The 144,179-nt window shown below is 34.7% G+C and overlaps 1 protein-coding gene across 2 annotated transcripts; it reads left to right on the top strand.

Annotated features, from left to right (window-relative positions):
- Positions 1-56,461: 56,461 nt before the first annotated feature.
- On the top strand, positions 56,462-126,588 carry HNF4G (hepatocyte nuclear factor 4 gamma). 2 transcript variants are annotated; one of them, XM_037505093.2, is made up of 10 exons: positions 56,462-56,488; positions 107,410-107,581; positions 111,318-111,412; positions 114,272-114,378; positions 115,970-116,125; positions 119,176-119,263; positions 121,115-121,267; positions 121,397-121,633; positions 122,534-122,656; positions 124,661-126,588. In XM_037505093.2, the coding sequence occupies exons 2-10, from the start codon at positions 107,436-107,438 to the stop codon at positions 124,780-124,782; spliced, it is 1,227 nt and encodes a 408-aa protein (XP_037360990.1). In that variant the 5' UTR covers positions 56,462-56,488; positions 107,410-107,435; the 3' UTR covers positions 124,783-126,588. The 2 variants fall into 2 exon arrangements, with proteins under 2 accessions (XP_037360990.1, XP_037361080.1); XM_037505183.2 differs by lacking the exon at positions 56,462-56,488 and adding an exon at positions 102,951-103,143.
- The last annotated feature ends 17,591 nt before the right edge of the window (positions 126,589-144,179 follow it).

Here is a 144,179-nt window from a genome sequence, read left to right as displayed (position 1 = left end):
ACTCTTACACTGCTGGTGGAAATGCAAACTGGTTCAACCACTATGGAAATCTGTGTGTGAGACACTCAAATTACTCCAAATGGAGCTACCATATGATACAGAAATTCCACTCCTAGGAACCCAACAAAGGACACAAAGGCACCCATTCGAAAGGAAACCTGCATTCCTATGTTTATTGCAGCATTATTTATAGTAACTAAGATATGAAAACAAGCTAAATGCCCCAAAACAGATGAATTAATCAAGAAGAGGTGGCATATATATATATATATATATATATATATATATATATATAATGGAATATTACTGAGCAATCAAAAAAGATAAACTCGCGCCATTTGCAACATAGATGGAACTGTAAGAGATTATGCTCAGTGAAATAAACCAGAAGGAAAAATAAAAAGTATTGGATGGTTTCACTTATATGAGGAATATAGGGAAACTGACCTAAGGGTTAGAAAAAAAAGATAAAATTAGCAGGCAAATTATAGATCCAGACATACAGCAGAGGAAAAGGAAGGAGAGGTATCAAAACCGGGGAGGCAAGACCACAAAGGATTGTGGTGATGGTTCATGGAGTGATGTCATGGTGGGAGATTTTGGGGGATTATACCTGAGAGGATAAATCAAATATTGTACATAAATGAATAATGATAGTTTTAAAAAGCAAAAAAAAAAAAAAAAAACCCAAAAAACAAAAAAAATTATTTCCTGTTCCAATGTCATTGTCTGGTCCTACTAAAATACAGATGTCTTTGAAAGAAACAAAATACTTAGTTATTAACAATTATAAAGTTATTTCTCATATATAGTCAATAGCTATATATATATGAACTCAGGTGAATAAAAAAATTGAGAACATGAGATATTCTCTGAAATGGTAGGGTTTTGGTAGCCAAAAGGCAGTCTCTAATAGGTCTTTCAAAATCTGATTGAAAGATATTGTAAAAAGAATCATAAATAGACTGTTTAATCATAGAAGGATAAAATATCCTAAAAGTGAAAGTCAAATTTATTAATTCTTATCCATAAAATCTGTTATCAGGGATTACAGGCAAATAAACCATTAATTTCAACTGACTAAGAAATAAGACAAGTATATATGAGAAAACACAGTTAGCAGAAAGGGGAAAAAAATGACTGTTGGAAGTATCCTGACGGGAAATCTACAAATAAAGGTTCATTATTCACAGAAAAAGCAATGTTCAAAAAGATGAGTCAGAAAGATAAGAGAGGATATTCCAGAAGGAGATGACAACAGGTGTAAAGATACAGAGGGAAGGAGGATCTTTTGCTCAGGAACAGAAACAATTCACTACTATAATTTGGCTCAAAGAAAAAGAAGGGAGATCTGTGAAGCTGAGACAATCAGTGGCACCAGGGAAGAAGCAAGCAGCAATGGGAAGGACTTTGCATGCTGCACTAAGCAGTTTGAAACTTACAGGAAGATATTAAATGTTTTAAAATACATGAACACATAAATAAATATTGTTGAAAGCTATCTCAGATGTTACTGGGGAGCAGGGATCTGTAAGTAACCTGGTAAGCATGAATACCTCAAAGATAGCATTCCTGGTTGGCATTCTAGGTGTCCAGAGTCACTTTGACCTTCGATGTGAAGTTTTGTGTACAATGGTTTACTTCTTTGGAGAGCGAGACCATATACTACTCTGGTAAGGCTGCTATAACAAAATACCATAGACTGGTTGACTTAAAGAGCAGAAAATTATTTTCTTACTATTCTATAATTCTAGAGCCTTCTCAAATTTGGTTTTTGATGAGAGCTCTCATTCTAGCTTATAAATAAACACCTTCTTTCTATGTCTTCATGTGACATTTCTTTGGAGGATGCACAAAGAGTGAAATAGCTAGAATGACTGCCTGTATCTTTTCTTTAAAGACACTATTCAGGGCCTCCCCAGTGGCATAGCGGTTGAGTGCTGGGCTGCAAAGCTGCCCGCAGCCTCTGCAGCGCCGGTTTGATCCCCGGCTAACTGCCGGTGAGGGTCCCACATGGCACGACAGACCTCTCCTGCCGCCCGCTGCTACCCTCAGCTGTGTACTTCGTCAGTCAATCTGCCTGTTCTGCTCTCCGCTCTGTCTCTGGTGAATTTTCTCACCCTCCCGTGCTTCTGACTGTACCCAGTGCTTGTATGAATAAATAAATAAATATCTAAAAAAAAAAAAAGACACTAATCATATTGCATCAGGACTTACCATTATGACCTTACTTAACCTTATTTACTTTCTTAGATGTCTAATCTTCAAATGAATCACAATGAGGATTAGGTCTTCAATATTTGAATTTTTGGGGGTGAGGGGATACAAATATTCAGTTCATAATAGATCATAATTTTGGCCAGATTTTCAGAATGACTCAAACCCAAGAAAGAGCAACAATCATGCAATGCATCTGAAAGTTAATTTAGAACTGTAGGTGAAGAATTAGGAAATAAAGGGGATACATATACAGACTTTTAAAAAAGTATTATTGGGGCATAGGGGTTAAGTCCAGTGCTGTCTCCATTAGGGCCTGAGTTCCATCACCTACCAGGGAACTAACCCACATGGCTCAGCAGACCTCTCCTGTCTCACCCGCTGCTCCCCTCAGCAGTGTATTTCAGTCAGTCCACCTGTTCTGCTCCCCACTCTGTCTCTGGTGAATGCTCTTACACACTCCCACTCCTCCCAAACCTCCCTACCCTCTGGCCTACACCCTAGCTCTTCTACACCTAAATAAATAAATAATAACTAAATACATCTTTATAAATAAATAAATATTATTAAGGTATTGACAGGTTAAGTAGAGTTGAAATATGATAAGTGAAACCATCACTACTATTGTTCACCAAAAAAAAAAAAACCAAAAAACTTTCTTACCATAGTAGAGCTGGAGAAAAATTACCACGAGTTCCTTCTATCCCGATAAGCACTGTGACTGTGCCATCCTCCATCAGGAAACAGAATATCTTTCTCCATTCTTTGAATCTTGGCTTGGATATATGATTGACTCTGGTCAACAGGACATCAACAAATGTGACATAAACAGCTACTTAAAAAGTGCTTGTGCATTGGAACATGCCTTCTTTTGCTTCTGGAAACCCTGAGACCAATATGGGAAGAAGCTCTGGCCTCCTGGAGGAGGAAAGAGAAGGAGATCCACTCATCCCAACTGAGGTCTTAAACATTCATCCCTGGCTGAGCTGTCTCGGAACTGCTCACCATCCCATAATGTTTATTGTTGATTTAAATCATTAAATTTGGAAGTACATTGTTGTGTAGCAAGATCCAGTTTACTAATATTTATTAACAAGACCTTAACTCTATTTTCCTAAGCAAGCTGGCTACTGATGATGCCTTCCTTTATTATATAAGTTTGTAAACCATGTGTTCCTTATCCAGTTTTCTGAACAATGAGGCATACACATGTGTTGCTGATTGGCATTTGAAAGTGATGCTGTCTAAAAGGGGGACATTTTGATAGTTGATAAGATCCTATGGCCCTTTGCTCTTCCTGTTTTTTCTGCCTAGAAGGCAGATAAAATGATGAAAACATATTGTCACCAAGATGATGAATGTTGCACACTAAGATTGGTGAACAGGAAGATAGAAAGTTCTTGAATCCTGACAGCATTGTTTTTTCTTTTTTCCTTTTTGCTTAGAAGAACTGGGGTGTAGACCAGAGATGTGTGTGCACGGTGGTGAGAGGATTTACCAGAGACAGAGTGGGGAGCAGAACAGGCCGATTTACTGTAATACACTGCTGTGGGGTATAGCAGTCAAGAGGTGAGCCCTTGCGGATTAGCTCCTGAGCTGGGGGTGAAATTCAGGCTTTAGAGGTAATAGCCCTGAGACTTAACCCCTAGGCCACCTTGAAGGCCCAAATCCTGACAGCATTGTTTAGCTGCCCAACCACTTAACTTTTTGTTATGTTAAAAAAAAAAAAAAAAGAAAAAGAAAAAAAAAAGAAAGCTTCCTTTAAAGCACTGGCCAGATGAACTGAAATACTAGCTCAGAATAATGAAACAGGTAGAGTCGCCCAATGTTCCTATGTTGATGGCTTAGACAACTAGATGAATATGACATTGTGAATTAATCTAAAAGGAAAAGCAAGTTTGGGAGGGAGATAATTTAGCCTAGCTTTGGACATTGAGTTTGAAGGGCCTGTGAGAAGTCTAAAAGACGCAATTTAGAAGGTGGCATACCAAAACTCATAGGACTGCTGCGTTGTAGAAAGATCTGTAGCTGAATATAATTTAAGGAATCAACTGTTGATTTGTGGGAGGAAAAATTGTTAGAGTGAATGGAGTTGGCCAAGAAGAGTGTCTTGAGAAGAAAAAAGTGAAGGGAAATATCTTAGAAAATATTATTTTGGGATGGTTGAGTCACACAGTAAGAAATACAGAGGAAAAAATAAAAACATGTTTAAGAAGGTTAGATAGACTCTGGTGAACTGAATATAAAAACTGAACATGTCCTTATTGGATTACCAATGAAACCAACAAGGCCCTTCAGAAGAGCTGAGTCTGGCATGAAACCCATAAAGCCCAATTATGTCGGGTGGAGTGAATGGAAGATGTTCCTGAGGCAACCGTAAATTCCCTTGGCTGGTGATTCTTGGCTGCAAAGGACAAAAAATAGAGCAACACCAGAAAGGGATGGACTAGAGAAAGAGTATTCTTTCCTTCTTTTTATTTTTTGTGGCATTTTCAGGGTTTTTTGGTAAGTCTTAAGCATATTTATAGCCTGCAAGGAAAAAGCTGCCAGAGAGGGAGAGTTTTGAAGATATAAGAAAAAGAAATAATTGATAGAACAAGGCCAGGCATAGGCAGGAAGGGATGGGATCAGGAACACAGGTGGGGGGATTAACCTTAAACAGGAGTTGAATCTTTTCTTCCTGTGAAAGCATCAATATTTCTTCCTGAGAAGGGGAAGGCGCACTTAGATCTACATGGCTACACAGGAGAGATACAAAGGGCCTGACTGCTGTAGTCTCTGGCTTTTATCTGATGTCTGATCTTGATTGGAGGTATGTAAGAGATCAGGAAAGCAGAACTGGTGACTTCACTTGTGAGTATTAAACCATGGCAGGACTCCAGAGCCAGCTGTCAGCTTTTGAAAGCATTCATTACTCTTAAATTAATTCCTAAATAATACAGTGCTACTTAATAATTCATATTTCAAATATTGTACATTGAAAAAGCAAAACAAGGAAAAAAAGTAATTGATCATTCCCCTGTAGTTTCTAAAAATATATGCTTCCAAAAGAGAAAGCTTGTTCTCATAACAGTGTTATGGAGTGAATTTAAATATGTTTGATTTTGCTGATTTAAGATTCCTGATTCTTGAACTAGCTCGTATTTATAACATAACTGCCTGAAAAGAGGAGAACATTTTACTTAATTAGAGAATAGAAAAATATATTCAGAATGAATGTGCATTTTATTTTGGAATTGAAATTTGAAATTAGAATGAGAAAAGGAGGGAAGGTAAATGAGCTGACAGGGCCAGTTAAATTCAAGGATAAATCTTTGGCAGTACTTTAGAGGGCTTTGCAAGGACTGTTTGACTTAGCATCTGTAACTTCATTACTTGAAATTAAAGTACAAGGGGGCATACATTGTAGGACAAATTTACGGTAAAGGTATATAATATATCTGTCAAATATTGTACTAAACAGATGAGGTAAATGAATATGTTATTTACTGATGACATTATTTCTCTTAGTACATGATTTAACAATGAGTAGTAATTAACTGATTTTTTGCCTTTTCCTTTGGACATTTACTATTTTGCACACAAAATGTAAACATTCAAAAACTGTTTCTTTTCGGGCCTCCCCGGTGGCGCAGCGGTTGAGCGCTGGGTTGCGAAGCTGCCCGCGGCCTCTGCGGCGCCGGTTCGATCCCCGGCTGCTTCCGGCCACCGGAGAGGATCCCACATGGCGCGCAGACCTCTCCTGCCGCCCGCTGCTCCCCTCAGCAGTGTACTTCGGTCCTTCTGCCTGCTCTGCTCCCCGCTCTGGCTCTGGTGAATTCTCTCACCCTCCCGCGCTTCTGACTGTACCCAGTGCATGTATAGACAAAACAAACAAACAAACAAAATAAATAAATAAAACATGCCTCTATAAAAAAAAAAAATAAAAAGATTTCAAAAACTGTTTCTTTTGGAGGGATCTCATATCTACATACCCCATCACATGGATTGTAGTGTTTGGGGGGTATTTTTCCTCTTTTTTCGATAAGACAGGATATCACATGGCAGATGCCAGCCATGGCTCTGGAACCAGATCAGCTCTGAACTTACCAGCTTTGTAATGTTGACCCTCACCTTCACATATAAAATAGTGTTAATAATACACATTTTCTGGAGTGGTTGTACGCACTCTATGTGTTTACTGATTAAAAGCCCATAAAACAATGTCTGGTACATTGTAATCACTCCTCAAAACCCACCTATCATTAAAATATGGTGATCTCTTAATGACTATTTCACTCAGCAAACCTCTACAGGTGAACCTCAAGGAAACACAGTTTGAAGTTTTCATATCCAACCAAGTATATTTTAACCTACTTGGTTGTTTTTTTTTTAATATTTGAGTCAGTTTTTGAAGAATTATACTAATAATAAGGCATCAAAAACAAGCATGTAAATTTAATTAACTTCATCTTTTCTTCATTTATTTTCTCTTTTTTCTTTCTCTTCTGTCTTGCAATTTATAGGATGGCTTTTTGTGATTATTCCAAGAGACCAAATAGAAAGGAGATTACTACTAACTTCCTGAACATATTTTCAAAATTTGAATACCAACATCATTTAAAATTGATGATGAGTTTAATCCAAAGGAAGACAAGCGTCTTAAATCTATGTGTAGAGGAAAGAACAAGTTTTTATCTCAGCAAATATCAGCAATCACAATGATTACTAAAAACAAAATGAAATGGATGCAAATGAATTATTATGTTATAGAGTCCCTAACACATTGCTTATTTCCTTCCTCTCAGCTTTAAATTTTTAATTTTTTCATCTCTTAGGCTTGTGAATAAGAAAACAGGGAGACTGTCTTTTAAGGATAGCTAGAATGAGCATTTTCTCCTATGCCCACTAGATGGCAGTTATAGGATTTTGAATACCTTTCAGAAGCTATGTGCCAGTTACTCTTAATTTGCAGCACTAGATGAGAAAACCGATTTGGTTCAAAGTAGTAAATTTTAGAAATTAGTCTCTTTCTCCTCCTTCACTCTTCTACATGTAGGCTTACAGGTAAATGGAAAGACTGGTAAAACTGGTAAAGGGGTATAGGGTTTCTAACAATGCTTTAGTTCTATCTACCGTTACAGAGTGAAACAGCAGCCCTCTTTGTATTTATTTTCTTCATTGGAAATTTGTAAAACTAAAATCCAGTAACAAATCTGAATATAACTAGCCATGTATTTCCACATAAAATATCAAAGATTTTGTTTTTCTCTCTTTCCTTTCGGCACTTACAATCCAAAATGGTGTGTTGTCATTATATGAACTCAATCCTTTTATTTCCTTAGAGTAGAAGAAGGTCCTGTTGGATCCCTGTTATGCAACTGGCAGTTAGAGATTACATTATAACTTAGTAATTGATTTTTCCCCGTTATCATAGAAGATAGTAGGGAAGTAGGTAGGAGATGTTAAAAAAAAATTCCTTTTATTTTTATCCCACATTTTTTATTATAATTTTTTCTCAACTTGAAATGAGATTGAAATAATCAAATTTTCTGCTTTTAACATGTGTGCCTTTCCATTGAGGGGCCAAGCCCCTGAAAATGTAAAGGGCCAATCTTTGTTAGAGGGGTTCATTGCAGAGAAGGGTGTGTTCTACAAAGACAAACAGGTTCCACAGATAGTTGCCAAGGACACCGAATACATCTTTGCATTACAACTTGAACTAGCATACTCATATCGCTTCTTTTTATTGCATGCACCATAAATGACTGTAAAAGTTTGTAAGTCTTGCAGAGACCTTGGCAATCAATACTTCAGCAGGAAATCTGCAAACAGAGGGGGTGGGGGAAAAAGATCCAATCTAGCAGTTTGCTTTTTGGCACAAGAACCATACTCTGACATTGAAAATTATTAAATGTTCAATTTTCACTGTATCTCAACCAGCTGTGTAACATACGCAGAGCAGTTTCAATTTTGACGTTCCATCTGCTTGGCTTCGCGTTTACATGAACAGGTAATGGAGTGTGGGGACATTCCTGTGGCCTTACTTACGGGGACTTACTCTGGGTGCTCCTGCTCTGTGACTTGAGCATAAAATAAAAGCTAAAAATTACCTCTGGGTCAATTGAGACTAAGCAGGGTGGTCAGTCCTGACCACCATGGATGTAGCATTTCACAAGTGTTTCTAAGCCCCAGCTCCATTAGGGGCGAGAAAAGGGAACATCACTGTCTCATCACTTCGCCTGCTCTTTTACAAATCTTTGTTGTTGTTGTTTTATCGCGTTAAATTCAAGATGATAAAAGGTGAGTGCCCCGTGAAAAGTCCGACAAATATGCAACAGACGAGGGTGCCGAAGCTCGGAAATCGGAGTCACAATTCGTTACAGTTCCAAGCCAGAGATGTCGACCTCGCTGGAGGCTACTGCTCAGGGTGGGAGTAGATTAAATGACTTGACATCCGCCTTTTCCCGGGCGCGAGCCAGAGCTTTATAGCTCAGGCAATCTGTGTCCTCGCTTAGGGCTGCGCTGCTTAGCAGAAGTACAGTGCTTTTCCTGAAAGAAGAGGAGGTGTCGACTTAGTGAGTGGCGGCCTGAGAAAAAGTCCCCCACTTCCAACCCACCCGCCTTCCAGGGAGCAGGATCCCCGCCTTTCCTTCTATTACATAAAACATCCAGTGGTCTCCAGGGAGTCTTTGAAATTCTGGTGGAGGCTTCTTTACCCATTGTTCCACTAACAGGGTCAAACACTGCCCAGACGTTTGAATTGGGGGACTGGAGGCGTTTAGCAGAGCTCCAGATTAATTTCACCTGAGTCCCCTAGGTCGCTTCCCGACCACTGTTCTTTACGTAAGGGAGATATTGAAGGGGTCCCTGGGCTGCGTCCAAATCCAGAAAGTACCAGCAGGTGGAGGACTATACGAGTTTGTTTGTTTGTGTTTATTTCCCCCTCTCTTATTTATTTTTCCTGCTGTGTGTAAACGTGCTTGAGAGGGAGCGGCAACCCCATGATCGCCCCAGCTCTGGGAGGGTGGCCGACTCGCCTGTGGGTCACTGGGGGATGGCCGAAGATCCGGTGCGGACTTAGATCAACAGAGGTGGAATATCTGGGGAGGAAGAGGACACTTCCCGTTTGCATCTAGAGAGGGCTTTCTGTACCAGGCGAAGGGCGTGGAATTACCCTCGGGAATAGCTTCTCCAGAAGCTTAAATCGCGAAAACCTTTCCCTCCAGGCTCCGCACTCCTACGTGCGCCCTTCACATTTCCTAAACGCTCAGCCCGAGGTCGATGCTTTTAATTAATACTGTAGGAACCTCTCGTGGAAAACCTGGAGTTCTTAGCAAGACAATATGATGGCATTGGGAAAAAGGAGGGAATGGTAAAAAAAAAAAAAAAAAAAAAAAAAGACCAAACAAAGAGGAAAAGCACGGGCTAAAGGAGACATTTACCAGAAAACTGAAATAAGGTTTTTTTAAGCCACATTTTGCATGTTTAATTTTAGGTTAAATGAGCAGTTGTGGCATAAATTCATGTTTATGATACTCTTAACACTAACTGTTGAAACGTAATTTTACATCTCCTGAGAATCTCTTCTTGAAAAATTATCCTGATTTCTTCATTCCCGTTTTACCCCCCAAAAAACCACATATCTTCGTGTCACCCCGTGAATCAGGAGATAACTCTCCACATAGCACATTTTTCATTTTCAGCATCATAAACTCATGCCATGAAGAATCGTAATAAATTAGTTTCAGGAACAATATAAGTGATGGTGTAAAGCTTGGTCAGTTGGCACTGGTTGATCTGGTAAAAACTGCCAAGCTCGGAGCCTGTCCAAATCCCATTACCTTCCCCTTAGCTCTAGTGTCACTTATTTGTTTATTTATTTAGTCATCTAAAACCACTCCCCTCTTGCTCAGGTGGCAGGAAGGTTGGCAGCGTTAAGTAAACTTTTCTCAGAGAGTTTCTAAACAAATGCTATGCGTCCTTTAGCTAGTAACTGTCTCAATAGAGTTTATATATTTTGAATGTGCTGTCATTTTTCTCTTCGTTAATTAAAATCCTTGCAGTGATAAAATTCTCTGCCAAAGGTTCTACATATCGTGTCAAAATAATTTTGAACATAGATCATGTGATGATCATTTCCGGGTAGTTCAGTGAATCTACACACATATATGATGAATTAATCATACAAAACCGAACCGACTGACATCACGGATAGTTAATAGAAAAATAAGCCGAGACTACTGAACTAAAATATGCATTCTCTGCTGGGAACAAGTGATGTCAGGTGGCATTAAAACTTCGGAAAATGGGAATGAAGTATTTCTGTGTTCAGACTTGCAATGTTTTATGGGAGATATATACATTTATATTTGGGCATATAATACTATCCAAGTATATGGAAATACTTTTTAAAGAGAATGTTCTCCGGTCATCTTTAAATAACACACCCGTGAAAATTTGCATAATCAACATACCCCGTTAATTTTTACTCTTGGGCTTCAGCAGTTTCTGAGCGTTTTCCTGGAGCGGACGCGGACAGAGGCCGCTTTCCCTATATGGTTTGCAGATCGCGTGGGTAACGAAGACCCAAAGAATGTGTTTTGCTCAAGAAGGTGATTTAAAGAAAATAGTATATGATCTCTCCCCTTTGTTCTGATTTCTAAAACAGCCAACTACTTGTTTTTAAAAGAGCCTTTCAGCAAGAGATTCAGAAGGAGGAAACTGAGAAAGTTTAGTAAACCCGATCTAAAAAGAAAAAGAAAAAAAATACCTACCCCTTTGATCTCTCTGGCATTGTTATTACAGTCTTAAAATAACCGCCAACCCCCTGGTCGGAAAAGAAAACCCTCACGGATTAAGTAACTGTTTATCTCATGAGGATAATTACTTGTTTGACCTGAAGTCATTCATTCCTGAAACCACGAAGTTAAATTGTTGAGATGTTTTTAAAAGCCAGCGTTTCTGGCAATATTGCTTGGTTGACAAAAGCCTGATCAAGATGACCAGCGCATCTCGCTAGGGTCTGAACATCATCTTTGCTTATGCTTGGGAAGCCTAAAGCTTATGAACACGCCCAGGCTTTGGCAGGGAGAAAAGGCAGCTTTCCATCTCAGATACGCATGTAAAGAGGTACTTAAGTACCAGCCACAGGTGGCTGCTGAGGCTCTGAACCGAAAACTAGTCGCCCTCCTCGAGCCAGAACTCCTGCAAATCTAGGTGGCCACACGTTTCAGGACAGAGTTAATCCCAGCGGCCCGGGGTGCAATTTAATGAAATGCTTGAGGCTTCCCCTAGCGGTGTGGACGCGGCGCTGTCCCGGGGAACCAACTTCATTTGAATGACAATCCCGGCCCTTTCCTGGCCTCATTGGTACCAAATTACATCTACATTCTGGGGTCAGCTTGTTTCTTCCCGCCACCGCTAGTCCAAGCTCACTCCTCCCGAGATGACACCGCCCAAGACCAGGCGTGACCCGGGATGGGGGAGGGGGCGCCCCGCAACGCGGGATAGGCGCTTGGCCTCAGGGCTCCCAAGGGTGCGGGAGGCTCCAAAAGGTCAAGCCGCCCCGTGCCTCGCCCAGGTGGTAGAAACTTTGGCATGTGGCGGGAGGCAGTTACTGCCTGGCGGCCTCCGGGAGACCCTGGAGAGCCTCTTCGGTCCTCGGAGCCGGGCATTTGGAACTTGCTGGCCCGCCCGCCGGTCACCCCGGGGCCTTGGGAACAGGGAAATGAGCCCGCCGAGGCGGTGGCGGCCGCGCTGCTTTCAGTTTTCATTGAGGCTGCTGGTTACTGTTTAACATCCCCACCCACGTTTCAGTTTGTTTAGTAAATCGATCGGACTGTGAGAGTCAGGCCGCTGCCTTGTCGCCATTGAGCAAAGCTAATACCTTCCCAGCATATGGTCTAAAGTCTTTGCTAGAGATCGGGAAAAACAAATATACAAACAACAACAACAACAAACTCCTTAAGCCTCCTCTCCCAGATCACCCCAGCCCCACCCCCACATCCCACCTCCTCGCTTTCAGCCAACTTCCCAGGCTCGGGAAAGTGCGGCCAGGACACCGCCGCCGGGGCGGGTGGGGGACCTGCAGCTGGGAGATGCGGCGGCTGCCGCGCGGCTGACGGCGACGCGGGAGCTCCGGGAGCGGCTCCGCGCAGGTAAGTTTCTCCGCGCGCGCCCTGCGCCCCGGGCAGCGCCAGAGTCCACGGCCCCAGGCCCGCGTCGCGAAGGAGGAGTCTACGTTCCTCTCCCGCGGCTGAAGGAGGGGCGTCCGCCCGGGAGGAGCTGAGCCCCGGGACCCCTAGGCCAGGCAGGGTGGAAAGTGGATACTCCGGGGCCTCATCCAGGCAATAGTAGGGGAAGAAGCAAGGGCTGGAGGGAAGGTGGCGAGGCATAGGTGTGGGGGCCTCGTGAAAACTCTTCACCCAGGAAAAGAGAAATAAAAAAAGTTCAATTTGTTTGGGTCCCAGAGAAAGTTTTGGAGACTGTCTGCCGGTCACGTGGTTGTCAGGTCTTTGGGGGCAGAGGTGGAGGTTTTTTGTGGCTGGGGGCGAGGTTCTGACCTCTGGATAGCCTTGCACCTCGGTGGCTCCTGGGGAGGTGTTTGGTCCTGGAGCATCACCCCAAGGCCTTTGCTTAGGTCTCAGCTTCAGTTTCTTTTCTTATAGACACACGTTTGGAGTTGGCATCTTCTTCTGTGATGCTGTGCCGGGGAGACCGTATAAAAATCATATTCATAGAATTCATTATGTACCTATATTTAAACTATCCGAGTTTTCTCTGGGAAGAAACGCCCTTTGGAAGATAATTTAACAGTTAAACAATAATCTCTGTCTAGCGGGAATAAGCCAGCACGTGATGAGATCTTTGGACTGAATATGTGTTTCATACCTGATGTGTTGTGTTTCTGAGACTTGTTCACAACACTGTCAAAAGGACCCTCTCCACATGCAAGCAATTGTCAGTAAGATTTCATTTGATGGCTTTTCAGTAAACACTCATTCGCTAGCAAGGACTAGAGAATACAGAAACCCAAAACGTAATGAAATGTCCTGAAAACTAAACACCTCCGAGATAGCAACATTTCCGGGTTTTGTTTCTGATACTTCCTTCTGCTCTCCCATTCATTTCGCATATTCCTTCTCTCTTTCTTTACAAACATTTATCATCATTAAAAATATTCTTCTCCAGCTGTAACCACTTTTTCCATAGTAATCATCCTGCCCCAGTCCTCTCACCACATCTCTCCCTATTCATCTTCTGTGCCCACTGTCCTTCAGTCAGCTGATCTCTGCAGTGTGTGTTTAAAGTCAGTGACCAAGTAGGGTTGGGGTTCTCCCTGGTACCATTTGAGGTGTTGGCAGTGGTGGTGATAAACTAATTTTTCACTTTTCCAGTGGAATGGAAATTGAGAATCTGTTGTGCTCTCCTTCCCATTCCTCATAAACTCCATTTATAAGGCCGTCAACTTTTCTCAACATACTTTCAATGTAGTACAACTTTTTAAATATAGTGTATCTATTAAGATTGATAAGTATTTTCTCCTGCAGTTGTGGTTATAAACATGCGGGATAGCACACATTAATTTTAGGGATTGTCAAGATTTTTCTAATACTGTCAACAGTAGTCCCTATCAATACCTAAATGCAAGTAACAACAATTTATTTTTGAGTGGCCCCTTTCTTGGGAAAATTCTTGGTACTTCTATAAACTCTAAAAAATAGTATTTATGTATAAAGCAACATGAAAATTATAGTTGGATATGAAGTAAATCCTCTTTGTGAGTGCATTTAATATATACCATTGAATATATACCATTGCTGTTTGGTTTTGTGTCTCTCCAGGCTCCATGAAACACAGGAGTTTCTCTTTCGCTATTTAAAAAATGATAATGGTACACATCGTACCATTCCTAAATTTATTTTTCATTTAATAATTTTCAAGTATTTCTGTCAACATGAGCAGATTCTCTGTTTAATATATCTCCCCAATGTAGCCAATGTGTCCTCACATATTTACTTGGTTTTTCTAAATTTTTCTTCTTACAAGCAGCAATATATTGAATATTTGTGTATATTATCTTTGCAAAGGTACTTCAGAAGGTTTATTCTGAGAATTGGTAGTTCCAGGGGAATGTTCAGTTTAAAGTCAAAGGATGTTGCAAAGAGAAATCCTAAATGCCTACAGTGTCCTTGCAATGCTCTTGCCAACACTGGATAACAATGGTGTGTTTAAAATATTGTCAATCTGGTTGTTGAACATTGGTTTCTCATTGTTGGGTTTTAATTTTTGGACATGATATCAACCAGTCCTGGAACATCTGACTTGGAGAATTTAAAATTTTTACTTACAAATATAATGAAATTCTAGAAAGGTAATTAATTGCATTTCAAAATAGCCTCATTACTGAACTGTAAAAGGTATCCTCTGCATTTTTTATCCATTTATTGAGTGACTGAAGACACTGGTACCCAGTAAAAGATTAATTTCTTTGTTCCAAACATGTGACTATATGTACCTAGTAATTGCTGCTGTGATTTTGTGTCTTGACCTATATGTTTGCTACCTTCATAAAAGAGGATTCACATTCCTGGGAATGAAAGTTATAGCTTTGGATTTTTTAGAACCTATAGATGCAAATAGGTGCACAATGATACATCCTGTAGAATTACTTCTCTTCATCTTCCCCTCAGGAACACTCACTCACTCATACACAGACACAAGACATGCTTTAAATCTGGTTTACTCTTACAGTAAGATTTATATTTTATTTGATACTTACTGAATCCTCAGTTCGTGCAACGTATTGTTCTGCGTCATTAACATGCTTTTTTTTCTTTTAGATTCTTTAAACAAATCTATGCTTGTCACACTAATACTCTCCCCGCTTTCAAATGGGAAAAAACAAAGCAGAAAGAAATTTACAAAGTCAATTGAGTCACATATCTATAGGGGATTAAGCTGGGGCTTCATACCATGACTCTAGGCCACTTGAGTAACCATCACTGTCCATGGAGTCATCTGGTTGCTGAATGAGGGGAAGTGGAGCCAGAAACGTTGCTGAGACCACCAGTCCAAAATCATGTCTTCTTATTTTTGACTTGGTATTCCCAGGAACTGGCTGACAACTTTTCTGGTTACTATTTGTCAGGAACTACATGTATACATATTTGGTTACTTATGCAAAGACCATTGGGATTCAATACTATCTTGTACATTCATTATGGTTACACCTTATTGCCTATACTTCCTACCTTATACTTAATACATGATAATACAGAATGTTTTCTACCTGGAAAAATTAGCTGATAGCCTCTGATTTGTTGTTATGTTAACTTTTGATTTTTTTTTAAGATTTATTTATTTATACATACAAGAACTGGGGTACAGGCCAGAGGTATGGAGGGTTGAGAGGATTAACCAGAGACAGAGTGGGGAACAGAGCAGACAGATGTACTGAAATACACTGCTGAGGGGAATGGTGGGAGAGTCAAAAGAGGTCTGCTGCACCATGTGGGTCACCTCCCTGGCCAGGGATTGAATTTGTGCTGCAGTGACTGCAGATAGCTTCATAGTTCTGTGACTTAACCCTTTGCGCTACCAGGGAGATCCTAAACTTTTGATTTTATTAAGATGGTTTTCTAGAAAATGCATAAGAAGTTCATTTCTTTATTTTTTTTTCTCTCTTTTTTTTGTGATTTGGGAGAACATGAAGATCTTTTAGGATAACCAACTCATGGTATGTAAGCCAAGAGAGAAGACTTTGTTGACATCAGCTATTTTTAAAATATCCCTGCCCAGCTATTTATAAAATGAAGAGGGGGAATGGGTAGGGGATTTAGGCAGTTAACCTCTTGAAGTCCAAATTTTTAGAACAATGCCTGGAATATATTAAGTTTCTAATGTGTTTTTGTGTTGGGCTCCTTGTGGTAGAATCACTCACCAAAAATACTGCTAGATTTGGACCTCTCTGGTATTGCAAGGTGTTAAGACACAGCACTATGAAGCTATCCGCAACCACTGCAGCACAAGTTCAATCTCTGGCCAGGGAGGTGACCCACATGGAGCAGCTGACCTCCCCTGGCTCACCTGCTGCTCCCCTCAGCAGTGTATTTCTGTACACATGCCTGTTCTGCTCCCTACTCTGCCTCTGGTGAATCCTCTCACCCCCCACATCTCTGGCCTGCACCCCAGCTCTTGTATACATAAATAAATAAATCTTTAAAAAATACTGCTAGATTTATAGTAATTTCTTAATAAGTGTCACTTGTTTTTATTGGCCCTCTCGCTAAAGAAATGGATATTATATATAAAAATAAATATGTACACACATACACAAATTACTTATCACTTCAAGAGTTTATGAACCCCTAGAAATCAGCCAAACCTTCTAATAGGCCTCAAAGACAAAATGATGAATAAGATAGACATAGAATCTGACTTCATGGAGCTTTTGACTAAACAGCACAGGCAAGGGTTGCCCTTAGTATAGTTCGATGGTTAGAATGCAGGCTTTGGCATCATTAAGACCTGTGTGCCAGATCGTTTTAATTTTATGTCTGCTTTATATCCAGAACACATTACTTAATATTTATGTGCCTCAACTGGATGAGTTATAAAATGAGAATAACAATTTTACTTTCAAAACCTACGTGGATTCTTATACTATTGAAACCAAGCGTTTTATTTGTTGAATGCATGATACTTTCTCTATACTCTATTTCAGTATAGAATAATCACATTTAAATACGATAGAAAAAACTGACATAGAAAAATAGACAGTGTGTCCCATCTCACTTAATAGTGCCAGCTAATTACATCATCTAATCCTGGTGGTTAAGTATTTTTAAATATTCTTAGTCTTGAGTATTGTTCCTCTGGGCTTACATACTGAGTTATGCTTTGCTCATGTTCTTGGTTTACTGAAGATTATGGAATCAGTCTTAGTAATTCTTTTTTGTGTGTGTGTGTTTTCTTGTTTCAGACATCCTGGTTATAGGTTGCAAATAAACTTGATCTATATATTAATTTACCAGTAATGAACTCATAGGCACTGTTCTAGGTACGTGGAATACAAGTAGAAATAAAGCAGTGTTTCCATCCTCAGACACAAAAAATCCACTTGGAAGACTATGTAACTGTCCAGTAACATAAGGTGGCAACTATGGTATCTGTGTAATAGATAGAAATACGATGGTCATCAGAAGCACAAAGGATATGTTTAATTTGAGGAGCCTGGATAGATTGCATGGAAATGTTAATAATTTTCTGATTAGAATATTCTGTGTAGAGAAGAAACAGAAAGGTGTTTGGAACAGAGGAGATTATGGCTGGAGTAGTAGAATGAAGTGAATAAAGAACATGGTATCAGCTTCTGACAGTCTTGAATGTGGGTGACACAGATTTAAGCTATGTCATCTAGTCCATGGGGAACCATCAACAGTATCTAAGTAAATGATTATGAAACCTTCTCTCTGTCTGTCTGTCTGTCTGTCTCTCTCTCTCCATTTCCCTCTCCCCCTCCCTCCATCCCTTCCTCCCTCCACTTTAAGATTCACTGGCAAAATTTCCAAAGATTCATTAAAGAGGGAGAGACACTCTATAAGGAAATAGGAAGCTTTCACAATAGTCCAGTGACAATGAAGATGTGAGGAGGATAGGACAGAATCTAGAGATGCTTTGAAGGTAGTTAAACTGAATGTAAAAACTGTAGAATATGGGCGTCCCTGGTGGTGGTGCAAAGGGTTAAGAAGACACAACCTATGAAGCTCTCTGCAGCCACTGCAGCATAAGTTCAATCCCCCGGGCGGCCAGGGAGCAACCCACATGGCGCAGCAGACCTCTCCTGTCTCGCCTGCTGCTCCCCTCAGCAGTGTATTTCAGTCAGTTTGCCTCTTCTGTTCCCCACTCTGTCTCTGATGAATCCTCTCACCCCCTGTAGCTCTGGCCTGTACCCCAGTTCTTGTACACATAAATAAAAATAAAATAAAAACTGTGGAATATGAGAAGATGCAACTGTGCAGGAGATTGAAGCTGACTTAAATCCACATTCTTTAGTAGTGTACAAGAGACTTTGATTTGATTATGATCACCAAGAATTAATAGTTCTTTAATTTCCATACAAATCATTGATATTTTAAAACTTAGTTTATATGGCAAAACAAAATTTTATTTGCTCATATGAGTCAGTTTGTTACTGGCTTAGGTACTTAGGAAGAGTATTATTTCCCTATGTTTAGTTAATTTTCAGCAAAGTAATTATTATTTCTAATATATTTTGCAACAACCAACTTTTTGCTCTAATGTAGTCTCCTATCAGTTGATGATATAACACTTACAGTGAGTGATGTAGAGAAAAAAATTTTGATTATTGTCTTTTTTTCCTCCACTTAAAACCATTTGTTTACTACTTAATGCCCTAATTGTTAAGTCCAAATGTCTTCACACCACTAGACCCCATGTGACTTGGTCTATGATTTCTACTTCTAAGCTTAATTTCTCTTCTTGAGACCCTTCTGTCTTCAGCTGCTATGAATTGTTTTTAGTTCCTGAAAGACACCATGCTCAGTGCCTTCAGGACTACTGTTTCTATTGGTCAGAGCACTCTTTTGCCATCACCATCATTTATCCGTGCCCCCACCCCCACCATCATTCATTCTAGCCAACTTCTATTTTTTTTTTTTAAAGATTGATTTATTTATGCATACAAGAGAGCTGGGAGACAGGCCAGAGATGTGGGGTGGGGGTGAGAGGATTTACCAGAGACAGAGTGGGGAACAGAACAGGCAGACTGACAAAATACAGTGCTGAGGGGAGCAGCAGTCGAGTCAGGAGAAGTCTGCTGTGCCATGTGGGTTGCTCCCTGGCTAGCCGGGGGATTGAACTTGTGCTGCAGTGGCTGCTGATTGCTTCACAGTGTGGTGCTTAGCCCCTTGCGCCACCAGTGAGGCTCCTCTAGCCAACTTCTAAATCTTGCAGGTCTTTGCTTAACCTTTGAAATGTTTCCTGGTTTCCGGATCCACTTTACCAGTTTACCTATAGCTTGTCCTTTCCCTATCATGATTTTTCTCAACTGCATCTCACATTATGATTGTTCCTTCTTTGATCATGCTCCCATACTCGACAGTTGGATTTCTGAGGGTATAAACTGTATTATTTTTGCCCACTTCTTTATTTGGTTGAAGCTTAGTGACTATATGTTTACTGAATGAATGAGTAACTGTAATGGAGAAGGGAGGGTAAAAAAAAAATAATAGAAATAAAACATTTGTTGAGAGCCAAATTCCCATTCTATATCATTGCCTAAACAATGGTTAGGAAACATTGCTCTCTTATGTTTCTCATTTCAGTTGGATATGTATAAAATAATTATTATTGTCATATGTGCAGACATTGAATACTGGAGAAGTATTTTTAGAAACCAAGCAGATTGCTCACTAACATCTTATGGCGTAAGTTACAATAAGGGATGCCATGTGAAGGTTTTATTATTAAGAGAACATATAATTACATCGAGATAATTATTTGGAGATATAAATTATGTTCAGTAAGACCCACTCTTCTGAAGGATGCACTTCACTGAGTTTTGACAAATGTATGCTTTTGTGTAACTACTGCTACAATGAAGACATAGGAGATAGTGAACATTTCTGCAGCCCCTTCTCCCCAGATGCCTTATGCCCTTAAACAATCCAAAGGACCATCAGTCCATCGATCTACCATTCCCCAGGTACTCACTGATCTGATTGCTACCCCTAGTGTTGTCTTTTCCAGATTAATAAATAGACTCTAATGTGTAGTCCTACTTATTTTTTCATTTGCTTTTTCTCCATTTTGCATAATAATTTTAAGATTAATTTTGAATGTGGTAGCAGTTTATTCCTTTAAAAATAAACAGAATTGTGTGTTACAATTGACATAAATTGTGTAGATTAGAAGTTCACAATTTAAAAAGTTTTGACATATGTATCTACCCTTGAATCAATTGCCAGGATAAAGATAGTGAATATAGAAGACACCTTCAAAGGTTTTTCTTCTAGCTTCCTTCCTGGTCCTCCCTGTGATGACCGTTGTTTTACTTTCTGTCCCTGTAAATTAATTTATATTTTTACAATTATATATCCATGGGATCACACTGCATTTTATGTCTGACACCTTTCACTCAGCATAATTATATTGAGATTCTGCAATTCATTCATTTTATTGACTGTAGTGTTTTTTTTTTCTTTTTCTGAATAGTATGACATTGTATCAATATGCCACAATTTGTTTATTCACTGATCTGTTGATAAACACTTGGATTGTTTCCAGCTTTTGACTTTTACAAATAAAGCTATGATCATTCTTGTCCAAAGTCTTTGTGTGGACGAATGCTTTCATTTGTTTTCATATAATCACCCTAGGAATATAATGGCCAGATTATATAGCAGAAACTATCACACTGGTTTCCAGAATAATTGTATTATTTTATGTTTCTGCCAGTGATGCTTAAGAATTTCAGTTTCTCAACATCCTTATCAACTCTTGATTTTGAGTCAGTGTCTTTTTAGCTTGTGTGTGTGTGTGTGTGTGTTAGGTTTAATGTGAGAAGAAAGATCATAGCTGGATTGGTCTACAATGGCTCAGGGGTGCACATTCCTAATTAGACAAGGGCCAGTGTCTGGGAGATGGTGGAATAGACCCTGATGAAGGTCTGGGTATATAGTTGTACTTTGAAAATGAAAGTTTGCTGTTAACATAGAATGTTTCACAAAAATTCTAAAATTTTGGGGAATTTTCTAGATTCTGTAAATTTTCTCTTAGTTGTTCTTTATTTGTAAACTGATTCTAGGTGAATAAATTAAAGTCATCATTTTCATTAGTTAAATTGCTAAGAAAAAAATATATAAAATGACCAAGTTCTTTATTTTTAATTTTTGTTTTTAAGTTTCTCAAAGGAAGTTGAATGGTAATTTTCAAACAATCCTTATAATAAAACAACATATTGTTTCATTGTTCTCTTCAGGAACCTGACTTCTTTGTACAAACCACTGATATGTATTACTCGTATCTCAGGTCAACTTTAGAAATATGAAAAAAAAATTAAATGCTGAGCAGGCTTACAATTTAGCCTTCCTTCTTTCCTTCTTCTCCCCTTCTCTCTTTTTCTTGCATCCCTTCTTTCTATTACTTTTTATCAGTTTTATGTTTATGTAGATAATTTGAGACAACAGAATGAATAAACAGGTTTTGGAATAAAACAAACTTGATTTCAATTTCTAAGACTTTGGACACAGAACCAATGACTTGAGCCCCACCCTGCTCATAGGCACAGAGTATTGTGAGACTTAAAAAAAGATAACTATGAACTATTCAACACAGAATCTGACACAAAGCAAATGGATTAAATTTTGCGATTCCTTGCTAACCTGTGTCCTCTTTATAGTAATATAGTATTATTTATATATATTTATCCTTGTACATGTACCATATACGTGCACACAATGCACTATTTCCATTACTATTAGTAACTACTATGATTCGTTAACATTTATCAAACACTTTCTGTGTTCTAGGCACTATTTCACATGTGTTAAAATCATTAAATCTAAATGCATTAATTCTAAAGGTTATTATCTCTTGTGCAGATGAGGAAACTGAGGCAATCCTCTTTGCTGTGATGTTACTGTATGATATTGGAGATGCACAAGTAACACTGTTACTGTGTGATATTTGAGATGCACAAGTAACAACCTGTTGAGTGTTAGGTATGAAACAAGACTGATCAACTCTAGAGCCCATAGACCTCTTCTAAAAGCGTTAGTACCTAAGGTGTTATGTAAATCTTTTGTCAGTTTTCATAGCATCTTTTAAAGCTAAAAATGAAATAAGATAATTTTATTTCCCTCACTCTTATGTACTATCAGTAATTATAGGAAGCATGTGAGTGATTTCACTGGGCTCATTTGAAGATCTGTTAGATCAAGTTACCTGTCCGCTATTTCATATGTGAAAAAACACTGTGGTGATTGACTTTTGGGACAATTAGAATTCATATATATCTTTTAATTGAGATTTTAATATATGAGATGTTTTATTCTAAGTTTGAACTAAATATAAGATCTTATGCAGTCTGAATCATTTGCTCTATTTTCTATTTTGTTTCATGTGTCTTTTTCAGCTATTATTCCTTGAAAGATTTGTCAATTTAAGTCAAGTAAAGTAAAAATAAAAAAGTTGTAATTATCAGAACTAATAAGTAACGCTAAATTGGAAAACAAAAAAAAAAATAGGAGTAAAATATGGACAATTAATTCAAATTCAAGTTATATACACCCACATTTCTATGAAAACATATACACCAAAGAGATTGTAAAGTTTGTCGTTTTTTTGTATAGTATATTTCAGGTATGAGGAAAGTACACAGAACTTCTCTTAAAAATACTTTTTTATTCTACATGAAGAATGAATAAGCTTCTTGTTTGTTTGCTAGGGCTCCCATAACTAAATACCATAGACTGTATGTTTTAAACAGCAGAGCTTTATTTTCTCAGAGTTCTGGAAGCTAGAATTCTAAGATCAAGGTGTTGGAGGTTTGATCTCGTCTGAGACCTCTGTCCTTGGCTTAGTAGATAGACATTTTCTACTCTACTTCCCATGGCCTTCCCTTTATGACTGACTGTAACTATCCTAATCCTCACATAAAGACACCACTATGATGGTTTAAGATTCACCCATACTACCTTATTTTACCTTAATTACTTTTTAAAGGCAATGTCTCAATTACAATTATATTCTCAGTTTCGGGGGCTTAGGACTTCAACATAATTTATCTTACTGTTATCTTAGATGTTTAAATCTTTCTATGGTTTACATTTATGTTTGTTTTAGAGTATAAATTAAACCAACTTAGTCCAAAAATCAAAATCACTTCTGTTGACCTTTAGAAATCTTCCCTCTCTAACATTCACCATCCATCCTTCTTTCATTGTTCAGCTAATGCATTCTCCCTTTTAACCAGACCTTTGACAACAAATGACAAAAATTGAAGTGACTTAAGGATGCTATCTGGAGCCAGTGACTACATGAAGAAAGAAAAGTCTTTCACGAATAATCAGAGATAAGCCTGTTATTAAAAAAAAAAAAACACAACAATATCTATACAAACCATTTCCCCATCTAAGCCTTTGAGTAAGTGGTGGAGTTTTGATTAGGTAGCAGCAGAGGGAAGTTCTGTGTGTATGCATGTTTGTATCACTAAGAATATCAGACGAGCAATGCCAGATTAAGCCAAATTCTAAAGTAGCTATAGACAATGTATTATTTTTTGGTGATACATTTTAAACATGTCTTTCTTTTAGGTATCTACTTTTTAATTGATCCAGGGTCTATTATATATTATATCTATTATATATTATATATCCAGGGCATTTTTATATATTGTCATCGCCTTTATTCATAAGTCTAGAGCTTACGTAAGAAGCATTAAATTTACTCAATAATTCAGAGACTGATAGCCTGTGTATTTTTTGAATTAATAGAAAAGAGACATGCAGCAAAACACCATTCACGCTGATAGCAAAAGTGCCAAAATGTCAGACCAATTCTGAGGGACATTATCCATGGCTGCATTCCTTCTTTCCTGGTTGTGGGAGATAAACAGACACAGGACCTTTTAGATACAAAGGGCAATTTATGCATTTGAAGTTATGCACTGAACAGATTGTTTCAGAGTTTCTCAGGTAGAATCGTAACAATTCAGATTGCAGTATAAGCCCCATGATTCACTCTTGCAAACACTTTAATTTCACTAAATGTAAATTGCAAATCAGAGTTATTCAGAATAATGTGCTAACTCAGTGAATTTATTTTAAAATTGTGAGATTAGTTGCATTATGACATCAGTAATTTTGCAATAAATATCTGGGAACAATAGTTCATTGATTTAGAAGAAATTATCAGTCCAGGTGTGGTCTTGTGTGTGGAAGCCATTTCAATCAGAGGGAATTAGACAATAGCCAGAGCTACTGGGTGAGACTTGATAAGTTATTTAACTTCTTTGTGCTTGGTTCGCTCATCTCTGATATGGGAAGATATTATCTACTTTCTAGGACTCAGAAAAATCTAAAAATTGAACAACACAGATGAGACAACATGTTGCACCATTTCTAGTACTTGGCAGTTGCTTAATAAATAATATTATTTATTAGAAATAATAAATGGTATCCTTCCTTTCCATTGGTATGATTTTATTTCTTCTTGTGATATTAAAGATATTTAAAAAATTAAAAAAAACCTCTTTTGGAGCCTCCCTAGTGGTGCAGGGGTTAAAGACAGTGCTATCAAGCTACTGTCAGGAACTACAGCATGAATTTGATCCTCAGTCAGGGAACAACCCAATGGCACAGCAGACCTCTCCTGTCTTACCTGCTGTTCCCCTCAGCAGTGTATTTCAGTCAGTCTGCCTGTTTTGCAACCCACTCTCTCTGGTGAATCCTCCCCTCACCCCACACCTCGGGCTTACACCCCAGTTCTTGTATGCATAAATAAATAAATCTTAAAAAAAAAACAACCCTTTTCTTTCTGCTTAATCAAGAGCTGAGTCATTAATTTCTGTCTTATTCTTACATAATTGATGTAATTTGTCAGTGAATTGGACTCTGTCAATATTACTCCCAATGAAGCTTGTCAAACTTGGCTTCCCACTTACCATATCTCTACTACTGCTATGGCCTCTGAGCCACAGTAATTGTTTATCTGGACAACTGCAGCAACCTATTAATTGCTCTCTCAGTTTCCATATTGTTCTCTTCAAGCGTGGTCATCTTAAAACACATAAGAACATGAAATCCTCCTGCTTACAGTCATCCAAGTGGTTTCCCATTGTCTCATGAAAGAATTTTAGACTACTGTGGTATCAAGGTAATTGATACATGGCTTCTCCCTGTTTCTCTGAATCTTATTACTTCTTGCAATATTCCCTTATTTCCTATATTCTAGCCCAATATAGGATTTCTCAAAAACAAAAAAAAAAGCCAAATTATTTTGCAAGTTAGGGCTTTTCCCCTTTTCATTCTACTTTTTCATACTCACCCCTACTTCCACACATAAACAGCACATGAGTATCAGTACCCTTTAACTCTCAATTTAAATGTCACCACAGAAAAAGGCTTCTAGGAGTTTCCTCTGACTTGTGCTTTCATCCATATTTTTTGCTAATTGAAGAGAATCAAGTTGGTCTAACAGTGGTCAGCAGTGGAAGCTTAGTTAGAGTTTTGCAAAAGGGATGAGACAAAAAGTCAGGAGAGGAATAGAAGAAAGGGAATTAGGATATTAAATATTTATTATAGTAAAAAGCAGTCTCTTTTTATTCCATATAGAACTTGAAAACTTATATTTTATGACAATTTTAATTTGGCTTAATATATAATTATTACTAACTGCTAGTCTAGGACTACAAGGTAGCGTTCTGAAATAGAAATATAATACATCCCCATATATATACTTTCTAACTTTTTATATTTGCTACATGGTAAATTAATTATTAAAATCTATTTTCTTTAACCAATACATCTAATATATAATTATTTCCATCCATAATCAATATAAATATAAACATTACTAATGAGGTAATTTACATAGTTTTCATAGTAAGACTGAAAAATCTAGTTTTATTCTCATAGCACATCTCAAATCCCTAACTGAATTTTTAAAATTGTAGCTAATCTTAAACAAACACACAAATTTTTATATTTCTATTTTTTATATATTATATTTCTATTTTTTATATATTATATCTATTTTTTATAATTATATGTCCCAAAATGGAATATTTCCATTTCCCTAAAAAATACCTTTGGGTTTCTACCCTTAGATTAAATTTACCTATTTTACTGTATTGTTGTGTATATTAACATCTGTTCTTTGTCATTGTTCTGTCATGTATGATGAAATGAATTTCAACAATTAACTTATCAGGTCTAGAGTTGATGGACATTTTTTTTTTCTAGCTTTGATAAATGAAACTGCCTTAAACATTTTATGCATGTCTTTTATTGAATCTGGACCCTCATTTCTGATGGGCGTATTCCCATCAGAATTACTGGATTGTAGGTATACATATATATTTAGTAAATATTGTTTATTTAAATAACTGTAAATATATATTTAAAATACTAGTAGAAATATGTCTGCATATAAATTGGTTATAATACTGTAATCATCATAGAAATGGGGATAAAATAAATAATTTAGGAAAAGTGGTGGCCTAATTGACTCTAAAAACCCTGCCTGTCCTATATAGCAAAAGTTAACAAATTCACCTTTTTTAAAATGATTCCTTTTCTTCATGGATATAGCATACAAGCAGTATATAATTAATTAGCTCACATAAATCTGTTCCTAAGATTGCTAGATTATTTTTTAACTTATTACTACTATTTTTATTGGGATATAATTGACATTAACTATCATTTCTATCTTAACTATCAACACCTTTTATTTTTCATTCTTCAGGAATTTTGTTCTTGCCGTTGTGTCTTCCTTGATCTCTTTATGTTTCCTCTTTGCACTTTGTGTATCACTTCACATGTAGTAAGGTAGTAAGTACTGAATACACACTATCAACTGACAGGCAGGTATTTGTTTATGTTAATGGACCTAGTGAAACTATACCCTTGCACTATGTTTAATGTCGAGTTCATGTAAATAGTTCAGGTAAGCATACGCACACACTTACACAAACACCCACAACAAACCCTGAGCTTTATTGTGTATTAGTGAGTATGACTTTGAAAATAATACTTTTTATTAGTAATGTTATGAGAAACCATTTTTAAAGAAATTCAGCTATTCTTATACTTTATCACTTCTGATCATCTTATTGCAAGTTCTCTAAATAAATCAAATGATTCTTTTATATTCTCTCTTATACCTCTGAACCAGGAAGTGAGCTCAAAAAAATTCCTTTAACACAAGCTTTCATGCATAGTCATTAAGCACCTTTTATTTGTTAGGGTGTGTCAGCAATAAATATCTTCTTTCTGGGACACCCAAATTATAGCCAAAGTTTGAAGCTTAATAATATCTTTGAGGTGCAGACTAGACAATGTATCCATTATTGCAATTCATATTTGTTGGAAGATAAAAGGGTGTAAAGTGAAAAGAGTAGATGGGAAACGATAATGATTGGCTAACTACTGTGGAGCTACTGCCACTGATCGAACTATGTTAATGTTTATTTTAGTACTAGAGAGTATTATAGTTAAAACTCCATCATATAAAGTCATTTCCAGCCTGGGGATTGTGAAGGGGTGGGAGAGAAATACAATGATTGATATTTAAAGCAAGACAAAAAATCAGATTTAAATACTTTAAAAATGTGTTCTTTTCCATGTTGTCATTTAAGTGACTTTACTTTTTTTAAAAATAGATTTATTTATTTATGCATACAAGAACTGGGGTACAGGCCAGAGGTGTGGGGGTGAGAGGATTCACCAGAGACAGAAGGGGGAGCAGAGCAGGCAGACTGACCAAAGTACACTGCTGAGGGGAGTAGTGGGTGAGTAGGAGAGTCTGCTGCGCCATGTGGGTGGCTCCATGGCTGGGGATCAAACTTGTGCTGCAGTGGCTGCAAGTAGCTTCATAAGTTGCGTCTTAACCCCTTGCGCCACCAGGGAGGCCAAAGTGACTTACTTTTGAAAAAAGGTTAGACATTGTCTAAAGATACTGCAATTAAATGAGAAGTGAAGCGATCTTTTTTAGGACAATTTTATTGGCATTTTACAACATACCAGGTACTGGTTTTTGCATATATATATATATATATATATATATATATATATATTACTTATACTCTAATCCTTAGAATCAGAATAAACTTTACCTTCTGAAGACTAGTGAGAAGCAGAAGCAGGTAGAAACATTTAAAAGTGTAAGTTCCTTTATTTTAGATAATAAGACTATACTGAGAAAAATTTAGAAAATAAATAATAACATTCATATAAAGCTCTTAGAAATGTGTGGTAAAGCATATAAAATAATTTTTACTTTACTAATTTAAATGAACTCTGAAAGTTTGTGTAGCACTTGAAGCCAGCAGTTTCTTCCTTAGCTCCACACCCTAGAGCTAGGGAACTTTTGCACTTGTCATGTGCAGCATCTGAGGAATATGTATATGTATCACCACATATGGTGATACCTAATCACAGGGATCAACAGACCACCCAAATGTTCAATAGTACAACAAACAAAATTCTTATCACACAATGGAATATTATGTTGTCTTAAGGTTGAATGACCTAGAGATAAACCTGTCGACATTAGCGAATCTCAGAAACAGCATTCAGTGAAAAAAGCAAATCAAAAAAGGATATATTGGGTATGATTACTTTTATATAAATTTCAAAAACTACATAATCTGGACACTTATGTGTGATATATAAATATCAACTTTACCAGATTCAAAAATATGGAGAGTGGGCATAATAATAAGCTTTTATATTAATGCTTAGTTATATTGATATATACATAAGTAGTTACATGATTGTAAAGAGTCACAAGTGAGACTTTCTTAGACTCATGCTCTCTCTTTACTTGGGTAGTGTTATTTGATATTTTATTTATTATCAATATTTAAACTGTACAAATACATTATGTATGCTTCCTTTTCTGATATATTTTATAAATAAAAATACATGAACTATTGCTTAGGCACAGTAGTATGTTAGGTAAATTCTTGTATTTAGGTAGCATTCAAGTACAGTAAAGACAATTCAATGACTATAATTACTTAAAGTTTATTGAATGAGAATATATGGTGCCATAAGACTGATGTAGATGATAGAATGCAATAAAGGAAGTACAAAATGGCCTTTACCTTGAATGTGTAGGAATTGAGCAAATATTTAAATAAAAAGAAGGAAGATACTGATATATGTAAAGCCTTTGAGGAAGAGCCTCTATGAAATGAAGAAAATAAAGGTTAATGTAGATAATGCAAAGAAAGAAATGAGTATTGAGAAGAACAGTATTTGAGAGGTAACTGGGAGTCAAAACATGGATTTTTGGTTAATTTAATTTAAGCGTATTGTCTTCCCAGAGTGCTGAGAACTTATAGGGGTCTTTTAAATACGGAGATGATGTAAACAGATTTACATTTTCTTTTTTTTTTTAAAGATTTATTTATTTATTTGTTTATTTATACAAGCACTGGGTATAGTCAGAAGCGCGGGAGGGTGAGAGAATTCACCAGAGCCAGAGTGGGGAGCAGAACAGGCATACTGATGAAATACACTGCTGAGGGGAGCAGCGGGCGCGGCTGGAGAGGTCAGTGCACCATGTGGGACACTCGCTGGTGGACATGGATCGAACCAGCACTGCAAAGGCTGTGGGCAGCTTTGCAGCCCAGTGCTCAACCACTGCACCACCAGGAGAGGCCCTGATTTACATTTTAAATATCTCTTGATAACAGATGAATGATTGGGTGATTCAACATAATATAAGACCAACAATCTCTTCCTCCTTTTTTAGACAATAGGCAGACACATCAGTACAAAGAAAATCTTTTTTGCCTTATTCAGTCTTCCATTTTGATTTCCATTTTTGATCATCACCCTTTCCTTCTATTCTAAGAACCTTTGACTCTAGATTCAACATATTATTGGTACTTTGCCAGTCACCATGGTTAAAATTATGCCTTGAATGCATCTAGAAGTGTTTCATGTTAGATTTGCTCCAATGTTAGTGAAGAGCTTTACATTTCATAAGGCAACTCTTGTTAAGCAAATAAAACAAACAGATGAGAGAAGAAAAGGAAAGAGTGAGGCTATATATGAAGAGAAAGAATGATTTTGGAGGAAAGAGTAGGAATAATTTCTTTGATTCATCCTGGTTCCACAATGAAAAAAAATAAAGTTTTGCCCTAGGAAAATTCCTTACTTCACTCTCATAATTGTGACTGTACTACATATGTAAGCTAAAAATACCTAAAATACCTAAAAATAAATTTCAGTTTTAAGGTTGACAGTTTTTCTAAGAACTTTGCAGAGTAAGCAAAGATTCTGAAAAAAAAAAAAAAAGAAAACAAAAACATTTTAATTCAAGACCTTAAATAATTCTCACAGAATCATTTTCTCACATATAAAATTTCAATAGCATGCTATAAAAAAATCACTAAATGCAAGCAGAATAAAGCATCACAATGAGAATTATTAAGGATAATAAATAGCAAAAGAAGATCCAAAAAAGGCTGTAGTTATTGGAAATTTCATTTATAAATTATATTAAATACATTTAAAATAATATAGATTATCAAAACAATAAAAGATAAGAGATTATAAAAGCAAATATTTGGAAAAAGACAACAGTGTTTTGAGAGATTAAAAAAATTAAGAAATGAAAGTTAAATTCATTGTTAAAGCTAGAAAACATGGGAGAAATTTGATGATATGGAGGACAGAAAGAGAAAGTGTAACATTCACTTGTTTGGACAGTCAGATAGAAAAAAGAGAAAATAGGGGTGAGATGATATTCAAAGCAATGATGGCTGGAGTACTTTCTGAATTAATGAATATTTCCCTTCCTGTATTCTTAGAAATAATTTGAGCAAGAGAAGCAAAAGTTTTTTGAAGATTTTGTAGAATTTCTTTATAAAGCCACCTGACCCTCTGAATTTTTGTTTGAGGGAGATTTTCCACTGCTCTTTCAATCTCCATGCCAATGACTGATTTATTCAGCTTTTTTCCTTCACAGTTTAGTCTTGATAAATTATCCATTTCTTCAAAAATACTGAATTTATTCACATGTTATTGGTCATAGTTATCTTTTATGATTCCTGTATTTCTATGCCAGTTTTGGTATCTCCTTCATCACTTCTGATTCTGTTTTTTTTTCTCTTCTTTCTGTGTTAGTCTAGCTAGATTAGGTTTATATATTTTGTTTATCTTCTCAAAGAAATAACTCTTACTTTTATTAATTTTGTATAGTATTTTTTATCTCTTTTTCATTTCATTTTACCACTCCTATTTTTTTTTATTAGATAATAAATTTTATTGTTATATTCCCCATACAATTGCAGCGCCCCCATTCTGACCCCAATCCCTCCCCTCCCACCCCTGCCCCCCTAAAAGTGTCTCTGGTTCATAGTTTTTTGTTGATTTTGATTTTCACTTTCTTATAGTTATTCATTTTCCTGGTCCCTTATTTAAGTTTTCTAGATTCCTGCTATGAGTGAGACCATCCGGTATTTTTCTTTTTCTTTTTGGCTTATTTCGCTGAGCATGATCTCTTCTAGCGCATCCACGTTGCTGCAAATTGCATGTGTTTATCTTTTTTGAATGCTGAGTAATATTCCATGGTATATATGTACCACATCTTCTTGATCCAGTCATCTATTTTTGGGCATTTGGGTTGTTTCCAAAGCTTAGCTATTGTAAACAGTGCTGCTATAAACATAGGGGTGCAGGTGTTCTTTGGAATTGATGTTTCTGTGTCCTTTGGGTAAATACCTAGGAGTGGAATTGCTGGATCATATGGAAGCTCTATGTTTAGTAGGTCCAGAAATCTCCACACAGCTTTCCACAGTGGTTGGACCAGCTTGCACTCCCACCAACAGTGCAGAAGAGTTCCTTTTCTCCACACCCTCGCCAACATTTGTTGTTGCTAGTTTTTTTAATATGTGCCATTCTCACTGGTGTAAGATGGTATCTCATGGTAGTTTTGATTTGCATTTCCCTGATGACAAGTGATGTTGAACATTTTTTCATATGCCTGTTGGCCATTTGCATTTCCTCTTCAGAGAAGTTTCTTTTTAGCTCTTCTGCCCATTTTTTAACTGGATTATTTTCTTTGTTGTTGTTGAGTCTCATCAGCTCTTTGCAGATTTTTGTGATCAGTCCTTTATCATTAGTGTTGGGTGCAAAAATGTTCTCCCAGTTGGTGGGGTTTCTCTTTGTTTTTGTTATTGTCTCTTTTGCTGTGCAGAAGCTCTTTAATTTGATGTAGTCCCAGCTGTTTATCTTCGCCTTCACTATCACTGCTTTGGGTGATGTGTCTGTAAAGATGTCTTTGATGTGCAAATCACGTAGTGTTTCGCCTATATTTCCTTCTATATATTTTATGGTTTCAGGTCTTATGTCTAATTCTTTAATCCATTTTGAGTTGATTTTTGTGTATGGTGTGAGGTAGTGGTCAAGCTTCATTCTTTTGCATGTAGCGACCCAGTTTTCCCAGCACCATTTATTGAACAAACTTTCTTTGCTCCAATGCATAGTCTTTGCTCCTTTGTCAAAGATTAGTTGACCATAAATCTGTGGGTTTATTTCAGGATTTTCTGTTCGATTCCATTGGTCTGTATGTCTGTTCTTGTTCCAATACCATGCAGTTTTGATGATTATGGCTTTGTAGTATAGTTTGAAGTCTGGGAGTGTGATGCCTCCATTCCCTTCTTTTTTTTTCAGGAGAGCTTTGGCTATTCGGGGTTTTTTGTGATTCCATATGAATTTCATCAATAATTGTTCTATTTCTTTGAAGAATGACATTGAAATTTTGATTGGAATAGCATTGAATCTGTATATTGCTTTTGGAAGGATGGCCATTTTAATAATGTTAATTCTTCCAATCCATGAGCAGGGGATATCTCTCCATTTCTTTGTGTCTTCTTCTATTTCTTTTAACAGTGTTTTATAGTTTTCTTTGTATAGGTCCTTTACCTCTTTTGTTAGATTTATTCCCAAATATTTGATTTTTTTTGTTTCAATAACGAAAGGGATGGTTTTTTTGATTTCTTCTTCTTCAGATTTATTGTTTGTGTATAGGAAGGCTACTGACTTTTGCGTGTTGATTTTGTATCCTGCCACTTTACTGAACTGATTGATGAGTTGAATTAGCTTTTCTGTGGAGTTTTTGGGGTTCTCTATGTATAATATCATATTGTCTGCAAATAGTGATAGTTTGACTTCTTCTTTTCCTATTTGGATTCCTTGGATGTCTTTCTCTTGTCTTATTGCCCTGGCTAGGACTTCCAGTATTATATTGAAAAGCAGTGGTGAGAGTGGACATCCTTGTCTTGTTCCAGATCTTAATGGAATTGCTTTCAGCTTTTCACCATTGAGAATGATACTGGCTGTTGGCTTGTCATAGATGGCCTTTATGATGTTAAGGTATGTTCCTTGTATCCCAAGAATTTCAAGGGCTTTTATCATGAATGGGTGTTGCACTTTGTCGAAAGCTTTCTCAGCATCTATTGATATTACCATATTAACCACTCCTATTTTTATTATATGCTTCATTTTACTAATATTCCACATATGAGTGAAATCATCTGGTATTTGTCTTTTTCCTTCTGACTTTTATTTAGCACTAACACTTTCTGTTCCATCCATATTGTTACAAATGATAAGATTTCATCTTTTTAATGGCTAAGTAGTATTCCATTGTGTTTATATACCACATTTTTTTTTTTTAAGATTCATTTATTTATGCATACAAGAACTAGTGTGTAAGCCAGAGGTAGGGGTAGGGGAGAGAGGATTCACCAGAAACAGAGGTGGGAACAGAACAGGCAGACTGACTGAAATGCACTGCTGATGGGAGCAGCAGGGGAAACAGGAGAGGTCTGCTGCACCATGTGGGTAGCTCCCTGGCTGGCGATCAAACCCATGCTGCAATGGCTGCAGACAGCCTCATAGGTTGTGTCTCAACCCCTTGCACCACCAGGGAGGCCCCAAATATACCACATCTTTATTCACTGAGCTGTTATTGGACACTTAGGTTATTTATCTATCTTAGCTATTGTAAATAGTGCAGCAGTGAATATAGGAGTGAATATCCCTTTGAATTAGTGTTTTTTGCTTTCTTCAGGTTGATGTAGAAGTGGTATCGCTATGGTAGAAAACCTCCATACAGTTTTTCATAGAGACTGAACCAATCTATAGTCCAGTAACAATGTATAAGTGTTCTTTTTTCCTCCATCTGCTGGTCAATACTTGTTGTTTCTTATCTTTTTGATATAGGACATTCTCATAAGTGTGAGGTGGTATTTCATTGTAGCTTTAATTTGCATTTTCCTGATGATAGATAATGATGGACACTTTTATTTTTTTCATGTGCCTGTTGGCCATCTATATGTCTTCTTTGGAGATGTGTCTATTTAGATTTTCTGCTCATTTTTTGATTGGGTTATCTGGTTTCTTTGTATTGAGATGTATGAGTTCTTTGTAGAATTTGGACATTAACCCCTTGTCAGGGAATTTTCTCCCATTGGGTGTGGTGTCTTTTTGCTTTACTGATAATTAATTTTTCTGTATAAGAATTTTGTAAAAGTTGATATAGTCCCATTTATTTAGTTTTCCTTTTGTTTCTCTTGCCATTGAGGTCAATTCATCAAAGATATCACTAAAGCCAATGTCACAGAATTATGACTGTTTTCTTGGATTTTATGGGTCCAGTTCTTACATCCAAGTCTCTTTGATCCATTTGAAATTCATTTGTGTAAGGTACAAGATAGTGGTCTAGTTTCTTTCTTTTGCATGTGGCAGTCTAGTTTTCCCAGCACCACTTTTTAAAAAAATATATTTATTTTATTTAATTATGCATACAAGAGCTGAGGTGTAGGCCAGCGGTGCGGAGGTGGCAGGCTGGGGAATGAGGGAATTCACCAGAGGCAGAGTGGGGAGCAGAACAGGTAGATTGACTGAAATATACTGCTGAGGGGAGCAGCTCAGAGACAGGAGAGGTCTGCTGCACCATGTGAGTCAGCTCCCTGGCAGGGGATTGAACTCTGGCAGCAGTGGCTGCTGATGGCTTGATAGTGCTTGAGACCTCAACCACTTGTGCCACCAGGGAAGCACCACTTATTGAAGAGAATTTCCTTTCTGCATTGTATGTTTTTAGCTCTTCTGTTGTAAATAAGCTGTCCATATAAGTTTGGCTTTATTTCAGTACTCTCAACTCTATACTATTGATCTGTGTGTCTGTTTTTATTCAAACACCATACTAACTGCTTTGATTACTAGTATTCTCTAGTATAATTTGAACTAGGGCAGTATGATACCTCCATTCTTCTTTTTTGTCAGGATTGTTTTCGCTACTTGGAGTCCTTTGTTTTCCATATGAATTTCATAACATTTTTAAATAGTTCTTTGAAATTCGCTATTAAATCTTCAATAGAGTTTGCAGTGAATCTCTATGTTGATTTGGTTAAGATGTCCATTTTAGCAAAGCTGATTCTTCCAATCCATGAGCATGGAACATTTTTGCATTTCTTTGGGTCTTCTATTTCATTTAACGATATCTTATAGTTTTTGTTGTACAGGGCGAAACAGTATTGTTTTAAATTTCCTTCCTTCCTTCTTTCTTTCCTCTCTTCCCTCCCTTTTCACCATGTCTCTTTCTTCCTTTTACACCCTTTAGTATGATCATTAAATACAATTTAATTTCATTAGTTTCACTTTGTTTCCTAGTTCAAAATTTTTCTTCTTCCACTTTTAAATAATTAATTTCATTTTTGCAATATGCGTGCTATGTTTTTGAAACCAATAACTATATATAAAAAGAGCATTAACAAAAGACATTCACCACTGTATCCTTTCCACTCAATACCCTTTTTATCTATCTTCATTTGCAATAATTAGAAAGTATATGTATATAATTTTTTTTTCAATCACAAAAGTGGTTACTAGATAAATTCCTTCCTCATTTTTAAATTTTATTTTATTATTGTTGCTGTCTAGTACTCCATTGTGTCTGCGTGTTACAGTATGGTCAACCAACATCTAGAATGGATACTTAGGTAGCTACCATATTTTGGTCTTCATTTCTTTGAAATCACTTGTTTTGTTTTGTTTCACTTGGTTTACTACTACTGCTACATTCTTGAAAAATATCTCTTGTCTTAACAACAACGAAATATCCATTGAAGCTTATATTGCTGTCAATAAATGAAGTGTTAAATATAGCAGAGATTTTATTTATTTATTTATTTATTTATTTATTTATTTTTGTGGGACCCTTGCCCGTGGCCGGAGAATGGACCGGCGCTGCAGAGGCTGTGGGCAGCCTCGCAGCCCAGCACTCAACTGCTGCGCCACCAGGGGAGGCCACGCAGAGATTTTATTTTTAATTTAACTATAATATTAAATTATAAATATGAAAAGTAAATTTAACTATGTGAAAAGAATACAAATATATTTATGAAGTACACACACACATACACATTTACACTCACATTTTACCTAACTTTTGGTTTGCAGTTGCAAATATAAAAATATCAGACTATACTCATAAATTATTTCTATCATGGTGTGACATACTACAATATTTCAACAAACTAATATAGCTCTGTTAAATGAGATGAGTTCTCTAAATCTGAGGTTGGATACTGCAGCAATTACCATTAAAACTGTTAAATGCTTACATTGCATTTCTGTACTTATCCCATCATGGAATTGTAACAAGCAATTCATGAACTGGCATGGGTCCACAAACCACACATTGATATGTGTACCTGGAAATGTATACCAGAATATTTATAGCAACACTCTGTGTAGGAGCAAAAATTGGAACCACCCCAAATGTCTATCAATAGTGGAATGGATAAATGCATTGTGGTCTGTTCATGTGATGATTTACTATCAAGTAGAGAAGCAAATAAATCACTCTTCTACCCATCAATCTAGATAAATCATATAAGCACAATGTTCAGTTAAAGAAAAATCAAGTCAAAAAGAATATATTGTAGTAATATTGTTATTTATATAAAGACCAAAACAGAAATGACTCGTCAGCGCAGCATTACTAATTAATAGATACGTAATAAAATGCAAAGAAATTCAAAATTGCTTAGCGCAGTATAGTAATTAACTCTAGAATAGGGATTGAATCAAGAGAAGGTACCAAGGGACCTTCAAAGTCACTGTTTATGTTCTACCCCATAAACAGATTACTGGATATGTGCATATTTATGTTACTAGTTTTATTAAACCAACTGGATATTGAATTTTATTTTTACATATCAAATGCATCATATTAAAATTACAAAAATAATAACTATGCAAAATTTTAAAATATAGGTATTTTCTGAAAGATCTAAAATATGTAAAAAGGAGCACATATAGACATTTGGTCTAATTCCATTCAGAAAAATTGGTAAGATAACTCTCAACAATTACTACCACAAATTATCCTAAATCCTGTGAAGGACAAGAGACCATTGTTCTAGACTAAGTTTCAATATATAGGACTTTTAACATGAGAGATAAGAACTTTTTTTTAAAGTGTTTGGGGATAAAAATATGTAATAAAAGGCCCATATTCCAGGGGTTGTTTAGATCCACTGTAAAACAGATTCAGATCACCGTGACTGAAAATCAAGACAAAGAACAGGAATTCTAAATCTCAGGCTCTGCTATATAGTAACTTGAAGATTTTAATCAAATCACTTGACTGCATTATCCAGTTTTCTGATGTATAAAATAAAAAAATAAAAATAGTATTAAAATTTCTTAGAATTGGGTCTCCCCGGTGGCACAGCGATTGAGCGCTGAGTTGCGAAGCTGCCCGCAGCCTCGGCAGCGCCGGTTCGAACCCCAACTGCTCCCCAGCCACTGGCGGAGGGTCCCACATGGCGCGCAGACCTCTCCTGCCGCCCACTGCTCCCCTCAGCAGTGTACTTCGGTCCTTCTGCCTGCTCTGCTCCCCGCTCTGGCCCTGGTGAATTCTCTCACCCTCCCACACTTCTGACTGTACCCAGTGCTTGTATAAATAAATAAACAAACAAACAAACAAATAAATAAATAAATAAATCTTAAAAATATATATTAAAATAAAAAAAAATTAAAAAAAAGAATTTATCTCCCTCTTAAAAAATTTCTTAGAATTATTGCAAAAACTATTCAAGAAAATATATATTAAAAGTGGAATGTTATACTTTTTGGTCAAAATTTACCTTAGACTCACTCTAATAAAGACTTCTATGAAATTCTATCACTTGACAAAATAATTTTCAACAAAGCCTTCCCTTTTCTATATCTCAGCCCCCAATCAGAAATTATAAGTACAAATGAATAAGGGTAACTTGCCATACTGGATATCAATTGAATTTTAAAACCATAATAATTAAAGCTCTGTGATACTAATCTGATAGAATTAACAATGAGAAAATATAAAACTACATAAAAAGCTCAGCTTACAAATTTCTGATATATGATCATTGGTTTAAATATGGGGAACTATTAGTTATCTCAGCAAAACATTAATCAAGTAAATCCAAAATTACTTTATAGTTTAAGAACAAATTATATAAATAAATATTATTAATAAAACTTATACCATTATACCACTGCATTACAATAGTGGTATTTTTAATAGCAAAAATCACTGCAAACTTAATTATGTCTCCAGGATATTTTTGTCCTAACACAATCTCAAAAAGATGAATGCATTTATTTTATCTACTTTCCTCGTGAGTATGTAAGTTTTAAAGAGTTTAAAGACTTAAGTAACCAGTTGTGTTTGAGCCATGATTCCTCTCCAGATTCTCTTATTCTAAACCCTGTGCTCATCGCTAGTGAATAATGAAAATGTGAAAACTTTTCTGGAAAAAACATTAATACCTTAAGTCAAACCTACAAGGAAATTTATATATGACAATGATTTCACTTCTAGGATTTTTTTTTCCTTTTAAAATAGTGATAGTCATTGCAGTTTAATGATTAACCATCCACTAAAAGTATGTTTTCAAATAGAAGTCTCACTGGTGGCCTAGGGGTTAAGTCTCAGGGCTACCACTGCTATGGCCTGACTTTGATTCATAGCCAGGGAGCTAACCCACATGGCGCAGCAGACCCCTCCTGTTTTGCCTACTGCTACCCTTAGAAGTGTATTTCAGTAAATCTGCCTTTTCTGCTCCCCACTCTGTCTCTGGTGAATACTCTCACCCCATCCACATATCTGTCCTGCAACCCAGTTCTTCTATGCAAAAATAAAATCTTTGGAAAAAAATAATATTTTCAAATAATAATGGTATAATAAATGGTTAGGGTATAATATTTTGTAAGGACAAAAGAAACTATTTGGAAAAAAACTGTAAATAAAGACCAAACTATATATATAGCATGTATTTTCATACATTTATAATATGTATAGGTATACATGTTTATATACATGTATGTGTATATTTAATCTAAGAAGTGGTATTTTGGATGCTAAAGTTATAGGCTTTTTAATGCTTATATATTTTACCAAATTTTCAATAATAAGCATATATTTGTTTGTATTCAAATATCAAAGTTAATAAGTAAACACTGCTTTCTATCAAGTCTATAATTCTTAGTGTTAATTTTTTTTTATTGAGGTAATGTTGATTAATGACACTATATATTATTTAAGGGTATAGGTTCATCACTTTTCAGATGTCTGTTACCACACCAGGCCCACCACCCAAATACCCATAATCCTCTGCCATATCACCTCCCCCACTTGCTCCTCCTCCCCGCCCCCAGATTTTAATTCCTCAATAGCATAGCATACTTTTACAGAAAGACAAAGCTGTTTCAGATGGAATTACTGAATTCAGCTGGGTTCATCCTCTAGTTCAATGACTTTCTCCTGCAAATAAATTGCTTGTGTAATGTTTCAAGAATAAGAAAGGACCTTTAACTTATAACCTATCACAAGTGAGTCTCCTTTCTTATTTTTGGGCTTACTTAAACCTTCAAAAGCTAAATTTGTGCATGTAAACTACCTACAGAAATTGTTAAAGAGCATACCACCAGTTTTATAAGTTAGAGCTCTTCAAGTTGATTTCCTCTAAAATTATACTGTGAACATATGACATTTTTAAAATGTTAAAGAAAATTAGAATATGATCCCTAGACACATGTTTCATTTTTGAGTTATATCCAATGCTTACATACTTTGGCTATAAGCTCCCCCATTATTGTTTTTACTAATGAAGAAATCCATTACCTTGAAGTTGTCAGAGCATATAATTTTTTTATTAGAAATATTTATAATTTTCAGAATTATACAGATTGTTACAGGAGGTGAGAAAGAGCAACCCACTACAGTCTTAAGCTGCAAAAAAATTTTTGACTTTTTAAAAAAGATTTATTTTCATTATTTATGCATACAAGAACTGGGGTACAGGCCAAGGTGTGGGTGTGTGTGTGAGAGGATTCACCAGAGACAGAGTGGAGAAAAGAACAGGTAGACTGAAATACAGTGCTGAGAGGAGCAGTGGGTGAGACAGGAGAAGTCTGCTGTGCCATGTGGGTCAGCTCCCTGGCTGGGGATCAAACTCAGGCCATGCTACAGTGGCTGATAGCTTGGTAATGCTGAGACCTCAATCCCTGTGCCACCAGGGAGGCCCCCCAAATTTTAGTTATGATTAAAATTTATACACTATTGCTTTCTAGCAGAATGTATGGAATGTTACTCAATGGCTGGTAACTGCAATGAAATTATTGATATATTAAGAGTTGAGAGAGGCCCAGTGTGATCATGCATCCTTATTGCCAAATTTTGTATAAAACATGACCATACAATGTGTTCCTGGCTTTATGTTTTCATAGCACTTTTTTCCACCTATTTATTTGATATACATTATTTTGAATGATATGTCCGTAGGTCTCATTTTCTCATAAATGAAGTTTCCTTGAAAGCACATTCACTTATTATTCATTATAATTCTTGATCACATTGGCTAGTCTATATTAGGCCTTCAACAGATAAGTTTAGAATGAATTTATGAGGAAATGAATGATTAAATCAATTAAGTTTTAAGAGATTAAGTGATTACTCAAGATAACCCAGCAGGGTAGCAATAATGCCAGGCCCCCTCAATGAGAGCTTTTTATTAGAGCTTTCTATTATTCCCTAGACCACACTGTTTTAATATCTGTAGATTCCTTCTTTCCAGGACTATAGGTTGTATCTGTCTCTTGTTGGAAGGACGGGCACTGCTGGCATTGATTTGGGTCTCCTGGAACTAGGTCCTTGCTCTTCCTTGATTGTGGGCAAGTTATTTCACATTTCCAATCTTAAAGTTTGATGGTTCACTTTGTAAAATGAGGGAAGCAATGTATATCACCTAAGATGATACTGAGGATTAAGTAAGACATGAATAAAATGTTTAGTACATTTCCTAGTAATTTTTCTTTTTTTTAAAGATTTATTTATTTATTTATACGAGCCCTGGGTACAGTCAGAAGTGTGGGAGGGTGAGAAAATTCACCAGAGCCAGAGCAGGGAACAGAATAGGCAGACCGAAGAAATACAATGCTGAGGGGGGCAGCGGGCGCGCAGGAGAGATCTGTGCACCATGTGGGACCCTCGCCGGTGGCTGGGGATCAAACCAGTGCTGCAGAGGCTGCGGGCAGCTTCGCAGCCCAGCGCTCAACCACTGCACCACCGGGGAAGCCCATTTCCTAGTAATTTCTAAGAGTGTCAACTGCTTACCTTCTGTTCTTCAATCACATTCAGACAGAGATTGTTGATGCTTCTTTTTTCTGCTATTGTGGTCTCTTCCCAAATGTAAAATTCTTAGAGAGATTTTTTCAAATCAATATATGAATGATACCACTAATCATGTTATCATTTCATCTTATTTTAGCTCTCTTCATTGTACTTACCAGTCACTGACATACTGTTATGTATTTTTATAGTGCCCATCTTGCTCACAAGGGCAGGAACTTTGTCTTATTCTATTCCCAGTCCTCAGAAAAGTTCCTAGTCTGTGGCATTAAACACATATTTTTAACTGAATCAAAGGAATTATTGATATTTAACAAAAGCATGCTATTAAGAATTAAACTATTTAGAAGAAACAATTATAGCATATGTATATCACTATAATCATTAGCATAACCACGGGAGCCATTTTAGAGGGAATGACGAATTGTCCATCATATATGAAAAATGAAATACAGACATGAGTCTTTCCTTTGCTGTTGCTCCCATAACCATTTCTTTTATGAAAATAGCAGATTTCCTAAGAGTATTTTTTCATTCCATTAGAAACTGAATAACTTCTTTTCCAAATTAAACATGTCAGCTCTCAAAGCAATGAAAAAATTAAATCTGGGGGAGATTGACTTCCTAAGAAATTAATACCAGATTACCATATTCTTCTTGAGAATATAAGCTGTAGTTTTTGAGAACACAAAATTTACAAACTTTTTTTTTACCAAAATGTTATATCTAGCTCTTCCATCTGTCTCTATTTAGAGGTATTTTATATAATTACGTTCAGGTAGTCACTGTACTTTTAGACAATTACAAGATGATTAATAATTAAAAATTAAGTTTTATAAAATGTTGGTATCTTTAGTTACACACATTTTCAACAATGGCAATCGATGAAATGATTAATGTTCAGGTAATTTGTGCTCCAAAGTGTGATTAAATCAATTGGTACAAGCTGGTATTTGCTGTTATGTATGAACATGGGAATGGATCATTCAATTAAAAGTGTAACACAAAGTTTTGTGCAAGTAATTAAAGAATATGTTCATCCAGCATTTATTTTGATAAAAGTATTTCAATTTTATAATTGATTTTGCAGATGTGTCCCCAATATCTTTGGATTATTGAAACCATTGAAAAATTTCATAAAATTGGTGATTGCCTTTACATTGACCAGTAGGATGTTAAAAGGATTTAAAAAAAAAATAACCATGATGTACTCTTAGTACAATTTCTTCTATAAGTGCTTTTAAAATACTGCCAGTTGCAATGCTTGTGTATTTTATATAATGAGTTGTGTAAGCTTTTCTACCTTCTGAACATAGCTATGTGGTTTTTAAGAACTCTAACATTCCTTGTCAGCATGCTTCTTTGTCAGAGTATGGTGAAATTTATAAAACTATCCAGAACCTCATGGATGTAAAGGACTCTATTTTTATACTTCTAAGATCTTATTCAGTGTATATAAAATCTGAATTGAATTATTCAAAATTCAGTATAATTATTTAGATTATTGCCAAGGATGTAAGTAAAAAAGTAAAGGGTTAATTTTAAATGCATTGAGTAACTACAGTGAATGAGATTAAAAATGTTTAAGGGTAGTGTGAGATCTGAGATATAATTCAAGAAGAGACATAGAGGAATTTTATAATTTTTTGCTGACGTGTATACTTGAGATTAAAAAATATCATTTTCTATTTCCCTGGAAGCACAATTCTCTGAAAAATACAATTCTTTCTATGTTGTATTGTATTACTTAGTTTTCATTTCAAGATTATATTTCTTTTTTAAAAAGGAACACAAGAAATTCACTCCATACTCTTTTTGAAAGTATAAATAATGTAGGTCTTCCTAGTGTGGTAACTGAAATCTATTCCAAGTATTCTGATGACGATAAATTATCAGTCTGTATAAAATCACAAAAATAAAGGATCTTTTTTTAACCAGTCAATTTGTTTAAATATTTTCTAATCTTTGATATGTCAGGAACAGGTTCATTGACTAATTAATTTAGTTATTTACCAAGTACCTAAAATATTCAGAGCAGATTCCAGGGTTCCATATTCCATTAGTGGGCTGTTCAGCAGATCAATTTATAGGGAAGCACTTGTGCATCCATTTTCATGATGGAGAACCACATATTTTACGTGCCCATTAATCTAAGAGAAGTGAGAAAATGAGGATGTAACATCATGCCCCCTTTTGGTGCAATCAGATTGTCTTGATTGGTGGGGTAACATTTTTTTTTTTATCTTGACCTTACCCTAGAAGGGATGTTGCTGCCCAGGATGGGCTAGGTTTTATGCTGTCCCTCTCTTTACACCTGAGGTAAATCTTTCTCAGAGAATTATTTAAATGAAACTGAAATTGTCCAGCATGATACAACAAGTAACAGAATCAGAATTAAAATCTTGATTTGTTTTACTCTGAGACCATTCTGTTAGATTTTACTGTGAATTATTTGAGAGAGGAAATATCTCAGAGAGGTTGAAACTTCCAGGGAGCCTGGCAGGTCACACTGAACATACTAGGAGTTCATCTACTGTGTGTTTTGGCAAATATCTCTGAAAAAGCATATAAAACATCTGTGTCAAGGGGGTGTTAGTGCTGGGGTTAATGGCTGCTTAAGTTTTTGTTAGCACAGGTACATTTCCTTGTATAAGCATCCCATAAGGCAGAGTAATAGACTTTTTGGGAATGAAGAGGCAGAGATAAGATCTCATAGAGTTACAGTCTGATTTACTAGAAGAGTTATTAGAAAGAGCAGTGCTAGTTGAAAATGCGGTGGTGGTTCAAGTGAGCTGATGCATAGGCTAAATAGATGGACACGCGGTCATGGACCCTCAACAACTTCATGGGGATCCTAGCATCATCATGACACTGGATTAAATAAAGATCCTCAAGCTGAGATGATTAAGTGACAGAGTGTTCATAGATTAGATAATTAAGAAAATAATCTATTATTATTAAATTTTCTTCTTTTATTAGGAAAAGAAAATCTTGCTATTACTGCTCCAGAAATTAGGGTCTCCTTCCTGAGGTTTTATCAAAATTGGTTCATTACAGGATGTAATATATAGAATGAAAGAATGATTATACTTAAGGGGCCCCAAGGGTGGTGCAAGGGGTTAAGACACAGCACTGTGAGGCTGTCCGCAGCCACTGCAGCACAAGTTCAATCCCCTGCCAGGGAGCTGACCCACTCGGCGCAGCAGACTTCTCCTGTCTCGCCCACTGCTCCCCTCAGCAAACCTCTCCGGTAAAAAAAAAAAAAAAGAAAAAGAAAAAAAGAAAAGAATGATTATACTTAAAAGTACACATGCATATAATCAAACATACAAATTTATATATTTATAAATACATATACACTCATACAAATGTATGTGCACATATAGATGTATGTACTTTATATACAAGCTAGGAGTGTGTGAATGTGTGTGTGTGTGTGTGTGTGTGTGTATGCTAGGAGTGAGATGATACAGCCTTTTCTGGTAAATTAAAGAATGATGATTTTAAGAAAAACATAGTTTCACTTATAGGAGGAATATAGGGAAACCAAATAAGGGATCAGGGAAAAGCAAATAATTATAATAGCAATAAAAACAAAACAAAACAAAATTAACAGGTAACTATAAATCAGAGACATTCTGCAAGGGAGGGGACGGAGGAGAGATCAAAACAAGGGCGGGAAGAACACAGAGGACCATGGTGATTGTGCACAGGTGAATTGGTGGTGGGAATTCTATGGGGACTACATCTGAGAGGAGATAGCAAACACTGTACAAAAATGAACAATGATGTAAAATATATATCAATAAATTAGATTGATAAAAAAGAAAAACATAGTGATCTGTTAATATATGTTTTAAGATCAGCCTATTAACTGCTACATGGTTAAGATTAAAAATAAATTTGTGAGGCAGTAATAATAATAGAACCTCCTATTATACATAGACCCCGGAATTAATGTGTATGCAGATAAACAAGATAGGGTTAAAGACCAAGTCATGGAGTAAGAATGGGAGGGAAGAATAAAACCTAACTACAGAGATGAGAAAGGAAGAAAATAATTAGGAGAAAGAAAATCAATATTGGTTTGCTTTTAAGTGGCTAACCTTTATCTATTTATCATGGTGGAGTGGTCAATGGAAGGAAACCCTAAAAACAAAGATATACTCAAACTGATTTTTAAAGGCTTCATTTTTCCACAAGAAATATTAATTTAATGATTTCTACTGTCAAATTTTTATATGAAAGATATCTATATCAATTTATATTTTAAATTGTTATGATTTCTTCTATAAGCTTCTTGAAGGCAGGAACAGCATCTCTTTCATTTCTCTGTTTCCTAAATGCCTGGGAACTACAGTGCATTTATTAAATTGAATGTACACCCTCGTGGGAAGAAGCAATAACCTGCGCTTACAGGTTGGCATTCAGGGGCATAGTTCATGTTGCTTCAGTATTGTAACTGGATCAAAGTTGAGAACAGTTTTCATCTCACGTACACATTTTAAATCAAAAGTGAAAACTATCGAGAATAATGAGAGTCCCTTTTACCTTATTCTATTTTTCTAATGACTTCTGATATTTTAATTATTATTTTGATGGATACAATAATGAACAATTCTGATTATCTTAAAATGCATGTTTTTGAGGAATAGTAATGGTTTTTATCTCAAGCAGTAAAGATTCTGAAATAAGATATTATAATTATATTCAAAATACAACAATATGAAATATTGGGCATTGTTTATTTTTCCCCTTAATTTTTTTATTCACTTTCAGTGACTACATTCTTCAGGAAATGTTTACTTATATATGTATGTATCTGTGTATCTCTGTATCTAAGTATATGTATGTATCTACCTACCTACCTACCTACTTACTTACCTTCTACCTATCTATCCATCTATCTGTCTCAACCTTTAGACAGGGGGAAATTATGTGAAGATATGCAATTCCTTTGCTTTTTAATAGCTTGGTAAATATCACATATAAAATTGAATAGGATACAGGCTAAATTATAATGCCAAATGTGTTTTTTAGCATTATATGACTATGTCTCTAGTCAGTATAATATTCATAAAGTGTCATGAGTTCTTAGGAAGTAGGAATCACTATAGCATATAGGAAGCCAGATTTATGTGCAAAATTTTAAGATTGTGTCTGAATTTTTTTCATTTTGTGAATAGAATTCTGATTTCTCTGTGATAAACAAATTACATATATAAATATGATCAAGAAATCAATGGGACCATTAAAGATAGTTGATTTGTTGGAAGATAGGATTCTAGATGATAGAATATTTATTCTAGTCTTGACCTCACGATGTGCTTGTGTAGCAATGTTTATAAATGAACTGTGGTTCGCTTCATGTTAGCAAAGAGAAGTAGACTGCTATGTTCTTATGTAAAATCAAGAAACTATATTTATGTTCATTTTGGAAATGTTTGTTCATTTATATTTCTAATTATATGCACATTTAATTACATCTCCTGTCTTATAAGTTCAAGCTACTTTAGCAAATGACTATAGACTGGGTGAAAAAGACAATAAATTTTATTTCCTGCATTTCTGTGGCCTGAAGTTTAAGGTATTGTTGTCCAGCATGGTCTGGTTCTGGAGAGAGCCCTCTTCTTTGTTGCATTCAGTGGACTTCTAGAAGTATCCTCACATAGCAGAAAGAGAACTTGCTGCCTCTTTGGCTTCTTATAAAAGCACTAATCCCATTCCTGAGAGCTCCACCCTCATGGCCTACTTATTTCTCAAAAGCTTCATCTACAAATACCATCACATTGGGAAAAAGGTTTCAATACATGAATTCTGGAGTTACACAGCCTGTAACACCCCTTATCCACTGGAGGAATCCAGACACATGTTGTGATGGTATAATGTCATCATGAACAGACTTTTGTCTTCAGAATACTAGCAGTCTAGAAAAGTTCCCAACTTCTGGGGCTGTGAGTGTGTGAGTGTGTGTGAGTGTGTGTGTGTGTGTGTGTGTGTGTGTACTCATATAATTATATGAAACTGTGAGTATTTAATGAACACCAACTGGCTTCATGTAAGATGTAGGAACTTTTATATTTGGGAATGTCAGATAACAGACATCCTAACAAAAGTTTACTTAAGCAAAATAACCATCTAAGAGCTGAAAGGCCTTCTTTTAGTCGATACCAATTTCCATATAGTGGCATTTTTCAAATAACTTAGCTTTGGTCTTGAAGTAAGTCACTTACCAATGAAAAATCCTATGCCATGTATAGGGGGGCATTATGTATACTATTTACTATTTAGATTGGTCATCGTTTGCATATACTATTTAGAGTCTCCCTAGTTGTGAGGCCTCCTGGATGCTAATTAAATCATGCTATGTTATGATGCTACACACAGAAAGTTTAAATCAATGCATTGGATCTGAGGGAAAATTTTCTTTAAATAGATTGTGTCATAAAGTACTCCTAAAAATGAGTGGTAATTAGGAGATTTGAAAGAGTTAATATAAATCTCTACATACCTAATTAACGAAGACTATAGCTGTCGCTATGTAGAAATGATGGACATGGTTTTCAAATATAATATGTTTATGTGGGAAGACTTTGGTGACAGAAAATACTTTGTTTCTTCTTAATTCACTTTATCACTTAATCTATAAATGCAAACTATGTTAAAGGATGCTTGAAAAAAATAAAAACCAATGTTAGCCTCCCAAAGCAGCTGAAGGTCCTCAAAAGACAATAAAGGTAAAATTTCATTATATAGACTTCAAGTGTTTTTTTTTTAAAAAACCCAGAGCCTTTCCAACTAAAATGATGAATGCTGTTCTGATTCTAATTGACAAGTGTTATATATAAAAAGAGTTCTTGCCTTCATTCTTATCAAAACTGTGGGGATTTCCAATGATAGGACAATATTATGTGGGTGGAAACTTCTCAGAAGTATAGAGAACTTATCAGTATTTACTTAGGTTCTATTACATTCAGAGCCATAAAAGCAACTACACTCATAAATTTATAGCCAGTCAAGGATATTGCCTCTTTCCCAAAGAGGCTAGATATTAAAGGAGTAGAGTGAATGAGCTCAAATCATGAAGTGGTTTCAATATTGGAGCAGTTTTCCTCCATCATATTTCAACTTGTAGCCAATATGTTATGAAGAATCACTGGCTGGCTAACTTTGGGGACTTAGAAGCAAAAATCAAGCTTAACAATTTTTTTTTTTATAAATTTTACTTTGTTTTTCATCTACAATTAATGCTTAATATCTACCTACTAATGAGTTCTTCCTGTAGAATAATCACCATGCCTTCTTGAACAGATGTTTTTATTATAATTTCCACTTGCAGATAAGAAAGAAAGGTTCGTGGAAGTTAGGAATCTTGTCCATAATCACACTGTAAAGATAAAGCCATACCTTCTGATTCTGAAACAGATTCTCAATTAGCTTCTTGTTCTGCTATAAGAAATTGCCACAAATTGAGTGGCTTGAAATAACATAGATTTAGGTCATAAGTCCTTAAAGGACTCTCTTTGGGCTATACTGAAGAGATCAATAACCCTACATTCCTCTGGAGACTCTAGGGTAGAATCTGTTTCCTTGCCTTTCCCAGCTTCTAATGACTTCGTCAATTTTTTGACACATGCTGCCTTCTTCCATCTTGCCTTTCTGAAACCAAAAATCCCATCTCTGTTACCTCTGTTTCTGTTACCACTTTTCCTTTTCTGACTCATATTCTATCTTTTAAGGATACTTATGATTATATTAGGCCCACCCAATAATCCTGAATTATCTCCCTATTTTAAGATCATTAACTTAATCACATCTGCAGTTACTTTTGTCCAGTGAGGAAACAAATTCACAGCTTCCAAGTACAAAGGCATCTTTGGAAGACTGTTAATCTGTCTTTCACAGAAGCTAGAGAAGAGCAAGTAAATATATTGTAATTGGATATATATTTTTAAATTATTATTTTGATGTTATAATTTATTAGACCAAAATTATAATCAGTAAGATTAATGATCATTAGAATTTATTATAGGGGTATGATATAATGGAAGTAACTTGGAATTCAGAAAAATATTTGCTTCATCAATTGCTGACTGTGCAATCTCAGATAAGTTCTCTAGTGTCATTTCTTTAGAGTTCATAAGGTGGTAAACTATATCAGATGTTAGTCCTTAGAAAAAATGGAAACATACTTAAACATTTAGCTGATCGATGTTCATCAAATGCTGTTCCTTCTCCCTTATTTTTAGAAAATAATAAAGACAAGGCAGGTAAAGTAGTACATGCTACCCTCAAATGCTACAAGTACTGTCTGATAATAGTAACAATAATTTATTTTCTAAATATATGAAACATATTATTGGCCTTATTTTCCTTTAACAAATAATTCTCTGCTGGTCAATATTATTTCCTTTTACCCTCTGGTATTCTGGAATTTGTTTTTCCCATTATGTTAAATTTGGAGGTTTGAATTCATTCATTAGCTTAATAATAGCTTTTTCCTTATTCACTTTTTTTAAACAATTTTTTAAAGATTTATTTATTTATTTATTTATTTATTTATTTATTTATTTATTTATACTGCACTGGGTACAGTCAGAAGCGCGGGAGGGTGAGAGAATTCACCAGAGCCAGAGCGGGGAGCAGAGCAGGCAGAAGGACCGAAGTACACAGCTGAGGGGAGCAGCGGGTGGCAGGAGAGGTCTGCGCGCCATGTGGGACCCTCCTCCGGTGGCCAGGGAGCAGCCAGGGATGGAACCGGCGCTGCAGAGGCTGCGGGCAGCTTCGCAACCCAGCGCTCAACCGCTGCGCCACCGGGGAGACCCTCCTTATTCGCTTTTGAGCACTTAGTTTCTTTAAGATGAAGTTTACTTCATTGTTTGTGCTATTATAATAGTGCAGCTAGTAGTTTTGTAGGAAATGGATTCTGGTTCCATCACAATTTTATGTTTTAGAGTGTTAATAGTAAAAAGTACCATCTTCCCTTCATCATTTCCCAACTCCCTTTGCTGTCTCAAAGAAGACTTCTGTTGATTTTTAATTCTTATTCTCTGGAATATGAATCTACAGTTCCCGATCATATGCTTGTCAACTTTAAATTAATGTTCTTGATTACTGCTATGAATGTTAGGAATTGGCTCCATTTGCTTTCTTTACCTTTTTTCTGCCACACCTTTCAATATTTGACACATACACTTTCAGTTTTGCTCTTCTCTTGATTAATTTCATAATTTAAAAATAATGTAGTGTAAAAGTTACTGCAATTTTTTAAACAGATTTTATGCTTCACTTTCTAAGAGAGGCTATTAGTACTCCAACTAATTGCCTCAACTTCTCCATCCTCTTGTGGCTTACTTTTGGTCAACTGAACTTTTACTTTTCTATTGTCAAAATTGTTTATATTTACATTCTTCCTATAACCAAATCTTGCTTTTAAAAATATGTTGACTCTAAATAAAAGTTGGAAACATGACAATGTTGGCACTCCACAAATATTGTCCAGTGCTGGGACTACTTAGTGTGTTATATCCACAGACATGGGTCCACTTCAGGAAATGTAGGACATGTGTAGCAAAAACAACACACCATACTCAGGTGGATTCTACTTCTTTTAACTTATTTTTAACTAAGTTGTTGAAATCATTCCAATTTCACAATTGCTTCATATCTGGATTCTGGCTTTTTTCAGTTTCTTTTTTCCTGAAATATAGTCTAAGTTTGCTGTTTCCTTATCCTCACTTTATTTTCCCCTCAAAGTCTTATGTTGTCTGAGATTTTTCTCCTGGTAAGTTCCCTTTTGGCACTGTACAAAATTTTGAGAGCCTCTTAATTTACAGTGTCTAAAATTTTAAAAGAATATGAATATAGCCCTTTTTTTTCATTCATTGCATTCATTGGGATCCTTATGAACCTGTTGTTTTGAAACATATCATGCTTTTCTTTGATCTACATTTTCTAACATTTTCTTTGATGGCTTTTTTTCCCCCCATTTCTTTATGTTTATTTTCTCATTCCTGTTTCTACTAGTTGGGTCTTTTAGATTAATATGCTGTTTCTTGTCCCTTATTTCACATTTTTATTCTCTTTCTACCTTTTGACATAAGATATACTTTCATTACTTACTTTTCAGGCTTCTATTGCATTAGGTTTTGGGTTTATATGTTTAATCTATTATCTCTTCCTGGTTCTATAGTTATTTCTCTTTACTCATTTATTTTAGTTTTAAAAAGCTATAAAATATACCATTCATGAATAAAAGCAAAAAATTTAGTTTGTCTTAAGAATGGTCTTGACTATTTTTATTCCATTGATTCCCATATTGTATTTTAGACTAATACATCAATATTTAGTAAAAATTATGCTTGGATTTCCTTTGCAAATCCTATAACTATAAATTTAGAAGAGTTGGGGCCTCCCCGGTGGTGCAGCGGTTGAGCACTGGGTTGCAAAGCTGCCTGCAGCCTCTACAGCGCCAGTTCAATCCCCGCCCGCCTGGCGAGGGTCCCACATGGTGTGCAGACCTCTCCTGCCCCCCACTGCTCTCCTCAGCAGTGTACTTCGTCTGTCTGCCTGTTCTGCTCTCTGCTCTGGCTCTGGTGAATTCTCTCACCCTCCTGCACTTCTGACTGTACCCAGTGCTTGTATACATAAATAAATAAACATTAAAAAAAAATAAACTCGGGCCTCCCCGGTGGCGCAGCGGTAGAGCGCTGGGTTGCAAAGCTGCCCGCAGCCTCTGCGGCGCCGGTTCGATTCCCGGCTGCTCCCCGGCCACCGGAGGAGGGTCCCACATGGTGCGCAGACCTCCCCTGCCACCCGCTGCTCCCCTCAGCAGTGTACTTCGGTCCTTCTGCCTGTTCTGCTCCCCACTCTGGCTCTGGTGAATTCTCTCACCCTCCCGCACTTCTGACTGTGCCCAGTGCATGTATAAACAAAACAAATGAACAAACAAATAAATAAATAATGAATAAAACATGCCTCTATAAAAAAAAAAAAAAAAGAACATAAAAAAAAAATAAAAATAAACTCAGAAGAGTTAAGAACCTTGATTTATTGAGTCATCTAATTCATGAAACTAATAGATTCTCTGTTGCTATCACCTTCAATTTGGCAGTTTTCTGTAAGAAGCATTATATATACATTACATATGTATATATATAACTTAACAAGTAGATTGTGATTTTATTGAAAAATGCTAGTCTTAAGGGAAGAAAATCCTGTTTCCTTTACTCTAAAATAGGGAAAGCTAAGTTAGTCAGTTATTGCTATAATAAAGCTGAATAACAAAAAAATTAAAATGTTCAGTGGATTACTGATATTTTCTTTATCTTTATTCTGTGAAGGCTACAATAATGCTGGTGTAGGCTAGCCTATCTTACTAAAGACCACACAATAGGCTTAGAATTAATGGGTTTCAAGTATGTGGTCCAGGATAAAGATTGGCATATTCTTTTTTTGTGAAAAATCATAACTGAATAAGAAAACAAGCCAAATCATGCAAGTGATTAAAGTTTCTGTTACATCATGTCCTCTAATAATCTATTAGTCAAAGCAATGTCATGGCCAAGCCCAACATTATGGAATAGGGAAGTATATTCTACCTATCGTGGCAAGCACTGAAAAATAACATTCTAAAGGGTGTGGATGTTTAAATTTATGCAAGAAACTGAATGATTGAGATGACAGTTCTATTTATTTTAGAAGGAAATTATATAAATATATGTTAGCATTCTTAATGTACATTGTTTTAAATTTTTTTTGTTTGCCATTGCAGAAACTTCCTCATCTTGTGAGGTTTACTTATAAGAGTTTAAAAAGTTATTCATTTACTTGTTAGGGTATATAATTACGTACTTTACTGTAGCAGTAGTAAATATCAGAGAGAAAAGGGTTTCAGTCTCTCTTGTGACTATCAACCTGTCCAAGAATATTCTTCATGTATCTTATACACTGTATACCAGACATTACATTATTTTTTTAATTATCTTTTTCCTGCTACCACTTAATATCCCATCATCAGATCTCTGCTGGTTTTCCTCAAGTTTTTCTTCTTTCTCATCCTCTATCCATTAGTGAACAGATTCTGTCACTTCCAACTCAATTTACCTTTCAAAATCTCACTGAATTTTTAATCTATTAGCATTTTTCATCATCAGCCAAGAGTTTTAGCTCACATATCTTTGGATCCAGAAGATCTTTCAAATAAGGAATCTGAGGTTGTCCTCATGTTTACAGGTCTCAAATGCCAGGGCCCTGGTTCCCCACTGACTACAGAATAAATTTCAAATGTCATTAGATATTTGGGTGTCTATAGTCCTTTATAGTTTGGTTCCAATATTTTCTTTCTTGGAGAGTTGCCAACTTCCATCTCCTCTCCCATCCACTGTGCAAACTTAGAAGGATTCTTGACTTCAAATATTTTTAGCTTTCTAGATGCTTCTCTATCATCCATTGTCTTAGCTCAATAATTTCCTATTTGCCTTCCAGACCAGTTCATATGTCACCTTTGGTATATTTTACCTGGCTCTCATACACAGTCAGTGATCTTCTCGGGTTCTCGTAGCATTTTACCAAAATATACATTAAATACATTTTCTTTGATACCTTACTTTTAATTATAAAAGTATAGAATAATCATGATAAATATCAGATGACATATACAATATAAAGAAAAAATAATTCTCCAGGAGTATTCACTGATCCATGCTTAAAGGAAAATGGAAATTAAAGTCTACAGTAATCACTGTTCTGTGCTTAAGAGGATACAGTTAACATTTTGGTACTGTGTTGCTTTATTAAAGTTTCATTTATTTCTTTTAGCAATATGATTAAGGCCAGGAGCATCAATTCTCAGTTAACACCCTATTTATAATAAACAGTGCAATGCCTTCATTAGGAAACAATTAATTAACAATTTTGCTAATGTTAAATGGAATATATAGTTAATGTTAAATGGGAATATATAGTTCAAATAATTCAATGAACCAAATAAATATAACTACAGATAATGACAAATTACAGAAGTGTATTTTATAATATGAGGACATTTTTGAATCTTAATGTCATTTTTGGAATCCTTGCACTGTGACAAAGCAACGGTTATACGTTATAATTTTGTATTAACCATATTTTCCACTGTTTTGATCTTTGAAAATTATTTGCTATAAAAATAAAGTCATATAAGTCTTCAAATATTGATCAAATAATACTGTAACTTCAGTACTGGTAAAAGATACAAGGGGTTAAATAATTTTAGTCTTTTTTTCATTATTTCTTTTTTTAAAAGACATGTAGTTCCTTTGTCTGATCTCCCTATGGTCCTTGTCACAACTGTATGGCTTTTAATCACTCATACATTCAGTGAGTTACTGAACTGCTGGAACCTTAATAATGCTCTAGTTTGTTTGGATGATTTTCCTGATAAAGTCCTGACAATCTCTCAGTATAATGGGAAGACAATCAAAATAAAAAATGCTCCAAGAGTTCAGGTAGTAGAGCATGCTATTATTTCTCACATAGTGCAAGGATATTAAAATACTGACTTTCATGCTTTTGATTGAGTTTGTGATGAAATCCAAGAAAAATTGAAAATTTGAATTATACTACTGCCAGTAGGGACAGTATATCATGAACAGAGAGCAGACATATGTAACCAACTCTTGTATCATAATCTTAAGAGTGCCAGATTGTTCTTTTATCTGATTATTTGTAGTATGTCCAAGCAATTAATTCATTATATAGCTCCTTTATATTTTCAATTACAACATTAAATTTTGCAAAATATAAAATGGCATCTTTGGTGCATACTTTGATAATAATGATTTATATTTATAGAGTGTTTCATATTTTTCAAGGTGCTTTCCATTAAGTTATCTCCTTTGATTCAGTAATCCTCAGAGGTAAGCAGTAAATTGTTATAATTCCCCATCCTTGTCATTATTTTTTTATCTCCTTCCACATTATTGTTTCCCTATTTTTCTTCCTTTTAAACGTGGAAACTTGGCATTATAGAAAGAGCACAGAATATGAATTCAGGTACCTGATGCCATCCTTACCTATTGAATTATTTTGACTGGGATTACCTTAATTTCTCTGAACCTTAGTTCTAATTGGAGAAATAAGAATAATGCTGAAGCATGCTCCACAAAGTGGTGAGGATTAAATAAAGTGAAGTGAGGGGAAAATAAAAAAGGAGATGTTCACATTTTCTCTAAAGGATAGTTTGAGATATTAGAAAGAGAATAGATTTTGGCTTCAATATTTCTTACCCAGATACTTAATCACGTTATCTAAACTTTTTCTACTTCATTTTTCTCCTGTGTAAAATGAGCCTAATAATCCTATCTTGTGAAATTGTTGAATAGTAAAAATAAAATAACATATATATTGAAGCTAAAACAATTCCTGAAATATAGCTGTGTCTGCACTGCTAAAAATATTTTCTTTTCTCTCCTCCCTCTCTTCTAACATATCTGTTTTCTACCTCCTTTCTTCAAAACTTTTTCCTTCCTCCATCCCAACTTTGTATGGAGGAGAAGATAGGGCACATGAATGCAACATCTTAAAAGTTAATAAATTAAAAAAACTTGATATAAAGACTCTTCTATTTTTTCAAACAAAATTGTAAGTTCCAGTTGGAGTATGAAATGGGGATCCAAGTCCTTACTCCCCTCTTTTGAATGAAGACTTATTCCTGTCACACTTTGGAAAGCCTCTGTATCCTGAAATTTTTGTCTAGTAGAATTGAAAAACTAATGTAACCCAACCCTCTCATTTTTCAGATGAGGAAACTGAATTTCAGAGTCGTTGAGTGACTGGCCTAAATTTTCAAAGCTGGAAATTGGTGAGCTAATATTAGAATTCAATTGCCTTTAACCTTGCCTATTTTTCTATTTAATATGTGAAGTTGTCTAGTTTAAATATATTTAATTGTATATTTGCAGAGATGGAATTTACCTTTAGAAGTGTAAAATAGCGCTATAAAGCTTTAAAATGGTTAGAGTAGGTCAACACTTCAAGAAGAGAGAAGCAGAGATCATTTTATCTTTGAAAACATACACTGAAAACTTCATGAGGGCAGGACTTAGTTTACTTATTGTCATTCTATTTCCAGAACATACAGAAAATGACTCACTTCCAAGAGGGCATTATTATATAGTTTTTTAATGAAATGAATGAATAATTTAATGAAGTATAGAATTAACTCAAGTTTAGTTACAAAAAGAGCAAGGATTTAGCTAATCTAAATCAGGGCATGTCAACTATGGGTTGTTTTTATTATTCAATGATAAAGTAAGATACGTGATTCATGATTTACATAAAAAAGAGAGTTATAGCATGGAAATGTTTAGAATACTATCTGAATCTGACTTACAAACATGTGTATAAATATGTTTATTTGTATACTTGGTCATAATTTAAAATGTATATCTCACTGTAGGTCATAGTTAAAAATACTGTTTGAAAAAAACTGTTTTAGACAAAGGGACTACTAAAATTTGACGCAGGCATGTGAATACCTTTTGAAAGAATTTTTACTAAGAGTTTTACTAAATCAGAGGAGAGGAGAGAATAGCTAAATCAATATTAATTTTGCACAGAGGAAGAGGAATGCATTTGGTTCTTCAGCTTTTAAAGAATCATTGGGAATCCTCTTGTCTCTAGCACTGTCTATACCCTCCATATTAAGAGGATTTAACCAAACTAAATCTGTCAGGAATGGATAAATTGAATTGGCATCAGGGATAGTCTAGATAGAGGACTAAGCAAAAGAGGTAGCGCAGGTTAAGAACATTTGACCTTAATTGATGACAAGCAATAAGAACGTTTCTTGGTATGATGGGGGCTGAATGGGGCTAACTAAAAGTAAGTGGGTAAAAACAGTAAACAGTTTTTTAGAACTACTATCTGAAGATAAATAATAAAGAATATTTTTGTTAAGATAAGAAAAGAAGTGAGATTTTCGAGCTTAATTAGGGAAAGTGAGTAGAGATTTATCTAGACATAGTGTGGAAATGAATCCAAAATATATATATAAAAATTTTAGCTAAAGAGATTAACTTGGAAAGAAGAGAATTCCCTTCATCTAAAATTTAGTGATTAAGACCAGAAGGGATTGGAAGGATAGTGTTTGTAGTTAACAGAATCTTTAAGGAAGACAACATTAATAAATATTACTTTCAATAAGTGGAGTATTGGCAAGGGACCACAGCTTATTCACTGATGTAGTGTTAGCATACTAATCTTGTGTTAGCTAGAAATGATCTTTTTTTTTTAAGTATGTAAAAATTTTTACTTGGCTTTATAAGAAGCACCGTCTTTATTCACCCTAAAGTTGCCTAATATACTATCATCAATTGAAAAATTATATAACTTTGAGTATTTTCCATATTATGTGTGTTAGGTATTTGGGAAGAAGATTGACAAATGTATGATAATCTTAGATTTCATATCCTTAAAAATTATATAAAATTAATTTGATAATGTTGAAATAGATTCAGAAAGCTAGAAATGTAATCATAAAGTGTTGATATGTGTTCTTATAACTTCAGTCTTTCTTTTTGGTTTGGATTTTTCTGCACTTAGGAGAGATTTAGAAGAAGTAAATAATTATGCCTCAAACAAAATTCCATTGCTTAAGTAATTTATATTTAAAAGGAAACTAAATAACTTCCTTTTGTTATTCATTAAAGGAAAGCTATAATGGTACCTTGTCCCCTGAAAATCAGAATTGAATTTAAGTAATTTAAAGAAAATGAGAGCATGAGTGAGCAGAAGTGTATTGGTGTGTGTACACATGTGTGTTTGTGTATAATGAAACTGTCTCTAGGCATGGTAAGGTACAAAGGTCCATCATTTAAGTCTCTGAACTAAATAAACATGTGAGGTTATGATTATTTTATTGAGCTTTTTAATTTTATGACCCACTAATGGCTCATGGATCAGTTACATTGATGAGCACTGGAAACCTACAGCTTCAACGAGTTATTTATTTATTTATTTATTTATTGCATTTACTTTAAAATGCCAAGAAGAAAATGCCTACTTTCATTTGATTTTTCATTTACCATAAACCATAGAAATGTAACTTGCATTATAGGGGAGTGAAATATATAATGTTAAATATATATATATATATATATATAAATGTGGTGATTTGTATGTTATTTTCTAATTTACTTTCAAATTCTAATGTAAATTGTTGAAATTATCAACCTGAATATATGCTTAAGATCAACTATTCAGTATCAGGCATAAGTTTCTTTTTACACTTGTTAGGGGAACTTATTGGCAAAATTAACTTTTTATGCAGTTTAGCAATTATGAGAAAATAATGAAATGAAGCATAATTTTAAAAAATTGTTTTCTTTGTGCATGTTACTTATTCACGTCATATTTTATCAAACATTCAGAGAGTAGAAATTCCTTTCTGTATAACTTTCTATAGGAAATTTTAGTCCATAGAAAGAGAATTTGGGCCAACTTGTGCAACCCAGTTTAGTCTTCCCAAATTTTCCAATCAGATAAATTCTTTCACCTCCTCTAAGACAAGGGAAATAGACAGGTGGTATGAGGTCAGAAGCCAGTTCCAGTTCCATGGAAAGAAACACAGGGAGTGAAGAGTGAGTTCCCTGATCCAAGGGTAAATAGTTCTAATATTCATGAATATATTTAGTTTGAAAACTATGCTTAAAAGTTTTATTTAATGTAGTAGTTGATAATTTGACTTATCTACTTTCACAATAAAACTGGACTTTTAGTGTTAAAATATTTACTAAAATTACCCTGTGAAGAAAGAGAAATAATATTTTCAAGTAAAATCCTTCAAGTCTCTCTTTAAATGTACAGAAATTGAAGAACAGTTAACTAATAGGTGTCCAAATTTAGAAACACATATATAAGTAGGAAGTTGGAATCGGATAGCTAAGCAACAGAGAAACACCTGCCTTCTGAGTATGTAAATACTCAAACTAAGGTCTATATCCAGTTGTGGATATAGGTCTCAGACATAAACCTATATTTAAATATAGCTATATCCACTGAATCTATATACATTTCATTAAGTGAAACCAAAATCCAGGGTTCATTATTCTGCTACACCTTACATTTTGTTTTGTATTACTATTTCTACCATTCTAAAAATTATGAAAATAAATTCTCACGATTCATAAGCTTCCACAAATATATATTGAAAGTAAAATGATTGTGGAGACAAAATGATAGAAAACTTTTAAGGGAACTATTGGATTTGAGACCCCTATTATACTTTCATGGGTATTCTTAAATCCTAAGAGTTGTTGGGCCTCCCCTGTGGCACAGCGGTTGAGCGCTGGGTTGCGAACCTGCCGGCGACCTCTGCGGCGCTGGTTCGATCCCCGGCTGCTCCCCGGTCACCAGAGGAGGGTCCCACATGGCGCGCAGACCTCTCCTGCCGCCCGCTGCTCTCCTCAGCAGTGTGCTTCGTTTGTCTGCCTGCTCTGCTCCCCGCTCTGGCTCTGGTGAATTCTCTCACCCTCCCGCGCTTCTGACTGTACCCAGTGCATGTATAAACAAAAACGAACGAACAAACAAACAAACAAATAAATAAATAAAACATGCCTCTATAAAAAAAAATAAAAAAAGAGCCAAGAAAAAAAATCCTAAGAGTTGTTATCTAAATTCCTATACAGTGGATTTATAAACAAATATTTTTCTTTCCATGAAAGAAAAGTCAAGGCATTGAAATTTATAGCAGAGTAAGAGCTAGATGTCCAGTGTGGGAAATTATGAGGTATATGTTCACACTAAAAATTTTTTCAATGACTTACTAGACCCTGGAGTTTCCTAATGCTATGTGATAACCTGAGAATGCATTTTGGTGTCAGATAAATTTTGGTTAGGATTTTGGCTTTAGCAGTAATAGTATCCTTTTCCAAGTTGCTGTATTCCTTTGATTTCAGTTCTCTAATTCATAAAACTGGGAATGATAACATAGCACTGTATAAAATCTGGTCAGGATTCAGTGAGAAAAAGGACCTTGAAAAATAATACAAAGCTGAAACTCAGTATTTGTTAAGTACAGTATTTTCCTTTTAGATGTGACTCTAAATAATCCCTGGGCAGACAATAACCCCTATTGAGGGATAGATTGGACTCTTTCATTATATGTCCTATTTTTTCTCAGAAATGAAGACAAATGATTGATTTACCTAAATAAGTAGAAATAGATGTCTTTGGATGATGTGAAGATTCATGCACCTAAAAATTGTGTTGCATGGACTTCAAATCTTATATTTTTTGCATATTATGCTATTACTCAATTTGTAAATACAGATTACATGGAATCAAGTGTTGTACCTTTAGGAGAAGATAGTGTTTTAGTAGTCTCTCCTTTAATAGTATTTTTTTCAGTAGTCTTCTGATAGTTTTCACCTTTTTTAGGATATAATAATTTTAAGATAATATTTCTAGAAGTGTCAGAAATTCAGCAGTTTTTAGAAACCCTCCAAAGAAGCAAGGGGGAAAAAGCATCATATGATGATTCAAGTATTTCTTTAGCATTTTTAAATATGTACAATTAAAAAAAATGCTCTATACAGAATTCTGAATTTTCCTCTATATTTTGAAAAAAGAACACATGTGAATTCTTCATTTGTATTTGTTCTTCATTGATATATAGACATTATTCCATTTTTACGTATAGAGGTATGGGACAAAAGTAATTTAAGCATATTTCCCCAAAGTCACACGACTAATATGTGGTAGAGTTAAGATTTGAACTTGGAGAGACTGTCTTTAAAGCCATACAATTATTCATGGCATAGTAAATTATCATGGATAAAACCCACTATAGAAAATAACACTAGGGCTATATCATTAGAGTATCACTCTTTTGGATGTTTTTTGTTTCCTTATTATGTGTTTGTGTTTTGTATAAAGAAACATTCTGTGTGTGACTACTTACTTGGTGAGTAAACATTTTGTTCATTAGAAAGTGGATAACATGAGTAAGTATGACAGGTGTTCACCATGAATGTGAAGGAGCATTTCTTGTCTTCAGTTCCTAATTTTTAGATTTGTTTTGACAAAGCAAGAGTTTTTGAAAAAATCCTGTGTAATTTAAAAATAATGTAGTTCTATTGAAGGTATGCTTAAATGCCTATAGGCAATATTTTGCTTATTTATGTAACTTGTAAGGAAATTTTTAGTTTAATAATTTGAGCAGTAAAAATGATCAAAACAGCTTGAATTAGGTTAATTGGGTAGTATCTAATATGATAAAATTAAATCTAAATTTGGGGAAAATAATCTTCACTTCTTTGACAAGGATATGTTTTGATTGCATTTGGGTGCAGCCATGGTGGATCCCCACATATTGAATGCTGACAATGTTGGAGGAAGCACAGCTGGGTATTCAGGCTGATTTCTGCAATGTGACTTCACTTTGATAAGAGACTACAGTCTGATTTTTAGTTTTACATTAAAAAGTAATCTTCATCAGTGAAAACAAGAGTGAATGATAAAGATAACATTTAAAATAAAATTCAAGTGGAGGTTAAAAAACCATCCACCATTATTGATTTCTTCACATTGAAGTGTGGTATATGAATAGTATTTTACCTTATTTCTCCTGAACCTTGACAGAACATGTAGCTGTGGTAATTCATAATGTTGTACATATTTGTGCAAAATAAGGAAAGAACTCTTAGTCTCCAATCCTAGTAAATCATCTTGAGTGAGTAACTTCATTTCTCTGAGTCTCACTTTTTCATCAGAGAATGAATTAGGTCTTTGGTCATCAAACATTGTTCTGCAAAGTTCTATCCCTCCGGAGTGTTTTATTCTCCCACACAATTCTGACTTTGTATCCTTCCTATTCATTGCATGCTTGAAATTTGTTTGGAAGTTGCTTCCATGAAGTGAAGATTTGAAAAACTCCTGGACTACATTTGTTCTGGAATTCTATCTTTAACATTTTTGATTTTTTTTTCATTCCTAATCCTCATGCTAGAATCTAAGATATAAATGACCTCTGTCTTACATTTCAGACTTTTAATGGAAACCCATCTGCCCATTTCCACCATTGCAATTCCACCAGTTGTTATCAAGCTTCAAATATATGGCCATGTCTGTGATAAAAAGACTTAATTAAATTAGGAGAATATCTCTTCTTCCTTGGAATTTCAATATTAGCATTTAGTATCATTTTTTATGAGACAGTTACCTGTTCTTCATCTAGCTTGGTTATTATGTACATATTTGTGGAATTGCCAACTCTAATTCCTATAGGGGGTGACAACTTCAGAGGGATGAATAAAAGATAATGGTAGGTACAATAAGACACTCTCTGGACAGCACGTGTTCCTTTAAGAAGGTGTACAGATTTATATGGCTTCCTTCCTTGGTCAGGGTTCAATAAGAATTCACAGGGAAATTTAAGATCAGTGCTACCAAATTCTATAGCAATAAAAATTGTGTATCATATAAAATTTAATGAGTTTCAACTTTTGCGAACTTTCAAAAATGAAAACCAAATAATGTCAGAACAACAATGAAAATGTGTGATGGCAAGTTGTATATACACCTGGACTGCATGAGCATGTATGCCTTCATCCCTGAACAAACTTTAGTTTGTTCAACAAACTTTAGTGAATCTTATTGGAAGCATTTAGGTAGCCTTTTTCTATGAGCTTGAATAAAACCAATATAGTATGAAAAAACTATGCAAGCTTGACTGTCAAGAGCAACTTGACAATGTCCTCAAAATGATCAAGTAAAGTCTTTCCTCTTAACCTCACTTAAGTGTCCCCTACTTGATGCTTTGCAGCATAATATAAACATCTTCCAGAACAAGAAGGACATTAGGGAACATTTCACAGTGCTACTACAGTTATCTAAGGACAGAGATTCGCCAGTTGCCTAGAATAAAGGTCTCCTCTGGAAATGTGGAAGGACTTTAATGTGACCCTCTTTTGTTAATCTTCAAAGAGATAAATAGTGTTTGAGTCAGTTTTTCTTTTAATTGCTTTGCCTGAACACCTTTAGTGATCGCAAAACATACCATTTAGTATAAATATTATAAATATAAATGGTATAAATGTTAGTATTGGCAAATTTATATTTTAAAAAATATTTCTCTGCTGGTGATCACAGCTCCTATTCCTATCAAAAACATACTTGAATTTTAAATTCTATAAAGAAAAAGTGAAACTTTATGTTTTAATTCTCCATACACCAGTGATAGTGTTTATAACAAATTTGCACTATCATTTTATTATCATTTCCTGTTTGAAGTAATTCTTGTTAAAATTTCATTTTAATCCCTTATATTCTATGTATATGTTTGACTAAATAACAGCAAATTCAGTAATGATGGGCATTCAGAAGGGATGATTGGACACTCCTAATCTCAATGATCATGAACTGAACATACAAAGACATCACAAAGTAAAGTTTAAAATGATATATTTATGATAAAATGATAACTTTTCAATTATGAGGAGATAGCCAAGTTTATAATGTTACATCTCAGCAAATAAATGTAAAATTGAAAAAAAATGAAATATTTCAAAAGCTAATGTGATTTAAAAAAATTCATTTATTTCAACTAGGACAGATTAAAATTTCATTGACTTTATTTTATGGATCAGTTCCAGGAAATACACTTTCTCTTTCCCATATGCATGGTAATTCTTTAAGTAGTTTTGATGATTCAGGGTGTTCTGCTATTACTACTTAGCACCTTTTCTTTTTCATAGTCCTGGCAAAAATCAAGCAGAGATGTACTCTTGTTAAAAAAGGGAGCTTGCCCTTGCTCTGGCTCTGGTGAATTCTCTCACCCTCCCACACTTCTGACTGTACCCAGTGCTTGTATAAATAAATAAATAAATCTTTAAAAAAAAAAAAAAGGGAGCTTCCATAATTCTGCCCAGAGATCTTCCCACTGGTGTCAGCCCCTCCCTGCAGTCTCTTGTTCTGCTAATTCTTTCCTCAGCCTTTGTTACACTGCCCCCTGCATTTCACCAAGTGGCCTCACAGCTTAAATTGTTCAGATTCTGCAGCTCTCTCTTTTTTTTCCCCTTTACAAAGTATATTTTATGTAAAACTGGGCTTCTCCAATGATAGTTTTAATTTTTGCATATAACTCTACATACCTCAAATTCTCCACACCAAATATTTATCACTTTCTGAAAAAAGGAAGACAATTATTAAACCCTATTCATTTTACAATGGTGGGCATGGTCTCAGATATGAATCTTTGGACAGCAAATCCCTATGCATTTTCACTGAGCAAATAGACTTTGTGAAAGAAAAATAAGAGTTCTATTTATTGCAATGTTTATGTCCATATTGTAAATTGACATATGATTGATAGTTGATTAATTTTTTTCAGATAATTTAATGCAAAATTGATCTTCAAAGTACATTTTAAGATTTTCAATTGAAAAGTCTATGTAAAATCTAATTTTTAGATTTTGCAGAACAAGAAGCCACACTGAGTCTAATCCATAGAAGCTATTAATTAAAATTTTGATCTGGTTGAATATATTTCTTCATCTTTTCATTCTTTCTGATTTTTTTTATTACAGACCCTGCTAACCATTAAATGTATAACATCCAGTTTTAACAATGCATGTTTTATTATAAGCATAGTATTTAAGATGATCTTGAGTTTCAAGTTAATTTTATTCCCAAACATACCAGGGTAACGTAATTTAATATTTATCTATATTTTCTATCATACTTTTTCTCTTGATATCCTTTCCTATGCTTGCTTCCTTGATTGTGCCTGCATTGAAGAAGGAACAAATGAACAAGGACCTTGAATAACACCAGGTTCAGACTACCATAGATTGTTGTAACTGAACAGGGACATAGATACCTGTGACAGGGCAGGGACTATATATACAATGTTGGGGTACATTATTTGATAAGGCACAGAGGAAGTCATGCTGACTATACAGATTCTGATGCCCCGCTGCTGGGCTCCCTCTCTGTCTGCTGCAGCTGTCTGCTATACACTAGATCCAAAGCATCAGCTATAAAACCTAAGTGATTATACAAAGTATTTTTATTAATGACAATGCCAATGTTATGAAACCATTTTTTTTCCTGTGTTATGTGCAAACTAGTGAGTTAAGGAAGACACAATACATATAAACAGTAGTTGTTGCCTAATAATATTTTATATTTTAGTTAAATAATTAATAATTTTCTATCATTCACTTGCAGAAATCAGTTCTAGCTCATCTGTAACTTTGTAGATGGAACCTGGCCAAATTTATGCAAACAATAAACAAAAATTATTAAGCTTTTTCTAAAATTAAGATTTTAAAGTTGACTTTGAAAAATTCACTCTCCAAATGTGAATTCAAAAACAGTAAATTAAATTCCCACTTAACAACTCAACAATTAAAAAAATGATAAATCTTATATCTGTTGTTTATTTTTCATTTTCCTGAAAGGCATCAATGTTTAAAAATTTATTTTCAGAATCTTTAAATTTCATGATAATGTTTATTTGGTACAGACTCCTTTTGCCAACTCATAGACCAGTAGTTTTTTCCTCATACAATTGCATGTGTGAATCAGCCATACTTTTTAAAAATAATTGCTTTATTATATTAAAATTTATAGTGTGCCCTTGATTCTGAAACTTGCCACATTTAGGACATCGAATATAGACATATATCTGATATTTTTTCATTTGTCATTTCATTTGTAACTTACATCACTATGCTCAAATCATTCATGGACTGATTCTATTCTTTCATGGATCAGTAAAATAAAACAAATCTAAAATTTTCTGCCCTGTTCTCTCTAAACTCCCCATAATCTATTTATAATTTTAAAGTCCAATCATATTTTCCACATTCTTTTAACACTATATAAACTCCTTCTACTCCAATTTTTTCCTTTATCCATCTATCAAAATCTGCTCCTTTTGTAAAGCTCAGTTTATCCTCAAATCATAATCATCACAGTCTGCAAATTTGATTTTTCTTTTGTATTTCAGAAATAACTAGTTAGAATAATTTCATTTCCTACTTATTCATGGAAACTATTCTTATCTTTCTCTCTCTCCAAAAATAGGTTTAGACTCATTGAGGGTAGAAACTATGCTGTGAATTTTTATGTCCTCAGACCCTCACACAGTGGCATTCATTACTAAGGGTCACTTAATTGGAATTTTAGAAATTGTTTCTTCTATATACAATTTGAAAAATAATGGACATTTGGAGATCTCAAATAGTAAGATCAGCATCATGAAAACTTAGAATGTTAAATCATTAGTTATTTTGGGGGTTGATAGACCAAATTCTTCATTTTATAGCTGAGAATGCTGCAATTTAAATGGCAACTGTGTGGATCAACCATTCTTAATAGCCTTTATCTCAGTGTCTTTGATATCCTTTTTCATTCTGTTTCCTCAAACTTTCAATGAAATTTCTGTGTTATGTTCTCTAGCTATAAAAAGGACTCTGCTTTATCCATGCTATGGTCAGAAAAATAGAAACCACTTTAAGAATTTGAAGCAGAAAGTGATTTAATTCAAGGAAGAAAGTGCTTGAAAAACCATTGGAAGCCTTGGAGAAGCAAAATTCTGGAAAGAGCACTATTAGCTTTCAGGTTTACCACTAAATTCCAAGAGTCAGATTGCTGCCAGCCCTGATCACACTGTCTCTGACATCCCGGTGGCTGATTTCCAGGAAAACATTGCAGGCGGCAATAGAAATGTCTATATGGTAAAGCTCAAATATTCGTTAGTCTGTTACTGCTGGAGCAGTTAAGCTTTTGCATCTATTCCACATTCTAGCCATTTTGTGATTGCTCCTAAATGGCAGAATCTGAACTGGAAAAAGAAACTTATTCTTATATTTATGTCCTATATCTGAGTTATTTATCCCAACAGTTCAGTGCCTTTCAATTTAAGGTCAAATGTTTCCATTCCCCAATAGCTCACAAATGATCAAAGTGCTGTAATACTGAACAATAATTGATTTTTATAATAATGGAATTGTTGGTGCTGCAAGAGACTAGATCTAATTTGAACCCCATCTTGTCATTTAAAAGATTAAAGCTACATAGCAATGGAGTTGGAGATTCAACTTTTTTTTTTTTTTTATAGGACACCAAGACAGTTCATTTATTTATTTATTTATTTATTTTTAATAATAAATTTTATTTTTATATTCCCCCATACAATTGGAAACGCCCCATTCTGACCCCAATCCTTCCCCTCCTGCCCCCCACTCCCCAAAAAGTGTCTCTGGTTCATAGTTTTTTGTTGATTTTGATTTTCACTTTCTTATATTCATTTTCCTGGTCCCTTATTTAAAGTTTTCTAGATTCCTGCTATGAGTGAGACCATCCGGTATTTTTCTTTTTCTTTTTGGCTTATTTCGCTGAGCATGATCCCTTCCAGTGCCATCCATGTTGCTGCAAACTGCATGTGTTTATCTTTTTTGAATGCTGAGTAATATTCCATGGTATATATGTACCACATCTTCTTGATCCAGTCATCTATTTTTGGGCATTTGGGTTGTTTCCAAAGCTTAGCTATTGTAAACAGTGCTGCTATAAACCTAGGGGTGCAGGTGCTCTTTGGAATTGATGTTTCTGTTTCCTTTGGGTAAATACCTAGGAGTGGAATTGCTGGATCATATGGAAGCTCTATGTTTAGTAGGTCCAGAAATCTCCACACAGCTCTCCATAGTGGTTGGAACAGTTTGCACTCCCACCAACAGTGCAGAAGAGTTCCTTTTTTGGAGATTCAACTTTTTAAAACCTACCTCCATGGCTAGACTTAGAATGCTTTCCTGATGTCCGTGTCTATAAACCTGCCTATTTCCTTAGCATCAACTTAATTTTAAAACCCCAGATTTAATGTGATAAGTACTTTTTATGCCTAGTTACTTAGTGCTAAGACCAAGTTTGAGTTTCCAAGACACTTGAAAATATTTTTACTAGATCTTTATCACATTTGTACAAACTAAAAGGGAGTTGTTAAGATTATTCATTGTTTTTCCAAGATCAAATCACCAATTTATCTGATGTCATACAAATGGGGAACTTGACCAATCAATCTATTTAATCAGATCTCTCAACATTGTGAATGATCCTCCTGGTAGTGAGATATTATAAGACTATCAAGGCCACTTCTCTCATTTTTACTTGTTGTTCTAGATGGAATTTGCTGTGACACTAGGGTTTTCTCAAATATAAACCATTCCAGAATCACAGTGTTATAGTAACTTGCTTTGTCCTCAGGCTCTCTAGTATTCCTTTTGGGCTATTGGTCTTTCAACATGCAGTTAGGGGGATTAAAGTAAATCATTTAATCCATGCAGCATGTCACTCAATAGTACACTTTTGGAAATTGTTTCCACTGGAACACCAGTGAAAGCAGTCAGTCTGAGATATTGACACTACAGAAAAAACTGACAGCTTACTGCTCGTATTGATTCTACTCTTCTCTACAAATATAGACTTCGTTCTCTACCACAGCCTTGTAAGTGGTGACTGCTGAGATTTCTAAATTACTTTGTAAATTATTTATTACTTGGACACCTTGAAAAGACCCCTTTTCTTCTAGTCAGACTAGCTTGTGACTTCTAAGATCTCATATTTATCAAAAGGTCTCAATGTGTATGCAGACCATAACTTTCTTACAAAACTCCTGTTCTTCCTCTATTTTACTGCACATATTTTTTTTTTTACCGGTTTTATTATTATGCCTTTTGTCTTTGGTTCTTTTTTCAGACATATTGCCTACAAAATACCATAAATGTTTATATACATATGTTCCAGACTTATCACTAGATAGACTTGCAGTTATACACTAGACACTTACCTAGCTCAGTTTCAAAAGTTTAAAGTATTCTTAGATTTAAGAATACAAATTGTTTATCAGAGCATATGCACAAATTCAATTCACTTGCACTGACATCATAGACAGTATCTTGAAAAAAACAAAATACAAATACTTTCTTTTCTGAATTATTTTCTTCTCTTAGATTTTTTTGTGACTTGTGAACTCTAAAAATATTTAATATTTGTAATTTAGATAATAATCAACTGCACAGGAAGATCAAGGTTGAAAATAAGGACAAAACTTCAAGCAAGAGGGCATTTCAACCTTACCCTTCAAGTCTTTTTCAGTGATATCTTCAGGCAAGGTTTGCTCCAGGGAAGTTCTGATTTTAATGTTCACTGCTTTGTGCCAATATGTACTGTTATGACCTCGTTTTATCTTTTACCTGAACACTGAAGGCAATCACCTTTAAGATTGAATCCTGTACCTGTTTTCATACTCAGCTTCTGGCTTGGAATACTTACATCTTAACCTTACTCCTGTGTTTCCAGCCCTAGCTGAAATGTCGTGTCTCCCATCCAATCTATCCCTGTTTTTCCCAGTTAGTTGTTTCTTCCTTTTCTGCATCTTTCTAGACTTCATAGTATGAATCATCCTTCCTAGTATTTGAGATTAGATACAAACCTATCTGGCAAAATAACTGTTTTCTATAAAACTATCTGCCCAGATGGAGGTCTGTAGGGAAGTGAAGATTCTTTTGCTGGTCCTTCAGCAGTGACCCAATGAAAGATTACAAGGAGAACATCTGGAAGAAGACAGACTTGCAAGCTGACCATAGATTTGAGGTAAACAGAAAGGGACGGGGGGGTGGGGGAAAGGGGTCAAAAGAAGGAAGGGAAGAGCACAGGGACTCTGGTGAAGTTTCAAGGGTGCTGTGGTTGTGGTGACAGGAGAACTATGGGGACCACACCTGAGGAAAGAACAATGATATAAGAAAAAAACAGAAAAGGAGAACAGAAAAGTTGGCTAAACTACAGAGTATTTTCAAATAAAATATATATTGTAGTTCTAGATTAGAGTACTATACTAACACTCTACATTTGTGCAACTTCTCACATATATAACTTTATCACACTATATCCCTCTATCCCTCTATATAACTTTATCACACTACTTCATAGATGGCATGAAACTTTCACATCATGTATTCCATTTACTTCTCAAAAAAATCTTTTGGATTTCCTATATAGAGATAATCATGTCTGTAAATGAAGATAGCTTTGGCTATTTCCTTCTTGGTCTTTAGGATTTTATTTATTTTTCTTGCCTTATTGTACCAATTTAAGTACCAATTTGTTTGTTTCTTTTGTTTTTCGGTTCAAATATTTTTTTTCCATTTTGATTGATTTATCTTTACATCCTTGTTAATTTTTAGCATTTCTCCCCTTAGCTGGGGTCACAGTTTCCCCACCACCAAAGCACCATGGTCCTCCACCATAGTCCACTGTGTGCTTCCCAATTCCCTACCCCACTTCACTCCCCTCCTGGATGCCTTGTATCTGTGGTCAACTTTCAAGATTTGTGTTTATCTGGCCCTTTGTTTAGTTTCTATATATTCCACATAAAAATGAAATCATTATTTATCATTTCCCTCAGGGTATTATTTTAAGGTTGTTTTAAGAGTAATGAGGTTGCTATCTCTTGAGAATATGTGAGAGAAGAACCATCCTAAATAGTCCTGGACTGTTTACATTCTGAGCAGGGAGGGGCAGTTCTCTGGCAGCCTGCAGACCTACTGTCTGAAAGAGATGTGGAACTAATTTAAAAATACATATGTATAAACACACATATTTATGTTTATGTATGTATGCATCATAAAATATTAAAATATGTGTGAAAACTGCACATACATATTGTTAAAAGGTAAACTGAAATATATTAATCTTTTAGGAGTTTATTTGAGTAACAATTGATTCCATTTGGATGCCACCAAAATGTAAGTGAATGGGACCCTTTCAACTTGTAAGAACTAGGGGAAAAACTTATACAGGGAAGATACAGAGACAAATAAAGGATACTGATTTATTCACTATAGCTTAAAGTTTTGTTGACTGTGATTGTTTATCCTTAGATTGCAATGTGTTCATGTTGAGCACTTATAGGCTTAGGTATTGCTTTGTTCATGGGTAGACACCAAACATTAGAGCCACTTCAATCTCATAGCCTCCTCTAATGTAAATATATATAGTTATATATGTAATATATTGTATATATAGTTATTATATATAATTATATTTATATATAGCTTTTTGTGTGTGTGTGAGTATGTGTGTGTATATTAAAATTTGGGATAGAAGGGACCGTTGCATCACTGGAGTGGGGTGGATTTGTGCCAAAAAAAAAAAAAAATAGAGGAAGAAAGAAGGAAGGAAAGGAGCTATTTTATACTCCTCCTGATGACCAAGGTGCTCAGGAAGCCATGGTGACATGGACTTCTCCACCTGAAGAGCAAGCCCTCCCTTCTCACAAAGTAAATCATTGAGGTCAACATTATAAAGGTAGCTTTGCAAAACCTTTGTACCTAAGAAATATTTGCAACAAAGGTGTAGAAATTGTCCATTTTATGGCATCCCTATTATTATTACATATTATAATTTAAAAAAGTTAATTTGAAAAGAAAAAAAGAACAATCACTCTGTAATTTTCAGTTCAGGGTGAAATTTTTCCACTTTGTCTACTGATTGTGTTTCTTATTCTTCACAATTGTATATATGCTTAAATTTTATTTTATCTTTTTAACATCTGTGAGTTTTAAATCAACTTATATAAGTATCTTGTCTTTTTTATCTATTTAAGGAACATTTGCTAAGCTTATATAATTCCCATTGATATTAATAAAATATAAAATTTTGTTGCCATGCTTATAAATTTAATTATAATTGTTCCTGCTGGGATTCATTTCCAAAAAAGTATGAAAATTTGTCCTGAGTAATTGGAGATACATTTTCTTTTATTTTGTCTATTGTGACATTTCCTATTACAAGTAGATTTGCAGACATAGACTTCACTGTCAAATATTATAATATATCCTCATCTCAAATTTGAGGCTTCTGAACATAATAATAACATGTTAGGACTATTCAATGGCTATGAACTTTGAATTAGTTCATGAAAATTCATGGAGTATTTTATTGAAAAATATTGTGGGAAAATGTTAGTTGCCTAAAACATTAAACCTTTCTACAAAAAGCAGAGAATATAAGGTTATAAACATACATTCATAAACTAGCAGACTGCATGAAATAAAGGCCATAATAAAATCAAAGTTTTTTTTTTGGCAGGAAGTGAAGAAAAAGCAATCCTCTTCCTTTCCAATACACACACACACACACACACACACAGCCGAAAATATAGAAGACGAAGGAAAAATCATGTGATTGATTATTGAAAAATTAAGTCATTTTTATTGCCTAAAATAATGAGATGAACATTAATAAAGTCATTTATTAGAGTTGCATAAATTGGGCTATAATTTGTGACCACTGAGAATACTGCTTCTCACTGGAGATTAAATTTGTTTTTATTGAATGTATTAAATAAAGATTTCACATTAAAATATTACGAATCATGTGTATTTAGAAAGCAATTTTATCAAGGCCAGGTGCTATGATTTATTAATCCTTGAGATTATTGCTGAGATTAGTGTCTAAAACATAAAAAGGGGTCATTAATTCTTTTTGAATGAATGAATAGTAGTTAAATATAACATTTGAAAATGGGTCAAATTTTAGATCTCACTAATTCAGCATATATAGAAATAAACATGCTCTAAAATACAAAATTATGCTAAGTATATTTTTAATAATATACATCTACTTTATAAATGTTACAATAGCAATTTTATTTGAATTGATTTTAATTTATACTTTCCCAGCAATGTGCAAAGTAATGTTTTTGGTTTTATGGAAACTACATAGTTTCATGAAGTTTGGTTTCCATCAATGTGTAATTTATGATCCAATAGTAAATTAGTGCTATCTTATCAAATAAAAATTGAAAGCAGAACAAGATGAATATCATATGACAGAAAAAATGGCATAACTTTGAAGCCGAATGAATTTATACCCACTCTTCATATTCAAGTCTTTGCCATTGAATCTCAGATCAGTTTTAATATTTAAAAATTGAAGTGCCCTCCTACCCCTCTCATCTTGTCTTCTTCCTTGAAATCACTTGTGATAGTATATCATTTCACACCAAGACATAGAGAAAACTTTAGTATAATTATAGTGATTCTGAATTCTACACTTAAAATATTCATACATGATAACATTCTTTATTTTCACTTTAATTAGAGGATGGGAAGTTATTCTTTAATAGGGCTATAAATTACTAATCAGTAATATTGCCATAGCCACAGAATTCACTATTCTCAGAAACAGGCAGCTTCCTAATAAAGTATCTCTGCTTGTGCATATGGTAAATTTTGGAAATTTATTAGGAAGGTGCAATAGCTTACATAAAGACAGAACAATTTGGGCCTCCCTGGTGGCGCAAGGGGTTAAGACACAACCTATGAAGCTGTTCTCAGCCACTGCAATACTAGCTGGATCCCTGGCCAGGGAGCTACCAACGTGGCACAGCAGACCTCTCCTGACTCACCCGCTGCTTCCCTCAGCAGTTTATTCAGTCAATCTGTCTGTCTCCTTCTGCCTTATTTCAATTACTGTAATTCCCTTCAGTTCCATCCATGTTGCTGCAAATGGCAAGAGTTTATCTTTTTTGATAGCTGAGTAGTGTCCCATAATGTGTGTGTGTGTGTGTGTGTGTGTGTGTATCTCACATCTTCCTGATCCACTTATCCGTATACGGGTACTTAAGTTGCTTCCATAGCTTGGCAACTCTAGGTAGTGCTGCAATGAACATAGGTGTGAATGTTTTCCTACAAATTAGTGTTTTTGTAATATTGGGTAGATACCTAGGAGTGGTCTTTTAGTTTAATGAATTGTATGTTTAGTTCCTTCTGGTTTGGGAAGTTTTCCTCTATTATTTCTTTAAATAAGTTCTCTGTTTCCTTCTCTCTCTCTTTCTTCCCCTTCTGGGATGCCCATTCCAATATTGCCATTCCTCATGGAGAAAAATAATTCTCAAAGTGTTTCTTCATTTTGTTTTTGTTTGTGTCTCTCTTCTTCCACCTGAATTATTTATACTTTATCATTCAAGATCACTGATTCAATAATTTCCATTTGACCTACTCTACTATCATAGCTTTCTCCAGAATTTTTATCTCCTTATTGATCTTTTTACATCCTGCATCTCCATTATTTTTTTATTTAAAGCTTCATTTTTTAAAATTTTCTGTTCATTAAATTTATTTCTTAGGACATTCATTTGTTTTTATGAATGTTCTTGTACATCTTGATCCACTGTTCTGTGTTTTCTTTCATTTATTTATCATAGTAATTTTGAATTCTATGCCAGGGATTCCAATAGGAAGAAAAGATCTTCCATGGCTTGTGTTTGGGTTGTGGAGATTTGTTTCCCCAAAGAGTCAGGTTGCCACTTGTTGCATTTGTTCATCTCCCCATTATTTACTTTCTAAAAATTAAGGTTGGGCCTCCCCGGTGGCACAGCGGTTGAGCTGCTCTCCGCAGCCTCTGCAGCGCTGGTTCGATTCCCCTCCAGCCAGGGAGAACTTCACATGGCACAGCAGACCTCTCCTGTCTCACCCACTGCTCCCCTCAACAGTGTCTTGGGTCCGTCTGCCTGATCTGCTTCCCGCTCTGGCTCTGGTGAATTCTCTCACCCTCCTGTACTTCTGACCTGTACCCCAGTTCTTGTATAAATAAATACATAAATCTTTAAAAAAATAAAAATTAAGGCTGCAGACCTCCCACTTTTCCAGTAGATAGCACTCTATGTCAGGGAGAATTAACCTATAGCTTGGTCTGCAGTAGGTGAGGGAGGGTGCTGGAAAATTCTGTTTGTGAGAATGCTGTCCACAGGTTTTGCTTGTGTCTGCATCAGTGCTACTGGCCCTTCTCTTCTGGACCCCATCTGTGAAGTATTTTGAACAAGCCTTTGGTGCAGCCCCAGCACACTCTTATGCAACTAACTGTATTCACTCAGTCTTTATATGTACCCACTCAAGGGAAATTGGTGGTGGAGGTCATACCCCTCTGGGCTTTGCCTGTAACGAGGGCCCAGTCTTCCAGGCTCACTACAGCCCTCATATATGTATTTCCCCAGCATTCCACTCTTCCCACTCTGGGCATGGGTACAAGCCACAGTTTCCACCCTGGTGGTTGCCCCCTCCTCCACTCACCCTCCTGTTCTGCCCAGGATTGAATTTCCTCCACACCTCCCTGTCATGCTGGGTCAGCAGGCATCTCTGGGATCTGGAAATTCTCCAGTCTTGCCTCAGGTCTTGGTGTCATCAGAGTTTGGTGCCTATCTGGATTTCTCAGTTTATTCTCCCTGCAGCCAAGCAAGGAGCATCCTTTGATGCCATCCTCCCTTTCCAGTATCTGTATTATATTGATAGTTGTAAGGTAATATTAGTAAAACATATAATTGAAATAACTATGAAATAACTATGAAATAGCAATAACCCATAGGGAGAAAACACAGCATCAGAACTAATGTAAAATTGTGTTACTTCTTCAAATGTAATTTTATATTTAAATATAATTTTAAACATTGTAAGTGGCTGCAAGAGATTTAGAAGGTGTGGCAAATTGTTTACAATATAAAACTATTTACATATAAATACCTCATAAAATAATTGATTTTTTTTAAATATTGTTCTGGTCACTATTACTTTTTATTCTTTTATTTTTTTGGTCATGAAATCTACCTGACACCCACCAACAGGATTGTAATAATTTCCTGAGTTTTTTTTATGTTTCTTACAGCCTTCAAATTTTAGCCACTCATGAAAGCATTTGATAATCCTGTAGTTGTTCTTAAGACATTTTCAATCTCCTAATTGTTTTCAGGAACCTACATCAGAGGTGTCCATCTAACAATAAGAGGAGGGTTTTTTTCTTACCTAGTAGAATTCATAGACTCCTGCATATATTCCTACCACTTAATTTTAGAAAGAACTGTACCTAGAAAGGCCAACATCATTTAATTTATATTTTTATGACATTTGGCTTTTGTTCCATGAAAGTCCACAGGACATATGTTACTTCAATCAGAAAAATGAGGAAAAATGTATCTTTTTTCTTTTTCCCTACTAGATTTGACTTGGTAAATAAATGTTGTGTAGATACAGTATTTAATGACTGACACACAACCAGAGCTGTATACTTGTATTTGAATCTGCTTTAAATGTATCCAAAAGTCCTAACGTTCATGGATCTGTTTTAGAACACAGTTTTTTCATTCGATTAACCAAAAGAAATGTGTTTGTGGTGTGTGTTGTTAAAACATATTTAACAGTTAGACAGAGGATGTCACATCTGTTTCTTTGTAAAAGGAAGCCCTAATTACTGAACATATTAGAGAAATTGAGAAATGTCTCAGTACACAAAAGAGCTAATAAATAATGGATAAAGAAAGAGATAGCATTATTTTCCACAGCTATTTAATCATAGAATTGCTTAGAAATATTTTCTATTAAAAAAAAAACTTCTGGAGCCTCCCCTGGTGGTGCAGTGGTTTAGCGCTGGGCTGAGAAGCTGCCTGTGGCCTCTGCAGCGCCAGTAAGATCCCCCGCCGCTGGCGAGGGTCCTACATGGTGTGCAGACCTCTCCTGCCGCCCGCTGCCCCCTTCAGCAGTGTACTTTATCACTCTGCCTGTTCTGCTCTCAGCTCTGGCTCTGGTGAATTCTCTTACCCTCCCGCGCCTCTGACTGTGCCCAGTGCTTGCATAAATAAATAAATAAACAAACAGACAGACAGACAAATAAATAAATCTTTTTTAAAAAAAAGAAAGAAAATATTATAAAAAAATAAAAAACTTCTGATATTATGTTATACCAAATTAGTTTAAAATCTAAACTTAATTTGCATTTAACATTGTTCTTTTTTGCAGTTATAAAAATCTTCAAAAAAATCACACACACACTATAATTTGGTTTTTTTATTATATACATTCTAATAGAGATCTTGCTAGAATTTTAAAATGAAAGTGTTCAGGGGTCTCCCTGGTGGCGCAAGGGGTTAAGCACCACACTATGAAGCAATCCGCAGTCTCTGCAGCATGAGATAATTCCCCGGCCCAGGAAGCAACATACATGGCATAGCAGACCTGTCCTGTCTTGCCGCTGCTCCCTTCAGCAGTGTATTTCAGTCAGTCTGCCTCTTTTGTTCCCCACTCTGTCTCTGGTGAATCTTCTCACCCCCTGCATCTCTGGCCTGTACCCCAACTCTTGTATGCATAAATAAATAAATCTTTTTAAAAAAGTGTTCATGCTGCACACAAACACTATGATATTTGGAAACTACGTAGACTAGTTAAATTGTACTATTTATTTATATCAGATACTGATACATATCAGTTACCTAACTACAATATTAAAAATGTCATGTTTAATGCAAGAGAAACATGCACTCTTCTAGCAGCATTGTATATCAGATTTGTCTAAAAGGATGATATTTTCCTAATTATGATGATTTATTTTGAATGTGTTATTTAAGTTACATACCCGCTTTTGAGGGCTTCTGTTAACTTATTTCCAGTTAACAACAAAGAGATAAATAACAATGAGACTCTACTATAGCAATTGTATGTCAATGAATTCAATAACCAAGTGAAATGGACACATGGGCAGATTCCTAGAAATATGCTAAATATGGTAACTGATTCAAATAGCATGTTCAAATAGACATATAATAAGTGAAAAAAAGGAATAATCAAAAAGTTCCTGTAAACAAAAGTCCAATATGAATGACTTCCAATTGTGAATTCTAACAAATGTTTAAAGAAGAATTAACACAAATCCCTTGAAACTCTTCCCCAAAACTGCAGATGTGAACACTTGAATTTATTCCAGGAGTTCATTATTACTCTGATATCCAAACAAGACAAAGACACCTCAAGAAGAGAAAAAATGTAAACTAATGACTATATAAGTATATATGCAAAAATCCTCAATAAAATACTAGCATATCAAATACAGCAGTATTAAAAATTATTCATTATAACCTAACAGGAAAAAATTATTCATCATAACCTAACAGGATTTATCTCAGAAATGTAGGGACAATTTAACATATAATCAATGCATACCAAAAGAATAAAGACCACAAACTACATGATCATCTCAATAGACAGAGAAAAATGGCTTGCCAAAATCCAATGCCAGTTCACAACAAAAACACTTAACAAGCTAAAAATCAAAGTTAGTTGAATAAGTAACTTCAGAAATACATTTGAAGACCCCACATGTAACCTTACATTTAATGCTTATTGAGTGAATGTTTTCTCATGAGTATCAGGAATCTGACAAGGATGTCTATTTCTGCCTTTTTATTTAACATTTTATGGGTGGTTCTAGCTAGGGCAATTCAACAAGGGCAGAAAGAAAGAAAGGAAATGCATCCAGGTTAGAAAGGAAGATGTAAAACTATTTCAATTTACAGTTGACATAATGTCATATATAGAAAGTACTAAGGAATTGCCAAAAAGATTTTGGTGCTAATATAGCATGTTCAACAGTATTGCAGCATATAATAAAATAAGTTATATTTCTATACACCAGCACTGAAAAATCCCAAAATGATGTTAAGAAAACAATTCATTAACCGTGGCATTAAAAAGAATAAAATAAACACTAAAGGACATGTATTTTAAAAGGAGCATGACTTGAGGGGATTAAGTGAAATAAGTTAGAAGGAGAAAGACAGAATAGATTATTTCAATAATATGTGAAAAATAAGAAGCAAAAAAAAATCAACTGACAGAAGTAAACCAAAACAAACTTGTGAAGTATTACTGCAGAACTGAGTTTACTGGGGAAGAAGTATGGGGGGTTGGGAACAAAGGAGAGAGGGTTCCCAGTGGTTTATGGTAAAGGAAAGGATGCTTTTTCATTGCAAGAAAAATAAAACTAAATAAATCCTGTGCCTCCATCCATTCAATAAATTATCATTTAACTGGGCCTCCCCTGGTGGCGCAGCAGTTGAGCGCTGGGCTGTGAAGCCGCCACAGCCTCTGCAGTGCCAGTTCGATCCCCGACCACCGGTGAGGGTCCCACATGGCGCTCAGACCTCTCCTGCCATGCCCACTGCTCCCCTCAGCAGTGTATTTCATCGGTCTGTCTGTTCTGTTCCCCGCTCTGGCTCTGGTGAATTCTCTTACCCTCCCGTGCTTCTGACTGTACCAAGTGCTTGTATAAATAAATAAATAAATCTTAAAAAAAAAAATATCATTTAACTAAACAACCAAAGTGTGTGTGTGAGATAGAGAGGAGAGAGATACATATATGAACACAGACATATATATATATATATATATATATATATATATGGAAAAATATAGATACTACCTGATGATTGGGTACTATTTGGTACAGGATAAACCAATAAGACAAAACATGCTCTCACATACACACACCTTTCTTTTTCATATGGAGACTGTAACAAATGATTGTTAAAAGATATTTAGGCAATAGTCAGTAGTCAATCAGTAAAAAAAATTGCAGTTCCTGCTGCCTATGTTATGCTAAATTTATATTCCAGATGAAATAAGTTTTAAATATAAAGTAGTAGTTACAACTTGTAAGAAAGAGATAGTGAGAGAAATTGAACGTACAGAGTTTTCAGTGAGAGATGTCAAAATATTCTTGCGATGACTGCAGATCTAAGTCAAAGCTTTCTATTCATGGTACCATGACAATGGGTTACAATAATTGTTGTGTATGTTATGAGTATTTTGTTTCTTATTACACCTTACCAAAATTCTAGTATTGTTTTTTTCTGTTAGAAGTAAATCAGTGTTGTGCTTTTAAAAATCCTCTCACTCTCTTGAGTTATGAAATAATTGAATGGGATGCAATTACTTACTGCCATAGTGCAGAAAATTGCTGACAATTCTGGGTGTGTCTGTGGAAGCATGCCAAATGTGGGGAAAGCACATCATCACAAGTTATGATCCTTTGCTATGCATGGGAACTAAAGTTAATAAACAAGAAGTCCCAGGTTGACCTCAGGATTGTACATTATTTTCAGAATCCATGAGCCTAAATTGCATCAATAATCCTAAAAGTCAATAACATTTTGGGCATGGTAAGAAAATAAAACAAAATATAATCTTACCCTTTATATTAAACAGTAGTGCCTGCTTTTCTTAGAATTGGATCCACTAGGCCAAAATTATAATCACTTTAATTGCTCTTGATAGATCTACACACACACATATCCCTGTGTTGGGGGAAGGGCAAATTTATGTATTATCAGTATTGTGTAATTGATAGTTACCTGTAGCATATAATGTTTTTTTTCTTTAAAGATTATCTATTTATACATACAAGAACTGGGGTACAGGCCAGAGATGCGGAGGGTGAGAGGACTCACCAGGGACAGAGTGGGGAACAGAACAGGCAGATTGAGTGAAATACACTGAGAGGGGAGCAGCGGGCGAGACAGGAGAGGTCTGCTGTGCCATGTGGCTCCTCCCTGGCTGGGGATTGAACTCATGCTGCAGTGGCTGCAGACAGCTTCATAGGTTGTGTCTTAACCCCTTGTGCCACCAGAGAGGTCCTGTAGCATAAATGTTATTTATAAAATGTTAAGGTAATTAAAACAGTCATAAAATTACATTTTGAGATTAATGTCCCTTAATTATTGTCACATTTGGGCATTTACCCAAATACTGGTTTTCTATTTTTATTTCTCTTTGTCAAAGTTAATACCTGTGTTTTGCTGATGATGACTTGTTTATTAGTTTTTGATACTTTTATTAAAAATTAAAAAGATCTCATTACCTATATGCAAATAAGCCTAGAATCCTATACAGTGAATTATAACATGTGAAAGCTAGTTTGAGCCTCTTCTACATGTTGTGATTTTGAATAATACGTATTATATTTGGTAGTATATGGATGGAAAGGAAGGTAATCTTTCTTAGATGCACTCACTAATGTAGGTGATTATAGAAATTTCTACCAGAATCTGGAATATGCTTCACACTTAATAGGACTATTACTGAGGATTTTTTTTTTTTCAGAAGAGATTTTGGAGAGTTTATTAGACTTTAGAAGGATTTCTGTTTTCTTACTGATGGTCTCTGAAAATGTTAGTTTATGAGTGTAGGTACTGATTTTACCCTGTAAATATCTGGTGCAGTTACTGATTTCTAAACCTGTTTCTTCTGCTAACTTGTTGGTGAACCTTTGACAAGTCACTTAACCTCTTTGTTTCTTCAACCACAAATAGTGTTAGCCTGAGATGTCTCTAATCCACATTCTAGAAGTGCCTTTCTGATTCATTTGTACTATGCATTTCTTGCTTCTGAACTTTGTAATTTCCAAGTGGATTTGGAATTATCTGGAGTCTACCAGGAATTAGTTTCTCTATCTTATTCTTTACTCCTTTATCCAGTAGAAGATAAACAATAAAAATTTTAAAAGTTTGGAATTAAAGCCACGATGTTTTCAAATTATATTCATCACTAAAATACAGCAAAATTCACAAATTTAAAGCAAAAGAACATTGTTTTATCTTGCAGACATTTTACGTTTCACTGTGCTGTCATTCATAAACAAATATGTGTGCCTTATAACAGAGTTATACTCTAAGTTCCTTAATACTAGAGTTGCAAAAAGTACACAATACAAATGTTGCACTTTTTCATCTTGCATTTTTTTCATCTAGTTTAAAAATCCTCTGAGGAGGAAGGTAATAAATCCTTTTAACTCTGTTATATTTTAAATAATTAACTCTTCTTACTATTCAGTGATTTAAGAGGAATGACCCTTGACAGTCTGTTTATAATAGCTAACACAGTGTGTCTTAATTATTATTTTTTTTAATTAGAAAAGACAACTACAGAGTTTAAGATTCTTGGAGGTAAAATTGCACTTTTAAAATTACTTTAGTGATTTTCTCTCTTAATGGAAATGAAATTGTCCTGCATTTTTAAAACCGAGGTGCACTTTTAAAAACGATTATGTAAAGATTAGGAATTTTTATAGGCAATTCTTACCAGTTCATCTTTATCTTTTATGTACATATATAGACTAAAATTTAAATAATAATAGTTCTCAAAATAGGAGATTTAGTGATTTTTATAAAAATCTGAGTTTTAAAGTCAGTCATATACTAGATTTATAGCATAACATGAAAGTACAGTTTATAATAAGAATAAAATCTATCATAAAATTTACAAGCAGCTTTAGTAATTATTAAATACTAGCTTTAGTAAGCAAGGAACACTTATCTTCCATTTGAAGTGGCTGTTTATCTTCCACTTGAACTCTTCCCTCATTTTCTTTTCAATACTGTACTAAAGTAAATCTCTGATTAATATTTAAGTGTACATGTGGAGAAATAGGTAATCTAATCAGAGAAAATAATTAACAAACCATCTCATTGTACCATCCTTTAATTTCTACAAGGTATCATATATCTTGATTACTAGAACATCACTCCCTTTGACCTTTCTAAATTCAAAGCTTAGTGGATTTCACGATTGAACTGACTCCACAACACTTAATTATAGTTCCTAAATATTTTCTAACTATTCTGCTAGTATACTGGCTTTTCCTAAATTCCACTTTTCTCCTCCCATTTAATACCAAGAAGTAATCTGTAAGGGTTATTTTCTCCTTCCAGTTTTATTGATGTTATGATTGGAGGCAAGGAAAAATCCTTGCAATCATAAAGCTCTGTTATGAAGTGACTAAAATTAGGTCACCAGCTATAAATTTAGAATAAAATTCATCTTTGAACCCTACAATTTTATTTAGGCTGAAAATTATATATATCAAAGGTTTTATGTATTAGAAAATCTACATGTATATGTGTATTTGGTATGTGTGCATACATGTTTGAAATATATATGTACATTTACATATAATATAGGAATTATAGATAATTATACATATAATCAAAATTTAAATTTGCATATATTACAAAGTATGCTTTGTTAACAATCAAACTTACATGACTTTTATACTTAAATATATAAGGGAAAGGATAATGATAAGCACCATCATTCTTTCTATAAAGAATGTATCTTTTTTTTTAAAGATTAATTTTTATTTATACAATAGCTGGGGTACAGGCCAGAGGTGCGGGAGGGTGTGAGTATTCACCAGAGACAGAGTGGGGAGCAGAACAGGTAGACAGACCGAAAGCACTGCTGAGGGGAGCAGCGGGCACGACAGGAGAGGTCTGTCACAACATGTGGGAATCTCCCTGGCTGGCCGGGAATCGAACCCACGCTGCAGCCTTCGGACAGCTTCACAGCTCTCTGTTCAACCTGCTGTGCCACCAGGGAGACCCTACAAAGAATGTATCTTATAAAACTATTTAATATTCATAATAAAGTTGCAGAATTGGCCCAAAAAGTATAATTTCATCACATTTTAGTTATGTGTTTAAAAACATACATGGTGTTTGGAATATTTGTAGCAGTTTGAACAAGTGTAAAATGACTATAAACTTATTAAGTGATATAAAATAATACATAAAATGGTATGAAAAGGAAAGTGCAAAAAAATGGAATTACCAGTTTTTTGGGTAAGAAAATCAAAATACTTAAAGAGAGGCTTTTGAATTAATTTACAGTTTGGGAAAAAATCGCCCAAAATGACTTTAAATATATTAATATGATATACAGAATAATATAGTACTTTTGAAAAAAGGATAAAAATGGAGACTAATGACATTAGTAAACAATATTTCAAGGTTACAATGATGGCACTGGGGTGGGAATAGACAGATAATATTGGGATAAATAAAGTCATTAGATGAAGGTTTTTGTAAAAATATAAGGGAAAAATGGACTTTTAGAACATATGGTAACATTGGACTGGCTGGGGAAACCCTCTTTTCCACTTCTCTGGCCTCTGTAAGAACTTTAATATACCTTCTTTGAGAAAAGGGATTGGACAAAAGGTTTGGACACTTGACAATTTGTAAATTCAAATAGAAATTTTTTTGTAGAGTTTTGCTATAAATTTAAATATTAGCATCTATTTATACAAAATATTTATTAAATAACAATAAAATCTAGATTTCCATCTTATACCTTGGCCCCAAATAAATTCTTTTTTTTAAGATTTATTTATTTATACATACAAGTACTGGGGTACAGGTCAGAGGTGTGGGGGATGAGAGGATTCACCAGAGACAAGTGGAGAAAAAAACAGGCAGATTGAATTACACTGCTGAGGGGAGCAGCAGGCAAGTCAGGAGAGGTCTGCTGTGCCATGTGGGTCACCTTCCTGGCCAGGGATTGAACTTGTGCTGCAGAGGCTGCGGATAGCTTCATAGTGCTGTGTCTTAACCCTTTGTGCCACCAGGGAAAACCCCGGCCCCAAATAAATTCTAAATATATAGTTGAATAAAAATTTGTGCCTTAATAATGTCAATAAAGTTTATTAACTCTCTTGAATTCTCTGAGTTTAAAATTATTCATCTGCTTAAAAACTATTAAAATTCCATTTTTTTAGGTACTAGGGATATATCTGTAAAAAGACAGTTATGGTCTTTTTTTTTTCACATTGAACTTCAAGATTTTTAAAAATTCTATGATTTTTATTGAGGTAACATTGGTTTAAAACCTTGTATAAGATTTAGAGGTATAGGTTCACACTTCTTCAAATATGTTACTAACCGCACCCACTGTCAAAGTACCACATTTCAAAGAACATAACATCCAGTTGGAAACATATCCCAAGTCATTACTATAAGATATGTTGACTTTATACTAGAGGAAGAACATAGTAAGAGTGAAAAGTTGGAAGCTCTGTTTATGTACATAGATACACAGACAAGAGAAAAAAGTTGAGGAAGTCCTTTAACACTGAAGCTTAGAGAATCAGGTAAGCGAAAAAAGATGTAGCTGAAGAGGGATGTCAACACTAAGCTGAAATGTCTTGTAATTTCGAGTGAATTTCATTCCAAGAGCAGTGGGAAGCACTTAAGAGTTTTGAATGAATGACATGATTAAAACTGAATTTCAGAAAATTCAATTGACTGCATTACAAATTTGGAGGAGGAGGAAAGTTTGGAAATACATAATAATGTTGGAGACCTGGGGAGCAGCTAGCTGATTGTGACAATAGTTTAGAATAAAATACTGGCTGCATTGTCATATTGGCAAGTGTGTCAATTATGGTTTTTCAAAGTAGACACCAAGAGGGGATTAAGCATGTAAGAAATTTGCTGGGAGAAACACCTGTAAAAAATAAAGTGGGTGTGAGTGGGAATAGAAGAGAGAACATAAGTGAGAGACGGCAGGCCTGAAGAGGAAGACTCTCAGAGTGCAGTTCAGTTTTGAAGAAGTTTTGGTCTAATTGGAAATCCAAGTAAAACCCCCCTAGTAGAGGGTATTTGGGATCCTGTGGTGCCAGCAAGGCACAGAGCAAGTTCTCTATGATCCAGGCAGACAGGTAAAGGAGAGTCCTGGAGCTCTCGGTGGCTTTTCAGGCTTTTATTGAGCTTTTTACACCATTTGTAGTGCAGCACTCAGGTACACATCAGGCAGGAGGGTCAGGGGGGCAAGAGGCTGGCAGGCTACCCTGCCCCTGCCCCTGGCGAGTCTTCACTCTTTTTGGGCTTTCTAGCAGTCTTTCGCAGGGTCTCCACTGTCTCTCCTTCTGCCCTCTGGTTCTGCAGCTGTCATTCAGCTACTCTCAGCTCTACTGGCATCCCCCTGACGCCATCCTTATAAGCCCAGTCTCAGCCCAGGTGTGCCCACCTATGCATGCCCACACCCTACTCCAGATGCCCACCATCAGGCATGCATGTAGGACCACAGGGATCTATCATTAATGCTAGTGGCAGGAGGGGGGAAAAGTCCTGACAATTTCATTTACCCTGCAAATCCTGAATAAATGGGCTGCCACTAGGTCACCTACTGTTCTCAGTGAGTAGCTGGGAACAGCCCAGAGGAAGCAGGCTTCACCTGGGGACATGGTGAGAGATGCAGAGGGACACAGTTGTGGCTTTTAGACAAGAGCAGATTGTCTAGGCAACACACCTCCATGGCCACCACTATAAAAAGCATGGAGTAATAGCGTCAAGAAACATTTTCGAGGTATTTGTGGCAGGAATTGTTTGTTTAATAGATATGGAGATGTGGGAGGGTAGACTTGATAAAATTTAGGATTTTATCTTGGGATTCTGGGCAGGACCTGGTGCTAATTTATGTTACAAGAATGTTGGGATGTAAGTAGAGTTGATTCAGGACTATAGTAGGCATGTTGAGTCAAGGACTACCACTGAGACTGTTGTGTTGAGAGACCTGGGAGACATCCAAGATGAGGCTGGTTTAGAGAACAAGTCTGGAAACATCTCCTTATCCCTCTCCTCCTCCATATTCCTATGCCTACCCATTTCTATATCTATATTTCTGCATACATGTATAAAACATTTATGTATGCATAATGCAACCAGAAGAGAAACTGAAGAACACTAAATACAAAGAACTGTCCTGTAAAATAGCAAAATCTCACAAAGGTCTCTTCAGTAGACTTGACTATAGGACTGAATGTCTATTTGAGGAGATAATTAAGCAGAAATGTTCAAATGTGTATTAAGTTTTATTAGAGGTGGACATTCAGGACTCTACTCACAAATAAGTGAGGAGAGATTTGCAGGTAGAAAACTTATCAGAAAAGCAGAATGTATATAGGTAGGCTTTCAGAGTCATCTTCCCACTTCTATTGCATTTGGGATGGCTAGACTCTGTAATGAAGCAGTTTTCATCATGACGACCCAAGGACTAAACAAACATATTTTTTAAAAATACTGAACAAACATTTTAAAATAACATGTGAATTACAAACAGTATTTCAGCAATGAACAGAAAATCTGGACCACATGAACAATTTCCCAAACAAATTTAATGTAACAAATTTGATGAGAATAAATAGAAAATATAAATAAAATCATTATTTTTAATTATATATATCAATTATAAAATTACTGTTATCCAGGTATCATCTCAAATAGGATATTATGTAAATATAGTATTTTATACATGGACAATTTGTAATGGGAAATTAAAGAACTAACAGTAAAATAAAGTCTAAAGATTAATATTTGGAGATTATCAGATTAGATTTTAAAACCTTTAAATAACAAATAGCACTTCCATTTTGTCTGATAAAATAAAGCGTAAAATAAATGGAAGTAAGAGAGCTTATGGCTTAAATTCCCTAGTTAAAAGAAGACCAGAGGGATAGTTTTTGAGGAAGTTGCAATGCAAGGAAATTATTTCCTTGGTAGCAACTGAGCAGTAATACCTATGCAGCGAGTCTTAAAATCTATTGACTATGTTCCTTGATGCTTTCCATATATTAATAAAGACTACAGGGACCGTGGCCTTTCCACTTAATGATTATTTTATGGTTGTCACTTTTGAAGTTATTTCAATTTTGTGAAGAATTTTATCACTTTTAGAATTTGGATGTAGTGGCCTCCCCGGTGGCGCAGCGGTTGAACGCTGGGTTGCGAAGCTGCCTGCGGCCTCTGCGGCGCCGGTTCGATCCCCGGCTGCTCCCCGGCCACAGGAGGAGGGTCCCACATGGCGCGCAGACCTCTCCTGCTGCCCGCTGCTCCCCTCAGCAGTGTACTTCGGTCCTTCTGCCTGCTGTGCTCCCCGCTCTGGCTCTGGTGAATTCTCTCACCCTCCCGCGCTTCTGACTGTACCCAGTGCTTGTATAAATAAATAAAAATAAATCTTAAAAAAAAAAAAAAAGAATTTGGATGTATTTGAATTCTCTGTCCCAAACTTTGGTCCCAGCAATTTTGGCTAGCCAAAGTTTAGGATCAGATTTAAAGGTATACCCGTACTACCCATACCACATAAAACTAATTTGGTGTCATAAAACTAATTTTGGTGTCTTAGATTATTGTATGCTTCCATTACCAGCCCTTAGTTTTGTTTTTTTTTTTTAATTTAACTTTGGAGGTTATAAGTGAAAATTAAAATTTCACTTTTTAGTGAAAATTAAAAAAAAAATTAAATATTATTCCCTTTTGCATCTTACTTTGACCGGTTGGTCACCGGTTGGTCTTTAAGTAGGACAGTTTTAGAGTTGTGTAGATGCATTAAAAATACAATTACTGTCTTTTAGATAAAAACTGTCTTTTAAAACCTCTGTTGTAAACCTACTTTAAAGTTGTGGTCATTCTGGGCCTCCCCTGGTAGCGCAGTGGTTGAGCGCTGTGCTGTGAGGCTGCCTGCAGCCTCTGCAGCACTGGTTCGTTCCCCGGCTGCTAGTGAGGGTCTGACAAAAAAAAAAAAAAAGTTGTAGTCGTTCTATGTCTTAGATTATTGTATGCCTCCATTACCAGCCCTTAGTTTTTTTTTTTTTTTAATTTAACTTTGGAAGTTATAAGTGAAAATTAAAATTTCACTTTTTAGTGAAAATTAAAAAAAAAAACAAAAAAAAAAAAACAAAACTTTGTTAGACTGCTATGTAAAATCTCAGCCCAGGAATTGTAGCTGTTATGCGATTATATTGACTCTTTACTTAAAACAACTTTCATTTGCATATTACTGTCTGACTGTGATGATATTGTGCTGATGATGTTGTATAAGAGATTATGTCTGTAAAGCTTAGAATATACAGAATACATTTCTATGAACATTTATTGTATAACTATTAAGTAAATAAAATAAGTAATGATTAAATAGTTCTTTATAATTTCCAAATGGTTGAAGGATATTTTCATAGCTGATCTTTATATTTCTTAAAATGTTTAAACATATTATCACCATTGATTTTCACTTAAAATATGTTGAAATTAAATAAGGATACCCAGCCTGCGTCTACTATATATAGATAATTCTTTACTGTGAGCGATCACTCTGTCATTGAAAATGTTTGCAGTTTCCTTGGCCTGTGCCAATAAGATACCAGTATCATCCTTCTCTCTCAGTTGTGTCTCCAGACATTTGCAAACGTCCTCCGGTATAGAGAGGCATTTTGGTGAAACATTACAACTCTGTTATTACTAGCTAGGTTCTCTAAGTGGCCTCTAAGTCCCACTGCTGCAGTGGCTTCACCTTATAGAAAGAAATTAATATTTTATTTCATGTTATTTTATCAATCAAATACACAAAACACATTGATCCCACTGTTAGCTGTATAATAAGGGTTCCAATATTATTCCAATATTGGTGCTATAGTGCTAAACAATAAATTAATTGGCATCTGTCTAAGTGAATCGTCTTTGAAGAAATACACTGCTGAGGGAAGCAGTGGGTGAGACAGGAGAAGTCTGGGCACCATGTGGGACCCTTGCCGGTGGCCAGGGATTGAACCAGCGCTGGAGAGGCTGCAGGCAGCTTCGCAGCCCAGCTCTCAACCACTGCACCAACAGGGGAGGCCCAATTTTTAATGTTTTTAAGTCAACTTAGTTTACTGCCGCTTGCAGCTGAAACTCTTAATTTATACAAAGCTCTCCCAAATCTATAGTTAACATTATTCTTTAATTCTAATTTTTACAGAAATTCTAGCACATTTTAAATGTAAAAGTTGACCCACATCCCAATATTATAACACAATAGTTACTCATTTTGTATTGCTTTAAGCATTTAGAAACAAGCTATTTTGAACTGATGATCACTCCTTTCCAAAAGGGTCCTTGTTATCATATTCTGTGTATACAATTTTATAGCTCTTCTCTAAGCTTCATGAGAGTCCTTGGACACAACCTGCCCTTGACCACATTCCCCTTGGGAGTTTTTACATATCAAGAGATAGGACATAAATCTCTTGCTCAGAATAATGCCTTTGTTGGGTTTGCCAGTAACTTTGTAAAAACCCATTATCACCTCTATTAGATCTAGTCACCAACTATCTGGGACTTTAAACCAGTTTCAGTACCAAAATAACTGTGTCAAAGTTCAGGCAATTGAGTCCAAATAATAATTTCCAACAGACAAATAGTATCCCCACCATGATCTGTCTCTCTTGTCTAAATGTCCTCAGCACTGGTCTTTTTCCACCATCACCTCTCAAATCTCTTTCATTATGTCCAAGAGAATAATTGTTCCCTTGTTACCAAACACTAGGTTTCTTCAATTTTTTTGAATGATGTCCCTTCTACTTATTTACCTTGATTAAAACTTGCTGTCCCCTAAAGCTTTTCTTGCAATGCAATTTTTTTCTATGCAGTTCATACCCGCCACAGAGCCAGAAGTAATTGGTATTCACTTGCCATTTTTTTTAATAAGGGTTTGTTGTTGTTTTTTAAAGGTTTATTTTTTTATGCATACAAGATCGGGGTACAGGCCAGAGATGTGGAGGGTGAGAGGATTCAGCAGAGATAGAGTGGGGAACAGAACAGGCAGACTGACTGAAATATACTGCTGAGGGGAGCAGCAGGCATCAGGAAAGGTCTGCTGCTCCATGTGGGTTGCTCCCTGGCCGCGGATCGAACTTGTGCTGCAGAGGGTGAGGACAGCTTCATAGGTTGCATCTTAACCCCTTGAGCCACCAGGGAGGCCCTCAATTGCCTTTTGCTGCAACTTCCAAATCATGATCATCCTTTTTTATGGCCCCACCTTCAAGATCTATCTTCTCATCAATAGTATCTTCTTTTTTTCTTAATGTAATTTTTAAAAAGACTTTTTTGGGGGAGCATTTTATTGAACTGTAGCTTTTATTTGTTGTGTTTCCTTTTTTTTTCCCATCACTGTCTGCTGTGTGTTCTTATGCTATCCCCTACCCCCTCCCTTTTAACTTCAGAGCCCTTAGGATGTTTTTTTTATGTCCACTAGTTTTTGAAAACTTTTTATGTAATCAAACTGCTATATGAATGTCCAGTATTTGTATCATTCTGAATTGCTTTGCTGAACATCATTCAGTCATTTTTTTAAAAACTTCAACCACTCATAATACTGAAAAGAATAGTATACTTGTTAAACGTCCAGATATTCTAGATTTACATTGATTATAAGTTGATAGGAACAAATAATTATGTATCAGTGTCATTTGTCTAAGAATATTCTTAGTGTACTGACCCATGCCATATAATAAAAATATTTTATAGAAGGCACTTTATGTACCATGACCTTAAATTACTAGAAATAGTATTACTTCCTTAAGATAAAATATTAGAACATATTATTTAGACTCTTCCTTGAGGTATAATATGGGTGCAAAAAAGTGCACATATCATCAATGGACAGCTTGATAAACTTTCACAACTATATATTCCCATCTAGTCACAGATCAAATTTGAATACACATTTTTAAAAGACTTATTGTGAACAGACATTTGATATGGATTGACTTCCAGTTAATATGTTTATTATTAACTGGAAAACATACTATTGATATATGTATGGTATTGAACAAAATACCATAAGGAATGTGAATGCCCAGACCAGATTATTACTCTGGAAGACATTGCTGTGAATATGGGAGACATAACTAAAGGAAATTTTACTCAACAATTCAAATGTCCTATAATTTTATGCCCAACCCCATCTCCCTCATTGAGGAATAGAGACTCAAGAAATCAAAAGATCAATCTGTCCCATTTCAATGGTTGTCTTGAGAAATAGTTTATTATTAGTGTGATATCATGAACAAACTTGAAGACCTGATTTAATGTATTTATGTCTATGTATTACATGCTTCTTATATTGTAGGAGTCATTAACTTTTTTATCAGTGATAATAAAATACGTATAACAAAATTATTTTAAGAATAATTGCTTGTATACAGAATAGAGTACATATGTTGAAATGGATGGGGAGAGGACAGAGGAAATGATAAGATTATGAGCCTGTGCAATAATTCAAACAGGAAATGAGGAAAACAGTGGTAGGAACAGGTAGGGACAAATAAGATACATGTTATGTAGGATGAATCAATATGGCTTACTAAATTGATCAGTTTAAAGTAGACTGAATTTATAGTAATTGCTAAGATTAAATACATACATGTTATGATGACTATGGGATGAATTTTATATATTTGTCACTGGAAGAATAATTGTATTGTGAAAATAAGAGTGAAATAATAAAGGAAAACTTATTGGTATTGTGGGCAAATGAGTTTTATTTCTATGTAAAATAAAACAGCAATCTGCTTCATAATCAAAAACGGTCGGGCATCATATTTTTGGCAGTTGATCCCCATGTTTTCTCTTGCCTCAGTTCCCAGAAAAGGAAGGAAGGTGAGAGGACAGATAACATCAAAGCTGCTAACCCATGCTTGAAAAGAATGAGGCAAACAGTTGTCAATGTTTTGACAGTACAAAACAACCACACCATCCAGAATTTTCTCCATTATTATTTCAGTCTTTTTGTGTGTGTAATATTTATTTATTTATTTATTATTTTTAAATTTTATATATTTTTACATCATTTTTCATTTTTGCACAATATGTGTATTTTCAACTTGGTTATAGTCCCCATATAATTCCCACCCCCCCTTGTTTTGACCCTAATCCCTCCTCACCTCCCCACCCCTCTGTAGTGTATCTCTGGTTTATAGTTGCTTGTTGATTTTGATTTTTACTTTATTATAATTTGTCTTTTTCTGGTCTCTTATTTAGGTTTTCTAAATTCCTGCTATGAGTGAGAACATGTGGTATTTTTCTTTTTCTTTCTGGCTTATTTCACTGAGCATGTGCCCTTCCAATTTGAGTTTATCTTTTTTTGATTGCTGAGTAATATTCCATTGTGTTTATGTACCACATCTTCTTGATCCAGTCATCTATTTTTGGGTATTTGGGTTGTTTCCATAGCTTAGCTATTATAAATTGTGCTGCTATGAACACAGGGGTGCCCTTTTGAATTAATGTTTCTCTGTCCTTTGGGTAAATACCTAGGAGTGGAATTGCTGGATCATATGGAAGCTCCATCTTTAACAGTTTGAAGAATCGCCATGCAGCTTTCCATAGTGATTGGATCAGTTTGCACTCCCACAGCAGTGCAGTAGAGTTCCTTTTTCTCCACATCCTTGCCAACATTTGTTATTGCTGGTTTTTTTAATATGTGCCATTCTCACTGGTGTAAGATGATGTCTCATTGTAGTTTTGATTTGCATTTCCCTGATTATAAGTGATATTGAACATTTTTTTCATATGCCTGTTGGCTATTTGCATTTTCTCTTTGGAAAAGTTTCTTTTTAGCTCTTCTGACCATGAGACTCAACAAAAAACAAAGTAAATATTATTTCAGTCTTAATGAACTATTTTATCATGTCCAATGCACCTCTGGAACCTAGAAAGATATGGATTGTGCCACCTGACACTTCTCTGAGCAAACTTACTCCCAGGCACACCTGGGCAATTTTATTGACCTCACAGCAACAAGATTGAATTTTTTATTCCCGCATAATTGGCAGAATTATGCTGTATGTGACAGTACAACATCCAAGAGGGGATAATCAGAAAGTGAACATGTAAAAGTATATTTTTCAATCTAATAATCTCTGTAGTGAAAATTTGCATTCTCATTTCTAAATAGTGATAGGAATTTTAAATACATAAAATTCTATTGGGGGGAAAATAGCAGTAAGCAAAAAAATGAACATTTATGAGGTGGATGACAAAAAGGAAAAACAGAGTTGCTGCACAATTTAAGGAAGAAACAATATGTTACAATTTTAAATTAATAATTATTATATTTGATAGACAGAAGTAGAGTTCAGATGAAGTTAATGGAACCTGAATTTCAAAGTTCATCAGTTATATGAATCCTGTCTCACATCCTTACGGATGCCTTGGCAATGTGTTTCTAGTAACTAATTTTGCTTCAAGATGTTCCTCAAAATTGTATAATTTTGTAAGTTCAATGTTAATTGAACAATATATATTAAATCAACAACATATATTAAAAAGGTGCCTTTAAACAGAAAACTCACACAAAATATAGTTAAATATTGACTGGTTGATGACTCGAACCTTGTATTTCCCCCATAGGAGCAGTGCTTCAGTCTTTGCTAATTCTGTGCAAATTTCCACTGCAATACGTAGAATTAACATAAATTAAGGTAGACATTGAAGAACCAGAGTAGGAGGATTTAAGCCTCTTTCAATCTATATATTAACCGGTAATGTTGCTATTTCAGGGTCTAAATGTACAGGACACAACCCAACACGGTATTTCCAAAGAAAAGCCAATGATTCAATTATCCATCACCTTATAAAGAGCTAAATGATTAATATAGTTATATTACTGTCATCATTACTTGACTGTAAATACTATGAGGGTTGAAATTTTCTCTTTTCTCTGTTCACATAGAAATACTCAATTACTAGAAAAGAGCTTGTCATATCAAATATAAACATGCCCAGTGTAAATACTATCAAAGTTAACTACATATGTATCTTAGTCATACATTCAATTGCTATTTGTGAAGTGTTTCACATGTCACAGACAATATTCTAGGACCTAGATTGTAATAATGAATAGTGAATATAAAGTTATTGCCTTCAAAGAACTAACAACTTAAAACGGTGGCTTCCAGACTTCACACTGGAATAACAAAGATTTTTTTAAAAACATCCAAGAACTATGACTCTTACTCTGACATTCTAACTTATTTGGTACCTGATACAGTTTAGATCTTGAGGTCTTTAAAAGTTTCCACATGATTCTAAAGTCAGCAGAATTTGTGAATCTCTGATCTAATATATAAATTAAGCTTTAAGTAGTTCCAAATTATTTACTTGAGAGTGAAGATAGCTTGTTACTTTAATTTTGAAACTCGGCACAGTATCAAAAACCAGACCTTAACTATGATGTTTATTTCAGATAAAGTCAATATTTATTTACTATTAATATCATTTTAATTTTGATTTTACTCCAAAACAAACACTTGTACCTCCTCCCCTCAGTACACCCTTCCCCCTCTCTCCCCTCTGGTGATTTCAATTCAGTAGTCAGGTTTCTGTGATTTGTTTTGGTTTTGATTTTCTGTCCCTTTGTTTTTCTCTGTATTCCCCGTAAGCGTGAAATCATCCAGCCTTTGCCTTTCTCATTCTGACTTATTTTGCTTATTGCTACATTTTTTAATTGAAGAAACTATCTCTTATGTATGCCACTCCCAGATTCTAAAGTTTATGGTCATTATAATACATTTGTTCAAAGTGAGTGTGCACTTAGCATAGTAAAACTACTCCTATTTTTATTAAATCTTCTACCTCTTCAGAACATATTTTGAAATAGGTACTGGCCCAACCTGATAACTTCCTTCCCTTCATTTTGCATAATGCAGCAGCTTTGGTATCAGAGTGCCACCACAATCTCTAGCACTCTAACTAGCTTTGCTGAGTGTGCAGTGGCAGCAATGATAATACCCATTGTAAAAAAGGAAATGCAGAAATAGTGACTGTCAAATCCTAACGTGTTCCTTATATCCAGATTTTTTTTTATTTTCCAAGCAGCATAATCTATATTCCTGTTAATAATTTAGTACTAATCAGTTCCTTATCTTCTGAAAAGGAGAGTCTGTTTTGAATCACAAGGCTACTGACCTTGACAGTAGGTTTAATATATGCAGATTTCTTATATCACCTCTGAGCTTTTACTCAGAGTAATTTTGTTTTACTGAGGTCTCATCTGTGCATTCTTCCTTTTTTTCTGTCCTAAAAGTAACTGATTTAAGTATGATATAGTTTCTTCTCTTGTTCAGTTTTGAATTTTACATTTATATGTATAAGTAGTTTTAAATAATAATCTCAATTTTAATGAGCAAGTAGAAAAAAGATGAATAGTTGAGGTGAATCATAAATATAAAGAGCAGTAAACATAGTTCTAATCTAATTCAGCTAGTTTACAAGGTGTCATGTGTCTATGTCCAATTTATTTAGATTTTACTCTAAAATGACATTTTTAAAGTAGTAATGTGAGTTGTTTGCATTGATTAAATAATAACTCTAAAATAAGAATTTAAAATTGGTTCCCTTAGCTATGGCTATAAATTAAAAAAATGAAATGAATTGAGCAAATGAGCTATAGAATAATTATAGTTATTTAAAAGGAATTATAAGAATATGTAAACAAAATCAGTGAAACTTAAGTTTAAATTTAAGAAAATTTCAGCAATTTCAGGAGAGGAGTATGTTTCAAAAATTAATAATGTCATTATAAATTTTGGTAATTACTTTGATTTAAATGTCCTGATGAGTTACATGGTTCTACTTGTCAGTACATGTCATTAGATAGATCAAGGAACAAGTAAAGCAAAAACTAAATGTGAAAATGTGTTCTTATTTGTCTAAAATTGATAGACAATTGGACTTTAAGAAACAACATCAGAAGCTCTTTGAGAATCCCATCATTCTCTCAGAGAATCCTCCTATTGTTATAACTGATTTCAAACTTCTTCATTTTCATATGAGACCTAGCAACTTCCTTTGAAGATTAGAATGCCTTTTTTGTGTGAATTTTTAATGTTTGCTTTCCCTCACCAAAACTAGAAAAGGAGTAGAGATGACTTCTATTTCAAAAGAGGGAAAATGGTTAGGTTAAAAGAGTAGTAGCAAGAAAGCAATGCCTTTAAGTGAGTTTTTTTTTTTTTTTTTTTAAAATGAAAGGTGGCTTTGCTTTGAATTAAACCATATTAGTCTTAATGGTTAACCTAATGGTTTCTGGTTTACATTGAAAAATACAGTGAGTTGGTTTGGATTGTTTTCTTTTTCATTTAACGTTTAGTTGTGTAATTTTTATACTGGAAAAAGTGGAATTGGAAATAAGACTGTGCTTTTGGAATAGCATATTTTTGTCAATAAAAATAATGTCAAAGGAATAAGTTCACAGAAAAAAAAAACTAACTATAACTTTAAATACAAATATTTCTATATTACTAGTATTCCAAATTATTTTTATGAAAATAACCTTGCTTTTTATTAGCCTGTTTTCTATTTTAAATCACGCTATGAAGGCATGATTAAATCAAATATAAAGCATAGAGCAATTTGACAAACTTAATAGTCTTACAGATAAGATAGAAATGTTTCTGCTATTATCTTGAATAGTCAATATTGAATTGAGTTGTCTTCTTTTAACATGTTGTTCTCACCTCTTATTATGTTTCACTAAAAAACTTAAATATATTACTTCATATTCCAGTTTAGATAAATAGTTCTCTGAGAGAAACATTTTTTCAAGAATATTAATTGTGCTATTCAAAACTAATCTTTTGTGTACAAATATTGTTGTCTTTCTTTCTGAGGTATTTGACTTGACTAGGACTAAGAGGTTATATCTTAGGCTAAAAACTGTGTGATCATACTAGAAAAAAGTAAGAATTTGTTAGCTTAGAGATCATTTACTACAAAGTGATTTCTGTAAGAGGGATTTTAAGTAAATCATAATTACTTGTTATATTTTTGGATGTAGACCAAGTGTATGTATTTCTACTTTAGAAATGTATGCAGCTAATTACAAATTACTGTCTTAAGAATTAACATGTATATCTGATGTTTTTCCCAGTTATACCTTTAAAAATAAAAGTACTCATAGATTTATGCTGAATGTAGGGTTTAGTAGCATAAGTCCCATTATTTAAGGATAAGTGTTCCTATTATTTAGGCATACATTAATATAGCTTTTCTTATAACTATCAATACTTACAGTTTTAATCTAATGTAGCATTAATGAACTTGCTCATAAAAAGTACTTGTTGAAGCAATAATGAAAATCTCCTTGGGTAGGATCCCAAGGATCTCATAAGAAGACAATATGACAACTACTTTCTTAACAATTTTAAGTTATGGGCCTCCCTGGTGGCACAGGGGTTAAGAAGCAGTCTATGGAGCTATCCGTAGCCACTGCAGGACAAGTTCTATCCCCAGCCAGGGAGCTGCCCACATATTGCAGCAGACCTCTCCTGACTCACATGCTGCTCCCCTCAGCAGTGTATTTCAGTCAACTTGCCTGTTCTGTTCCCCACACTGTCTCTGCCGAATCCTCTCACCCCCGCACAACTCTGGCCTATACCCCAGTTCTTGTATGTATGAATGAGTGAATCTTAAAACAAAACAAAACAAAACAAAACAAAACAAAACAAAAAACTATCTTAAGTTATGTTTACTGGCACAGTGTTGTATGGTAGATCTCTATATAACTTATACATCCTGCTTAATTTTCTGTCCTTTCCTGATATAACTAAATTCTAATATGATAATATATAAACTATCACCATAACTTTTTTTAAAGATTTATTTATTTATGCCTACAAGAACTGGGGTACAGGCCAGAGGTACAGGGAGTGAGAGGATTCACCAGAGACAGAGTGGGGAACAGAACAAGCAGATTGATTGAAATACACTGCTGAGGGGAGCAGCAGGCGAGACAGAAGAGGTCTGCTGCATCATGTGGGTAGCTCCCTGGTGGGGATCGAACTGTTGCTTCAGTGGCTGCAGATAGCTTCATAGGTTGTGTCTCAACCCCTTGTGCCACCAGGGAGGCCCTCACCATAACTTTTATGTATCTAAGATTTAGCTATCTGCAGGATAGTTAAATTATGTATTTTTTATCATGTTCAATTATGCTGTGGATTTTTCAAAAAATACAATCTACTAAATTATGAAAATTCCACATCACTAATGAATGGGAAACACAAAACAGCTGGTGGGCAAAAATATTAAAGTGTGTGATACTTTAATCATGATATCTAGCAGACATTTCAAAAGTAATCATGACTAAAATAGTTTCTCTGCAGATTTTTCATTTTACTCCTCTTTTTTTACGTTTTTAATCCTCCTCATATCATCTCATATTCCATTTAAAACAAATAAACCAATAAACATATTCTAGATTTAGTTTAATTGACTTTTGAAGTAAAGAAGAGAGATTGGTTATAAGGGGAAATATAATTAATAAGCAAAGTTATCTTAACTTAAGATCTATACAAGAGAAACTCTAGTTGCCACATAACCAACTCCATGGATTAGCCCAGTTTCTCAACTTCTTTTATGGAGCATATTAATTAATTTTCAGGTAAGATAACTTCTCTCAGTAGCAGGTGCTTTTTTTTTGTTGTTGTTGTTTAAATGCTTAAATGACATTGATTCTTTTACTTTGCATTGATCATTTTTCCATGATGTAGGTCAGCTCTTCATGAATTAATTGTATTTTCATAAGAACACAATATGAGAACTACTATCTTAACAATTTTAAGTTATGTTGACTAGCACAGTGTTGTATGGGAGATCTCTGTAACTTATACATCTTGCTTAATTTTCTGTCTTTTGAATAATTGCCCATTTTCTCTACTTCCTGGGCCCTCACAAATACCATTCCTCTCTTTGAATGTATGAGTTTTACTACTTCAGATTCTTCATATTTGTAGAACCATTTGTCTTTTCATGATTGGCTTGTTTTACTTAGTACAGTGTTTTCAAGGTTCATCCATGTTGTAGTATGTATCAGTCATTCATTCACTTTTCAGACTGAATAGATTCCTTTGTAAATCATGTTTTTTTTAACATTCCTCTATTGATAGGCATTAATGTTATTTCCATTTTGGCTATTGTGACTAGGCTGCAATGCCCCAAACCATTTCACCAACTTTATATACTTACAAAAAGTCACTTGTATTGTTACCTAGAATGTTAATGCTGTTTGTTTTATTGTTTCATTTCATAATTTAAGGTATCATAGTATAATGCACCATGACTGTTACAGATATTTTTTACCTATAAAAACCAAAGGAAGTTGGGCCTCCCTGGTGGCGCAGCGGTTGAGCACTGGGCTGTGAAGCTGCCCACAGCCTCTGCAGCGCCGGTTCAATCCCCGGCTGCGATAATCCCACATGGAGCAATAGACCTCTTCTGCCAAGCCTGCTGCTCCCCTCAGCAGAGTGTTTTTCGTCAGTCTGCCTGTTCTGTTCCCTGCTCTGGCTCTGGTGAATTCTCTCACCATCCCGTGCTTTTGACTGTACCCAGTGCTTGTATAAATAAATAAATAAATCTTAAAAAAAAATACTAGAAATCAAAGTCAGTATATGGGATTTATATAAACAAAAATTATACAGATTCCCAAATAGCGAATTCTTTATCAAACTAAAGGTTTTAGTCATGCAGCAAATCATTGGTAATTTTACATTTTTAAGCAAATAAGCTATTAAAGATGGATATATCACTTTTCTGGTTCTCTGTTTTAGCTATTTTTTTCCTTAAGCAGCTCAGAAAATTACCCATCTAAGAATTTAAGAAAAGATGACATCCACTGTATTTTGAAAGTGTTTTGAGAATATAAAGAGAATATTCCTTTTGCTAGCCCAAAACTAACTGTAGTCTTTGGGTGTTTCTGTGTCTAAATATTATTAGGAAGAAAAACTCCCTACTTGAGGAGATATGCCTGTTATTTGGATCTACTATATCTCCTGGAAATTCTCAAGTTTTTACTCTATAAAATGAAGAAAACAATTTACAATAACCTGGATGGGAAACGGCTCACTTTAAAAAGCCTGCTCTGATTAATTGCTTGTGGCTACTTCATGATCTATGCTGAGATGAATTTATAACCTCATTAGGGGGATACCATGGTCTAGTGATGCCAACCACAGGCACAGGATGAAGCAGAATGAGAAAACTGTGACAGCCTTGCTCTCTTGAACTATCTCCATATTTCTGTTAGTGTTTTGCAGTCCTATAAACAAATGTTTGTCTACCTTTTCATTTGCTTCTCCTTGTGTTGGGACATTCCCATTAGTGACATCCCTCAGCATTAGTTAATAAATGAGAAATTCTGTGGGTTATGAACACTTCACTCCTTTGGTTCACACAGGAAACGTGTCTGTGTTATCACAGATGAGAACCACATCATCCAAATTAAAACCACAGGATTTGTTTGTCATCTGCTTCTTTGAAAACTGAATAGCTACAGTTAGCCTTCATTAAAGAAAACCAGTCCCTGAAGTTCAAACTCTTTTTTTTTTTTTCAAAGATTTATTTATTTATGCATGCAAGAACTGGGGTACAGGCCAGAGATGTGGGGGGTGAGAGGATTCACCAGAGACACAGAGTGGAGAACAGAACAGGCAGACAGGCCGAAATACACTGTTGAGGGGAGCAGCGGGCGAGACAGGAGAGGTCTGCTGCGCCATGTGGGTTGCTCCCTGGCCAGCTGGAGATTGAACTCATGCTGCAGAGGTTGCGGACAGCTTCATAGGTTGCGTCTTAACCCCCTGTGCCACCAGGGAGGCCACTGAAGTTCAAACTCTTGATATTATCCTCACAATTAAGAATGCTACAGAATGTGAAAGCAAGAGTACTAATCCAATAATCACTGTTTTATTTGGTGAATCTGACTGCTATTTTCTTCATAATTCTTCACATAGCTTGAAGTTTAAGAGACTACCTTTTCCAGATGAAATATACAGTAATTCTAAGGTATAATATTCATGATATTAAGAAATTGACTAAGAAATATTACTTTGAAGTAATCTTTAATAAATGAAGAAAACAAAATTCTGAGCTTATAATATAAATATGATTGGGATTCTTTCTTGGAAGATAAAATCAGTAAACATATATTTAGAAGTAAGGTATACTCATTGAATACACTTCTAAATATTCTCCAAATTCTAAATGCTCTTTATGACATATATACAAAAAAATATAGTGTGCTTATAATGTTAGATAGTAGGTTGATGATAGGAATGTGTAGATCCACACATTAGAAATACTTTTATTTCAATTTAATGCCTAAGATGTAGCAGGTATCAGGAATCAGTAAAGTGAACTTTATTTTTAAAACAATTTTTTGTTGAATGTCTACTATATACTATCAACTATAGTGTCGCTGCCTTTAGGGAGTTTACAAACATGCTAGGAACATAGACCCATACATTGATAGTTAAAGGAAATATGTCAAATCCCATATTAAGTTCATGTGCTAGTGGAATATACCACACATCTCTGTAATTCCAAATTCCAAATTTGCTCATCCTGACAAAACAAAGTTAGCTTAATTGTTTGGGTTAAAAAACAAAAACTTAAAATTGCTCCATGCTTATGTTAAGTTTTAATAAATTTATACCAGTAAAATAACTTTCATTGACTAGAATATGTGGTATGCAATTTAAGTTTCATCTACTAGAATATGTGGTATGCAATCATGTCATAATTTCAGCTTAAAACTGTACAGATTCTCTTTTCTATTTTTAAACCTCTTAATGACATCATTTATTGTCTACTGGAAATCATTTTAGGAAATCATGTTAGTCCACTAAGCACTTCAGATAAGGTGATTCCATGAAGCATTCCAAGATTATCACAAGGAATTGCTTTCGTGTGCCATAAAAAAAAAAAAAAATTGAAATAAGCAGAATGTACTGCTGAAAGAGTTTACAGTTTTACAGCTCCTCCCGCTCCAGTGCTTAAGTCACTCAGTTAGGTTTGGATTATCACTCACAGACTGAAAGCCAACAGCCACTACACATTCTGGGCCTGTGGAGCCAATTTTATGTGTGTTTCTAAATCAATGATGAGGGTATCGGAACCGATATTGGACATGGATATGGCAAATTACAGTGAAGTTTTGGATCCAACTTACACAACTCTGGAGTTTGAAACCATGCAGATTCTCTATAATTCAAATGGTGAGTTCTCATCTGCTTATAGATAAAAGTAAAGTAAGTATAATAGGAAATGTAAAACTGAGTTTCCCAGGTGGTAGCTCTCTGTTTTATTGTGGGAAATTCAAGGGTTGCTTTTTAAGGCCACAGTTGTGAGTTTTTGCACTTTATCACAAAACTTAAATAAATAATTGTGTGGCTATTTTATGTTTAAGATAAGAAAAGTCTAGTTTGTGTAATAAAGTCACCTCAGAATTCTGTCATAGGCCAGCTAGGTAAAAGAGTAGTTTCAGCAGTTATTTTATCTACTGTAAACCATAGTAACAAGTAATATTGGCAGATTGACTGTAAAGTATATTTTCTATGCAATATTTAAAGTTGCAAAGTTCCCTTAGAATGCTGGAAAGCTTTCGGTTGCCTCCTCCTTTTGTTATTCTAGTTCTCAATTGCTGCTGCTATGAAACTGCATTCACAATTACAGTTGGGGTTTTGCACTGAATCCAAATATGAAAGTAAATAGAAGTTTGTATTATAACCTCACTTGAAAAGCTAATGTTTAGCTTCACACAACTCTTGTTATTTATCTAGTGTAACATTTTAACTTGAAATAAGGCACAAATTGTTTAGTGTTCGTGCCTTTATGTAATACAGTTTTCTATTGACTTTGATTTTAGATTTCAAGTAAAATTTTTATACAAGAGAATCATAGTTGCTTGAAATTCTAACATCTAGTAATTATTTATGCTTTTGAATGTGTGTGTTTTGTGGTGGTGATGATGTTGTGCGTGTGTGCTTAGCTCAAGATTGAGATCATCTTTCTACTCGGGATATCTTAATGTTTTATAGTACATTTATAGTACATATGACTGCTGTTTTGTTAAATTTACAACAAAAAATAATTTATTAGTGGTGAAATTATTTTTAATTGTCAGAAGTTGAATTCTGAAATTTTAACACAGTTAAAATGAACCAATGCAACTTGTAAGAAGTCATATTCTGGTTCCCATGTTTGGACTTGATAAAAGATATTTAATGGAGTGTTTATCTCAATAGGATCATGATTATTTTAAAAGGCTACAGGTTACTAAATATCAGGAATAGAAGTTCCATAAATATTTACTGAAAGAAATGACTTTCTAGTATGTTACCTAAGTTGGTTTCTTATAATAAAGTTAATATTATATATGTATGGCATTACAATTGAAGCAAGAGTTTATTTTTTTTTGTATTTACATTTTATCTCTCAGAATACAGCAGTCCTTAACACTTTAATGTATTTTTTTTTAAAGATTTTTATATTTATGCACACAAGAACCAGGGCACAAACCAGAGTTTGGGGGTGAGAGGACTCACCAGAGACAGAGCGGGGAGCAGAACAGGCAGATTGACTGAAACACACTGCTGAGGGGTGCAGCGGACGAGACAGGAGAGGTCTTCTGTGCCATGTGAGCAGCTTCCTGGCCAGGGATCGAACCCGTGCTGCAGTGGCTGCGAATAGCTTCATAGGTTGTTCCCCAACCCCTTGCGCCACCAGGGAGGCCCCTTAACACTTTTAAACTGCTATATTTCTGGTATCTATTTTGGTTATATTACCAAAGAAAAATAATTATTTAAATTCAATGTCACATAGTTAACCTAATTCTCTTAGTTTTTTCAACTTTATGAAATAACATATGACAATATCTGTCTATTCAGAAGTATTAGTAAGGTAAAAAAAAAATTATATACATATAGTCACAGAATGTAACTAGGATATGACAACCATTAATTTGTCTTTTGTAATATTGGAGGCATAAAATGAATTGGTATTATATTATTATTATACAGGTTTATACTAAATCATATGTATTTATATATTGCCTTATATATTCAATATCTTTTGAGTACATTCAGATGAAAGATGTGAGCAAAAATATTGACCTATTTAATAATATTTAAATACATTATCTGGGTGAATATTCTAAAGCCTATTATTTTCATTCTTTGTTTTAGAGGCCCACTTAATGCCAGGCACAGTTGTAATAACTGGAAGACAGAGAGGTGAATAAGATAGATAAATGCTCGGACATCATAGAGTTTATATTCGATGGGCAAAAATTGATAATAAATGAACAGACCAATACATTATACAATTTTAGCTACTGATGTTGTAATTAAAAAAAAAACTAAATAGGGGCCTCCCCGGTGGCACAGCGGTTGAGCGCTGGGTTGCGAAGCTGCCCGAGGCCTCTGCAGCGCCGGTTCGATCCCCGGCTGCTCCCCGGCCACAGGAGGAGGGTCCCACATGGCGCGCAGACCTCTCCTGCCGCCCGCTGCTCCCCTCAGCAGTGTACCTCGTTCCTTCTGCCTGCTCTGCTCCCCGCTCTGGCTCTGGTGAATTCTCTCACCCTCCCGCGCCTCTGACTGTACCCAGTGCTTGAAGAAGGAAGGAAGGGGGGCGGGTGGAGGAAGGAAGGAAGGAAATCTTTAAAAAAAAAAAAAAACTAAATAGGATTCTAGGTTCTACTTACATACTAGATAAGAAGTAACTTCAGAGAATGTTCCACAGAAACTCTGAGATTTGAGCAGAAACCTGATTGAAGAAATTCTTGAATAGGAAATTTCTTTCCAGGCAAAAGGAACAGCAAGTGTAAAGCGTCTAAAATGGAAATTTGCTTCAAGGAGGAAAAAGGGCAACTTTGCTGAAGAATAGTAACCAGAATGAGATAGTGTCAGAAAAATGGAATCACAGAGGTGGAAGGGTCTTTAACCCTCAGGGTTTTATAGTCCCTGATAACATGGAGGTGTTGTCTAATGCTTGGACATAGATGGGTGAATTGATGAGGACTTCTTATGCCAAGAGAAATTTGGGATAACAAGCAGTAGGGGAGTAAGGGCTGAATTAGATAATTAGATAGCAATCCATGACAATAGGGGGGAAATTGCAATCCAGGGGAATGTTTTTGACTGATTATATAAGGGTGGCCCATACTGAAAGGAAGAAAACTTGTGGATTTTATGTGTATAAAATACAGACATGCATCTATATATTTTTTGCATTTCTTATGTATTTTAAATATGGCCTTACTGTTGGATTGAATATGAGTAATGGAGAGAATTCTATGAAGACTTCTAGAATAGTGACTTTAGGTACTGGATGGTACCATTAATTGACTCAGGGGAGACTGAAGGAATAGCAAGTTACTTGGGGAAAACCAAAAGAGTTCTGTTTTTGATACATTTTTTTTTTAAATTGAGGTACCATTGGTTTCCAAAAGTACAAAAGTTTCAGGAGTATAGCCTCCCACCTTGAAATATATATATATATATATATATATATATATATAATATATATATATATATAACAAAAGTTTCAGGAGTATAGCCTCCCACCTTGATATATATATATATATATATATATATATATATATATAATATGTATAAAACAAAAGTTATATATATAAACTTTTTTTGTGTGTTTGTATTGTTTCTTTAAATTCTTTACATGAATTAAATCATATGGTGTTTGTCTTTATCACTTATTTCACTTAACACAATCACCTCAAGTTGATTCATGATGCTGGAAATCGTTTTAACTTTCAATTCCCATTAAACTTAGAAGTGAAGTTGTTAATTAAGTATTTGAACATTTCAAACTGATAGCCATGGGAGACAGTGCTCGAGATAAAATCTGGGGATATTTCACTATATATATATATGACATTTAATATCATGGAACTGCATGAACTTCCTTTGGAAAAGAGAATACTTAAGGGCCTCCCCGGTGGCCCTGAGCGCTGGGTTGCGAAGCTGCTCTCAGCCTCTGTAGCGCCGGTTTGATGCAGCGCAGGTTGATCCCCGGCGGGCCTCCGGTTGAGGGTCCCACATGGCGTGCAGACACCCACCCCACCGCCCCCCCCACTCCCCCGCCACCCACTGCTCCCCTCCACAGTGTACTTCATCAGTCTGCCTGCTCTGCTCTCCCCTCTGGCTCTGGTGAATTCTCTCACCCTCCTGAGCTTCTGACTGTACCCAGTGCTTGTATAAATCAATCAATCAATCTTTAAAAAAAAAATGAGAATACATGGGATTTTGAGTCCTATAGTTTCCCAACTTTTAATCGTCAGGAATATAAGAAGGGAAGTGGAATGAAGATTGGCAGGCAAGTCAGTGGTTAAAAGGACAATTGTATGCAACTTCCAAGAAACCAAGAAACGGACTATTTTGAGCCTATGAAAAAACTTAAAAAAAAAAACTTAAAAAAAAATGCTCATTAGTAACTTGAACTCTATTCTTTTTTTTTTTAAACAGATAATTCTGCCCCAGAAACCACAAATATGAATACCACAGACAACAGCGTCAACTGTCTATGTGCTATATGTGGGGACAGAGCAACTGGAAAGCACTATGGGGCGTCAAGCTGTGATGGGTGCAAGGGCTTCTTCAGACGTAGCATACGCAAGAGTCACGTTTATTCCTGCAGGTACTTGAACTACTTCTTTTAGGAAAATTACCTGTAGAGTTCTTTTTCAAAATGGCATGCAAATACTAAGGGAATAAAATTCAGCACTTTCATATTTCTATAACTAAAAAAATTTCTATCAGCTACATTTAGAGTGAAGATGAGCGAGTGTATATGCAGGATGCATTCACAGAGCTGATTGTTTTGTATGAAACATTTCAGACTTATACAACATATATAAAAAAGCCACATATTTAGCTACCATGTTAGACAAATAGAGTTGAAGCCTCTAATGCACACCTATTCTATTCCTTTCTTCCCACTTTCTCAAAAGTAAGTACTGTCTGAAATTTGGTATTTGTTTTTTCTTATGTTTGTTGTTATTTAAATCCTTAAATAGTTTCAAAATGTGTGTAATTTTCTAGATATTGTTTTTCATTTTAATGTCATTACACCCTATGTCTTTTAAAACAAGATTATAAAAGTGTAGATGATTTGGTAGCTTGTTGATGTTAAGAATTAAATTTAGCTTTCAGTCCTAAAATTTTAAACATAGTTCTCATGCACATTTTTGCTATTGAATTTAAATGTTTTGTCTAAAATTTATATGTTGTTTGTGCCACGTGTTTCTAGTAATCTGCTTTTAAAATAATATGTAGTCATTATTATAATCCAGTTTCATTTCATTAGGGTTCCGAATGGCATTTCTTGAAGGCAGATTGCATCCATGCTAAACGGGACTGTTAAAAATGACTGAATTTAGCAAAAAATACTTGTTTGCTTTGTGGATGAAAAGTATATGAAACATTGTCATGTTTGGGGAGCAACATGGGACATTTAAGAATAAGATAACTTTCACAATACGATGTCATTTGATTTCTAGGAATGTGGGAAAAATTAATATATAACTGCCCAAATATCTAACTAGTGTTCTCTAGAAATTTTTCCAGAAAAACTTCAAGTTGTTTAACTCAATGTAAATCATCCATGTTAAAAACTTCGCGATAATCAAAAAAAGAGTATTTAGATGACTCTTCCTTTAACTTATATCAAAACTCAGAAATAAGAATAAATTAGGTAGCCTTAATGAAAAGTTTTTGCTCTGTGATTACATTAAATATTGAGTACTTCTAAGATTATCAACTAAAATAAATGCAAAATAATGTGTAAAAAGAACCTCTTTAAATCCTGTATTCAATTTGAAGTTGAATACATAATATGAAAAAAGTGACCCAAAGAACTAAATTCAACAGTTGAAGAATTGAAACTATCAACACAAGTTTTGAACATATACACTCTTTTCCTGTATGCGAAAGGAGTGTTTCCATAGAACTTTTGGAAAGTTTAAAAAAAATATTTGAACAACATGTACAATTTAACTCATTCCACCACCCAACATCACAAATGCTGCTGCCAACCTAGTCTTCCTTACATGTTTTGGTGTTAGGCAAATTTTATGATAATCCATTTGAAACATAAATATTATATTGATGCAAGCTTCGCGGGTCTCAAAGTTATCCATTTCCTTAGACCTATAAATTTTAATTCTACTCTGCTCCATCACATTGAAGTTGAAATTTTCCTCCTAAGCATTTTAAATTGCTGTTTCAATACTTCTCACATTGTTTTTTATTATGGCTATTTGTAAACATATATGTGAACTCTATCAGGTAGGTTGTGATTGCCTTGAATGGAGAGATAGGTAATATTTCTATTTAACCCCCACAATGGGATAATGTACAGAGTAGATATTTAATGATATATTTATTCAGTTTTTATATTACTCTAATGATGTATTTATTAATAGTCTAGTCTCTTCTCATCCTTCTCAGCCATGCATTCCCAACTGAACAGCTCTTTTTCCCCTCACCTCAAGAACAGATCTCTCTTTTAGCTCAATTCATCTATTGTAGGAATTTGTCATTCCTTTAAAGTGGTCATCCATATTCTTCAAATGAATTTTTTTATATTTTTGATTGTCATTAATAATCAATTACAAATAACATGGGACATTCCAATACATATGGGTAAATTTCTGCCAGACTTTGGAAGAAATGTCAATATTTACTATATGATTAATATTTGCCCTCAAGTCTCTAAAGTATATTCACACAACCTTTACAACAAATCCTAATCCTTCGTTTACAACTGCAAATTAACTCAGGATGTTAAATAGCCTTCCCAAGTTTATTCTATGGAAAGTGAATGGCAGACCTGGATCTCAAGTTCAAGTCTCACTCCAGAGACTGTATTTTTTTTTTAATTTATAGTTCGGCTTTTTTAGTATAGTCACAGAGTTGTGTAACCATCACTACAATCAATGTAGAGCATTTTCACCACCCTGTAAAGAAATCTGCCTATTATCAGTCACTCTCATTTCCCCCTAATTCTCCTCAACAGTGTTAGATAACTACTAATCTACTTTCTGTTTCTATAGATTTGCCTCTTCTGCATAGTTAATATAAATGAAATTGTTTAATATGTGGCCTTTTGTGTGTGATTTATTTCATTTAGAATAGTGCTCTCAAGGCTCATCCATGTTGTAGTATGTATCAGACTTCACTCCTATTCATTGTCAAATAATAATATTCACTGTGTGGGTATACCACATGTTGTTTGTTATGTGTCCATCAGTTGATAGGCATTTAGGTTTTCCACATTTTTTTGGCTATTATGAATGATGTTGCTATGGGCAATGTGTGCAAGTTTTTGGTGCACATATGTTTTCATTTCTCTTGGGTAGAAATCTAGGAAAAGAATTGCTGCCTTTTCCTCTCCAAAACTCTACTTTTAACATTTATTTTTAACTTGTTTTATTTTTATTATTTTTTTAATATATATATATTTTAGATTTATGTATTTATTTATACAAGCACTGGGTACAGTCAGAAGCGCGGGAGGGTGAGAGAATTCACCAGAGCCAGAGCGGGGAGCAGAGCAGGCAGAAGGACCCAAGTACACTGCTGAGGGGAGCAGCGGGCGGCAGGAGAGGTCTGCGTGCCATGTGGGACCCCCCTCCGGTGGCCGGGGAGCAGCCGGGGATCGAACCGGCGCCGCAGAGGCTGCGGGCAGCCTCGCAACCCAGCGCTCAACCGCTGCGCCACCGGAGAGGCCCAACTTGTTTTAAATTGTAACTTAAATTTCTTGAAAAACTGCCAATTTGTCCTAAGCAGCTGCATTATTTTGTATTGCAACCAGCAATATATGGAGGTCCCAGTTTTTCCATGTCCTCATCTTCATGGATTACTATTTTTCTGGTGATAGTCACTGTACTTGGTGTGAAATGGTATCTAATTATGCACAGATTTTACTCTCAATGCTGCTCTCAACTGCATCTTAAGATGTAATTTGGCATTGAAACTTCAACAGGATGTGAGGTAAAATTACTACAATATTTAAAAAGAAAAGCGTGAAAGTGCAGAGGAATGAAGTTCTGATTTATTCTATATCACACTAAAGTCAGTTAGTAATAACTAAGTAGAATTTATATGCCAAAAATTTTAAACTAGGTTTGGCTTTCATGGGTCTTGTTAGGAATGATCATGAAATACCATTCAGTTTTATTTTATTGTGAAAACTGCATGAGACGTGTGGCTTTATTTCCATGTACATGCTGATCAGGAGACTGTAAAGTCGTGTTTGTTTAAGCATTCTTTCTATGGAGCCAAATCTGACTATATTTACTAAAGACTATTTGTTTATTTGGTTTTTGATGATAGTTTTCTGCAAACTAATATACCTTTGTTTGATATTATAGGTTCAGTCGGCAATGTGTTGTTGACAAGGACAAAAGAAATCAATGTCGATATTGTCGATTACGAAAGTGTTTTCGAGCAGGAATGAAAAAAGAAGGTAATAATATATAATAATGATAATATTATAGATGAAAGTGTTTTGCATACACATTCCCATTTAATCACAAAAACCTTTTCACAAGAGTTCTGATTTTCCTCAGCTTTTCTCAATAAAGAATTTAAGGTCTCTTGAGTCTAGGAATTTACCCATGGACACTGACCCCCAGCTAGTAAGTAGTGGAGCCAATCTTTTGTCTGATGGCTCTCTGATTCCAGATACCCTTTTCTCCATCACTCCATTATTCCTGGCAACAAAATTATTGTCAAAATAATATTCCAATATCTGTTCAAAGAAGCATGGCAAAATCACTTCATAGGTTGTTTGAAATTATAAACGCATTTAACATATTTTTATTCTCAGTAACAGTTGAATATCTTTCTATGCATTACAGAAGTATTCACTGAACATTGAATTTTCATGCTTTCATTCATTCACTTAGCAAATATTTGCTCAGCACTGCTACTTTCTAAACACTATTCTTAATGCTGAGATTTCAGAAGTGAACATAAAAGATAAAATAACCACTCCCCTCGGGGAATTTATATCTTGTTGAGGGACAGTGACAAAAAACATGTACTCTATTTTAGATTGCATTGATTTCATTTTAAACATATTAAATAATCCGATGTGTCATCCTACATTCTAAAAATAGTTCATCTAGAACCAATGTGTTGAACACATTTAAATGTTTGGCAGGGAAAAGCAGCTATAAGATTTGAAGTTTATCAGTTTTGCAATATCCTATGACTATAATACACAAAGATTTTTTCAGAAGTGTCTCACAAACTATAACAAAAGCAAGTTAAGTCATTATACTTAAATGTAAATACTAAATCTTTCTTAAAAATTGCTAGCTTTTACTAATTAATACACAGTAATAATCAAAATCAACAATCAACTATAAACCAGAGACACACTATGGGGCAGGGTGGGGGGAAGGGGAGAGGAAGGACTAGGGTCAAAATAAGGGGGGTGCAATTGTATGGGGAATATAACCAAAATGAAAGTGCATACATTGTACAAAAATGAAAAATGATGTAAGAATTATATAAAATAAAATATTAAAAAAAGAAAATTGCTAGCTTTTTCTTTGCGGTGCAATATTTTAAAAATATAAGAATTTTGTTAGTTTTTTTCAGCTTGCTAGCTCAAAAAGAAAGCAAAAGAAAGTTCAAAAAATTAAAGAAGCACCTTTTCATTTCAAAATGACATTTCTAATGGTATATCCATTAGTTTATGGAATGAACTACCTACTTTCTCAATCGTTTTCATTCATTTCAGTGCAAGTAAATCACAATCCCATATTTCCTTTAAGAGTTTTAAAATTTCTGAGTTAATATTATTTTAAAAATTAGTGAAAATGTATTTTCTACTGTTCATTAAATTTTCCTAAGTAGATTAGAAAATAGCTTTGGGTTTCAAAGTAGATATATTTCTTTTATTTACAGTAATAACATAATAGCCAGATTAGTTAGATGGAAACATAAAAAATGGCTTTATGTCAAAAATGATAGCAATGATATTATAAATGATCAAAATATCTTTTAACATTTTTCTAAAGATTGATAATGTAAATGAGATTCACAAAAGCATAACTTACATTTTAATTTCTTATCTCCACATATGCATTTCCAATTGAGTCAGTTTAGTCTGGAAATCAATGACAATTTCTGCAAAACCAAAAAAGAGAATAAGCTACCAGTAAATGTGATTTTAAAATATTAATGATAAACTCCAACTTAGAGATTACTCATTCTAAAGATTAAAAAAAAGTCCAGCATTTTCTAACTTAATGGAATTGATAGTTAATAGCCAGTTTTGGGAAGATGGTAGATGTTGGCATGGGAATTTTTTAGATTTATTTAATAAAAGAATAATTGCAGAAAAAGATTCTGATAGCTTGATGTCTTATCTTTCCAGCAGAACAAAATAGAGTTTTAACCTAAATAATTTAAGGGCTATGAACCTTTCTTTTACTCTTCTTGGTCAACAGATAGTAATTTTACTTTCCATATTTTGAAATACAGTTTTCACTTTTAACTGGTATTATTCCTTATATGACAAATATACAAGTTGACATTTCCCCTCTCATACTTCCTTGTATTTTGAAAAGGATTTTTCAATTAAAAAATTGGGCTACACCTTAATTTTTGTTTTTGTTTTTTCTGAAACATGTAAATCTAGCTCTTTGAAAATATTTTATACAATACTTAAGTTTTTTTGTCTTTTCAAAATGGTAATATTAAAATGTTCCCCTTCTTAGGAGAAACCCCCACCTCCTGCAACTTTTGCTTTATAAATGTTTGTAAACTCTCCCAAGGTTAGTGTTTCCTAAGAGATCATAAGATTGCAATCTTAAAATCACCTCAACTAAAATAAATTGACTTTCCACTTTTGCTAGTGTTTTATAAGGAAAAGAAAATGGAAGTTTCAAAATCTATGACTCATATCTCCTGTCTGTGAATACACTCTTATCTTTGACCTGGTCAATCTCCCAGGCGATATTCTTCCTCTAGTTATCTTAGGGTTTTATTAACTTGGAAAGAATAGAAAACCATCCTATTAAAAATACAGTGTGGCTGAACTGGCTGACCCAACACTTTCTAACATGCATGCCATCATGAAGTCCCAAAAGGCAATATTTTATGAGCTCTAGTGACAAGCCTGTCTCTTTCTACTTTTAAAAGTGATACAGAATAAAAAATATCTTCAGTCATATTTCCTTTCCTTACCCCCCAAGTCCTTTTAGAAAAAATCTTTTCTTTTTACCAAATGTTTTTAACTTCAAACTATATGTCCTGACACATATTGAAGAGAATTGACCAATAAATACTGTGATTTTTTTTTCTCTCCAAGCTGTGCAAAATGAACGTGACAGAATAAGCACCAGAAGAAGTACATTTGATGGCAGCAACATCCCCTCCATCAACACACTGACACAAGCTGAAGTTCGGTCTCGCCAGGTACCTGCAGCACATCAGCACCTAACCTTACTTGATAGAACTGAATGTCTATTTAGGCATAATGCTAAAAACGATCTAAGTTCCATTCAAATGTACTTACTAGAAACGTAAAGCACACCTACACAAATTTAAGAGTTTTACTTTGAAAGTATTTGTTGGATTATTGGTTTAATTTTGACTTTTCTTGGACAAGATCCTATTTTTTTAATGAAAAATGCATATTATTCTAAGATTTTTAAAATAAGTTCACAGAATTGGTTGAAATACCTAATGTAGCACAATGCTTTGGGGAGTGGAAGTATCTGGTTTATTGGTTGAAGCTATAAAATCAGTTGCCTCGATTTTTGGGTAGTTTCGTTGAGACTGATCAGAACTTCCTCCTTTGAAAATCACTTCTGGGCTCAAGAAAAAACTTTGGCATCTGCTTTGAACACAGGAATTTAAGGAAAATGCCAAAATTCAGAAAACACAGGAGAATGAGAGCTTTGTAAATTTAAGTTTCTGGAATGGAATTAGTTGTTAAAATGTTGATCATTAGTTATATAGATTAAAAGTTAATCACTAGTAAAGAAATACTTTGAAAACTGTTTTAGCATTGCTCCTATTAGAAATGTTAATAATGGTTCTCTATTATAAAGCAAATTGTGAAATAGCTAACTAGTTAATCAAGACCTAGTATGAGTCAGTATAACTACTTTCATTTTTGATAACACAAGGTTAATATGATGAGGTTAACCTCACCATTATCATCATCGTTACTTTAAGATTACTTGATGGTCTATAAAGCATTTATAGAATGCCTTAAAGAGAAGCTGTGAGGAAATATACATCCACTATATTAAGAAAGATATGCACACACGCAGGTTCAAAAATTACATTTATAAGCACTTTTTAGACTAGTATATTTTTCTTTTTAGCAGGAAGGAATTTTTAACACTACCTAAATTTAAACACTACCTAAATTTAAACACTACCTAATTTTTAACACTACCTAAATTTTAACACTACCTAAGTTTAAATTTTTATTTAGTTTTGAAAATGTATCATTATATATTTTCTTCAATGGTACCTAAACAAAGATTGGTTTCCTGGTGTTATTTTAATGGGCCTTTATTTAATGTAGCAGCATAAATAGTTCTGACTTCTATTTTCTCTGCAGTTTGGTAAACTGTATTCACTGAAAATGTTTTCTCCATTAACTTAGACAAATTATATGTGGACTTAATGGAAATATTGCTTTTTAATTAAAATAAAATCACAGAATATATTTCATATGGCTACATATATCTTTGTACAGTCATTTTGAAACATAAAACTTCTGAAAACTATGTTAACTTGTATTGCAAATTGGGCCAGAAACCTAAGATATGCTCCCAGAGCATGGTGCTATGCTCTGAATGCTTTTAATTTAACTTGTACTGATAGCAATTTTATTGCTCAATTTAAAAAATGTTTCAATGATCAAGATACCATGACAGTAACAGTAACCATTTAAATGACATTTACTTATTGGAGTCAAAGAAATAAGGAGGGATACTGGTCATGTGTTATTTTAAATGGTAAATTAACATGGTGTTCTTCTTAATGCTAGATCTCTGCCTCAAGCCCTGGTGCAAGCACTGACATAAATGTTAAGAAAATTGCAAGTATCGGTGATGTTTGTGAATCTATGAAACAGCAGCTCTTAGTCTTGGTGGAATGGGCTAAATATATTCCTGCCTTCTGTGAGTTACCACTGGATGATCAGGTATAAGAATGAAAATTTTGAATGCTACAAAATATGTTTTTGAACTTTACAATATGTTTGTAGTCTTGTAATTATATTTGTAAGAGATTTACTATATTTGAAAAGGTTATGTTTTTTTCAAATTATGTTTATGGAGGAAAAGCTGGCTTATATCATTTATCATCTTTGGGGGGGAGTTATAAGTTTAAACCTCTTTAAGTGTATACTTTCACACCATACCCACTACCAGTGTCCCAATAATCCACCATGTTCCATTGGAAAAACATTGATTTTCTTGTCCCTTTCATGCCAGCTTCTAATTCTATCAAGAGATAGAATTGTTTAACTTCTAATTTAAGTGTCCCGTAAATATATTGATTGAATGAGAGTTGAAGAAGACACTGTTCTTCCCTTTTAAAATTAAAAAAAAAAAAAGTAACAACTTATTCAAGGGAGAAAGATAGCAAATAGCTACTATTATTATCAACAGACTGAAAATGTGAAGGTCTGGAAGGCAGATGGTACACTACTGTGCCTTCATGTTATCTGAAAGTATCATATAAAATACTCATAAATAAAGGATACGACTCTTAGACAGAAACACATAGGTCATGTTTGGTGTTTTTTGAGGGGTACTTTATACAATTAAGATATAAATTTTGCCTTTCATGTTGTCAATTTTATTATAGCATTTACTATATATAGAAATTATAGGTCTGGCAAAAAAATAAAGTCTTCAGAATTGCCCTCTGCAATCTACAGAGAAATGGGGGAGAATTAAAATTTAATGATAATTTCCTAATAGATATATTTCCTTGCTTTGTCATATGTACATTGAGACATTTTAATTAATAGTTAAGAACTTTAATTTTCTAATCTGATTAGATTATTAGTTTCGCATTCATTCAGTACTCTTCCATCTGAGTAATATGTAATTTTTTATAGATGCAAATACCTTGAAAATTTGTGGTCCCCTCACATTGAATAAACCATGATATATATTATACAGAGCATGTTGTTTTTACACCCTCTAATCAGTGCTTTCTATCATTGGTACACAAAAACAAAGACTAGCAAAGGAAAAGGGCATGATTGTTTAAAAATCAAAGTAGGGCAAATTATTTACACAACCAAGGAAAAAAGTAATCACAGGAATTTAGCAGTTATATTTCCAGGAGAGCATTCACCTGGTGATAGAAAAAAATTCTGTGATTTGAAATCATTCTTAAAATATTCTGTAAGTGCCTTCCTGGTATGAATCATGATTATTGACATATCATAAAGATAGCTTGGCTCAGAAGGTTATTTCAGAATGAATAATGCTAAATTGCTAAAAATCTGCTTGTCTCACCTCAAGCAATATAAGGTTATGTTATTTATCAGTTTTATATTTTTATTATCCCTACTTTTTAAAAGTTGCTGACACGTATAAAGACAGTGATTTATAAATTAGGAAATTGAAATCCAGTAACTGGTCATAAGTACTTTTTATTTACTAAGTGACTCTTTAATATTAGCTATATAATTATAACAGGTATGAATTGGTGATTGTCTATTATGGGTAAGGCACTGGGGATATAAATTTCAGTTGTACTAGACATTATTTAGTGGTCTTAGGAGCTCTGTGGCATAAATTTTATAATACTCACTTAAAATCACCATTTTTAGTTCTTAGAAACATAGTTTTTAAAACTATACATCAATTAAATTCATTCAGAAAATTCATCAAAAATTTTATTAGAACTATAATTCAGTTTTAGAAACTGAGTATTTAGCAGTAAAAAAACAGATTGTATCACTATTCTCATGAAGATTGAATTCTATTTGGGTGAGACAGACAATAAAAAAATATGCAGATCATGAGTAAGTTAATTTTAGGTGGAGACATGGTTTATAAAATGAGATGGGGTGAGTTGTTGGAGAATAAACTTGTTGGGATACTTTTTATTGAGGATCAGAGAAGATTTATCTTGAGAACAGAATGATAAGGGGCCAAGAAAGCTTTGTGCACAAAGAGACAGCATATTCCAAGGCAAACAGAAGTAAAGTGCCTGGAGAAAATTGAACAAGGAATGTTGTAAGAATAAAACAGAGACTTGCATGGCCATCAAAATATTGACTCATCACTTGTGAGGCTATGGTTAAGGAATTTGTATTTTATCCCAAGGACAGTAAGAAACCAACAAAGAATTTTCATTAGAGTAAAGATATTAAGTGGTTGTTATTTTACATATACATTCCTGGCCTTGTCAAGAAAGACTTGGGATGAGAAATCAGAAAGGAAGCAGGATACCTTTTAGCTTTTTGGAGGAAGCTGTGTCAGATCAAATGAAGAAATACGAAGACTTGGGCTAGGGTGGCAGCCGCAGAGAAACAGCATTAGGATTTTCTGTAAATTAAGGAAGAATCCAAGTGATCTTTTGTTTTTGAGACAAATAAATACTTAAAATTGTGATGCCATTAGCTCCATTAGCTAGAGAAATGTTATTTTTTACATGTTAAATTCAAGATGCTTCCATTCATCCTAATGGTGATGCCCAGAAGTCAGTAGAAAATATGAAAAAGGACAGTTAAGAGCTTAGTGCTTTTGTTTTTTTCATTTTATCACATATAAGAATTTGGGTATTACATATATTTTCATTTCATCCTCATGACTGCACTTTGAGATTTTTTTGAAATCAATACTTCCATTTGATGGATGAAAGCAAATGAATCCCAAATATTATAGGTTTCTTACCCAAGTTTAAAAAGGTAATAAGTGGCCAAGCTAGAATTTTAACTCTGGTTTGATGTCTGTTTTCACTCCAAAGTACTTAACAGTTCTGCATTTCTTTTGTTGCTGTTGTCAATGAACTAAGTTGTTTTATACATTTTGAAAAGTAAAGCTCAGTTCACATTATAAAGTGAAAAAAATACAAGGTTTAATGATGACAAGCATCTATGAATGTTATAGTTTGTTAAAACAAACAAAAAAGTCCCAGTTTACAGAATACTAAGTGAATCAGACTTATACCATCTATTTAATCATTATATTTTATAATTAATTGCTAAACTTGGAATTTTTCATTAAGGTGGCATTGTTAAGAGCTCATGCAGGAGAACATTTACTGCTTGGAGCTACAAAGAGATCCATGGTGTATAAAGATGTTTTGCTTCTGGGTAAGTTTATATTTTTAATTTAAGAGAAAATTATGCATGTTTCTTCTTTATACAAGTTCCATCCTGTATATAGCAAGCATTACAGACACTGTCATGGTGTTCTCAATACACAAAAGAAAAAGTTTTGCTTGCTTTATGTTCTCCAATTCCCCCACCTTACTTAATTTGCTAATTTAATTTACATTTTTTATTATGAGAGTTGAGATCCCTGTAAGACTTTGTACCCTACCTCTCTGTGGATTGTGTAAAATGATGACTAGATTGTTTATTCTATGTGATAGATATTTTGTCCCCCCCAAAAGAAGCTGAATATAATGTAATAACAGTCAATATTTATTGAGGACTTACTCTGTAAGATGTGTTGCTCTAAATGCTTTTCATGTCTAGGTACATTAAGTCACTTAATCTCCATAATAACCCTAAGGGAGAGCTACTATTACTTTCAACCCATTGTGCAGGTGAAGAAAGTAGCACATTCAAAGCCAATAAATGGGCCTCCCTGGTGGCGCAGCGGTTGAGCGCTGGGTTACGAAGCTGCCCGAGGCCTCTGCGGTGCTGGTTTGATCCCCAGCTGCTCCCCGGCCACCAGAGGAGGGTCCCACAAGGCACGCAGACCTCTCCTGCCGCCCGCTGCTCCCCTCAGCAGTGTACTTGGGTCCTTCTGCCTGCTCTGCTCCCTGCTCTGGCTCTGGTGAATTCTCTCACCCTCCCGTGCTTCTGACTGTACCCAGTGCGTGTATAAACAAAAACAAACAAACAAATAAATAAATAAAACATTCCTCTATAAAAAAATAAAAAAAAAATTATAAAAAAAAAAACAAAGTCAATAAGTAAGGGGTAAATACCCAGGATTCCAACAACATAATGTAACTGTAGAGTCTATGCTATTAAATTTCATTAAATATTTAATAATCAGACTGTTCTGATTATAGATCTGAATACAATATACCTAGAAAACAAAATGTTTTTACTGCATAATTCTAAATTATCTGACTCTGAGTTATCAGAAAGCTAAATTTTCATGAGAAGAGCAAGGCTATATTTTAAGTACTTTCACATGTGACACTAAAGATTGTCTTTGCTACTGTGAATGAATTTAAAAGATTCCTATTTTCATGAAACCAGAAAACAAAGTATCTTATTTTAAGAGATAATAAGCTTCCTATTTTCTAATATTTTGAAGGTGTAGTAAATATTGATCATATTTACAATCAAAGACTTTATTAGTTTGAAGTTTCTTCAGGGATGAGGTGGTCTAGCTCTCCAATTTTTTAAAGCCCTTACATTTAGCCCCCATACAGTGATCTTCCCATTTATACTTTAAGAAACTCGGGAAGAGAAGATTTACTATTTAATGAAGCAACTCCTGAGAATACCTTTGTTAATTGAACAAAAAAATCAGCCTCTTCTACTTAGCCTCATTAAAATTGTGTCAATACTTGCTACACCTATATAAACCTAGACTATTAAAGGAAAGGTATTTTTAATCCACACTGAGCAAGAAAGCTGCTTTAGATTTTGTTTAGTGCTCACTGAGTAATGCACTAATAGATAACTGACAGTGGAAAGCTAATCATTATATTTTGTTTCTCCCATGTCAATTATTAGCTTGTTATTAGTTTGTACTTTAGTGTTATCACCCGGGACAGGGGTTGTTAAAATGCATGTGATCTTATTATCAATGTTATTGATCCTTTAAATGTTCTTAAATGTTTCTAATATAACTAACACTAATGCGAAAGGAAATACTATTACTATTCCTTCAAGGCAAGACCATTTAAAACATGAGTGTGAAAACGTTGAAACAATATCTGACAATAAATTGTGTGTGGGTTGATTTTTCCCTCCTAGGAAACAACTACGTTATTCACCGCAATAGCTGTGAAGTTGAGATCAGCCGTGTGGCCAATCGAGTTCTAGATGAATTGGTTCGACCATTTCAAGAAATTCAGATTGATGACAATGAATATGCTTGTTTGAAGGCAATTGTATTTTTTGATCCAGGTTTGTTTTCAAAGTTTCATTACAATTATAATTTATTATAAGCTACTTTTAAATATTAGAATATTTATGCTCACATTCTAGTAAGATTAAATCTTAAGTTACTCTTTCTATCCTTTTCTGTTTTTTTAGATGCAAAAGGGCTAAGTGACCCAGTAAAGATTAAGAACATGAGGTTCCAAGTGCAGCTCAGTTTAGAGGACTACATCAACGACAGACAGTATGACTCCAGGGGGAGGTTTGGAGAGTTGCTGCTTCTCCTACCCACCCTACAGAGCATCACCTGGCAAATGATTGAGCAAATACAATTTGTTAAACTGTTTGGAATGGCTAAAATTGACAACCTACTTCAGGAAATGTTACTGGGTGGTGAGTACATTGAAGAAATTCTATTTAATTAATTAGCATCACACTGCCTGCTTTATAATGTGGACCATTTATCTTTTGTCCATGACCTAATGAATTCAATTTTCAGAACCCATTGGATGGAACAAAAATACTTGACATATTCAAATCCACATTCTCACCTCCACCATCTTTGTTCCATGTGGTCCCTCTTACATCCAATTTCAGGTCTTTCCAAGTATGCTAAATACAAATATAGTTTATATTTTTTAAATTTACTATGCCTTGACTCCTTTAGAATCTCAAGAATAGCAGATTTGCAACATAACCTAAAAATGTATGTCTCAAATGCCTTGAATGTGAACATTTTGCTCCTGAAATAATTGACACAACACAATGAGAAGGAAAAAAAAAATTCATTGCTTCAATAAATGTCAGAAATAAGTTAAGAAATCATTTATTTTGTGTTCTGATCTATATGAAATTTCCTTGCAAAAATCACTTTATTTTATTTTAGTTTTAGTTTTCTGGTGCTTAATGTGTTCCTAATGACATCTTTCTGAACTAAAAGTTGTTTATACTATTAGGGTGATCCCAAATACTATAAACTTGAAGTAAGTGTTTCTTGGAATTGCCTTAATAACAGGCAACAAACTTAATGATTCCAGGAAATGGCACACAAGGTCCATTTATTAATATACAACATAATATGATACAACATTAATCTAGCCAGTGTACACAAAAGCTGACATTGTCCTTAATATGGCAATGGTTCTATTAATTTATTTTTGAATTCCCAAAAAGCACTTTGCAAGAATAGCAATATTCAAACTGTCAATCAAAACATTTGTTTCAAGGTAAATGTGCTGTTCCTGATTATATATCGCTAATGTAAGTGTTTTTTTTTTTTTTAACATTCTTTAGGTGCTTCCAATGATGCTAACCATCTCCATCATCCAATGCACCAACATTTGTCTCAAGATCCATTAAATGGACAAACTATCCTTTTAAGTCCCATGTCAAACCTTGTTCATACAGATCAGATCTGTAAGTATCTGGACTAGTTTCAACCATAGTATTCCTTAAACTTAATTACCTGAAAAAAAAAGTGGAATGTGTGCAAAGAATCTATTAGTACCCAGAAATTTCAAAATTTGTGTATAATTTATATCTAAGCCTCAACTGTGGAAATTGTGACATTCAACAAGTCACTTGTTCTCCTTAGACATGAGTTTGATCCCTAAAATGAAAATATGAGTAGCTAAATCTTTCTGCTTCATAGATTTGTGTGCACAAGTTACAAAATTTTTTGTGTATATGACCAAAGAAGAAATGAACTTTTTAGAAAATATGCAAATTATGGAAATAATAGGGCACATTTAACCTCTTTCAACATACTTGAAAGACAGTAATTTGTGACCATCCTTACAAAGCAGATGTTACCATTTTTATTTAGTAGGTAGTCAAAAGCAGAGTGAGGCAAACTGAATACCTTGCCAAAAGGATTGTAGACTTATATCTCTTAGAAATCAATTATTCATAAACTCAGAAAGTAAGACATATTAAGAATACCTTAATAATTTTGGTGGTGATTGAATCCTTTTTTTAATTACTAGTATTTCCAGTACTTTGAAAGCATATTTGCTGACCCTAATATTTTGAGAATCATAGCATCATACCTTCCATTTTTATTTTTCCTTTTTCAAAATAATACATATGAACATTTTTGTTCTGCTCCTACTCATTTGGAATAGCTTATATATTATTAAAGGCAAAGTATTGAACACATACATACATACACAAAAATCTAAGTTCATGTATATTTTCTTTGGTTTTTTTAGAGCAGGTCACTGAAGTTTTAGGTTCACCCTAAATACTCAGAAATATTTTTTTAAAACAAATAGAATATTCTTTTGTCAAATAGCTTTATCTAGTGTGTTGTTTTTAAGTAATTACTAATCTGTATTGAAAAATATATCAAGTTAATATTAATATATTAAAGCAACAAAGGAATGTTCTTGTTTTTGTATAGAGTTTCAAAAAATTGTTAGGGAAAAAATTCTGGAAAGTTTACAATGTCTCAGTATGATCATCAATCATTTTTATTTGTACTGTTAAATATGTGAAATAATAAATGCATGTTAAAATATCTCAAGCTTTTAAAAATTATAGAATAGCTCCTAGATTATTTTATAATATGGCAAAAGTTTATAATGGGACAAAATGATTATAGGCAATGAAAGGACCCACTTAAAGTTATTAGGATTTTGCAACTGTAACTGTAACCACAACAATCTATAATCTATTCTGGACCTTGATAAACATACTTTCATTAAATTTCATCACACATTGTAAGGAAACAACATGGAAGGAAATGAGATTATTTGAGAACCTGCCATATTCAAATCATGTTTTTTTTTTTGTTTCCAATCACTCAGACCTGCTACTGGCATTAATGGGGAGGATATAAACAAACTCAGTTGGAATAGATAGTTTTGAAGCAATACTATTTTTCAGATGCTTTTTATACTACAACATATACTTCAACACACTTGCAAACCACCTTACCTTAATTTTATATGTCATCTAATATCTTTGGGTTAGTGAAATTCAAACTAAATAGATTTTATTTTATGTGCAATTTTACTGCAAAAATTATAGTTTTCTATGATTTACGAAAACATTACATTCTGTTAATTCTTTTGATTAACTTTTTCCAGCACTTGTGTTAAAAAGAAAATGTTCATAAATGCTACTAAGAAAGGAAAAGAATACCTTGAAATGACTATTAAGATTTTTAAGCATAATCTATTCCAGTTTAATTCTCTTTGGAGAACTAGGGTAGAAGTGCATTTCCATGAGTGTGACAATGAGCTAGTAATGTTTTATATAAATTACAGCTATATATATATATATATATATACATATATATATTACAACTATATATGTAATTTCTAAAAAATATATCCCAGATATAATAATGCATGTTAATATGCAAATCTTAATAGGATAGCTTGTAGTATAACATATAACTCTCTGATTCTTTTTCAGCAACACCTGAAACCCCTCTTCCTTCCCCACCACAAGGTTCTGGACAAGAACAGTATAAAATAGCTGCAAATCAAGCTTCAGTCATTTCCCACCAGTCTCTCTCCAAGCAAAAGCAATTGTGAGACTATGATCACTTCTGGGTGACATTGGATTAATGTGAAAAATCTTTGGTCTCAAAGTATCTCAGGATAGTACTTTTGGCAAACTCTTAGCCAAGACTTCTTTATGGTGCTGTTAGAAGATGGTATCCTATTGTTTTGTTTATGTGCTCATTTTGTTTATTGTTGCTATTGTTTAAAGCCTTAAGTTGTAATCAATGTGTATCTGAGTTCACTGTTTATGTAGTCTGTTTTTCCAGCTTCCCTTGCACTGTGCTTGAAGCTGTCCAGTCTTATGTACTACTTGCATCTATTGTCTAAATATTAATTTAAATCTGTAAATAACCCCCTTATAGTGATGTGATATAGAACTAAAGTGTTCTTTTTTGACTGAAAAAAGTAGAGCAGAAATCTCAGATTGATATACACTGAACTACATTTCATAAATTTTCAACTTCAAATGAGAAAAATAAAGCTGTTGGGTATATTTCTTTGAAGAAGAACCACCTGTGGATTCTTATCATATGGATCTCCTATGGCTAAGATACATCCTTTTTGACCCAAGTTAAATGTCTATCTGAAGTTTAGAAAATCATAAATCACCATTTCAATGATGACTGGATATTCTTTAAATTCTGACTTATTTGAAGATGTATGTTAAAGTAAAATATGTTTTTACCAAAGTGTAAAAATGAAATCCTAAAACAGTGGCTCAATCAAGAGAGATGTTTACTTTTCTCTCCTAAAACAATGAGAATCACTCATTAATTTACTACAATTTGGCATGTTCACTCTCTAGTTTCCAGGGAAGTTGCAAGAGTATCTTTAGGTGAAAAGCATTGTGCCAACTAAAACCAAACAATGTTGGGTGACTGATAGTGGGAGACAAATTAGCCATCTTATCACACACATGTGCCTCAGTTAATCCTCACAATAACCCCTAAAGAGAGGTGTTTTTATTGTTCTCATATAAATAAAGAAACTTTAGTTCAGAGGGTTTTAGTAATGTAACCAACATTCATAAACCGAAAGAGTAGAAAGTCATATTTAAGCCTAACTCTGGTTGATTCTTAGAAGTATATATCTTTGGTATGGAATGATAAAAGTGAGCTTTTTACTGTGGTTTCTTAATATAGAAGCAAATGAGTGATGATTGAATACAATCCATCATGCTACTTGTAGTACATTTTTACATGTAGACAATGAGTGTAAATTTATTGCAAATGAAAGAGACCCCTTTTGTACTTTCAATGAGTTATCCTCTTAAAAGTTTTAAACAAATTACAGAAAATGAGAGCTACACCAGGTAAATTCTGATAAAAACAAAAACAAGTGCACTAATTTAGCAGATTTAAATAAAAAATTCCAGCAGCCCAGCATACACTGAATGTCTAATTCTGGACTGAGGAATACAGATTATTTGATGTCATTTGAATCTGGGACTTATTTAAAAACAAAGATGAGTCACCCCATGAAACAATAAACTCATAATCTCCATTCCTTCTCTCTCACATATACACTTGCACACCCCCATACGTTAACTGGTAAAAAAGGGGAAAACTACTTGAGCAATTATCAGTGATATAAAATATAGTATCACAAGTAAGAGACTGATTAAAACGATTTTTCCAGGACATTTTAAAATTTCTAAGATTATGATTTTATATTGTTAACTTATTGTCTTTAAAAGTGAAATAGTACTTTTAAAGTGGAATAATGATTATTTAGAAGCTAGCATTGATTTAATTAAATTTATAAAATTACTTCAAGAGCTAGCACCTTTGTGAAATTGTAAAATGTATCTTTGAGAGAGAAGAGGAATGTTTTTCAACTCTGATTTTTGAAAATGTTCTCCAGTGTTTCTATTTCATGAATGAGAATATTTTTGATTTTTATAAATACAAATATCTTTTGTAGGCTTCTTTTTAATTTTTTGTTTTATTCTCTTAAAAGATATTTTTTAAAACTTTAAAAAATAAAACATAAGATTCATTTTTGGTTAACCCTCTAACTTATCTGCATATATTTACAAGAAAGCTATGTTTTAGAAATTACTGCTTAAAAAATTGTTTTAATACCTGTAGTCAGGGAATTTGTAATATAATATTTTTGTATCCATAACTGCCAAAAATGCTGGAAAAAGAAAGCTGATGTTTTCAGCATATTTTCAAAATATTGATAAGGAATATATTGCTTTTATATAGCACAAAACTTTTTTCGGGTAATAACAATGAATAATTTATTGTGAAATAATGATTCATTTTATAAATGTAAAATTATTTTTATAAATTGCATTGTTGAAAATCAAAAATTATTAGATTTTTTAAATGTTAAATTATAGTGGGATTAAGATATTTCTAAGCTGTGATACTATGTCATTTTACTGAACTTTCTAAATAAAAATTGAGAAAAAACTGAAGTGGGGTAACTTATTGTTCAAAATGATATAATTTTAGAGAAAATGCTAATATAATTTATATGGCATCTTAAATTTACTGTAGTTTGCTAATATCAGCCTTTACAGATTAAAGAAAATTAATAAACACATCTCCACGTCATCCTAGAATACAACATTGTTTGAAGGATAAATCTTCACATTTACACCTTAATTATATAGTTTTGCTTGCTTTTTAAATTCAATATATCTTGATACATAAAATTATAACCCACTTGATTTCATTGTTCAGTTTTAAAACTTAATTGTAAAATTTCATAAATTATGAAATTCAGCAAATTTTATTTTTATAGAATTCTGATGTTTCATTTCAACTCCTAGCAAGGTAATATGTGTACATCCTTTAAAGCAGGTTACACTTAGGTTTATAGTGAAAACCTGCAGTCCTCCATCTCATTAGTCTTCTCATTCTTCCGTTCTGCTCTTGAGTAGCAGTACTCAAATAATAGAGGTTGGGCCTCCTCTGGTGGAGCAGTTGAGCGCTGGGCTGCGAAGCTGCCTGCAGCCTCTGCAGCACCAGTTCAATCCCCGGCCGCCAGCGAGGTTCCCACATGGCGCAGCAGACCTCTCCTGTCTCGCCCACTGCTCCCCTCAGCAGTACATTTCGTCGGTCTGCCTATTCTGCCCCTCTCTGGCTCTGGTGAATTCTCTCATCCTCCCACGCTCTGACTGTACCCAGTGCTGGTATAAATAAATAAATAAATCTTAAAAATAAAACAAACAAAAAAAACCAGAGGTTGTGTATGGTACTTTTCTCCATAATTTGAAAGAATACTTTTTTAGTTTTATTTTCAGTTTTAGACTGTCTTTGTGTGCAAATACTGAATCACACCATATTCTCCCAATGATTTAATAAAACAAATATGTAGTCATTATTTAAATAGTTGCAAACCATCTTTCAAAATATGAAACAGGCAATTTTTATATCTCTGTGGAGAACAGGAGAGATTGACCCTATTCTTCCAAAGAAACTGGGATGAGAAAAATAGTCCTTGCTCCAGGTAACAGAGGGAATGTGACTTGGAATAAAGAATATGTCGTTGGTTTATAACAGATACTGATTTTTAATGATGTATACCTGAAATATATATAATGTCATAAACCAAGGTTGCTTCACAGAAAAATAAAGTAAAATTCAGAAAAAATTGAATATATTAATATGGTTTTTTGTAGCTGTGGAGATATCCATTTCACTTGGTGTAAAGGCCGGACTGGGCACAAGGCAGGTTTTCTGATCCAATGCAGACCGGGTAAAGGAGGAGTCAGAGTCCTCAGTAGTTTTCCAGGTTTTTTATTTGGGGTTCACCAGGCATATGGCAGGCAGGGGTGCAGCCTCCCAGCCCCCAGCAAGTCTTCACTCTATCTGGGCTCTCTAGCGTTCGTTCTGCTGCTTCTCAGCTTCTCTTTCGGCTTCTGCTTCGGCTTCTACTGCTGCTGCTTGCGTCCCCGTGACGCCGCCCTTAAAAGCACAGTCTTAACTCAGCTGAATCCCATCTACCTATGCCCACACCCTATTCCAGGTGCCCGCCATCAGGCATGCATTCAGGACAAGGATCCATCATCTATCCTGATGGCGGAAGGGCAGAAAAGCCTGATATTTTCTTTACCCTACACTTGGCTATTTGAGCTGATGATTTAAACTTTTGTTACTTCCTAACCTCCAAATTCTACTGAGCTGCCCAGAGAAAACCTTTTTTTTTGTTTTTGTAAATAAAAATCTATATATGTACTGACACTCTGCCTTTTTTTTCCCCTGCAAAATGATGGGGCAGATGATATGACTGTAAAGGAGATGGAGAATTGTCTCTAATTAAACATAGGTATAATGGTACTTCTGGGAAGAGTAATATGGAATTTTGCACATAGAACACTCAAGAAAAGTAATGTCTTAATATGAGAAACTAACATAAGGGTAGAGAATGTGGTAGTTAATGAAGGTCAAATCACAGAACTTAAGAAGCTATAGCAGTGACCCAGTGTAGAGGGTTCATTGTAAGATTCACCTGGAGACTGAGTCCCTTGGAGACAGACTAGATTGGTAAAGAAGAGTTAGGGCCACAGCAATTTCTAATTTAGGAGAGTTGTATTCTGTTATAAGGGGATAGATACCCATTTCAGGGTAGTGCTTTAAAATAATCATGTTGAAATAGGAGTCAACTCAGTGGTGAACTTATCTTCTACACTGTCCTCTGGAGATTCTTTACTGGCTGCAGATAATTGGAGCTGCGACATGACATGGGCAAGAAGGTAGGAAGGAAACAGTCAAATAGGGTGAATGACAAAGGCAATTGTTTCTGGGCCTCCCTGGTGGCACAGGGCGTTGAGCGCAGCACTGTGAGGCTTTCTGTGGCCTTTGCAGCAGAGCTCCATCCCCCAGCCAGCTGGGAAGCAACCCACATGGCGTGGCAGACCTCTCCTGTCTCGCCTGCGGATCCCCTCTGCAGTGCGTTTTTGTACGTCAGCCTGTTCTGCTCCCTGCTCTCTCTGGTGAGTCTTCTCACCCCATGACTCTTGCCTGTACCCCACTTCTTAAAAAAATTAAAAAAAAATGCAGTTGTTTCTAATCTACCCAAAGAAACTGCCAGTAAACAATTATCAGGTTGCTGAATACAATAATCACTTTTCAGAATTAGCCAGTATTACGTATCTTATGATTAACTTGATCCCTTATTTAGAAAAATAATTATTTGGAAAATACAAATTTTACCCTATGAGGCAAAAAAGCAGTATGTGTATCAGAGGTAGGAGGAAAGAAGAAATTGTATATTAAAAATCTAATTTTATCCACCATGCAAATACCAGGATACATCTATATATACTCATTCCTTTAAACATCATTAAAAAATGAAAATTTAAAATAATTTATAGATAACCATTTGTGGAATAAAAGTACAATTCATAAAATATGAGTCTACAAAAGAGAGTAAGGAAAACCGAGCAGTCTTGTGGAAAAAATAGGTTTTTTAAAAAGAAAAGATCAAGAAGCGTCGACAACTAAAAAATAATATGCAAGACATATGACTAAACTTAGATATTTCATTAAGTTTTGCAGGTTGAAAAAATCACCTAGTATAATACAATTATTTTTAGATTAGATCAGAATATAAATTCACCTGTTTTTATTAAAGTAAAAATTCTATACAAAGTGATGCAGTAAGAGTCATATATGTATTATCCAATAGGTATATATTAAACCCCTATAGGATGTAACAAATCTGTAGGCATTGGAGCCCTCAAATTTCTAATTGAATTTAGGGGAGGGAAAACATTAAGCCACAGTCATACAAATAAGGACAATCAATCACTATTTTGTAGTCCAATATGAGGATGTTATGAAAACGTTTAACAGGTGGATTTACTTCCAGATTAGGAAAAAAAGTTCTCAGAAAACTGAAAGAAGATGATTGTGGATATGTTCAATAACCAAGAAGGGTAGGGACAAAAGCTAGGGCTGGGAGGGGTGAGAGGCAAATGACACAATTCCTAATGGGCCATGCTAGTATTTAGATTTAATTTAAGTATATCAGTGATCTAGTGATTTAGCAAATATTTAAAATAAGATGGGACATTATCCAATTTGATTTTTTTTTAAAAGTTCATCACTCTACTAAATGGAAAATGAGTCCATGAGGAGAAGCAAGTTCATCAATAAGACTCGTTTTATTATTGAAAGAAAGAAAAAAGTTACGTGTATATTTTGGACTAGGATGAGTGCCAAAATTATTTGTATATATATATATGAAAATATTTTGGAAATGGACACAGTAAGATCATCTGTATTTGATACATATGTTTGAATGTTTGAATTACCAATGAAGTCTCCCAGGAAGGGGAAAAATGACAGTGAGTTGATTTAGTGAGGCTGGCCATGCTCATTCTGTGGCTGTGTCCATGCACGGAGTGCCCATTGTTCCTGATGCAACAGAATCTGCATATGTGATGTATGTGATCAAACTGTATTACCTTGCTACTAGTGTAGTAGGAATACACTGGTGGGAAAATGAAAAAAATATACTAAGAACACAAATGTGAGGTTGAGATGATACAGTTCACTGAAAGCGGTGTTTACAATATACTAGGTAATTATCCTAGAGAATATGATGTGGGTGTGTGTATGACCTCGCAGAAATGCTCTCTGGAAAGGTAAAGGAACATCACCACCAACCCATAAGGACCCAGGCTGACCAGAGAAGTTGTAACCACCAATCATTCCTAGACAATTATCTCTGGTTCTCTAAGAATGTATCCTTACAGCTGAAAGGGAAATTTTTGGTGCTTTTGGCTAGTGTAATAATAAATTGACACAAGAAAGATTAGCAAGACAAAAGACAAATTTAATTTCATATACATGAAGGCCCATGGAATATGGAACCACTGATCTGATCATTAAAATAGGATTATATATTTCTTAGAAAGGGGATAAATACATTTGAGAGAAAAAAACACCAGGACTAAGAAACATAGATTTAGATATGATTTAGAAAGGGACTTTTGCAGGGTTAATTTACAAGGGAGTAAAAAGACCTTGGAAACCCTAGTCTAGGGTGATAAGGTAATCTTCCAACTCCAGGTGCAGGGAAAGAAGATTTATTTCCTCCCTTTAAGGAGATAGATAATTGGACAAAGCATTTTTGAATCTGCTTTTTCTCAATTGCCTTCAATTCACAATAATCAGCTTGTCACTTTGGCACATCCGGGGACACCCCATTCTTAGTCCCCACATAGTCTATCCCAATCAACTATAGCTTCTCAGAAAACTCTTTTCCACTAAACTTTCAATTTAGTCCTTTGTGACAATACTTCAGGGAGTTAGTAATAAAAATTATACCCTAAAAATGCAAAAATATTATGCTAATAAAACTTAGTGCATTTGGGTTTCCTGTAGCTCACCAGCAACAGGGGTGTACAGAGGCCTCCCCACACCAAAAACTAATTTTCAGATACCAGAAGGATGTCCACAAATTCAAATCAATTCTGAATTTATCTATCTGGAGATAGCATCAGCTTCCATAGGTTAAGGATTTGGCTCCAAAACCAAGCTTGACTTCAGACATGGGCCACAAATCTAGACTAGAGGTTTCCACAACCTCCTCCTCAGAGTATTGTTTGGGTTTCTGACTGACTAGCTGAAAATCAGAGGGTCCCAGGATAGCTTGCTCAGGTATGATTACTTTTCTAAAACTGCTTACAGAAACCAGAGAACACATTTACTCACTGAGTTATCAATTTATTACAAAGGGTGTGTAGGGTAAGGTAAAAAGTATCAGGCTTTTCTGTCCTCCCGCCATTAGAATAGATGACGGAACCCTGTGGTCCCGAATGCACACCTGATGGTGGGCATCTGGAGTAGGGTGTGGGCATAAGTAGATGGGATTCACCTGGGCTAAGCCTGGCCTTTTAAGGGCAGCGTCACTGAGATGCCAGCAGGAGCAGAGAAGCCAAGAGAGAAGCAGAGCCACGGAAAGAGCAGAGAGAACGTGAGAGAAGGCCGGAGAGTCCAGAGTGAAGACTTGCTTGGGGCTGGGAGGCCTCCCAGCACCCCTGCCTGCTGTATACCTGTTAAATCTCAATAAAAGCCTGAAAAGCTACCCTGGGCTCCAGGACTCTCCTCTCCTCCTTAACCCAGTCTGCTGGATTAGAAAACCTGCACTGTAGTCCATTCCTGCCCTTACAAGGTATTATTCAGGAATAGTCATATTGAAGAGAAGCACAAGGAATGAGGAAAGGTAACAAAGTTCCCATGCCCTCTCCAGGTGTGCCACTGGCCCTAGTTCTCCACATTTTTATCAAAAATGAAACTCTTTGAAAAAGTTTGTATGAGGACTCTGTTACATAGGCATGATTGATTAAATCATTGGCCGTTGGCAATGGAACTCAACCTCCAACATTTCTCCCTTTCCTGGAGACTTGATTATTTTATTTTTGTCACTAGTGCCCTTACATTGTATAATCATTCAATTTACATATAAATGTAAAGATCTAATGAGCAGTTATCTAGTAGATAAATGAAATCAGAAACATATCAAATCGTGGTGGTACTTGCTTAGAAATCACTGATCTTCATCTAGAGTTAGACTACTTTGTCTAAAAAGAATCTGAAATGAACTCTAATAGCATTAAAAGACACACAACTTGATCATATTTGGATAGTATTATTCTACAAAAGTGTCATATAATTGTCTCTACATTTTAAACTAATACATCAAAATTATTTTACAATAAAAGATAATGTAATTTTAGAATAAAAATAAGTGAAATTTTAATATATGCATATTTAGCACTTCAAAAATATTTATTTTGTACATACTAGTTTGAAGAATGCACAAAGCTATACTTTTTCAGAAAATTGAAAATGAAAAAAAATTTGTCCTCAAGGGGTTTGAAATGTAGTTAGAAAAATTGACAAGCTAGGAATATTTATAACTGAGAGTGAAATAAGTTTTAGGATGCAATACACCATAGAGCTTAAGAAATTTTTTGTAGTCTAGATTACAATATGGGCACTCATGGGTAAAAGCTATACAATTATTTGTAAGTTCTTACTGAGCATCAATTTCCTTACCTGTAAAATGAAAGAAAACAAATAAGAAAATAACAGAATAATACTAACACCAGCTAAACTAAGCTCATATTACAGTAAAAATATGGATAAAATATAGGGGGAAAAGTCTTCTAAATTTTCTTTTAATATTTATTAGGCAGAATTATTTTCTGACTATACTTGATTAAAGCATGACTTTAAAATTATTACCTAATATGGATCTTAGAAATCTATCTTAAGCATATTTAATATCTGAATGTACCTTTTCTTAGTTTCCTAGAACACATTTTGGAAGAATGTCTCATAAAATAATAGGATTATTTTCCAGGCTATTTATGATAAAGCATCTTAACAATGCTGTCAGGTGAATTTCAAGAACTTAGATGAACAAATTCTTTTTTTTTTGCCAGTTAAATGAATTATTGGATTATATTCCTCCCTTAAAAGATAATCCACATAATTTGATATTGATAATAATTTGAACATATACAAGGAATTCTTGAATATAGCTATATTCTTTTATATACTATATTCTTTTATATTCTTTTATATGCTATATTGTTTTATATATAGCAATATGACAATGCTATTTTCATAATTCATAAAACATTGCAATAGAGAATCACATAACTCTCAGGGACCTACTGACCAACATTTTATAAATATGAGTAGAGAAACATTATAATTATTGAAATATTAAATCAACAACAAATATCTGTATATTGCATAGCATAAATCTTTCAAATTTAAAACTTTTTAAACAGATATACATTTACTTTATTTTTTTAAAGTGTACAATGAAGTGATTTTAGCATATTCATAGATTTTATTTATTTTTTTAAGAGAGTGATTGCCTTTTTTTAATTTCTATTTTTTTATTTTTAAAGATTTATTTATTTATTTATACACGCACTGGGTACAGTCAGAAGCACGGGAGGGTGAGAGAATTCACCAGAGCCAGAGGGGAGAGCAGAGCAGGCAGACTGATGAAGTACACTGCTGAGGGGAGCAGCAGGAGGCAGGAGAGGTCTGCGTACCATGTGGGACCCTTGCCCGGCTGCCGGGGATCGAACCGGTGCTACAGAGGCTGCAGGCAGCTTCACAACCCAGCGCTCAACCGCTGCACCACCGAGGAGGCCCTATACATTTACTTTAAATACATGGTTTTCTCTAATATAAGAAATGTCTGATGGAAAAGGAACTAGTAGATATGTAAGTAAATGATTCTATACAGGAATTGATGGTGCCCTTGCAACAAGTAGCTAGAATAACTCTAAGGACCCAGCCTAGGGGTTCAGGTTTCATGTGGCAATACTTAGGATCCAGACAGTCTGAGTGACATAGTCTATGCTGTTGCTGCTTTAAGTGTCATAAATAATTACACAGGTGCAATTGAAAAAGTGCAATAAATGAGAATCATTCTAAGATAATTCCTATAGGTTGAGAATATTCTGCAATTGCAGAAGGCTCAAAGTTCTAGTCACTCATAGATTTTGAGATCTGGCCAAGTATTCACAGCAATTGACTCGGGGGCCGAGACTGTCTCCTGACTCCAAGGTGAATTCAGATATCAGATACAGACACTACTCTTCCTAAGAAAATCATTTTAAATACTACAAAGATATTTCTTCAACTTGTGGATTCTACCAGCTTAAAAAAATCATGACATTTTAGTGTAATAAGTGTGAAAAAGGAAAATATTTACTTAAAGTTACATTCTAATAAGTGAAATTAAAATTTAGCAGAAAGAGATACTATTTTTTTTTCCTTTAATTTTATGGCACAGAAAGATAACTTGGTAAGCTGTAAAACTGAACAAAGGTGTTAAGGTAGAATCAGAAAAAGGTTGTATTGGAAATGTGGACTTTTGTGCCATAATTAAACATAAAGAGATTCAGAGATTACCTACAACTTGGCAGAATAGAAAAGTTTGGATCATCCTCTCCCTAAACATAACTAAAAAGAAAATGAGAACAAAATTGCTGAAAGTGAGAAGAAATGAAAAATTCCAGAGAAAGCCACTCAAATGGAAAAAAAAAAGAGAGAAATAAATGGGAAAAGAATAAACAGAAAGACAAGTATCAATAATTACCCTAAATGTGAATATGTTGAACTCACTCATCAAAAGACAATGAATGACCAGTTGGGTTAAGAAGCATAATCAATACTTTGCCTGCATGAGACTTCCTTAAATCTAAAGAAAAACACAAACTGACATGGTGAAGATGCTGGGTTTACCTCCTCCACCGTTTTGCAGTTAAATTACCACAGAACAATTCCAATAACTCCTGAAATAAAAACAAATGAATGCAACACACTCTAGGAACAACATCTGGAAGAGGGGGCCCCAGTGATCAGTGGAGTAGGCCAAACACGCAGCCTGCCCAGGAGGTGAGATGAGCAGTGGCAACCCAGAAGGCCCTGCAAACAGCAGAGTGGAACTGACAAGGCCCCTGCATGGCAATCCTCAGAGACCTCAGCAAGCCCCCCGAGATGGGACCTGGAAGCTGGAGGCCTTTGCAGACACTGATGCAGACCTTGGTAAACACCGGGGTAGGTCCTGGAAGCAGTCCCACTGGTGGTAGCACTCAGCAGACCTCTGTAAGCACTGGGAAGGATCCTGGTAGCAGTCACATTGGCGATAGCCTATGACAGAACTCACCAAGACTTGGAAAATGACCTGGAAACCCACAAAAGTAGGGCCATTGTAGACATCAGTGAGCTCCATGGAGGATCCTGAAAGCAGATTCATTGCAGTAAGCCCTCACATGTCTCAGAGAGGCCCAGGACCAGTCTTGGAAACCACCCCACTGGTGTAAGCCCCCCAGATATCAGCAATCCTTGGGATGTTCCTGGAAGCAGCCTTCCAATATGGTAGAGCTCCCCAAAAAATCAGCTGGGGACAGAAACAGGAAGCAAGTCTACTATGATAGGCCCCCATGAAACCCAGTGGACTCAGGGGAGGGTCATAGAAGTAATCTAGACTGTAAAGGTGCCAGAAAGCAGTGAGCAGGCCTGGGCAAGGGTAGAAGAGGTGGCAGGCCCCATCACAGGAAACTGAAAGACCTAGTTCCCCTGGGCTATGACTCTAAGCAGCGAGAATAATTCATCATTGTTCTCTTTGTAAAGTTGCATAGTGTAGCTTAAATAAAGAATTTTTTGTTGGGCCTCCCTGGTGGTGCAGGCAGTTGAGCGCCGCACTGTGAAGCTGTCCGCAGCCTCTCTAGCACAGGTTCAATCCCTGCCGCCTGGCAAGAATCCCACATGGTGAAGCAGAGCTCTCCTGTCTCACCCGCTGCTCCCCTCAGCAGTGTGTTTCGTCAGTCTGCCTGTTTTGTTCCCCACTTTGTCTCTGGTGAATCCTCCCACACATATGGCCTGTACCCTGGTTCTTGTATAAATAAATAAAAAAATCTTTTAAAAAAAGAATTATTTGTTGAATTGTTAATTAGAAGACAGACATTTAATTCAGAGGTAGCATAAATAGTATTTGTCCCTAGAGAAACTGCAAAAAAAAAGTATTATGAGAATAGGAAACCCTAAACAATTGAAAAATTACTGGAAGTTCAGAGTTGACAAGTCTGAGAGATAAAAATGCCAATAGAATCCAGTTATATGGGGACCTTCAAACTGTTTTACTTCTAGGAACTCTGCTAAGTTCTCAAAAGAGGATAAGAGACAATTCCTCTTTATCTTCTTAGAGGACTGGGGAAAATCAAGCATTTCAAATTGCATGGGAGGATTCTGTCCTTAACAATCAGTCTGCTCCCTCAACTCACAGTGTTTCACTCTGTTCCTGTGTGACCTACTTTATATCAGTGTCCTCTCCTGGGCTGTGAGTACGTGTGACTAATGAATTGCTGTGGTTCTCAAAACATAAACAAAAACAAAACCTGTCCTCAAGAGAAACTATTTTATAGGAGATGAAATGGAGTTTTTATCAGAAACTTAGTGACCTGAGAGAGGTGAAATATCCAAATACAAGCTCTAGTTATCCTGTACAACCTATGGGGAAGGAGGTTATTGGAAAACATGTCTGAACTTTAGAAGTCAGAGATATAGGCTTATTATAAGACTGGCAATAATCAGAATCATGAAATACTCCTCTTCCCTGCACATCTTACCACTCAAAGACTAAAGAGATACTGCTTTGTTTTAGCCCATACAAAATGTCTGTATTTCTTTTATTTTACAGATTTATTTATTTATGCATACAAGAACTGGGGTACAGGCCAAAGGTGTGAAGGGTGAGAGGATTTACCAGAGACAGAGTGGGGAACAGAACAGGCAGAATGACTGAATTACACCGCTGAGGGGAGTCAGGAGAGGTCTGCTGTGCCATGTGGGTAGCTCCCTGGCCAGGGAAAGAGCTCATGCTGCAGTGGCTGCTGATAGCTTCATAGGTTGTGTCTTAACTAACACCTTGCACCAACAGGGAAGCCCCCAAAATGCCTTTATTTCAACAACAACAAAAATTAAAAGGCATAATAAAAAACAGAAAACATAGTTTGAGGAGACAGAAGGAGCAAAACTTAGGATAATACTTACACTAAAAGTGTTGATTTTATGACTTGATTCATTGAAATTATTTTTATTTTAAAATGTCATCATTTTTTCCTGACTACAGAGGGGGTGGATGGAGGGAGGAAGATATAGAGGAGGGAAGATGATGGGTTGTGGACTGGAGAGTTGGTGGAAGGTGAGTGACATGAAGTGTGTACACATATGGAAGTGTGAAGTTGTAGTCCCAAATTATATTGTATAAACTATTGGTAAATCTAAAAAATGAGAAAAACTAAAATTCATCTTAAAACATTTTGCCATTATGGATTTTTTTCCAATAAATACTATTTGATAAATAGATAAAAGATAAAAACTATTCAATATGTGAAAACATAAAATTTGACATTGTGAACCTAGTCACTTAATAATGTCTATTTTTATCTGAATGGTATATTTATTGACATTCAATTGCAGTAATTTAAAAACATATTCTCAATTGCTTTATTGTGACATAAACACACAAAGAGGAAATCATGTTTGTTCAAATGGAAAACAGCAAAAACTTCTTAAATTGATGAAACAGATACTGAAAATCAGATTAACATTCTAGGGATATTTGCTCTTGTATGTCTTATGTGGAAAAGTACGCTAAGAAATTTGGGAATAGTAGTGAACTCATGCCTGACTTCCAGAAATCGCATTAATAGCTGCTTTTTACATTACTGGTATACAATTGTGTTTCTCAACATATTTTAAAGAAATTTAGTACTCAAAATAGCAGATTATCTTTCTTCTTGGACAGCTCCATTCCACATAAATGGTGTCTCACAATATTATCTTAGTGTTTGCAGCTATGAAAGTTGCATCGAGAATACTGATGTATACACATATTAAAATCATTAAATCATCTAACAAATTGCAAAAAAACTGGTGCTCAAACCTAAAAGATTAAAAATATTTATATAAACTTTAAACCTGACAATCTTGTACTTTGGAAATGTTGTATACTTTCAAGTCAGTGTTAAGTGTTACTAAATGTGAGTGGGTATGAAATGAAATTAGTAAATAATTAAATCATAATACTTTAAGAAATTCTAATTTTTAAAACAAATATAGCTGGAAGAATTAGGTATTCCACAATAATAAAATTATTTATCCTTGTTGGTGTTATCTAAAATATAATCCTTGAAGATAATGACTAGCAGATGTCTTTTTCAGCTGATTATTTGTTTCAGATCAGTCTTTCATTTTTTCTATCACTGTTTCTCAAATTTAACAGTTTTCTTTCCTTTACTGATGTCTAGTTTAAAGATTTAAGTTTAGCTTATATTTCCATCAGAGAAAGAAACAAGCAGTCATGCACTGAGATCTCTAGACCTTCTATAGCTCCAGGGAGACATTTCCAAGCACTTAAATGAGAGCCTTTTTATGTTTGAAAGATACATTTTTGAATTCTTCTCTTTATTTGTGCTTAAAGCTAAAACTTTCATAGTAATAGTCTGATCAAGAGAGTTGTCAGTGTTTGTATACTATTTTGTGTTGAAAGAATTCCCATTAAGATCTAATTCTCAAGAGGAGATTTCCCAATTTGCGGAGTAAAATCGTAAGTGCCATATGAATCAAGAGCAAGAAAGAAAGTGATCTGAGGTGGATGAGAGGAGCCTAAACATAAGACTGAATGTCTAATTAAGAAAACCAATCAGTAAACCTAAATAGTCACTGCAGCAATTCAACCTTGTAATTGACTTTATTGAAAGTATCTACACATTAAATCAAAGTGTATTTTCCTTTATCAAGCAGACTCTTCTCTTAGTTTTTGAGATATATATATATAGATATAGATATATATGTGTATAATCATCTTTAGCAGTGATTTTCTGTTTTAAGATTTAAAAAAGAAGCAATAATTTGTTTATACGTAACATCTAATAATATTACTTAGTATTTAATTGTGAGCATTTGTCAGATTTGGACTTTGAGCTTGGGAGTGTGCAATCAAGAATCCTTTGCATTGTGTAGTTCAATTAAGTTAAAATTGTATTTATAACACTAAGTAGTATATATTTTTAAAAGTTATTTATATAATCATGTATACATGATTATCTACTCAATGACTTTGTAGTGTGGCAAACACTGAGATACTATAGTTACATGAAAAGCAAAGTAAGAGAGGAAATTGAAGTCAGTACAGGATAATGTGTAATACAGCAAAGAGTTTAAAGAATAAACATGATCCCCAAAGATACCTAGATTTATCAAATTCAACTTTTTGAATATTTTCTTCCATGACTCCTACTAGGCATTTAGATACCATAAATAAAATCCCACAACATAGGTAATCATTAACTTTTGTACAAGTGCTGTTCATAATCCTGATCTCTTATGTAAGAAGGAATACCAGGTACATATTAATCACACTTTGAATATCACTGTGTGATAAAAATCTTTTTTTATTATTGCATATTAAAATATGCTGTTACAAGCAACTTTGTGAGATTCCACATCCCCGTGATAATATATCTGCTCTATTTCTTGCCTTCAAATAATTGCTTAAACAAAGTCTTATTTTGTACCTTCCAAGTAAGAAGTGATAGACGTGAACAAGAGTTTTGGCCAGAAAAGGCACAACCAAATAAATGGAATTTCTTATTGTAATGTAAATTTTAAAACAACTGTGTCATAGTTCAGGGGAAATGTAGCTTTCCATGTACAATTTATTTCTGCAAACTAACAAATTATTTGCTAAGATAAATGATTTGTATAAATAATGGCATGTTACATGATAACTCAAGACTTCAAGGTGATTCTTACACAGAAACTAGTTTGTAGTCACATATAGAAAACTATAAAACGTTAATAGCTATGAAAGAATTAATACATAACATGTTCATTGATTAGAAGAATGAGTATTGTGGGCCTCCCCGGTGGCGCAGCGGTTGAGCGCTGGGTTGCGAAGCTGCCTGCGGCCTCTGCAGCACCGGTTCGATCCCCAGCTGCTCCCCGGCCACCGGAGGAGGGTCCCGCATGGCACGCAGACCTCTCCTGCCGCCCGCTGCTCCCCTCAGCGGTGTACTTCGGTCCTTCTGCCTGCTCTGCTCCCCGCTCTGGCTCTGGTGAATTCTGTCACCCTCCCGAGCTTCTGACTGTACCCAGTGCTTGTATAAACAAAACAAATAAATAAATAATGCATGTTTCTTAAAAAAAAAAAAAAAAAGAAAAATCATTAAAAAAAAAAAAAAAAAGAAGAATGAGTATTGTATATAGGTGAAATCAGTTCTCCCCCCAAATATTTGTGGAATCACATAGAGTCTAACAAAATTTCTAGCATAGTATTTTTTGACAGTGGGTAAGCTGAATCATGAGCTATTAAGGGCTCAAAATAATAATGGCTAGGGCCTCCCCAGTGGTGCAGTGGTTGAGCGCTGGGTTGTGAAGCTGCCCGCAGCCTCTGCAGTGCCGGTTCGACTCCCGGCTGCTCCCCGGCCACCGGAGGAGAGTCCCACATGGCGCGCAGACCTCTCTTGCCGCCTGCTGCTCCCCTCAGCAGTGTACTTCGGTCCTTCTGCCTGCTCTGCTCCCTGCTCTGGCTCTGGTGAATTCTCTCACCCTCCCACGCTTCTGACTGTACCCAGTGCTTGTATGTATAAATAAATAAATAAATCTTAAAAAAAAAAATGCCATGCTAAAAAAAAACCAAAAAACCCCAAAATAATAATGGCTAATATTTACAAGTTAATTCTAAAAACTAAATAAAAATAAAAATATCAAAACAATGGATTTATATTGCCATATAGCCAATCTATTTTAAGATTTAAGAGTAAAGAAATGATGCAAAGATGGAAAATAAAATAGTGGAATAATATAGTGTCAAGAAACACTCTCACATATGTTTCTGAAGTTGACTGTTCAGAATGGTGGGAAAAGGATTATTTTTTCCATAATTCATGTTGACTAAATTGGATATTCATAAGGATATCATGAGTCAAGAACTTTACTTCTCCCATGAAAAATCAAATTCAGATCCTGCAAGATAAAGTAACAACTTTTTTAGAGAAAAAATGAGAACATTTGTTGACTCAGGTTAAGGAAAACTTAAAAAACGATAGAAAAACGTCAGTAGGAAAAAGGATGCTGAATGAATATTTTTTAATTCCGTCAAAACATCAATAAAATAATGACAAAAACAAACCATAAAGTAAGACATTTGCAATTCATAATTATTCATATCAGAATTTATAAAAATGCTAATAAACCAATTGAAAAAAATAAGAGACACATCAATATAAATATGCAAAATACTTATACTGGCATATATAATAGCCACATGGCCAATAATCGTAAGCAAATAGCAACAGGAGCTTTAGTAGGCAATAGGAAAAAAAACTTGTTTTTTTTTTTTCAGATTACTTTATCCACAGTACATGCTCTGTGCTGAGCACTCATATCCTTCTATTTTATCTAATATGTGCAAATTATGTACAGTAATGATCAATAATTTGTCAAGTGATAAAATAGTAATTTAATATGGAAAAATAGAATCTATCTTGGATTAAAAATGGAATCTCTTTTAAGGAATCTCAAAATGGCATTGAGTTTATTAACGTTTTTCTCTTTAGGTCCAAAAAGCACATAGAACAGACAAACCTTTCCCATCACACACACTTCTATACCCCCTAAACAGCAGGGCCTTAGAAAGCAGTGGCTTTTCTTTTAGTCTGAGGGGATCAGCATCACCTGTAACATATGAATTAGCTGAGTCTCTGAGAGGCCTTACATTGACCTCAGTCATTTTGTTCAGCAATTCTTCAAAAGAAGGCCAGGGGCTTTCTGGTGAACATGCTTGCAATACTGATTTGTGCTGTGGAAAATTTTAGGGAGGGAATTCTATTTCCCTGAGCAAGTTTCCAAGCACTAAACTCTCTTTCAAATAATGAAAGAGGTTAGAGACTAACTTAGGAAACAGATTCAATTTTTCAATGTGGCATTAATAGGGGCAAAACAAAAAGATAGATTGCATTGACAAGGAAACAAAAATGGATAATGGATTTAACGGCAGAGTTCTAATGGAAAAAATTACATTCTCATGAGATAATTGTATTTTTTTAATGTGGCTACCATCAATAGTTCATACCTAAATAAAAAAATGTATATATGGTAGTATATAAGTCATTACGTTTTCAGCAATCAAATAGAGTAATATTTATTTCCCTTTGTTTACTGTCTTTTTCAACATTCATATTCTCAACACTTTCTTATGGTCTCAATATCATTGTTACTTGCTCGACGGAATGTTACCTTGAGATTTTCAACATTTAAAAAGAAAAATTAGAAATAAGAATAATTGTGAAGCTAAATTGCAAGTTGGAATGAAAAGTTACACAGTGGTGTTTGTTGTTATTTTTGATAGGTGTATGTGATTAAAAAAATATTAGATTTGATAATGTGATTTGATGGCTTATCAAGGGAAATTTCAGCCCATAATTTTGTTAAATATATCTGCTTATTATGTAAGATAGTCATAAGAGAGCAACCAAATAAAAGCTTTAAAAATCTTGTGAAACTTTTGGACCCACAATAGTGTGTATATGAGCATAACCCTAAATTTTCTATATCATTTATGTAATAAAGGGAAATTTGATAATAATAGATAAGATACTCTTGATTTAAACTATAAAGTAATAAGTAACTAGAGGGAATGGTAACAATAGAATGAAATGTAGAATTAAAAATTTATTTCCATTAATTGCAAAGAGAAAATATTTTATGTATAGCAATTGATCTTAGTACAGAAAAATGTTGAGGACTCAAAGGGATGTGCTATCATAACAGAGAGAATATTTATGTATCCATCCATCCATCCATCCATTCATCCATTGTTTACCTATCTTTCCAGCAAATAGACCCTAACAATTGGAAGGGAAG

This window comes from Talpa occidentalis, unplaced genomic scaffold (assembly GCF_014898055.3).
Source record: "Talpa occidentalis isolate TD23 unplaced genomic scaffold, MPIMG_talOcc4v2.1, whole genome shotgun sequence".
NCBI classification, from domain to species: domain Eukaryota; kingdom Metazoa; phylum Chordata; class Mammalia; order Eulipotyphla; family Talpidae; genus Talpa; species Talpa occidentalis.
The sequence above is the reverse complement of the archived record's forward strand: the minus strand, read 5'-3'. Positions and strand labels throughout refer to the sequence as shown.

Excerpts from the sequence above, each read along its gene's own strand:
- HNF4G (XM_037505183.2), top strand. The coding sequence starts at position 103,008 with ATGTGTGTTTCTAAATCAATGATGAGGGTATCGGAACCGATATTGGAC. Across the intron at positions 103,144-107,409 it reads GATTCTCTATAATTCAAATG|ATAATTCTGCCCCAGAAACC; the intron begins GTGAGTTCTCAT and ends TTTTTTAAACAG. Across the intron at positions 119,264-121,114 it reads TAAAGATGTTTTGCTTCTGG|GAAACAACTACGTTATTCAC; the intron begins GTAAGTTTATAT and ends TTTCCCTCCTAG.